Source organism: Sciurus vulgaris (genome assembly GCF_902686455.1).
Source record: "Sciurus vulgaris genome assembly, chromosome: 17".
Lineage (NCBI taxonomy): Eukaryota > Metazoa > Chordata > Mammalia > Rodentia > Sciuridae > Sciurus > Sciurus vulgaris.
Window position 1 is genome coordinate 50,095,580 of NC_136478.1, and position 137,667 is coordinate 50,233,246.

Below are 137,667 nucleotides of genomic sequence, written 5' to 3' on the forward strand. Positions count from 1 at the left end.
TGTCTCTAAATAAAATATAAAGAAGGGCTGGGGATGTGGCTCAGTGGTTAAGCACCCCTGGGTTTAATCCCCAGTACAAAAAAAGAAGTTCCAGAATAGACCTTTGGAGGTGGGGGTCTGGAACTGGTTCTCTAGTCAGGTGGATTTAAAAGTCTCATCAACCCTGTTGCCATGTTAAAGGGACATCGGTGTCTCACAACATGCAGAAACGAAACAGTTTCTTAAATTGTCACCTGTGGTCACCTGCCATGAACAGGATCCTTCCACTCTATGCTGGTCTCCTTGCTTGTCCATTTGAGGACTCTGCACATGCTAGGCAAGTGCTCTACTGCAAGTCCCACCCTCAGCCCCCCTGGTCTCCTTGTTAACCCAGGACGATGGCCACTGTCAATCAGGGCTGTCTACTTCCTGCTTTGGGTGTGTGCTGAGTCTCCCCAAAGCTCCTCTTAAGTACGAGGGGTCCCTGAAGTACACAGGAGACTCTCTTGGGCTCTCACCAGCTGGACAACACATGAGTACCAGGGAACCCACTTCCGCAGGGACCGTGCACATGCCAGGCATTAATCCCAGATCCCAGCATGGAGGGTGCTCCACACCCCTTCGGCCCCTCTTCACTAAGCACCCACGAGGGTGGGAGCCCAGCCCAGCCCAGGGTCAGTGTCCTCTCCCGTGGTGAGATTAATCTAGGAAGGGCACCCAATCCAGTTCTGGCCAGTGGGGTGCAAGAAGGTGTGGAATGGAAAGTTTGGGAAAAATTCAGAAGAAACGATCAGATTCACGGTTTAGAGTGATTTCTAGAATGACATGGAAGAAGGCATGAGGGAGAAGACGTGCTAGGGGGTGACTCGTCACCTGGTTCCTTGAGAGGTGTGAACTGAGAGCCAGGAAGAGGGAAGTAAATGACAGGATGACAGGTTTCCTTTAGGAACAAATCGGCAGGAAATGGTGAAACCTCACGTTGGGAAATCGCGTGGGCTTGACAGCTGCAGAGTGACCTGAGGGTGTCAATCACACGGTCTCAAAAGGATCACAGCCCTGGTCCAGGGTGAAGAAAACACGGAGGTCCACCCTGTGGGTTGAGATTTTGGCTTCTTCCTCATATGAGTCCATTATTGCTGCGACCCTCGTGGCATCAATGAGGGATCTTGAGTAGGGGCGACTGGAGACAGAGAAAAACACAGACAAAGAAAACACAGAGATATCGTCAAGCAAAGCTGGGGCCAGGTGGGACACTGCCCTCTGATGGCGGAGCAGTGACCCAGAACTAGCTCCATAAGTTTATTATATAGGGTCTCATAATCAGGAAGTTAAACTATAGAAGTTTTGTAAATTGTCAAGGCTTTTGAGTTATCAAGAGGCTTCTTTGTGCACTAAAAAGTTACGGAGCTAGAAACATTTTTGCAGCTATCCTACTGCTGCAGTGCTGGGAACGTCCTGCTATTATCCGGCTGCGCCTAGGAAGTCCATAGTCCTGGAATGTCTGATAACTTGGCATCAGAGAAAAGTGTCAAGGCTGATAACATCCTTGCCTTTTTGGAAAGGAATGTTTCCCAGGCTTGGCTTTTGCCAACACAGCATGATGACCTGGGGCTCATCTACTCTCCACACATTATCTTTTACTATAACCAAATAACTGAGGCTGTATACTTTGTAAAGATAACAGGTGTATTTTGTCAGGTCCAAGACTCAGGGACTGTGCCTGTTGATGGCTATGTTACTCAATTTTTTGTCATTGGGACCAAAATACCCAACAAGAATAACTTAGAAGAGGAAGAGTTCATTTTAAAACTGTATTTTGGCTTGTGGTTTTAGAGGTCTATGGTGTGGCCTGAGGTGAGGCAGAGCAATAAGGCGAAGGGTGTCAGCAGAAGAAAGCTGCTCAGCCCCTGGCAGCTGGCAGGCAGAGAAGGTGGGTGGGGTGCAGGGAGGGAGCAGGAAAAGATGAACCCTTCCAGGTGCAACCCCAGTGACCTACTTCCTCCAGTTAGGCTCCGCCTCTCAGGAGTCCCTCCAGCCAACTTCGGATTCATCCATTAAATGGATGAATCCACAAGCGGTCAGAGCACTCACGATACAATCGCTCCCTAAAAGCCTCACCTCCCGACCTTGCTGCATTTGATTTTTCTTTTATAGTAAAGTCACCTCTTATTTTTATTTATTTATTTTTTGTCTCAGTGCTGGGGATGGAACCCAGGGCTTCGTTAATGAAGTGCTACACCCTCTAAGCCCTAGGCCCTAAAATTACTTAACATATATAGTTGCTTTTAAAACAAATGAAGTCTAAACTTATTTAAAGAAAAATATTAAGTAAACGAGAGTTCAAGTCGTTCACAAATACTTGCAAAGTCCTCACGTGACACATGAGCCAGAGGTTCAGGAAGCCTGGCTTTGGAGGAACTCTCTGTCACTTACCAGCCCTGTGATGTTGGACAAGCTGCCTAATCCCTCTGGCCTCAGTTTCCTCATCTGTGAAATGGAATGACTAATAAGGAAACCTGCTCTATGTCCTGTGAGAGCCAAATGACGTAAGGAATAGACAGACCCTGGGGCGCTGGAAGCCAATTAGCTCGGGGTAGAGAGACCAGCCAGAGGAAGATGGGGAGCCATCACACAAACCTGGGGTGTGAGGCTTGTGAAGAACACCGTCTTGGACTCCTTACAAAGTTGGTCTCCTAGAAAATCAAAATGTACGTGTAGGGAGTTGAAGGCACATTACAACAGAACACCACCTGTGAATGGTTGTTTCTTTGTTTTGTTTTTTGGTATCAGAGATTGAACCCAACTCAGGGACGCTTCCCCTGCCCTTTGTATTTTTATTTTTAGACAAGGTGTTTCAGTCAGCTTCTCTCGATGCTGTGACCAAAGGACCCGACCCAACAACTGTAGAGAAGGAAAGGTTTATTTGAGGGCTCACAGTTTCAGAGTCTTAGTCCATAGAAGGCCAGCTCCGTTCCTCAGGGTTCAAGGTGAAGCTGAACATCACGGTGGGAGAGAGAGACAGAGGGAAGCAGCTCACATCATGGTGATCAGGAAGCACGGAGAGAGAGGGACTCCACTCGCCAGATACAAAGAATTACTCAAGGCCACACCCCAATTCCCACCTCTTCCAGCCACACCGGACCACTTCAGTTACCCCTCAGTTAATCCCTATCAGGGGATTACATCACTGATTGGGTTAAGACTCTTACAACCTAATCATTTCTCCTCTGAACCTTCTTGCACTGTCTCACACATGAGCTTCTGGAGGACACTTCACACCCAAACCATAGCACAGGGCCCGCTAAGTTGCTGAGGTTGGCCTCAAACTCGCTATCCTCCTGCCTCAGCCTCCGGAGCTGCTGGGATTATAAGCATGTGCGACTGGATCTTGTACCTGGCCCATTCAGGAATCCTGATTGACTGCAGATTTGGAGAAATAAAAAAGGAACAAGAGAAGAAAGACAGGAGGGAGGCAGGAAGGAGGGAAAGAAGGAAAGGTAAGAGGGGGGAAACAAACTGTAAAAGTCAATCGCGAGACTACACGAGAAATCTGCAGCGGAGGCATGGTGGACGCTCTGTGATTCCCAGGGATCAACCTACTGTGATTGAGCGAGAGTTTCGGGCTGAAGCGTCGTCATTTCTGCAGCTTATTCCCAGAAAATGATAGAGACAAAGCAAACATGGCAAATTACTGACCATTATTAAATCTGGGTGGAGGTATTAGGTGGTATAACTGACACTATTCTCTCTGCTCTTCTGTGTGGTAATGTGATGGGCTGACAGATCTGGCTCCATGAGAATGTTGTAGGCCAGACTCTAAGGGAAATGACTAAACAGACTCCATTTTGCTCTGAGACTCCATGTTATGTAGGAAATAAGCTTCTCCCATGGGAACACCCGCCTCTGTGCCCATCAGCAGTTACTTGGTGTGACATGTTGAATAATATACAATGGCAACTCCTATGTAGTAAAGAATTGCTCTCTTTTGATCCTTATTGCTCCTAAACAATGTACCATGTGAACAGTGATTGTGTGGATGTTAGTAACCATTCTTTAGTCTGTCCCTAGGTAAGGGTCAGTTTGACCCACTTCCCCCTCTGTCGATGATCTCATGATGTTAATGTGTAATTTTGGATCATAGCAACAGACACTTATGATTAACGTGATTTTTGGTATAAGAACTCCTACAACCCTGTGGTCGGGGCTGTTCTCCCAATAGCCATTTTTGGGGCATTATGTGAGACAGTCAGCCGGCCGGTTTAATAAAGACTCTCAAATTTGGACTTCTCAGTGGTGATCGGTCTGTTCTTAAGTTGCGCCCCATAACAGTGAAACAATAAAACCATCGTGTCGTAACAAGAGATTCTCCTGATCACAGGCAGGACTGGCTGAAAAGCCCTGGTGGGCAGGGAGTCAGAAGAGAAGTGATTCACTGGATGCTCGAGGTTATACACAATTTTTTAAATAACAGAAATAATGCCAGGTGCGGTGGCGCGCGCCTGTAATCCCAGCACTTGGGAGGCTGAGGCAGGAGGACTGCAAGTTCAAAGCCAGCCTCAGCAACCTAGCGAGGCCCTAAGCAACCTAGCAAGACCCTGCCTCAAAATAAAAAATAAAAAGGACTAGGGATGTGACTCAGTGGTTAAGAGCCCCTGGGTTCAATCCCCAGTACAGGTTGGGGGGGGGGTGGGGGGAAGGGAAAAGAAAAGAAAAAAGAAAAAGAAATAATTAAAAAATGCTGGATGTGGTGGCATATGTCTGTAATCCCTGGGGCTTGGGAGGCTGAGGCAGGAGGATCACAAGTTCAAGGCCAGCCTCAGCAATTCAGCAAGACCCTAAGCAACTTAGCAAGACCCTGTCTCAAAAGAAAAAAAAAGAAAAGAAAAAAAAGGGGAGCTGGGGGTGTGGCTTAGTGGTGAAGCGCCCCTGGGTTCCAGCCCCAGTGCCGAGAAGAAATAATATTAAAAAAACAAACAGAGTTAATGGAGTTGAGGTGGGCAAGCCCTTCCTGGTCTGGAGCCCTGTTGCCCTCAGGAACTGGAGGGCAGTATTCTCAAGGAATCTGCTTCACTTGGGGCAGAGATGTCCAGGTCTGTAGGAAGAACGAGGGGGTTCCGGGGGAGGTATTCTGCAGGATAAAAAGCGTGAGGTGCGCACATACCTAGGGCCGGGGCGGTGCTGAGTTGGGGAGAGGACAGTGGAGGGGACTCCGGGCAAAGCACTGTTGCACTTCTCACCCTGGTGACGTGGCATTTGTTGGTCCTGATCCCTCCATGCTGCTCTCTGTGGTTGTGTGTAGGAATGTTTTCTTTCTGCAACAGACATTGACTGAAGGTATAAGCATGCCAGAAGTGCCGGAGGTCATCTTTGAACAAAGAGGCAACAAGTTCCAAGATGAGATGCCAGCATGCTGGAGATGACAGAAGGGAACGGTGGGCAGAGATGTCCCCTGCCCCTCCTGCTGAGCCACCGAACTGACCCACCTGTGGCCCTCCCTCAGCCCTCCCGACTTTGAGCAATAATAAATGTCCATATTTGAGAAGCCTCTTTGCATTGGATTTCCTTTCAGGAGAGCCCAAAGCATCTTGGGAGTTATGTTGGGGGTCCCCGAGACCACCCTTGGGTTTGGTGAGTCACTAGAAGGACTTGCAGGACTCCGAAGCTGTAATACTTAAGGTTATAATTCTCTACACTGAAACAGTATGAAACAAAATCAGGAAAGGGAAGAGGTGCCTAGGATAAAGTCCAGAGGAAACCAAGCACACACTTCCAGAATCTTCCCATGAAATTGCATAAGATGCACTTAAATCCCTCATCCACGATATGTGACAACACATGAGAAGTGTTTTCATCCTGGGAGTCCGGGATTTTTACTGGGAGTTGGTCACATAAGAACTGGCTACAGTTACTAATGCTCCAGACTCTGGAAGGAAAGCAGGTATTCAACCATGAGTTCCCCTGTTTGTACAAACTACCTGGTCAAACTTGTTGTATGAGTCCATTTTCTGTTATTATCACAAAATATCTGGGGTTGGACCCTTTATAAAGAAAAGAGGTTACTTAGATCACAGTTCTGGAGATTCAAGAGCGTCAAGACCCATTGGCTGCATTCCACCGTGAGGGGTGGCATCACTGCAGGGGTGTGTGAAAGGGAGAGACCACATGGGGAGACAGGAAGCTAGAGAGATTCAGGGCTAGACTTTCTCTTTTTATAACAATCCAGTCTCCCGGAAACTAACAGCAGTCCCATGAGAACTCATTAATCACTTTCAAGGGTGATGTTCCCACGACTTCATTAAATTTCATAAGGCCACGCCCCTTAAAGGCTCCCCACCTCACCATCACCACATTAGGCACCAACCTTCAGCCCATGAACCACTGGGACAAACCACATCCGAACCACAGCACAGGTACCACATAGTTCAAGACCCTGAAGTGCAGAACACGCTTATAAGAGCGTTTGAAGAGTTCAATTCCCAGGCGCCAGTCAAGGAAAACAGGCCCCTCTTGGCCTGGAGCAGGGACCTGCTGAGTTAACTCTTCTCTGCACAAGATCATTACCCTCCCTTTTTTTTTTTCTTTGAGGAAATGGAGGTCTGGAGAGATAAAGAAATGTGCCCAGGGGCTGGGGGTGTGGGTCAGTGGCAGAGCGCTTGCCCTGCAGGTGTGAGGCCCTGGGATGGATCCTGAGCACCACATATAAATAAATAAATTAAATAAAGCCAGCTCAGCAATGGCGAGGTGCATAAAATACAAAATAGGGCTGGGGATGTGGCTCAGTGGTTGAGTGCCCCTGAGTTCAATCCCTGGTACAAAAAAAAATAAAAAATAAAAATATAACAAAAAATCCTGGACCCTCCCGCCCCCAATAAGATGGAGGGAGAATGGGCTACTTTGTAAAGTGGTGCTGGAGTGGTCACTGCCTCCCACCTCCACCCAGCAGCATGATGGGAAACCGGGCGTCCTGGTCTGGATCTGGCTTGTCCCCCAAGGGTTCACGGTTGTTGGAAGCTGGGTTCCCAGTGTGGCAATGTGAAGAGGTCAGGCCTGGTGGGAGCTTGTCATTGTTCCCTCTCTGGCTTCCTGTCTCACCATTAGATCCCTCTCACACATCCTTCCGCCATTATAATGCTGTTTGCGGTGAGGTGATGCAGCCAGGGGGCCCTCCCTAGAGCTGGTGCCATGCTGTCTGGACTTTCAAGCCTCCAAAAGTGAGGTAAAACCTCTTTTCTTTTCAAGTTTCCTAGACTCAGGTATTTCTTTCTTTTTTTTAAAAATTAATTTTTTTTAATTTTTACAATACATTTTGATTCATTGTACACAAATGGGGTTCAACTTTTCATTTCTATGGTCGTACACTATGTGATTCACACCATTCATGCAATCATACATATACATAGGGTAATACTGTCTGTCTCATTCTACTGTTTTTCCATCCCCACCCCCTCCCACCTCTTTTTCCTCTACACCATCCAAAGTTCCTTCATTCTTCTCTTTCCCCCGACACCCCTCCTTGTTATATATTGTCATGCACTTATCAGAGAAAACATTCTGCCTTTGGTTTTTGGGGCTTGGCCTATTTCACTCAGCATGATATTTTCTTTTCTTTTCTTTTTTTTTTTTTTTTTGCGGTACTGGGGATTGAACCCAGGGCCTTTTGCTTGTGAGGCAAATGCTCTACCAACTGAGCTATATCCCCAGCCCAGCATGATATTTTCCAACTTCATCCATTTACCAGCAAGTGCCATAATTTTATTCTTCTTTATGGCTGAGTGATATTCCATTGTGTATGTATACCAAGGTTTCTTTATCCATTCATCAATTGAAGGGCATCTAGGTTGGCTGCACAATCTAGCTATTGTGAATTGAGCTGCTCTGAACATTGATGTAGCTGCATCACTATAGTGTGCTGATTTTAAGTCCTTTGAGTATAAACTGAGGAGTGGGATAGCTGGGTCAAATGGTGGGTCCATTCCAAGCTTTCTGAGGAATCTCCATAGTGCTTTCCAGAGTGGCTGCACCAATTTGCAATTCTACCAGCAATGTATGAGTGTGCCTTTTTCCCCTCATCCACACCAACACTTATTATTGCTTGTGTTCTTTTTTTTTTTTTTTTTTTTTTGCGGTTTGTCATTCTTTATTTAAACTCCGGGGGGTTCTTATTTCCCAGAAGAAAAGAGTGGGGAGAAAAGAAAAAGGGGGGGAAGGGAGGATGAAGGGAGGGGTTGAGAGAGAGAAAGAGAGAGAGAGAGGGGTTTGTCTCACTGGAAGGGTCTCTGGGACTCCCTCCTATTCCATGGTTTCCTAGAAGATCCTTCAGGAATCCTCCACTGTGAGACGGAGGATATGTCCTACTATAGGTGTGACATTTGGCAGCGGTCCAGGAGAAAAATGTTCCACTTCTCCAACACCATCACCTATTCACACCATGCCTTTGCAGAAGGAAGGAGAGAGAGCCGAATGTCCTGGCGTTCCACCGGCTGAGAGAGGAGGATGTCAAGTTCGATGTCAGCATGAGCAATTGTCTTGAATCTGACTCCAACTTCTCCAAGGACATTTGGGATGGACACTCTAGCATTTTCAAAGTGGAGTATCCACGTGTTGACTGTTCAACGTATCTTCAGGCTTTCATGAAGTAACACCTTCAAAGTTCTGTTCTACTTCAATGCTGTAATTTTTCCTTTCACCAAGTTGTCAGTCAGCAAACTCATTCTTTTTCAAGATAGTAAATACACTTTGCAGTCCTCTGTTGCCAATACAGACCTTCTCGATCCTGTCCAGGAAGAGCCCTTTGGTGCTAGTTCAGCTGCCCTACAGCAGGCCTCTCGCCCTGAAACCCAACAAAATCGCTGTGTCCACGTGAACCCTGAAAACCTGTAGTCACTCAAGCAGCACGGAGGTCACACAAGAAGCCACCACCTCCCACCTGGCGCCACGAGGACTGGTGCTGGCAGCTTTCCTTGGTGACGCCACCTTCCTAGCTTGTAGGTCTTAGAGTTCGGGTACTGCACGATGGCGAGGCAGGCTACCAGGATAATGTCGGTGGATGACGAGCCAGCTGTGTTCTTGATAACAGCCTTCTAATTGGCATTAGATGAAATCTTAGGGTGGTTTTAGTTTGCATTTCTCTAATTACTAGGGATGATGAGCACTTTTTCATATATTTGTTGATCACCTGTTTATCTTCTTCTGTGAAGTGTCTGCCCATTTCCTTAGCCCATTTATTGATTGGGTTCTTTGTATTTTGGGTGTAAAGTTTTTTAAGTTCAGTGCTCTGTCTGAAGTGTGTGTGGAAAAGATTTTCTCCCACTCTGTAGGCTCTCTTTTCACATTATTAATTGTTTCCTGTGCTGAGAACAAACTTTTTAGTTTGAATCTCTCCCATTTATTGATTTTTGCTTTTATTTCTTGCACTATGGGGGTCTGTTAAGGAAGTCTGGTCCTAAGCCAACATGATGGAGATTCAGGCCTACTTTTTCTTCTATTTGGTGAAGGGTCTCAGGTCTAATTCCTAGATCCTTGATCCATTTTGAGTTGAGTTTTGTTCAGGATGAGAGATAGGGGTTTAGTTTCATTTTACTGCATATGGATTTCCAGTTTTCCCAGCACCACTTGTTGAAGAGGCTATCTTTTCTCCATTGTAAGTTTTTGGCACCTTTGTCTAGTATGAGATTACTGTACTTATGTGGGTATGTCTCCGTGTCTCCTATCCTGTACCATTGGTCTACCTGTCTATTTTGGTGCCAGTCCCATGCCGTTTTTGTTACTATTGCTCTATAGTAGAGTTTAAGGTCTGGTATTGTGATACCTCCTGCATCAATCACTCTTCCTGCCCAGAATTGCTTTGGCTATTCTGGGTCTTTTGTTCTTCCAGATGAATTTCATGATTGCTTTTTCTGTTTCTATGAGAAATGTCATAGGGATTTTAATTGGAATTGCATTAAATCTGTGTAGCGCCTTTGGAAGTATGGCCATTTTAATAACATTAATTCTAGACTCAGGTATTTCATTACAGTAAGAGAAAACAGACTAATACACCTGGGGAAGTTTTCTGTTGTTGCAGTGATTAGGAAGAGTTGCCAGCACTTCCTGGGCAGGGTATCAGGATGGCAAGTGCCCCAGACAGGCAGTCCCACACTGTGTCCCAGCTGACATTGGTTAGGTCAAGAACTTGTTTACAATTACCCAAGCCCAACCCTGAACTGCATTTTACTCGTAAACAAAATTTTAAACTTTCTGAAATGTAGCTATTGGGTAAAACAAGAGAAGCCTGTTCATTGGTGATGGTTTGGGGACCTGAATCACAGACAGCGTGTCTGCATTTGTGACAGTGCAGTTGGCATTCAGGAAGATTCTGTCCCCGGCACAGACTCCCAAGCCCTTTGTTATATCTTGTAGCTTAATCAGGCTTTAGCCTTTTCTTTATTTCTCTATAAATTACTTTCCTCTTATTCTTCCAATATTACAATGAGGACATAATCTTGATTTCAAAAAGATGTTTGTGTGGATAGGTTACATTATCCATGAGTTTTATTTCAGGGTGATAAAAGAAACGTAAAATATTTATTGTAACATAAATCTGTGATGATAAAAATCAGAACAGCAGTCGCCCCAGGGCCTGACTGGCAAAGGGGGGTACACCCCGGCCAGCTGCGCCCTAGGGGCAGGCGAATTTGATGGTGATTGTGAGATGAAGTATACCTCACTCAAGGGGACTGAAACCTAAACTTTAAAATATCTGTATAGAAACTTTAAAAACTGTTAGAAAAAAGAGGTATGGATCTGATCTGAGAAGGCCTTGACATCAGCTAAATCAGATTCAACTGGCATTTAAAACAAAACAAAAGCAGAATAGAATAGATATTCTGAGGAAGGGGCACAGCTCAGTGGTAGAGAACTTGCCTCTGGGCCCTGGGTTACATACACACACACACACACGAATTTCAGTCAGTAGTGCCCATGTTAAAGATGAACAGGAACATCATGACTTCTGCATAAATTATATAAAACTTTCAATTATGTAATAGATAACTCTGTGTGTGTGTGTGTGTGTGTGTGTGTGTGTGTGTGTGTGTGTGTGTCTGTTTGCCTGCCTGTCCATCTGTGTTTTGCTGGTCTGTGTTGTAAATAGATACTGTGTGTGTGTGTGTCTGTCTGTGTCTGCCTGCCTGTTTGTCCATCTGTGTTTTGCTGGTCTGTGTTGTAAATTCATTTCTTGTTTGACATCATCGTCAAATATATTTTATTTTTAAATGTATTTGATACCAGGGATTGAACCCAGAGGTGCTTAACCACTGGGCCACATCCCTAGTCCTTTCTAATTTTTATTTAGAGACAGGGTTTCACTAAATTGCTAAGGGCCTTGCTAAGTTGCTGAGGCTGGCCTTGAACTTCCGATCCTCCTGCCTCAGCCTCCCAAGTCACTGGGATTTACAGGCATGTGCCACTGGACCTAGCTCAAATATGTTTTTAAAAAACCCTAAAATAGTAGTTGCCAGACTTTCAAACATTCACCCATCTCTCAGCATAACACCCACCCAGGATGAGGACAGTGATGGAAACCTGCCTTTCACACAGTTTTCTTGATAATATCTAATATTTTTTTACAGCAATGTATCAGACAGGATGAGGTTGTCATGGTTTTACCTGGGAAGCTTGCCAGTTAGGAGCTTGTGTTAGCTGGAAGCTTGCATGTGGCAGTGTTAGTTCTAGTAACAGGGATCCCAGGGAAGGAGGAAACGAATAGTCGAGTCCTCATCATCTCTAACGAGTTCACAGGGACTGTCCACCTGTGATCCATCCAGATGAACTCTGACAAAATTGGAAAACGCATCACATATCAAGGGCTAACTGTATCCACATCTATGTCTGTATCCATATCTATCGATCTCATCGACCAGTAAGGAGAGGAACAATCTCACAAGGAAAAAATGCAGAGTCTGTGAACAGGTAAGTCATAGAAAAGGAAATTCCTGTAGTTCTTTAGTACCTGAGGGCCTAGGGGACCTGACCTGCAGTAAAATAAGGGCAGGTTAAAACAACGCTGAGACCCAGGTGTGGTGGCACACGCCTGTCATCCCGTCACCAGAGGCTGAGGCAGCGGGATCGCGAGTTCGAGGTCACCTTGGGCAATAGAGAGACTTATCGCAAAGCAACACTGAGATACCACCCTTCAGAATCCTGTGTGAAATAGCAAAAGGCAGAGAACCGTCTAAATCTCCCCTCCCGGGAGCTTGGTTGAAGAAGTCACCGTACTTCCAATACCGAGCAATGTGCAGCCATGAGAAACAAATCCATTCCCGGCCTGTCAAGGTCACCACGACCTTCACGCCACTCCACCTGGGTTTAATTCCTACTTCATCCTTGGACCACCTGTGCCATCTCACCTGCTTCGGCACTCTGTCCTTCATGACCTGCGACTCCTGAGCACCATGTCTGTGGCAGCCAGCTTGGTCTCTGAATCCCTCTCGGCTCCCTGTCTCTCTGTGTGATGCTTCCTCTTGTACACGTTCCTCCCAGGAGACCTTTGCCATGATGTGACGTAGCCAAGGGAGACCCTCACCAGAGGCTGAACCGTGGAGCCCCTTGAACTTGGACTTGCAGCATCCAAAACTGGGAGCTATACTGACCTCTGATCTTTTTTTTTTTTTTTGACCTCTGATCTTTATACGCTCCCCAACCTTAGGTGTTATTTAGAGCAATGGGAAATGGATAATACGTCAGATTAACACACCAAAAACTGGATTCCTGCCAGGCCTGGTGGCTCACAGGGCTGGGGAGGCTGAGGCAGGAGGATGGCAAGTTTGAAGCCAACCTCAGCAACTCAGCAAGGCCCTAAGTAACTGTGTCACCTGAACCACTGCAGCCGCCTCTCACTGGAGCCTCCTGCCCCTCCGTCTGTTCTTCTTGTACTCAAAGAGTATCAGAAGGCCGGGTGTGGTGGCACACACCTGTAGTTCCAGTGGTTGGGGAAGCTGAGGCAGGAGGATGGCGAGTTCAAAGCCAGCCTCAGCAAAAGCGAGGTGCCAAGCAACTCAGTGAGACCCTGTTTCTACATAAAATAGAAAATAGGGTTGGGATGTTGGTCAGTGGTCAGTGTCTCTGAGTTCAATCCCTGGTATCCCCCCACCAAAAAAAAGCAGGATTTCTGACCTCTGAAGAGCATTATTGCAAACAAAGGGGTGGTGCTTTCTGAATTCCGGGAGAAATTGGTTTCTACCCCTGAATTTTATACTCAGCCCAACTGTCAATCCAGATGGAAGGTCGGAGGTTTTCTGAGTGTGCAAACTCTCAACCATGGACCTCCCAGGAAGTCACAGGCAGGAAGGGCTCCACCAAAATGAGAGCGTCACCAGAAGGAGGAAGTCTGGGGCCCAGGACACAGGGGACCTGAGCAGGGGCATCCCCAGGATGGTGGGAAGGGGAGATCCCGGCGTGGCAGCTGGGCACCCAGGTAGATTAGCTCCAGGTAAGACCGTGTGACTCGAAGAAACATGAACTGTGTTCTTGGACGTGCTCGGCTCGCCTTGACCCTGACGCTGCTCTCCCTCCAGGACCTGATGCTACCCTGCAGTAGCCGTGCGCCATGGCCGCTCCTGGGAGCTCAGGGCAACCTGGGGGGTTCTCAAAAGTGGGAAACCCAGAGCTGACCATTTTCCTGCCGGCATGCAGGACGCGGCTCACCCTGCACCTGACAGACACCCCCACGTATGGCCAGCCAAGTGCCTTCTGGGACTCACTCATGCTCTGGCTCACTGAATGTTCCAGAAGGGGTGTGTGTAGACTCTCAGGGAAACCGACCCCAGGTTTGACTTGGGAATGGTGCTGCTCATTCTCTCCTGGGGGCTGTCACTATGGAGTGGCCAGACTGCCCTTCCCATACGCAGGTGGATGGTCCTTCTCTCTAATCAGTTTAAGATATCACCCTAGCCGGGCGTGGTGGTGTAGCCTGTCATCCCAGCGGTTCTGGAGGCTGAGGCAGGAGGATGGCAAGTTCAAAGCCAGCCTCAGCAACTTAGTGAGACCCTGTCTCGAAATAAAATAAAATATATACTTAAAAAAAGGGCTGGGGGGCTGGGGAGATAGTTCAGTTGGTAGAGTGCTTGCCTTGCAAGTACAAGGCCCTGGGTTCAATCCCCAGCACCGCAAAAAAAAACAAAAAAAAAAAGGGCTGGGGATGTGGCTCAGTGATTCAATGCCCCTGGATTCTATTCCTGTAATAATAATAATAATAATAATAAATAAAATACCCAGCCAACTATATAGTCTCATACATTAAACATTCCTTTCCCATATGATCTAATAATCAAGCTCCTTTGGTGTTTACCCAGAGGAGCTGAGCACTTATGTCCACACAAAAACCTACACATGCATGTTTACAGCAGCTTTCTTCTTTTTCGTTTTGTTTGCGGTGCTGGGGATCGAGCCAAGGGCCTTGTGCTTGACTGGCAAGCACTCTACCAACTGAGCTATCTCCCCAGCTCACGCTTTCTTCTTAATTGCCAAAACTTGGGAGCAATCAAGATGTTCTTCAGTTGGTCAACGGATGAACAGACCGTGGGGCATCAGGCGATGAAAGAGCACTCAGGGCTACGAGGAAAGGAGCGATTGAGTCACAAAAGACATGAAAGACACCCAGTGAAAGAAGCCAGTCAAAAGGCTACGTGCTCTTTGATTCCAACTATATAGGACATTCTGGAAAAGAACAAAACTATGCAGATGATAAAAGGGGCAGTGGCTTCCAATGGTTAGGGGTGAGCAGTGGTGGGGGATATTTAAGGGCAGCAAAACTGTTCTGTGGGATTTCTTATGGTGGACACGTGTCATTATACATTTGTTAAGACCCATAGAATGTACCCAAGAGTGATATGAACCAACTATGGACTTTGGGTGATAATGATGCGACTCTGGAGGACACATCGATTGTCCCAAAGGGACTGTGAGGTGGGGCCAGGGAGTATAATGGGACATCTCTGTACCTTTCTCTCAATCATGCTGTAAAACCAAAACTACGCTAAAACACAATGTCTTTAGAAAATCACAAAGTAACCATACGGCAGAAAATGGGTAAAATCCAAAAATAGGCTGTCATCTACTAACTAATATTATGCCAGTATGAATTTCTTAGTTTTGACAAATGTGTCGTGTTATGCACAATGGTGACATTAGGGGAGGCTGCATGAGGAGTGTGTCGGAATCCTCTGTACTGTCTTCACGACTCCTCTGCCAATCTAAAACAAATCCGAAAGAAAAAAGAAGGAAAGATGAGCTCAGTGGATGTGGTGCCCGGGCAAAAGCACAAGAGCTGGCCCGTGGCCCGCGTCTGTCAATCCAGCAGCTCCAGAGGCTGAGGCAGGAAGATTGCGAGTTCAAAGCCAGCCTCAGCAAAGGCGAGGCGCTAAGCAACTCAGTGAGATCCTGTCGCTAAATAAAATACAAAACAGGGCTGGGGATGTGGCTCAGTTGAGTGCCCCTGAGTTCAACTCCCGGTACCAAAAAAAAAAAAAAAAAAAAAAAAATCGGGGGTAATGTCTTAACATGATGCCTAGTTTTGGTCTGGGTGCAAGGCCACTGGCGGCCTCCCAGCCAGCGTGCACACACGTGAGGGGCTTATTCCTGTGCTCTGGGGAAAGTCCTTCCTTCCCAGACAAAACCAGCTTCCCGAAGGCTGTTCTACCAGGAAGTGCTTCATCATTGCGGTTCCTTCTTACAGAACAAACGCCTTTCTCAGGCAGCCGCGATCCCAGCACACACCGATGCCTTTTTTGTTTTGTTTTGGGTGCTGGGGAGCAAACCCAGGGCCTTGGCAGGCTCAGCAAGTGCTCCACCCTTGAGCTACATCCCCAGTCCTTTTGCAATTTAATTTTTTGAGACAGGGTCTCCTCACCCAGTGACCCAGGCTGATCTCAAACTTTTTACTCCCCCTGCCTCAGCTGCCTGGGTCGCTGGGATTACAGGTGGTGCCCCCGATCCTGGCTCCGGGATATCTATTTTGAAGATGTCATAGATCCAAAATGCAAGCCGGCCAGGTTCCATGGTGTTCCGCATTTTCTAAGACTTTAATCTCAGCTGAAGATCTATCCAAACTACTGTTCAGTGACCCATTCCAAAGCTTGAGGAAAACCCAGAAGTCTTTGTGCAGCTTACTCAGACAGGAACTTTGTGCTTGGCTTCCCACATCTGTGAAATGGGTGTAATAAAATTCCACCCATGAGGTGGGATTGTTATGAGGATGTGCCGAGCACTTGGAACAGCGTCTCACCGGCTGCCTGGAAATGCTCTTTTGAAAAACACATTTAAACAGATTTTTTTAAAGGCAATTTTTAATAATTTCTATTTTGTTCCTTATTTATTGACTTTAAAATCCTCCACCAACAGGGTGCAGTGGCGCACAGGCCTGTAATCCTAATGGCCAGACTGGGGGAGGAGGGTCACAAGTTCAAGGCCAGACTTAGCAATTTAGTGAGGTCCTAAGCAACTTAGAGAGAGCCTATCTCTAAATAAAAGACAGAAAGGGCTGGGGATGTGGCTCAGTGGTTAAGCAAATCTGGGTTCAATCCCTGGTACCAAAAATAAATAAATAAATACATACATACACAAATAAGTTTCCAGAAGAGACCTCTACGGATGGGGATCTGAAACTGGTTCTCTAGTCAGTTGGATTTAAAGGTATCATCAACCCTGTTGCCATGTTAAAGGAGCACTGGTGTCAAAATAAATAAATAAAAAGCCTCCACCACCCCTTGACTTGATTCCAATGGAAAATGTAGCCAAACAGTGACGTCATAAGTAGCTGGGCAAACTCTGCGAGAGCTTGTGTTCGTGGAGGGTTTTCTCCATCCCAAGCCTCTCAATTCCAGATCTCAAGGAAACTTCTTTCTCAGGCATGATAGGACGGTGCTGGAAGAAGCCATTGAACTTGAGGCCTGAAATCCAGAACGCAGTGGCAGGTGTCTGCAGACAGAGGGACACTGTAGGGACAGCGGAGCCCAGTGGCTAAGGGCCTGGGGCAAAAGCCTGGGGAGCGAATCCCAGCTCCTCCTGCTGACAGCGAGTTCACTGCTCTGAGCCTCGGATTCCTCTTCTGGGAGATGGGGTTCCAAGGGGAGGCGTTCACGCCTGTGAGCACCGATTGGCCTTGACGGTGACTGGAGACCAGGCTGCAGTGGCCGCCTTGGGTCTGTCACAGCGGCTTCCACGTTTGAGAGTGAGTCAGTCTTCCTTCCTGCTGTAATTCGGAGCAGGGTGGCATGTCCCAGGAGGTGAGCTGTGCCCTGGGCACGCCCCTCACCTCCGGTGGCTCACAGGTCCCCTGATGCATGACAGCACACACAGTCAGGATGAAATCATGGAGCCCAAAGTTTGGGACGGAAGGAAATGGGTCTGTACTGGTCTCTCCCTCCCTATCTCGAGCAGAGGAGGACTGGGGTGCGGTGACTAGCCACAATAACCTCTGGTGGGGATGGTGGAGGACAGCAAATGAAGAGTGGGTTCACAGCCAGGCATGGTGGCACATGCTTGTAATCCCAGCAACTCAGGAGGCTGAAGCAGGAGGATTGTAAGTTTGAGGCCAGCAGTGGCCGTTTAATGAGGCCCTGAGCAACTTAGTGAGACCCTGCCTCAAAATAAGGACTGGGGGTGTAGTACTCTATACTGAGGTACAACCCAGCCCCTTTACTTGTTTTTTTTTTTTTAATTTTAAGACAGGGTCTCACTAAATTGCTGAGTCTGGCCTCGAACTGGTGATCCTCTGGCCTCAGCCTCTTGAGCAGCTGGGGTTAAAGCGTGCACCACCTGGCCTATCATTTGATTTCGCAGTCCGCCAGTTCATGGATTTTATTTTTTCTAGTAACCAGGGAAAAATTAAAAGAAGGATAATATTTCATGGCATGTCAAAATTAGATGAAATTCCAATTTCGGTAATCATGAATACAGTTTTATTGGAACACAGTCACTCTAATTGGGCTCTGTATTGTCTGCGGCGGCTTCTGCGTTCCAGTGACAAGTCATAATGGCCTGCAAGGTCTAAAATATTTAAGACCTTACAGAAAAGATTTTCAGAGCCTTGGTTTAGGAGAAGGGAGTGACGTACAGGGGTGGGTTGTGATTTTATAAAAGCAAGTCAGGTGGCTGGTCTCACTGAGAAAGTGGCATTTGGAAAAAGCCTCAAGGAGGCAGAGGGGGTGTTTATATGAGCATCAGGGGGAAGAAGAATGTCCCAGTTAGAGGAAAAGGCAGTGCATGGCCCTGAGGTGAGTCTGTGTTTGATATGCTAAACAGAGAGGGGGGAAGCCCCTGTACTGGGAGTGGAGTGGGAAGGAGGGCGGCAGTGGGAATGAGGACAGGGCGGCGGAGCAGACTGAGGCCTTGCAGGCCACAGGGAGGACCCATGTCCCCCCGCCCAACCCCAGTGAGGTGGGGCCCAGGGGGACTCTGGGCCAGGGAGGGATGTGACCTGACTCTGGTGCTAAGAAGGCCTCTAGTTACGTGTGAGAGATTGACTCGGGGGTGCAGAATGGGGACAGAAAGGCCACAGGAGGCTGTTGGGGCAGGCCAGGAAGGAGAGGCAGGTGGAGGCTGTGGAAAGGAAAGAAGCTTCTAGATAGATTTGAAAGTGGAGCTGATGGTATTTCTCACTGGACAGTATCCCAACTGGGGCAAAGTCTCTCCCCAGAACATTCACACCCCAGACTTTCAAACCAGACACACCAGCCTCCTAGTCCTGCTTTTGCCCTGCATCAGTCTTGTGATCTTAAGCAAACTGTGTGGTCTCTCTAGCCTTGGTTTACTCATCTATAAAGTGGGTTGGTAAATGGGGTGCAATATCAAGGGGATCATTCATGCAATGCACTTAGAATGCCAGGTGTGGAGAAGCACACCTGTAATTCCAGCGATTTGGGAGGCTGAGGTAGGAGGATCACAAGATCGAGGCCAGTCTCAACAACTTAGTGAACCCTTCTCAAAAAAAAAAAAAAAAAAAAAAAAAAAAAAAAAGCCTGGCATGGTGGCACACACCTCTAATCCCAGTGACTGGGGAGGCTGAGACAGGAGGATCATGAGTTCAAAGCCAACCTCAGCAACGTAGCAAGGCCCTAGTAACTCAGTGAGACCCTGTCTCTAACAAAAACAAAAAAGGGCTGGGGATGTGGCTCAGTGGTCAAGTGCCCCTGAGTTCAATCTTTGGTACCAAAAAAATAAAATAAACAAAATAAAAAAACAAGATGGGCTAAGTGTGTAGCTCTGTGGTTCCATTCCCAGGGCAAAATCAAGACCAAAACAAACCTCCCCCCAAAATAAAAAACCACTCAGAACGATGTGCAGCACACAGGGAGTACTCCAGACATGGTAGCTGTGATAATGAGGGTCCTTCCCCAGGGGGACCCCAAGACCTGTCAGCCCAGGTCTCTGTCCTAGAAGCCTGTGCCACCTTTCCTCCTGGAAGGAAGCTAACCCTCCACCACTCACTTCCTTTGCACCCCATCAGGTCAGAGCCTGAAGGTTACATAGATTTTTAGCTTTGCCCAGCCTCAATTTCTTCATCTGTGAAATGGGCTTCTAAGGTCTGCATTACAGGGCCTGGGGGTGTAGCTCAGAGCACTTGCCTCACATGCATGAGGCCCTGAGTTCCAGTCCCAGCACTACACACAAAAATGATACCAGCAATAATAAGGTCTGTGCTGCAGATTGTTGAGGCCATTAAATGGCCTCAGATGGGGCGTAGGCCACACACCACAGGTCTGGTTGCTGCTCTGGTTTTCTCATCACGACTCTCACCAACAATATCTCTATGGATGTCCTCAAGTATTTTTCCCCAAATTTTATTATGAACATTTTCAAACACATGGGAAAAATGACTTTCATGTGGGACACACATTTATCTACCACCTGGATTCTATCATTACCATTGTATATTATTTCTTTATCACACATCTATGGATTCCTCTAACCATCCAGGGATCCATCTTATTTTGTTAGGGTGAATTTAAAAATTCCAAAGTATTTCTATTAAGATTTTTTAAGCGGGATGCAGTGGCACTCGCCTGTGATCCCAGTGGCTCGGGAGGCTGAGGCAGGAGGATCACGAGTTGAACCAGCCTCAGCAACGTACTGAAGCCCTAAGCAACTCAGCGAGACACTGTCTGTAAATAAAAAACAAAAAGGGCTGGGGAGGTGGCTCAGAGGTTAAGCACCCCAGGGTTCAATCATCCCTGGTCCCCCCAAAACATTTTTTTCAAGGCCTCATTTTATGGCAAGGGCAATGTTTTGTTCTTAGTTCATGGCCTCCATCCATCCATTTGCCTAATCTCCACTTCCCCTCTCTAACATATGTCAAGCATGCAGTGTGGCATATCATCCCCACTTCATAGATGAGGAGCTTGAGGCACAGAAAGGCCAAGGATTTATAGCTACTAAATATTTGGAGTTGGGTTTGAACCTGGTTTTAGAAAAGCCCTGGCTTTTTGCTCATTGATGCTCTCTCTTTTCTTCTCAGATTGGGTACAGTGATCTACACTAGGGGACAACACCAGCCAGTGGGAAGAAATGCCTGGGAGAATCCAGAAAGACAGCCCTGGACCAGGATGGTGTGACCAGGTTCAATTCAAACCTGAGGTCTAAGAAAAAAATGCTCTAAGGAGGGGCAAGCACTGAGAGGTCAAATACAATCTTTTTGAATAATTGCAGCTATTATTCACTGAGCTCTTCTTTGTGCCCCAGCCTGAGTTACAGGTGCTGTATCTTTCCAAGCATTTTTGAGGTGGGCACTGCTATACCCATTCTAGACACGAGGACACTGAGGCTAAGATAAGAGAAGGGCAGACACTCACCCAAGGTCACACTGCCAAGAAGTGGCAGGACAGGATTCAGACCCCAGAGGGTCAGTTCCCTGAGCTACAAAACCTTCCCCGCTCATTCTACCTTCTAATTTTTAAGTAATGAAATGATTTTTTTTCATAATTAAAAATAATTTAAAAAGTGAGTCTCAAGAAAGTTGGTTCTCTTTAAAATAAATATTAGCCACATGCATGACTCTGAGAAAAATGAAAATCCCTGCCTCACACCATACATGACAAATCAGTTCCAGATAGATTGCCACCAAATTGGAATGCAAAATGATCAAGTTCTAGGAAAATAACATGAGAGAACATCAGTCTGTTCTGAAGGTATAGACATATTTCTTAAATAAGATATAGTAGAAAAATCGGTATCCAGGGCTGGGGATGTAGGTCAGAGGCAGAGCAATTGTGTAGTATGCTTGAGACCTGGGCTCAATTCACAGTCCTGAAAACAAAAACAAAAACAAAAACAATAAAGAAATCACTATCGGGCTGGGGAGATAGCTCAGTGGGTAGAGTGCTTGCAAACACAAGGCCCTGGGTTCAATCCCCAGCACCACAAAAAAAAAAAAAAAAAAGTAAGAAAAGAAAGAAATCACTATCTATAAAGGAAAAGATTGATAAACTAGATTATGTTAAAGTAAAACCCTTTTGTTCATTTTTTTAAAAATGCTATTAAGAGCCAGGCACAGTGGTGCATAGAAGTGGCTCAGGAAGCTAAAGTAGGAGGATCATGAGTTCAAAGCCAGCCTCAGCAAGGTAGTGAGGCTCTAAACAATTTATCAAGATCCTGTCTCTAAATAAAATACAAAAAAGGGCTGGAGATGTGGCTCAGTGGTTAAACACCCCTGGTTCAATTCCCAGTACAAAAAAAAAAAAAAAAAAAAAATTCCATTAAGGGTGAAAAGGTAAGCCACAGGAAAGATATTCAAATGGTTCCCATTCGGAACTTAGAAAGAGTGAATCCATTTACAAATGGACAACTCAATAGAAAACCAGGCAAGACACTTGAACAAGCACATCACAGAAACAAAAGACAGACAAAAGGCCCTGTGCAAAAGAAAATATGTTCCATGTCATGACTCATCAGGGAAACGCACATTAAAATGACAATGAGCTACTACCTCACGCCCACCACGATGACTTCAAGAGAGACAGCTGACAATGCCAAGTGTTGTCGAGGATCTGAAGCGATGGAACTATTCCCACCGGGCTGGTGGGAGAAGAAATTATTACAATGACTTTACAAAACTCTTTGGTAGTATCTACTAAGATGGACATATATATACTGTGGGACTCAGGCATTCTCTCCTGTGTGTGTGTGTGTAGACACTCACAAAATATGCACTAGAATGTTAAGAGCCGCACCATTTGCAAAACCAAAAACATAAAAACAAAAAACAAAGAAACTAATCCCCATTGACTGGTGGGTAAATAAATACACCATAGACTATTCCCACGATGGATACTCCTTGGCAGCCGGAAGGAATGGATTGCATTTATCTATCTGCCCAACCCAGATGAATTTCACAACCAGCATGCCGCGGGAAAGAAGTCAGACACGCAAGTGCTCGCTGCCTGTTTCTATTTGTATCACATGCAGGGAAAAAAAGAGGGCAAAAAGAAGCCCTGGATAGGGAGGCATACTTAGGTGGGAAAAACAGTGAGGTCAATGTCAGTAAAGTAGGTTTCTTCACACAGATGGAGAAAGTAGTGCCTGGAAGGGTCAGGAGGGGGTTGGGCGAGCTGGTGCAGTTGAATTTCTTTGCCTGGATGATGGTCACACAGGTGTGTTTGCCTTGTTGTACTGATTAAATGCAATGCTTATGTTTTGTGTTCTTCTCTGTATGGATCTCATATCTCACAAGAAAGTTTAACTGGGCATGGTGGTGTACACCTGTAATGCCAGCAACTTCGGAGGCTGAGGCAGGAGAATGGCAAGTTTGAGGTCAGCCTCAGCAACTTAGTGAGGCACTGAGCAACTTAGTGTCTCAAAATAAAAAAATAGAAGGACAGGGGATGTGACTTAGTGGTTGAGTGACCCTGGGTTCAATCCCCAGGACCAAAAAAAATTTATAATAATAGGAAGAAAGTTTAAATGAGTTAGAAAAGTAAGGTCATTATAGCCTTTTCTTAACAAGCTGTGTAGATGAGTTATCTTAGGTTTAATAATAATCGGAAGCGGGCTGGGGTTGTGGCCCAGTGGTAGAGTGCTTGCCTGGCATAAGTGAGGCATTGGGTTTGATTATCAGCACCACATGTGATTAGATAAAATAAAGGTTCATTGCCAATTAAGAAAAGAAAGAAGAAAACCTTAAAAAATAATAATAATCGGAAGGGAAGCAGGATACTTGCTCTGTGCTGAGCACTATTCTAGGTGTTTCATATCTATTCCTTTATCCTCACAACAATCCTTTGAGGTAATTACTATTATCATCCCCATTTAACAGATGGGGAAACTGAGGCATCATGAGGCTAAAGGCAATCCATGCTGTAGCTAGATTTGAACACTTGCCATCTGGTCCAGGAGTAGATACTCTGTTCACCACCCCAAGATTATAGCAATACATGAGCGTTGAGTCCTCCTCTATCACATCAGCTCCAACAAATGTGATTCCAGTGGGGCATTTGAACATGGGTTGCTGGATGGAATTCAGTCACTACATGAACTTGGGTGAGGGAAAAAAAAAAAAAAAACTTCGCCTCTTTTACTTTTATTATTCTTCAATTTAATAGCCTTGAAATGTGACCTGGGAACTCTGTGGGGTTCCCCAAGACCTGTTTTAGGGGTTCATGAGGTCAACGCTATGTTCATAATAACATTAAAATGGATTTGTCTTTTTTGTTCCTCAAAGGCTCCCAGACCCGGGATGAGGTCATTGCTTTGTGGCTGTTGTAATGTAGGCACGCATATGCTTATTTTATTCATTTCTCCATTTTACTTTCCTGCATAGTAAATAGTAACAGACATAACCCACAATATTAAAAATTTCCTGACTTTTTGGAGTGAAACTTTCAAGAACTGTCAGTGTAATTGAACTTGATACGTCCTTCTATGGTGAGGAGCTCAACAGACCACAGGATGATTAGCAGACTCGGGGCTTTGTCATGAGAGGAGATCACAGACGGTTTCGAACCCATTACAGTCATTCAGGCATCCCAAACATCTTCCATGCCGGCAAGCTTCTAAACAACATTATTCTTTTGGACCTGCCCCCTCAGTGACATTTAATGCATGAATAAAGAAACGCATCTCACATACCTGTTTTAAAAATATTTGTCTGTATCAGCACTGGTGTCTTCTGTAATTCTCTGTGTTTATTTTATGCATGTAAAAACATGATCCTGAGAAGGGCTTCACCAGCTTGCTCTCGGCGCTTTTAGCACAATGACAGTTAAGAACCTTTCATTGTTGGAGACCATAGAAAAAGAATAAAACAAGGGGCCACGCCATTCTGGGGGCCACGGTAATGGTGGGCTAAAGGTTTTTGACTCTGACTAGGAGAGATGCTTTTCTTTATATTTTAAGGTGCAAGGGAATCTGTGGAAGGTGCATGTGGGGGGATCCAAACCTGCAGAAGATTGATCTGCACTCCTGTCTCCTGCTGCCCATCTCTGAATTCCAGTGCTGGTCAACCACAGAAACCCGTGCTTTGAACTTACAAAGCCAGATAGTGGGGTCATTGTACCTGCAGACAGGAAGGGTGAAAGACTGAAAATCCGGACCCCCAGATATTTCCTGCTGTTTGGTTTGGGGAACCCCTAAGCATACTTGTAACAAGCAACCTCAAAATTCAAGTAACTCACAAAGGCTTACCGGGAAGGTTCCTGCTTGCTCACCTAGAAAGCAGTGCGGTTTCCGGAATTCATGCATTAATACTAGCAAAAATACCAGGGTCCTGTTGCAGCTCGGGGGTAGAGAGTTTGAACTCCCTGCTATCTCTGGCACCAAAAAACCAAACCCAACCCACAGCTGATTTGGATCCAGTCCTTACTGAGCCTGGCCGGGTTTTCAGCATCAACTTATTTAATTCTCACAGCATCCAGGGGTTATGAACTATTATCACCTCCTTTTTACAGGTGAAAAAACAGAGGTTCAGAGAGGCTGAGTAACTCCCCTAGGGCGCACAGCTCAGAAGCGGCACTGTCATTCGAAGAGGACCTGAGGAGGAGTCAGTGGCCTAAGTTCGGAAAAGGAGGAAGCCGGAAGGAATTGCGAGAAATTCGGCCGGCTGGGCTGGAAAGTATGGGGATTCCCCGGGTGCCCGCACACCTGGGTACCTGGGGATGGGGCATCGCCAGGGGTGGGGGCGGGTGTATGTACCTGGGGGCTCCGCAGCTGGGCGGTGGCACGCCTGGGGGGACGAGCGCATCCTTACCTGTCCGGGCGCTAGCCTGGTGTCTGGCTGCGACGTCGTGGCGACTGCATACCATGCCTTTCTGGGTCCTCTTTCCTGTGCTCCACCCTGGGGGGCGGGCGGGCGGGTGGGCGTGGGGCTCCCGGGACCGGCCTGACCTGTGGGACCCGGGGCCCCAGCTGTCTGGGGAGCCGGTCACCCCGAGGCAACCTGCTCTTCCGGGGCTGGGACAGCTGTGGGCGGCGGGAACCTCGCTCCGCGCCTGCAAACTCATAAATAGTGCGGCGGCCCTGGTGGCCGAGACCAGCGTGCGCGTAGCCGGCGCCCGCGAGGGTGAGCCGGGGTCCCGGAGGGCGCCCCGGGTCCCAGCTCCCCGCCTTCGGGGGGACGGTTTCAGCCCCGATGAGCCCCAGCATGTCCCAGGGGTGCTGGGGACCGAACTGGAGCAGGCGGGGTAGCCCTGGGGAGGAGGCGGGTGGGTGGAGAGGGCTGGGCTGCGGGGACAGCTGGCGAGAGGATGGAGACACGGAGGACTGGGGCGCCGAGGAGGGATGGGTGCTGGGGAGACGGTGGCGAGGTTGAGGCCACTGCGGGCAGCACGGATTTCTGAGAGATCCGGTGATGGAGCGAAGGGAGTGGGTGGCTGAGACCGACTGGGGCGTCCCCGAGGACATGGTGGAATGCTAGGCACCCGGGAATAAGGCCGAGGAAACGCTGGGGCTGGGGTTGCCAAAGGCGTCCTCCTGCGCTGAGCCCCACCCATCCCAGCATCTCCCGGGAGGAGCGAACCGAGGCTGGGAGCCGCTCTGGAGCCAGGTGTTCCAGGGTTCAAATCCTACCGGCTCCATCACATCCCAGCCTTGCCCCTGAATCATCTGGTGGCTCAGTTTCCTGTCCGTGATAGGACGATGCTCGCCATGGCCACCACCTCCCAGGAATGCGGAGCGGTGTCCCCAGTTAATCTATGCAAAGCGCGAGCACACCGCCGGGCTCGGAGGCTCGCGCGCTGCTCCGTGGCCACCGCGGTCTCTCTCCCTCTCTCCCCAGCATCTGGACAACCACTTCCCGCGAAGGACCCCCTGCCGTCCTCCGCCCTCCCCCGCAGGGGCACCCGCGGCACTGCCGGGCCGGAGCCCCCTCTCTCCATCCTCAGCCCCCTCCTGCTGTCCCTGACGGATCGGGAATTTGATTTACTCCCCGCCCCTGCCTGCCCTGCCCGCCGCCGTCCCCCTACCATGAGCCCCCTGCGTGGCTGCTGCCTCTGCTGCTGGCTCCTCCTCCTCTTCTCCTCGGGCGTCCAGGGTGCCCCAGGATATCCCAGCGCTATCCCTGAGCAAGTGCATCTGTCCTACCCCGGTAAGTGTTCGGAATTCCTTGCAACGAATCTCCAGTGAGGTTCTGTGGTGCGTCGTTGGTTGGGGGGCTCAGGAAATCTGTGCCGATTGCTGCAGTGTCCTAGGCTGGTGGCTGTTTCCTCCAGAGCCTCAGTTGTCCACCTCCGTGAAATGGGTCTACCAGCAGTCTCGTGTCTGGCTGTGTGGGAAATGGCGGTGGTGTCCAGCCCATGGTGGGTGCTCTCCTGCTCTGCAAAGGGGGCTGCTGCTGCCCTTGCTCTCCAGGCCACTGTTGTATCTTCAGGACCTGGTGTGTTAGTGCGCAGTAGGCCCTGAAGTCCATCGTGGAAGAAACTTCTAATCCTCCCCACCCCACAAGTATTGGGATTGAACCCGGGGGCTCTCTACCATTGAGCCACATCCCCAGCCCTTTTTATTTTTTGAGGCAGGGTCTCTGTAAGTTATCCAGATTTGGCCTCAAACTTGCTATCCTCCTGCATCAACCTCCTGAGGGGCTGGAATTACAGGCATGTGCTTCCTCACCAACACCTGATCCTTGATTAAGAGGTGGTGGAGCAGGCTCGGTGGCAGGAGTCTGTAATCCCAGCTACTGCAGAGGCTGAAACAGGAGGATCACAAGTTCGAGGCCAACCTTGGCCATTTAGTGAGACCCTGTCTCAAAATAAAAAATAAAAGGGTTGAGGATGTGGCTCAGTGGTAGAGAGCCCCTGGGTTCAATCCCTGGTACCAATAAATAAATAAATAAAAATTTTAAAAGACTTTACAGGGGTAAAGTGTTGCAGTCTGGACCTTCTGCATCTAGATTGCCTGGTTTTGAATCCCAGCTTTGCTACTTACTGTGTAATCTTGGGTAAGTGACTTAACCTCTCTGGCCTCAGACTCCTCTTGTGGACAATGGAGTAATAGGAGAGCGACTTTGTGGTGAGTCCCCTGGTTGCTGCCTGTGGTGTGGCAGAAGTGAGCCTGGTGTGCAGCAGTGATTGGCCCATGCTTTCGTCTCAGGATGATGCTGAAAATGATCAAGAACCTTCGAGAGCTTTAGTTTATGTGATTCGTGTCTATAAGTACTCCCCATATCAGAGATGGAAGCTGAAGCCTGAGCTGGGCTCCCTGGTAGAGCACTTGCCTCACACTCGTGTACCCCTGTGTTCCGTCTCCAGGATGCCACCACCAAAAAAAAAAAAAAAAAAAAAAAACCTGAGACACTTAAAAATATTTATGACATTTAAAATGAATACAAACAAATCCCTTCTTAGTATAAATGACTTTTTTTTTTTTTTTTTTTTTTTTTTTTGGTACCAGGGATTGAACTCAGGAGCACTCAACCACTGAGCCACATCCCCAGCCCTATTTTGTATTTTATTTGGACACAGGGTCTTGCTAAGTTGCTGAGGCTGGCTTTGAACTCGCGATCCTCCTGCCTCAGCCTCCCAAGCTGCTAGGAATATAGGCCTGTGCCACCATTCCCAACTAAATAACATTTTTTTTTTAATGAAAAAAAAAAAAAAAACCCTCTATTTTGGCAAAGAAAAAACATAATGAGGACAGTGGAATTGACTTACATGTTTTTTCTGTCTCTCTTTTCTATTGTTTATTTATTTAGTGGTATTGGGAATTGAACCCAGAGGTACTCTACCACTTAGTGATACCCCAGCCCTTTATTATTATTATTTTATTTTGAGAAAGGGTCTCACTAAGTTGCCCAGGCAGTCTTCAAATTTGCAATCCTCCTGCCTCAGTCCCCCAGTAGCAGGGATTACAGGCATGCCACCCATCCTAACTGGATTTACACTTCTCAAAAATCTAATATCCGGCTGAACAGGTGACAACCAGATTCTCCCCAGATCTGCTTCTCTTTCTGTTTTTGGTGATGCATTGGTGCAGATGATGTAGATCTGACTTCACACAGGCATGTGGTTGAAACAGGGAGGAAGAGGTTAATAGGAGTTTCAGATAACTGAGACTATTTTTCTTTGCTACTGCACCAAAACACAACGTGAAGAGTTTTCTTTTCTTATTTTGAAAACAATTTTAAAGATTTTTATTTTGAATTTCCAGAAGAGTTTCAAAGGTTGTCTGGAGTTCATCTTCTGCTTCTGGAACCCTCTTCCCTCACCCCAGTAGCACCATCAAAGCTAAGACGTTCACATCGATAAGATGTCGTTAGTGAACTTTTGGATTCCGCCACCATCTGTGTTCTCATGCAGAACCCCAACCCCACCTTGCATTTATTTCTCTCCGTGCTGGTTCCTCAGTCTTTTCTTGTTTTTCAAGTCCTTGGCTCCCTGCAACCCTGCCTTTTCCTTATTGAGACAGGCTCTCACTATGTTGCCCAGGCTGGCCTTGAACTCCTGGTCTCAATCGATCCTCCTGCCTCAGTGTCCCCAGTAACTGGGACTAAATCTGCCCAGTCCTGCACCCAGCTCCATGACACTTTTAAAGAAGGTAGATGTTGGTTTTTGTTTTTTTGAAATGGGATCTGGCTTTGTTGCCCAGGTTGGCTTTGACCTTGGAATCTTCCTCCCTTGGCCTTGGAGTAGCTGGAGTCATAGGCATGCGCCGCTGCCAACGGCTAAGGTCATTTTTTTTTTTTTTTTTTTTTGCGGTGCTGGGGATGGAACCCAGGGCCTTGTGCTTACAAAGCAAGCACTCTACCAGCTGAGCTACCTCCCCAGCCCGGAAGGTCATTTGTTAAATGTCTAGTTGCAATGTGGAATCAGAAGTTGCGTGAATGAGCCGGCGTGGCATTTGCTGACCAAGTGACCTTGGACAAAGCACTTTGGAAACCGGCAACACAGTAACCCTGCCTCTAGGTGCTGCCCTGAGAATCCAGGGACCCCTTCTTCCTGGGGTGCGCAGACGCAGGACACTCTTCCTGCGAGCTTTAAGTGGAGAATTCACGTGACCTCATGTTGACCTTCAGGTACAGGTCCTGTTGTCAAGCTGTGGGTCTGTCGTGAAACTGTAGTTCCTAACCTGACTCTTATTTGACAAAGAAGTAAACTGAGGCTCACGAAACTAAAGAGTCTGACTCCAGATCACATAATCTGGGATTTGAATGCAGGCAGAGCCCACAAACTTTGTTTTAAAACTTTCCATTTCCTACTAGCTTTATTTTTCAGAGTAATCTCCAGCTTCAATCTTTAATTTATTTTGACTGTAATATATAAATGTTGTATCTAGAAAGTTTGAATCTGAACCTCAGATTGGTCTGTAGATTTTTTTTTTAATTGAAACATAAGATTTGTATATCTTTAAGGGATACATTATGAGAATTCGATGCAGGTATATCATGTATAATCATCGAATCAGGGTAATAAACACCTTCGTTTCTTTAAATGCTAATCATCTTTATGGGTTGGGGCTATGTACTAATTTTAGATTTAACAGTAGAGTTCCAAAAATATTACAGAGATTTCCCATTCCTCCTTCAATCAGTCCCTGACTACGAACATCTTATGTAACCATGGTATAATGACAAAAACCAGAAAAATGGAGCTGGGCACAGCCGTGTGCATATTTAGTCCCAGTTACTTGGGAAGCTGAGACAGCATGCAGGAGTTCAAGGCCAGCCTGGGCAACATCCATAAGCTCCCATCTCAAACAGGGGGCAGAAACCAAAGCAAAACCAAACAACACAACGGGAAACCAACATTGGTACAGTACCATTGACAAAACTATAGACCTCATTCAGATTTCACTAAGCCCGCTGAAGTCTGCGTCCGTTGCAGAATCCCATCTGGGATCTCATTTTGTGGCTGACCCTCCACAAAATGAGAGGGCTCCTCCAAAGTGTCAGTTTCTCATTCATTGGTCTTTTGTGATCTTTGTGTTTTTGAGTACCGATCAGGTGTTTTGCAAGATGCTCCTCATTTTGAGTTTGTCTGGTGGCTCATGATTGTCTCATGAATTAAGTTCTGCATTTCGGGTGTCCCTCTCGGCGAGTGATAGCAGAGGGTCCTTGAGGTGGTTGTGAATTTTGCTGCTGCGGGTGAGGTTGTCCTCGATTGCTTGGTTCAGGAGATGCCTGCTGGCTTTCTCCACGGTAAAGTCATTATTCTCCTGTTTGCAGTTAATAAATAGCTCGAGGGAGATAGCTCACGACTCGAGAAATCCTGTTTCTCCACCAATGTTCACCCGCTAATTTTAGCATCAATCAGTGGAACTTGTCTGCAATAATTATTAGTGTGGTGTTTGCCTGACTGTGATTTTCTAATTTTCTCATTCCCTCTTTCCACCTAATTGAAATGTTAGTGTAAGGAGGAGCGGTCCCTCCCTCCTCCGTTTCTTCAATTATTTATTCCTGTCAGGGACTCATGGATATGCCTTCTCTCTCTCTCTTTCTTTCTTTCTTTCTTTCTTTCTTTCTTTCTTTCTTTCTTTCTTTCTTTCTTTCTTTCTTTCTTTCTTTTCTTTTGGTACTGGGATTGAACTCAAGAGCACTTAACCACTAAGCCACATCCCCAGTCCTTTTTTATATTTTATTATAGATGGGGTCTTGCTGAGTTACTCAGGGCCCTACTGTGTTGCCGAGGCTGACTTTGAACTTGAGATCCTCCTGCCTCAGCCTCCCGAGCCGCAAGAGGATTACAGGCATGCATCGGTTCTTGGCTGTTTCTTTTATTCCACAAGAGAATTCCGATGTTATTGTCATTTCCTCTGCTGCTCATGGTGTCCCGGATTTGGTCTTTGCGATCTCTCCACATTGGTCTCTGTTCTTTCTTTCCAGAAGCGTCCCCTGGCTTTCTGAGCCCCCCCTCCCTTTCTGACACCATCAGTGATTGCCTGCCCCTTCCTGGGAATCGACTATTCTCCAGCCAGTCCTCACTGCTTTTACTGGAGCATGGGTATTTAGAAACCAGTTTCAGCACCGGGGGTGCTCACTGGGCCTGGGGTGTCTCTGCTTCCGTCCCTCTCAATAAACAGAGAAGGGAACCCATCCATGGATACAAACCTGCACACTCGCGTGTCTAGATGTCTGTGTTCCTCTCTCTCTGTCCATTTGGAACGCCATGAGCTCACGCTAAGACCTCCGGTTTCCGTCTAACACCAGGGGTTTCATTTAACCAACCCCTTTCCTTCCTGGGAACCTTTCTCCAACACTGAGAAACCCGACTCACCACCTCCTTCTCTGTCCCATCTTAGTGGCTACATCAAGCAGTCAGCATCCTTTGCCGGCATCCCTGGGAGATGCCGTAGGGACCAGTCCCTTTTTTCTTTTTTCTAAGACACCAGCCAGGACACTGTTTTGCCGGGTTACTTTCCTCCCCTACGCCCTTCACTGTGCTCATGCTACTCATTTTTTAATAGAATGAAGTCCGTGTATTAGTGCTGATCTTCCATATTGAGTTCCTTCCACATCCTGGGTGGCTTTATTTTTTTAATTTTGGGGTGCGCAGAGGAGATATCAAATGTGACTACAGCTCTAGGAGGCAGGCCACACAGAAGGATCAGCTCAGGGAGGTGTCTCTCCTGTCACTGCTGCCATGTTCCCGTTTCACCTTTTCCCAGTTCTTTTGCCACCTGTCCCCTGGTAAGGCATCCATCACTTTAGCCCCTGGAACATCCTTTTTGTATTTCTTCCACACAAATGAGCAGTGAAAGAAAATGTGTATTTTCTTAAATCCCTTTACATTAAGGGTAACTGAGGATTATACTCTTGTGTATTTTGCTTTTTTTTTTTTTTTTCTTTTCTTTTTTTAATAATATGTCCTGGAAATCATGACATGGTGGTGCATAGATCTTCTTCTTCCTTTTTTGTGTGTGGTACTAAAGACTGAACCCAGGGCCCAGCACCTGCTAAGCAAGCGCTCTACCACTGAGCCACATCCCCAGCCCTTTTCATCTTTTATTTTGAGACACAGTCTCAGTAAGTTGCCCAGGCTGGCCTCCAACTTACAGTCCTCCTGTCTCAGCCTCTTGGGATTACAGGCATGCGCTGCATTGACGTTTGCCTCGCTGCCTGTGTGGTGTTCAGGCTCTCCCCAGCCATAGGCATTTAGGGTGTTTCTGGAAGTTGTCAATTACAACGAGTGCTGCCACGAGTGACCTTGTGCACACGCATTTTTGTATTGCTGGAGGAAGAGCCCATGTCTTTAACATTCTGCTATACCATATGGTATTTTTGAAGCCTTGACTTGGCTGCTAACATTTAAGAATTTGAAGCTACCACTTAAAAGCCTGGATTTGCATATCTATCTATATTGTACACTCCCTGGGGATAAAATAAATCTCTCTGTAAAGATTTACTCTAGAAGTCAATAGGTTTGGTGGCACCTGGCCAGTTTCCTGCCTGGCAGCTCTCCAGAGCTGAGCCAGGGCTGTCCCTCTTAGAGAGGGCGGGTTCTACAGTGTGCACATGCTCCGTAACTTCCTGCTGCCTTACAGCTGGCCCTTGTCACCGTTTACATTAACCCTCTGACCTCCAGACATCTGCGTTGTCATCTCTCAAATGACATCATGTGAGTGCAATGTTTAGTTAGCACAAAGCTTGTGCACAGTTAAGAATATTAATACCGATACTCATTTGACCCTGACTCCATCAGGCATTGTTTCAAGTGCTTGGCTTCCAGTCTCCCTCGGTAGCCACCAGCGATTGGTTCTAGAACCTTCCACGAACACCGAAGCCTGCTCATGCTCACGCTCAAGTCTCTTACATCAAATGGCATAGTCTTTGCGTATCACCTGTAGGCATCTCTGTATACTTTGATTCATCTCTAGATTATGTAATGTAAGTGATTGTTATACTGAGTTGTTTGGGGAACAGGGACAAGAAATAAAGTCTATATGTGTTTAGTACAGACTCATTTTTCTTCCTGAATATTTTTGATGCACAGGTAGTTGAGGGTCAAAAGGATGTGGAAATCACAGACACAGAGGGCCAATTTTTTAAAAATATTTTTTTAGTTGTCAATGGACCATTATTTTACTTATTTATATGTGAGACTGAGAATGGAACTCAGTGCGTCACCCGTGCTAGGCAAGCGTCCACCACTGAGCCACGACCCCAGCCCTAGAAGGCCAATTATATCTTTCTATGTCTACCTATAGATATCAATAGATATAAATAGATATTTAATCTAAGCTTCATAACAACCTCGCAGGGTAGATGGTATTATTATTCCTTTTTAGGCACGGGGAACTGAGGTTCTGGGAGGAGAAGTGACCTGGTGTCCTTAACTGCTAGGGGTCAAGCGCTCCCACCGTGGTGGCCCTTCTGCCCGGGCCTCACCGCCCTGTTCTTGTCTCCCTAGGTGAGCCGGGCTCCATGACGGTGACCTGGACCACGTGGGTCCCCGCCCCCTCGGAAGTGCAGTTCGGGCTGCAGCTGGCGGGGCCCCTGGGGCTCCGGGCGCGGGGCTCGGCGCGACCCTTCGTGGACGGCGGCATTCTGCGGAGGAAGCTCTACATCCACCGGGTCACGCTGCGCCGGCTGCTGCCCGGGGTGCAGTACGGTGAGCGGGGTCCCGGCGGCGGGCCGGTGGGTGACAGCAGAGCGCGCGGTGCCCACCCGGGGCGCCCGGGACGCGCCCACTCCTCCTCGCACCCGAGGGCCACTGCGTTCCTTCTCCCCTCAGTTTACCGCTGTGGCAGCGCCCAGGGCTGGAGCCGGCGGTTCCGCTTCAGGGCCCTGAAGACCGGGGTCCACTGGAGCCCCCGCCTGGCGGTGTTCGGGGACCTGGGGGCCGACAACCCGAAGGCCTTCCCCCGGCTGCGCAGAGACACCCAGCAGGGCCTGTACGACGCTGTGCTCCATGTGGGTGAGGCATCGGCGGCGCGGGGGGACGGGAGGTGGCGCCTGCGGTCCCGGCCGGGGGCGCACGCCTGTGTCGGGTGGCTCCGGAGGCTGAGGCAGGAGGATCGCGAGTTCAAGGCCAGCCTCAGCAACTCGACCAGACCCTGTCTCTAACTAAAATACAAAATAGGGCTGGGGACATGGCTCGGTGGTCGAGTGCCCCTGGGTTCAATCCTCGGTACCAAAAAAATAATAACAATGATAACAGTAATAAGTTTTATTTTAATAAGTACACACAATTAATTATATATTTAATATATGATATGTATTATATATAATTAATTTAGTATCATCATTATCATCATTTTTAGAGGTAAGGCTAGTTCAGAATTCACAGGCTTGTGGTGGTGAGTGAATAAGTTAAGGTGACTGACATGTTATAAGTGTCACCTCTGTGTTGGTTATTATCGCTGTCACTGTCATGTGAGGGGTCAGTGGTGGAAGAGGGGCCTGGACCTGAGGTTCAAGGCACCAGCTCTGGACTCAGGTTCCCTGATTTGACTCCTGGATCTTCGCTTCCTGGCTCTGTGATCTGGTGTCTGGGTCCCCCATCTTATATGGGGACAATATAACATCCCCTCTGAGGACCTTTCGAAGACTGAAGTGATGGGTTGTGGAGGGCATGCTGATTCCTGATTGCTACAAAATCAGCACTAAACTCTAGGTTTATTGATGTTGTCGATCTGGGAGGAGACAAGCTGCAGACAGAGGTGGGGTAGGGACTCAGGGACCTGAGCACAGGCAGCCGGGTGTGAGGTAGGGAGCCAGAGCCGGCATGAGAGGAGGCCAGGGGAGTCTTGGCCCGCCAAGCCACACTCGCACCACCAGGTAGGTCTCTCAATTCTGGCAAAAGCAGAGTCGTGTCTGGTCCTCACTCTCTCTCTGCCCCCTGCCCTCAGGAGACTTTGCCTACAACATGGATCAGGACAACGCCCGTGTCGGGGACAGGTTCATGCGGCTCATTGAACCCGTGGCCGCCAGCTTGCCATACATGACATGCCCTGGGAATCATGAAGAACGCTAGTGAGGATCAAGGGCTGTAGGGGTGGGCAAAGGCTGAATAGGTGAAAATGGCCATGTCCTCCTTAGTGTCTCACCTTAGTCCCTCATGCTGCAGTGTCTCATTTGTAGTAACCAAAAAAGAGGAGATGAGGGGTGGGCTGAGAGCTGGACTCTGGGTCTGAGAGTGCGCGGGGGTCGGGCTGCAGGCTCCAGGTCTCACCTCGACCTCTGACTTGCTTTTTGCCAGCAACTTCTCTAACTACAAGGCCCGGTTTAGTATGCCAGGGGACAATGAAGGCTTGTGGTACAGGTAATCCGGGGCGTGCTGGCGGGTCGGCCTCGGTCCCCTGAAGGACAGAGATGCAGAGGAGACCCCCGCTCTGAGCCCTGCCCTCCGCCCCTCCAGCTGGGACCTGGGTCCGGCCCACATCATCTCCTTCTCCACCGAGGTGTATTTCTTTCTCCATTACGGCCGCCACCTGGTCCAGAGGCAGTTTCACTGGCTGGAGAGCGACCTCCAGGTAGGCTGGTCCCTTTGGTCCCTTTGGTCCCTGGGCCAGCCTCGCCTCTTGGCCTCACGCGGGGCTTCTCTCTAGAAAGCCAACCAGAACCGGGCGGCGAGGCCGTGGATCATCACCATGGGCCACCGGCCCATGTACTGCTCCAACGCCGACCTGGACGACTGCAGGTGGCACGAGAGCAAGGTGAGGCCCGGCCCCGCGGGGCGGATCTGGGCGCCAGCGGGCATCGGCCTGGGCGCCCCTCATCTCCCGGCTCGTCCCGCCAGGTCCGCAAAGGCCTCCGCGGGAAGCTGTACGGGCTGGAGGACCTTTTCCACAAGTACGGTGCGTGACCCTGGGGACCCCGCCCAAGCCCCGCCCCGCCCCGCCCCAGCCCCGCCCCAGGCGCTGCGCTCGGCCCTGACCCGCCTTCTGTCTCAGGAGTGGACCTGCAGCTGTGGGCCCACGAGCACTCGTACGAGCGACTGTGGCCGATTTATAACTACCAGGTGAGGCTCCTGGGGCCGGGACCCACGGCTGATGTCAGGGTGGGTGGTCGGAGCCCCTGCTGCGACAGGCCCGCCCTCTTGTCCCTTCTCCAGGTGCTCAATGGCAGCCTGGAGTTGCCCTACACCAACCCACGAGGCCCTGTCCACATTATCACGGGATCTGCGGTGAGCCTGGGGAGGGGCCTGGCGGTCTTCCCTTTGGATATATGTGCGTATATACATTCCTTTTTTCCTGGTACTGGAGATTGGACCCAGGAACACTCTCCCTCTGAGCGACATCCCCAGCCTTTTTTTATTTTTTAAATTTTAAAAACAGGGTCTCACTAAGTTGCTGAGGTTGGCCTTGAACTCACAATCTTCGTGCATCAGCCTCCCAAGACACTGGGATTACAGGCGTGCCCCCGGGGCCCAGCAAGAGGACTTATTATTATTATTATTATTTTGGTACTGGGAATTGAACCCAGGGGCACTTGACCACTGAGCCACATCCCCAGTCCTTTTTCTTTATTTTTTATTTTGAGACAGGGTCTCACTAAGTTGCTTAAGGCCTCACTAAATTGCTGAGGCTGGTTTTGAACTTGTGATCCTCCTGCCTCAGCCTCCCAAGTAGCTGGGGTTACAGGTGTGTGCCACCACGCCCGGCAAGAGGGCTTATTTTTAAAGCCGATTCTTATAAATGATTAAGATCAAAGTAAGACTCACTCGGGATCAAAATTCAAACCGTACAGAGGGTAGGAGGTGAGCCATATCTGCCTGCGCCCCTTATCTCCTGTTCTTAGTCCTCAGGTCTCTTGGGTGGCATTTGAAGCTGTTCTCTGCTATATAGAAATGAGTAGTTGTCTAGATGGAGATGTGTTAATGGATCTCCCACTCTGCAAAAAATGACTCCCATCACACGTTGTACCTGGTGGTTCTCCAACGTGGTGCTCGTCAGAATTACCTAGAGAGCTTTTAAAACATCAAAGCCTGGGCTCTGACATCAGACAGGCCTGGCAGCCACCACCTGAAACAGGAAATAGACGTTACCAGCGTCTGATGGCTCCTCATCCTCCTCCCTGTTTCTGCCCATAGCTGATCACTGTTCAGACCTTTCTTGGCAGCGATGGTTTTTTTGTTTCATTTCACTGATTTAGTGAAGTGCTGTACCACTGAGCTCCATCCCCAGCCCCTTTTATTTTGTTTTGACAGAGTTTCACCAAGTTGCCAGGGCTGACTTTGAATTTGCCATCCTCTGGCCTCAGCCTCCCCAGTCACTGGGGTTACAGGCTTGCGCCACTGAACTAGGCTCCTTCCATTTCCAATTTTGAAATGATCTCAGACTTAAAGAAAAGTTGCAAAAAGGACAGAAGGATGTTCCATCTGCCCTTTGCCAAGATCCCCCGAATCTGAACCTTGAACCTCATTTGTGTTAATCTTCCCCTCTCCCCTCTTAGTTTTTATTTTTAGATCCAATCAAGAGTAAATTGCGGGGCTGGGGTTGTGGCTCAGTGGTCAAGTGCTTGCCTGGCACGTGTGAGGCCCTGGGTTTGATCCTCAGCACCTCATAAATAATCAAATAAAGGAATGGTGTCCATCTACAACTAAAAAAAAAAAAAAAGTTGCAGATGTGAAGTCCCTTTACCCATCTGTATTTTAAAAAGGACATTCTCTCACGTTACTGCAGTGCAACGATCAAAGTCCAGTAGCGAGCATCCATAACCACTGCTGCCTAATCCACAGGCCTTATTCAAAGGAGCCAACGCCCCACCCAATTTCTTTCCCAGCCCAGGATCTAGGCTGAGGTCACGTGCTGCGTTTAGGCGGCTTTTCTTTTCAGCTTCCTTTAATCAGAAACCTCTCTCCACTCTTTCTTCTTTTTCCACGACGTTGACAATTTTGAAGAATTTGTGAAGTTGCTGGGTAGAATATCCTGCCATCTGGGTTTGTCCAAGGTTTGCCCAGGACTAGATTAGAGTTCTGCAGTTTTGGGTCACAAGAGCAACCCTGTGTTCTCGGGGCGACCTTCAGGGAAGCGCGGGATGCCCTGGACTCCATTGTGCCTCGTGCTTCCCAGCCGGGAATGTGGCCTGGTCTGAGTCACTCCAGTGACCTGCGCCATTTGATCCCTGGGTGAAGGGGCCTCTGGCAGGCCTCGCCATGGTGAAGTGACTCTTATTTCCTTTATAATTAACAGGTGGCCCCTGGAGATAGGCAGATACTGTGCAAATGTCCTGTTATTCCTCAAACTTTCCCCGGTCGTCTTGCCACCCACTGGTGGCTCTTGCTTTAATCACTTGTCACCAAACTGGGTACCAAATGGTGGTTTTTTAGTTTCCGGCTCCTCCGCCTAAGTAGGCTGGCTTTCTTCTGGAAGGAATCGCTCTCCCTTGCCTCTGGCACTGGCGTTTTACAAAGCTTTCCAGAAAGCTCTACTAGGGCGAGACTTGCTGATTTCTTCTATTCTTCAAAAGGCTTTTTTCCTTTAAAAATGTGCCTCGGCCGTCGTTCCGTCTCCCCAGCTTTGTGACTCCGGTCCGACGTCATTTATTTAACTGAAATGCCCCGTGGGCATCCGGGACGCTTTGGGTTCAGAGCTTCTCACAATTTTCTAGAAATAAGGCGCAGCGCCCGGAGGCCGGCCGAGGCGCACACCTGGGACGCGATCATGAACTGACCTGGCTTCTCTTGGGGGCAGCAAGGTCATTTCTGCTTCCTTGGGTCCTTAACCTGCCCCCGCCCCGCGTCTGACCGGTCCTCCCCGCAGGGCTGTGAGGAGCGGCTGACCCCCTTTGCCATCTCCCCGGGGCCCTGGAGTGCGGTGCGCGTGAAGGAGTACGGGTACACGCGGCTCCACGTCCTCAACGGGACCCACGTCCACATCCAGCAGGTGTCCGATGACCAGGTTAGTGAGGGGCAGCCCGGGTCACCTGATCGAGCAGCCTGGCGGGGTGCATTCTGGGGACGGGTAGTTAGGACCTTGAACTTAAGAATAAAGAAGTCCAGCCGCTTGGGAGGCTGAGGCAGGAGGATCGTGAGCTCAAAGGCAGCCTCAGCAAAAGCGAGGCGCTAAGCAACTCAGGGAGGCCCTGTCTCTAAATAAAATACCAAACAGGGCGGGGATGGGGCTCGGGGTGGAGTGCCCCTGAGTTCAACCCCCAGTACCAAAAATAAATAAGAAAATAAGTTAAAACTCTAGAGCTGAAAATCCTGGGTTGGAATCCTGCTTCCTACCAACTGTGTGACCTTGAACAACTTATCAAACCCCTTGGAACCTCATTTTTTCCCATTTATGAAATGGGGGTGGCGACATTCTTACCTCTCAAAGATTATATGGAGATGGAATGGCTTATCCAGGGAGTGCTGAGAACAGTGTGTGGAACTAGGGAATTTGTCAGCAGAAGGAAAGAGGTGGGTGGAGTTCGAGAGACACACGTGCTAGAGGTGGCTTCAGGTTAGGTGGACCCAAAGAACAATGACTCAGTTTATTTTTCCATTGTGGTTTTAAAATATGGACACATTGCCAATTTATTGAGCACCTGTGGCATGCCAGGCTGTGGGTTAGGTGCTCTCCATTTAGAAGCACATTAGTCACCGTAACCATCCCGCAGGAACAGATATATCTTTCCATTTTACAGATGAGGGAACTGAAGCTCAGAGAGGGGAAGTAATTTTCCCAGGGTCACACAGCTGGAGGGTGGGCGAGCTGTAATCTGATCCCAAAGACCATGTTATCAGTATAAATCACTACCATTCATCAGACAGCGCACCCAGGACACGCGGGCTTCCGCTGGCATTGTCCCATTCCATCCTCACAAGGGTTTTGTGGGCTGTCCTGTTCTGTTGCTCCCCTCCATGTGTACAACACGGAACCCGGGCTAGGTCACACAGACAGCGGATTGGCTGGAACATACACCAAGGTTTGTCTGACTCTGGATTTGTGCTCTTTAAACATATTTTTTCTTTGGTACTAGAGATGGAGCCCAAGATGCTTCACCACTGACCTACATACCCGACCCTTTATATTTTTATTTTGAGACAGGGTCTTGTTGTTAAGGACCTTGCTAAATTGCTGAGCCTGGCCTCCAACTTGTGATCCTCCTGCCTCAGCCTTCCCAGTTGTTGGGATTACAGGCGGGCATGTGCCACGGTGCCTGGCTCTGGGTCTGTTCTTTTGATAATGGCAGCCAACACCTCCACAGTACCCATCACGGGCTGGGCTTCCCTTTTGTCCCTGTATGAATATTACCTCATTTAATTCCCATGAGCTCTGTGATGAAGGTACTATCACTATTTTTCCCCCCATACTGGGGCAGAACCCAGGGCCTCACACGTGCTAGGCAAGCACTCTACCGCTGAGCTACATCCCCAGCCCTCAATTCTGCTTTTCAAATGAGGAAAACAGGCTCAGAGAGGTGCAGCAGTTTTTCCAAGGTCACACAGCCCATCAGAGGCAGAGATGGGAGTTGAGCCCTCGCCACCTTCCTTGTTTTTGTCGTTGGCAGGATGGGAAGATCGTGGATGACGTCTGGGTGGTGAGACCCCTTCTTGGCCGGATGACGTACCTCTAGGGATGGGGGCTGCCGCCATCGGGAACTCCAGGCCTGTCGCCTTGGATGGTGCGACTGGACAGCGCCATGTCCCGGGTGGGGAGTCAGGGCGGGCCCCTGCTCCCGACCCTCTGGAGGCCCTGTGTGTCTTGAAGGAACGGGGCAGGTGGGAGGCCGCGGGTCTCGGCCAGCACGGTCCCGCCCTCCTCCGCATCAGGTGGGCGCTGGCCTCGAGAATAAAAGGCTTCCAGCTGTGGCTCCGTGGACTCCCTGCTCCTCTGCTTCCTTCTCAGCAGGCCAGGGGCATCACCTGCCCGGTGGGCACCGCTCTGGGGACCGCTCTTACCAGCAGGTGGCGTGCGTGGCTCTTCCTGCAGATCCTGGCCCCGCGCTTTCCCGCTGGGCTCCTGCCCCAGCCTCCCAGGCAGAGCTCGGCCCCTTTGCGCTGTCTGCCGCGCGCCCCCCAGCCCTGGCAGCTGACAACCCTTCGCTGCTGGCACCTGCGCTGGGGCCTTCTCTTCCTCCCATCCATCAGCCGTGGTCTCCCGGGAACAAGGCAGCCGGGCCCTGTGCTGCCGACACCATAAGCAGAACATTGCAGTGGACACAATGAAGTAGGAAGGGGGTCACGGGTGGTGCACCGAGGAGGAAGGGTCAGGGAGGCTAGGGAGACGTCACGGAGGGGGTGACATTCGATCTGAAGAAGATGAGAGAGGAGACAGAGGGGCTGATGCCTGGGGAGGAACATCCCAGGCAGAGGAGCAGTCAGTGCAAAGGCCCTGAGGCAGAAATGGGCCTGCCCTGGGAATCAGCCAGGAGGCCCATGTGGTTGGAGCAGAGAGGCCGAGGGGGAGCCTGGGAGCATCTGGGGCTCCGCCAAGGCTCACTGAGCTCTTGATCGTCGGAGGGCTCTGTCCTGTCTCATTCAGCATCTTCTCCACCTCGGGTCTCAGCCCCAGTGTCCCCTCCTGGGAGCCTTCGCTGACCACCCAGATAGAAGAGATCGCTTTTCTTCCATCGACAGTTCTCTCATTGACCTTTGGCTCTTGGCCTCCCTCCTGGGGCAGGGGTCTGTGAGGGTGACCAGGGACAGGTCACCTCTACCAAACTCTGCCGGACCCCTTCTCAGGCTGGGTTGAGGGTCCTGGCTGTCCTTCCTCCCAGCCCTGCCCCTTCTGGGCCACCACTCCATGGGGACAGCTCTCTGGGGCTCTCCCGCTGGGCTGCCAGCCTCGGGAGGGCGGGGCCGGGGCTGCACCCCAGAATCACCCAGCACCAGATGGAAGCTTCATAAGTATTCATCACATGAGTGAAGGTTACCACATGGCAGCCTCTGGCCAGGTGACATCGGGACAGCAATGAATCAGCCCAGTTATGACCACTGGGAGCCCACAGGCAGCCGGGGAAGTGGTCGGTCGTCCAACCCAGGTGACTAACAAGGAAGGAGGGAGTGTCGGGAGGGACGGACCAGGACTGTGGAGTCTCACTGCAGGCTGCCGCTAAAGGCTGAGCTGGGCCTCCTGTGGGTCTGTCCCAGGCTGGGAGAGGCTGCAGACATGCCTGGGTGGCCAAGTCCGCAGAGGGCAGAGGCCTGGCACTGGAGCCAGACAGAAATTGGAGTCAAGTCTCTGCTGTTGCACTTCCTGTGGGCAAGTGATCCACCCTCTCTGAACCTCCATTTTCTCATTTGTAACATAAGGACGGCAACACTCTGTGGGGTGATCTTGGGATTAAATGGGTTCCACAGCCTTGGTGTCCTCCACTCTTCTTTTTCTCACACCCTGGGACCAATTCGCAGTGAATTCTGTGCACTCTCCACTCCCGCCATCTCCTGAGCCATGACCCTTGTCCTGTCCCCACTGGCCATTCACCACAGTCAAAGGGACGTGGAACACCTGTGTCAGGTCTCATCCCTTACAGGAAGTCGTCCTGTGGCTCCATTGTACTTACTAAAAGCCGGAGTCCTCTGGTGGCCCATGAGCCCCCACCCCTCCCTGTCCTCACCCCTTTCGCGCCCTCCTCCTCTCGCCTTAGCGTTGGCTGTTCCCCCTGCCAGGACACCGTTCCCCACTTATCCACATGGCTCCCTCCCTACAGGTCTGCTCAGTGTTACCTTCCCTGATCGCCTCAGGTCAAACAGCCCCCCAGCTGCAGGCGTGTGGCTGAGTGTTGGAGCGCTTGCCCAGCATGCCCTGGGTTCCATCCCCAGCACCACGAAGCATTCAAACACCATAAAGCAGCCCCCCGAGTTCTTCCGTCCACTTCTTCCCTCTACCTTCTTGAGCACACTTAGCTCTGTGACCTGGTGTGCAGGCACGTTTCACTTATGTTTGGTCTCCTTCATCAGAAGGGGCAGTTTCTGATCTGACATATAGTAGGTGCTCAATAAATGCCCTGACCCACTGACGGAAGAAACAGGAACTCAGGGTACAAGGCTAAGCAAAGCGCCTGGCGCAGGAAGCACATTAGGAAAAGCAGGAATGACAGTGATCTGGGGCACTCCCGGCCCTGGTCCCGGGAGCTCCCACAGCTGGGTGCGGGGGAAGCAAGCGGGAGGGGCTCATTGTGTCGCGGCATCTATATGACATGCGCAGGAGGTTCCAGGTTGCAGGCAGGAGAGGCGGGGGCTTCTGCCGGGCAAAGCCAAGGGAGGCTTTGGAAGGTGGCGCTGATGGAACGCAGTGCCATTGCAGGACACAGGAGGGCTCGTGACCTGCTTTTCCTGCCTGCTGAAACTAACATGGGCATAACACCATCTCACTATTGCATTTTTTTTTTTTTTCTTTTTCTTTTGCAGTTCTGGGGATAGAATCCAGGACCTTGTGCATGTCAGGCAAATTATCACTGAGCTACGCCCTCCTCGGCCCTCCCTTTTATTTTGGAACCAGGGATTGAACCCAGGGGGCCTAACCACTGAGCCACATCCCAGCCCTTTTTATATTTTCTTTTGAAACAGAGTCTTGCTAAGTTGCTTAGGGACTCACTAAGTTGCTGAGGCTGGCCTCAAACTTCCCATCCTCCTGCTTCAGCCTCCTGAGCCGCTGAGATTACAGGCATCAGGCATAGTGTCTGGCGCAAAGAATTCTTAATAGACAGGAATTGCAAACGTACAAGGCTGGGAGAAAGCAGCCTGTCTCAAAAGGCCACTCACAGGGCCTGGGGGTGTCGCTCGGTGGTGGAGCACTTGCCTGGCATGTGTGAGGCACTGGGTTTGATTCTCAGCACCGCATAAAAATAAATGAATAACATAAAGGTATTGTGTCCATCTACAACAATAGCAAAAGATTTTTAAAAAGGCCACTCACGGTATGATCCATTCGACACTCTGGGAAAGGGCAGTTCATCTATGGCAACAACAGTGGATTAATGGTTGCTTAAAGCTGGGGCAGAGGGAGGATTAGGAGGAAGCTCTCTCTAGTGCCAGGGTGGGACCTGGAGTCCCACAGTGGGAAGCGAGCGCTCTGCCACTGCCCAGTCTTTTTACGGCTGCCTGGATTTTTCTTTTTTAATTCTGCCCATCACCTCAAGTTATATGATTTTATCTATTCATGTATTTATTGTCTATCTCTCGAGCATTTGTTCTCTGAAAAAGAAGAGAAGCGATCAGAAGCCCAGACCCACAGAGCCAGGCTGCCTGTGTGACTTTGGAGAATTTACTTACCCTCTCTGGGCCTCTATTTGCACTTGTGTGGAGTAAAGCTAAGATACTGCTTAGAGATGTGGTGGGCATAAAGGAGGCTGTAGGTCTGTGCTCAGCACAGGGCCTGTGACACCGCGTGCTCAGCAGTGTTTCCAGTTGTCACCATTCAACCTCCCCGGTGGCGTTTAAGGGATGCATTCGCGAGAGTGAAGTGCCTTTGAGAGCATCCGTTTTAAAGCCGGACTTCCCGGTTAAAATGGCCGCGGAGCTGTTCTCAAGCGTGGGCTGTGTTCCACTTCTCACCAGGCCTCTTTTTCCTCATCTGCTAAGTGGTTCTAAAGATCCCATCCCATAGACAAACGAGGATTAAATACAATAAGGTAGGCAGAATGTCTAGAGAGGGCCTGGCATAGGGAACTAGGGGAAAATGGGAAGAAATCTAAGTGTTAGATGAGAGGGGATTTAAATGCACTATGATAATCAAAACCAATGATAATAAAAATTCTTACTAAAATAGTGCTTACCAGTGATGAATATCTGTGCATACCCACACACCTCCCCACCCGCCTCTTGGTACTGGGGACTGAACCAAGAGTCACTTTATCAACACACATCCTCCAGACAGATCTCACTAAGTTGCTGAGGCTGGCCTTGAACTTATGATTCTCCTGCCTCAGCCTCCCAAGATGCTGGGATTATAGGCACGCACCCCTGCACTCTGCTGTCTTTCTTTCCCTTTCAGATCAATTCCTAGACTTGATGAATATTACCAAAAGGCTGCCTGAAACACAGTTCACAAGTGAAGTGTAAGACTGGCTTTTTAAAATATTTTTTTTTATTTTAAGAGTGGTTCTTATTTTGTATTCTTACCAGCACCAATTAGGACATTTTAAAGATTTTTTTCTGAGCTGGGTGCAATAGCGCATGCCTATAATCTTAGCAACTTGGGAGGCTGAGGCAAAAGGATCAAAAATTATTAGAGGCCAGCCTCAGCAACTTGTCTGGAAATAGAAAATAAAAAGGGCTGGGTTATAGCTCAGTGGTAAAGCACCCCTGGGTTCAATCCCTAGTATCAAAAAACATATTTTATATTTCCCCCCCAAGATACCTAAAAAAGATCAGTTTTGGTATGTATTTCATTCATTGCTTATTCACCAATTCCATTTTTCCTATTTATTGTTTGGGTTGCTTTCTGTATTTTTGTTCATATCTTTGGCCTATTTTTCTGTTGTATAGAAATCTTTCCTTTCATATTGACTTGCAAATGCTTTCTACATATGAAGGACAGAAAGCTTTGCTTGCTACCCATGTAGTGTGATTTCTTTTCCTTGATATAGTGAAATTTATAATTTTTATTTTTGAGTTTAAATCCTCCTCTCCCTCTTTACCTGTTTCCATCCTTTAAGAGTCACCCCCACGCAACCCCTCAGGGAGCCCTTTGGAGGATGCTCTTTTGAGTCTGATTTTTCTTCTTCCAGGGTCCCGAAATAGCAGGGTCTGCCCCACCCTGAGTAAGCTCTTGGGGCAGGTCTGTCACCTAAATTGTTCCAAGAGTCTGCTCTCTAACTGGGATCCCCAGTTAAGTTATAAGAGGGCTTCCCCTAACACAGTTCTACGGCCTATTGCCCTGAAATTTGTGCAGGGGCTTCAAGGGGGTAAAGACTGTGCCTGTTTCTCTTCCAATCTTGGGGGCCTGGGTAGGATACCATATCTCAGCTACTAGTCTTGCTTTTTCTAAAGCAGAGATTCTGTAAGCCGTAAGGATTTTAAAGGAGCCCCAAAACAAGAACGTTTAATGCTGGTGAGGAGACTCTGCTGAGTGGAAACCACACCATTTTGTAACGTGTGCTCCGGCCATGGGGAGGCAGCAGAGGGCAGTCAGTGAGAAGAGTGCTGAATTTCAAGGGTTTGCCCCATGAGCAAGACTGAGCAAGCGAAGTTGTTTCTGCCTCAGTTGCCTCCTGGATGAACCAGATGTGGATAACCATAGCCCTATTGTTAAAATCAAATGGCTTAGCCGGGTGCTGTGGCACACACCTGTAATCCCAGCAGCTCAGGAGGCTGAGGCAGGAAGATCACGAGTTCAAAGCCAGCCTCCGCAACTTAGCAAGGTCCTAAGCATTTTAGCGAGACCCTATCTCAAAATACAAAATAAAAGGGACTGAGGGATGTGGCTCAGTGGTTAAGTGCCCCTGGGCTGAATCCCTTGTACCAAAAAAAAAAATCAAATGGCTTAGCATTATGACTTCTGATGCATAGAAATGCTTGAAACTCAGGAAATGTATTAAATCTTCAAAATGAACATGCTAGGATTTGGGAATGTAGCTCAGTGTTAGCACCCTTGCCTAGCACGCCCAAGTCCCTGGGTTCAATTCCCAGCACTGCAAATAAATAAATAAATGTACATTCCCTCTGACTCAACAGCTCCATTCATGGTAATCTATTCAAAGGAAATAATCAGAGCTGTGCACAAATATTTAGCTCTTTAGATTTTTTTAGGAAACAGATTTATAGTAGCAAAATATGTATCAACAGTATAGATGCTCAACAGAATAGAGTGTTTAAACAAATTAGAGTTCACTGATAGGATGCTTCTTAAAAAAAAATCTTCCAAAAAATGTTTAATGGCATAGAAAGATATTAGTGATACTATAATCTTGTTTTTTTAAAAAAAAAAAAAAGATAACATTTTTTAGTATGTCTCTGATCCTATTTTTTTTTTAAAGGTAGGAACAAGTAAAGAGAACATACCTCCGCATCCATCATGGTTTTCACAGACATTAATGAAATGCCTACTATGTGCTAGACAGTCTGCTGGGCAGAGGAGCTGCATTAAACATTCAAGTGCATCTCTGAAGACTCACCAGTCATTCAACCATTTAGCTACATCACCCAATCCTTTTCATTTTATTATTTTGAGGCAGGGTTTTGCTACGGGTGGCCTCGAACTTCCCAACCTACTTGTGAACCTTCTGCCACAGTCTCCGGAGGAGCGAGGACCACAGGCTGCTCCACCGTGCCCAGGCCATTTAACAAATGTTTATCGAGCATTTCCAAGTCAATGATGCCAGGGCCCTGGGAACGCAGCAGGGAGCAAGGACCAAACTCCATGCTCTCTTGGGGCTGACATTCCAGCAGAGACATCTGACAATAACTGCAACTAGCACGGACTAGTGAAGGCTGTGGTAACATCTGAGAGCCGAGTGTGCCGATTTAGGTTGGGTGGGCAGGAAGGAGCTTACTGAGAAGGTTTGCGTAAAACCCTGAAGGAGGAGCGGAGGGAGCTGAGGGAACACAGGGGCCTCCAAAGCAACGACCTCGAGCGGAGAGGGCGCCTGCTGTGTTTTCAGGAACAGTGAGAAGATGGGGGCCTGGTTGTAAGACCATGGATGTCCGAGTTTATTAGTTTATGAAAAGCTTTTTAAATTTTCCATTTTTTGACTAATTACTTTAAAAACTTATTTAAAAAATGAAGACCAAGTAGTGCCACACAGACCGTCATTGGAAAAGTGTTACCTAGGTCCTGTGGTCCTAGGCTAGCCCGCTCCCCGCTGAGCCTGATTCTTATCTGTAAAATGAGTAATAAAAATAAAACAGGGCTGTATTAAGTGTCCGGCTAATCCAAGGAAAGCATTTACCGCGTGCCTGACACATGCGCTTAAGAACTGTTCCTGGCGATTATTAACCCATGGCGGTCTTCCCTCCCCTAATTCCTTTTGGGAGAAGGTGGGAGCGCGCGCGACAGGAGGACAGTCATTTCCCCTTTAAAGAAACTGGAGTGGGCGGGGAGGCAGCTTCTCCGCACCTTTTCCAAATTTTCCAATCCCCGCCAGGCATTTTCCGTCCGAATGTCTCCGATTGGGCAATCTACACCAATCAGAAGCTGGAGCGGGCGCAACCCGGAGCTCAGCTCCGCCCCTGCGCCGGCCCTGCCCTCCGCCCGGTCAGCGCCGTTGCTATGGGGACTGGTGGGCGGTGAGGGGGAAAGCCCCGGATGTTCGTTGGGGATTCAACATGGCGGCGGTAGTAGCCGCGGTGGCGGCGGCGCAAGAGAGCTGAAGGTGGCGTTAGGGCGCGGAGTTCCGGGCCGAGCAGCCAGGCCGCGAGCGACTGTGGCGCCGAGCTGGTAGGCCAGGCGGTCAGGGCAGGGATTTGTGGTAGGCCGGGAGCTGGCGGTGGGAGAGCATTTAAGTGGGAGGGGGCGGGGCCCTGGGGGTCAAAGTTCACCAGTGGAGGGTAGGGTCGTGTTGAAAGGGTCGGGGGTCAACGCCGACGGGAGGGAGGTGGAGAGGAGACCGGTGGGCAGACTCTGGGGGGCGTGGCGAAGGGGAGCGCAAAGTTTGAAATTTGAAGTGGGGGCGCGTTCGAGGGGATCGAAACGAGTCTCAAAAAAGGGGGGCTCAAAGTTAGTCGTTTGAGGGGAGGGTGCGCCTCGTGGGTCAGAGGTCACGACTACAGGGACGCCGGGTTGCAGATGTAAAAGCCACAACTACAGGACAGGTGAATGAATTTTAGGTTTGGGGGTCTTTTAGGAGATAAAAGGTGGGGGCGTGGCTAGAGGGTACAAAGGTCAAAATCTGACAGCGGGGCTGATGTTCGGGAGGGCCTAAAGCTAGAACCCAGTGGGACATACTGCTGGAGGGAAGGGGCAGGGGCATCCAGAAAAGGGGTCAAAAGTGCTTCCTGGTGGTGGAAGAAGGGGAGCCCCTCCCACAATTGATAATGATAACAGCAAACTCACCTACCGCACTGATCTCCAGCCAGACTCTTCCCAGCACTTTACCTGTGTACTCGCCTAGCCCTCGCTACAACCTTATGGGGTCTTAACCTGTTGTTAAGAACTTAAGTGATTTGCCCAAGGTCAGCTAATGAGTAAGTTGTGCCGCAGAGATTCCACCTCTGGAATCCTGGCTCAGAGTCCTAGGGCTTATTGCTTCTCAAAGAGTCGTAATGCGGGTTAATGTTTAATGAGGACTCACACTGTGCTGAGTGCCCTGGGCCTGATTTTGTTTCATCCCTATCACAATCCGTGAAGTGAGCACTAGAGGTAAACCCACTTTACAGACAGAAAAAGAGAGGCTCAGACAGCTGTTGAGGACAGGGGCCAATTCAAAGTGGGGTCCGAATGATTCCAGAGCTCCTGCCTCTGGCTTCCACCTTGTCCATTTTTCCAGCAGGTCTGTTTTTGGAAGCAGCAGGCTGGGCAAGGCTGGGCCACTCCCTGGGCAAGAACAGAGTGTCTGTTTGGTCTCCTTGGAAGGGTGTGATCTGGGAGGGGAGGTTCCCATGGGCCTGTTGGAATGGGATGTTGGTGGGTGGCCCAGAGTTCCGCGAGACTGATGGACTCAAGGCCGGGGAGGGTGTCCTTAGGGGGTACCCTGTGCAAAGTGGGATGTCTATGTTCTTGAACCCCCAGGCTCTCCCTGTGGTCCCCAGTGGCTCCCACTACATTTCCTGCTGCTGTTCCCATAGCTCCCAAACTCTAGAGCTCTAGGTGTAGGCCTCCTTGTAGGCTTTGACCTTCCTGTTCCCTTTGCTTGGAATTTTTCCTCCACCCTGCCCCTCTCAGCCAGCCCTGGACCACCCTATCTTTCATCGCCCTCAGGAGAGGCTCCCTCATGTGGGCTCCCCAGCCTGGTACTGGTCTGCCTTGTTTACTAGGGTGCGCATTTGTAGTTTGCCTCTGCTGGAATGTGAGTGTTCCTGAACCCTGCCTGGCTGCAGAGAATGCCCTGGTGGTGCAGGCGATCTCTGGGTGCTGGGATTGCAGCAGAGGACAAGACCCACAGAGCCATTAACCAGACCCCCCAGTGACACATGGTGATATCTCTGCAGACAATGATGAGGCCTGGAGAGTGTCCAACTCGACCTGGCCTGAGGCCTTTGTCCCTGGGAAAGTCCCTTGAGGAAGCTCTGAAGGTTAGGTAGGTGGGAAGGAGCACCCAGGCAGAAGGAGCAGCCTGTGCAGAGCACTGGGTGTAGTGGAGGCCTGGCCTGGTGACCCGCGCAGAGCAGGAGCCTGGAGGTGGTGCAGGGTCAGGGTGAGAGGCGGGGAGGCCCAGCTGGGGGCTCAGTGGGCGCAGGAGAGGGAGGGACGAGGCGTTTCCTCCTCTGTGGAACCAGCGCAGTGCTGGGGGCGCCTCCTGGAAGCCTGCGGGATGCAGAGCACTGGTCCCAGACCTGGCGTGCAGGGCATCGTAAGCATCAGGCTGCTGCCACCACCACCTGGCGGGCCTCGGAGTTGATGAGCAGCCTCCCTCCACCTGCCTCCTGGCTTCCTCTGCAGCCGCCCCTCCCCCACCCGGCCCTGGCCTGGTTGGGAGCAGGCACGCTGCCAGGCAGCCCTTTGAGGCTGCCCAGCCCAAAGCTTTGTGGTGCCAGCTTGGCACAAGTGAGGGAAGGACTTTGCCGTTGGAGAACCACATGTTCAGGTTCCTGCCTAGTCACTTACTAGCCTGGGACCTTGGGAAAGCGATTTCTTATTAGCGAATTTGTACCCTATGGTACATTCTAGACTGAAAATGTGGGAAAGCAGAGCTTTCAGTAGCAGAACACCCAGACACCTGGCGCCAGGCCCAGGACAGCACGTTCCAAGGGTCCATGAAAGGCTGAGGGGCTGCCGCCTTCTCCCCTCACCCCTGCCCCCTCCATCCCCTCCAGTGGTGGTGCTGGCTTTGGTGGTGGGCCTTCCTCCACAGCTGTCACTCTCCTTGAGTGTCTCACAGACAGCAAGCACTTTGGAGTCACCGGCTCGGTGAGATCAGGGCGCGGCTCCCTTGCTCTGGGCAGGCACAGCCTGAGTTCTTTGGAAACCCCAGGTGGCTCTCTTGGCCAGTGGAGCTCACCACCCTTGAGCCTGGACATGGTGTCGCTGTCAACGTGTCCTTTTGCACTGTGCTTTTCATGTTCCATATTAGACTTTGGATCTTGCTCCCTGTGGCTGTGCGTGGGCCTTGGGCTGACCGCGCCTTTTCCCTGCCTTTGAGTATTTCTCTTTTGTGATAGTGTCTCAGGAGTTATCTATCCATTCACACCTTTGGGGGCCATTTTGGTGGTTTCCTGTTGGAGCTGTACCAGTGTTGCAGAGAACATTCTGGAATGGGTTTCCTTGTATACTATGTCCGGAGTCTGCCTTGCAGGAGAAATGCTGCCTGTACCTTTTGCAGTGGTGGCCCTGCGCCTCCTGAGGGGTTTTCCGTGTGCTTCCCAGCAGAGCTTGAAGTTGTCCTCACGCCACAGGCTTTGGGCACAAAGCACCGTGAGTTGGCAGGTGTTAGGGAGCCCACCCCAGTAGGCTAACTGGGAACAGTTGGAAAGTGGTTGGTGGCACTGCCTTAGCTGGGTCCACCTCAGAGGAGGAGGCAGGCTAGGGAGGGCTTGGACCTCTACCTCCGGGGCAGGACAGTGACCGCAGCTTTGATTCAGTTCTCCTTGGAGAGCGGCTGCGGGGGCTGACATTTGGGTGACAGACTGGACTGACCTGAACTTCCTTGGGGAGTTGGCAGGGAGGGAGGAAGTAAAGGTGGGGGAGGGGTGGCACAGCCTCACTACACTCTGTACATGTGACCAGCAGAGCCAGCCCCTGACAGACATGCTGACCCCAGACAGTGACAGCCCAGAGAGAGGTCAGGACTGTGGAGGAAGAGCCACAGGCAGAGGGGTCAGGGCCAGGACAGCAAAGTACCCAACCCAGCCTGGGAATTCAACAAGACTTTCTAGAGAAAAGGACATCTAGTCAATGAGAAAGAGTGATCCCAGCCTAGAAAGGAGGTAGACAGAAATAGAACAGTAGTGGGTACAGAAGGTGCAAAGGCCCTGAGGTCTGAGTGCAAAAGCCCATCATAGCAGCTGGGCGGGGAAAGAGGAGGGGTGGACAAACAGGGCTGGTGGGGTTTGGGCTGTGTGAGGGCAAGTCATTGGAGGACTTGGACAACCTCTGGTTTCCCTTTATAAAGATTGTTCAGGCCTCTCTGGGAGGGGCAGATCATGGGAGATGGTGACAGAAGATGGAGCTGCTGCTCACATAGTCGATGCAGAAGAGGGTGGGTCGGAAGGTGGCTGTGATGCAGGCGGGTCCTGCGCTGCCCCAGTCTGAGTTCTTTACCCATATTCTGTTAACTCACATGATCTTCACAGTGGCCTGTGAAGTCGTATGTTACTGTCCCCACTTGAGAGATGAGAACACAGATCCAGCAAGGTATGTGACTTGCCTCGGGTTGGAGAGCAGGCAAGTGACAGAGGCAGGATTTTCACCCCAGGCTTTGGGCCCCAGAGTCACTGCTCATTACGGGAGGTAGGTTTCCCATAATGAGCAGAGGTGATCTGGAAGTAGCTTTGATAGGACAGGGCCCATTCCCGTCCCCTTGCTTCTTAGCCAGGCTGCTTTTTAGACAGAAGCCCCCGGGGACCCACTGGATTTGGGTTCTCTGGACGCGGAGTCCCTCTTTCCTCAGGGCTGCCTCGCCCCTCCTTCAGCCTGCTGGCTCGTGGCGAGCTAGACTTCCTGGCCAGACGCCGTCAGGGGTGTCCCCAGCAGCTGTTTCTTCCATCTCCAGAGCAGGCAGTTACAGATGCTGCCGGCAGGAAGCCATCACCTTCCAAGTCATGGCCAGGGAAATGGGACCCTTCCCGTCCCAGCCACTCATCCGGGGCCAGGACTTATTGTCTGCCAGACACACTGACCCACAGGAAGGTTGTAGGGGGCGGCCAAGGAAGGTCAGAAGGGAACTCTCCCAGGTCCCAGGGGAGCCAGCTATGCTAGATGGCACAGGAGCCACCACTGACAGCAGCCTGTCTCCTGGGGCACTCTGGTCGCAACCTGCCCTTCCCTGGGGACCTGTGGGGTAGTGGGCGTTTCCCTGCCCAGCATACAGTCCGCACGTCCCTCAACCTGCCTGGGAGCCCGTGGGGAGTAGTGGGCTCCCCTGGTAAATGGAGGCGTTCCGACCCCCTCTCGGGGCTGAGGGAGGATCTGAGGGGATCTTGCCTGTGAAGTGCTCAGCCCAGAACCTCAGTGCTTGGCGCAGAACCTCAGCGAGCTCTTGAACTTGATGGCTTTAACAGTCACCGTTTCCTGCACGCTGTCCTGTGGGCTCCGGGCCTGTAGCAGCTGCAGGCACCGGGCTCCCCTGCTGTTGGCTCTGCACGGCACGGCTTCATGATCTCCCCGCCAGGGCTCTGCGCCGGACCCTGAGGACCAGGTGTTCCTGACCTCATTTCTTCCTTCCTCGTTTTCATCTTCAGAGGGCACTTTGGCTGCGTGTGCACGGATCACCTCGTCCCCTGAATACTCGCCGAAAACCTGCCCACAGCCAGAAGGATGAGCTTCAGCAACTTCCCTCTGGCTGCGGTCCCTTCCCAGACAGCACCTGGTTCCCAGGGGCCTTCCCTCCTCTCTTGCCATGTCTGTTCCCGAGTCGCCCCCTGGCCCCTGCTGAGGGCGCAGGCTTCCAGCCGTGTCTGCCCTGCCCTTGGCATTTTCTCTCCAGAGTTCTGGGTCAGGACAGGGCGGGTCCTCCAGCGTCCTGTGGCAAGCGTGTGTTCCGCTGACCCCCTTTTGTGCAGGCCATGCCAGTATTTTTATGCTTAACCATGTGTGCTTGTGGCATGAACGTCCTCTAGAAGTGGACTTGTGGGTCTGAGGTGTCCCCTCAGCTCTGCCAGTGTGTTCCACCCTGCAGACAGGGGGCGCCAGGTCACCCTCCCACCCCATGTGCGGCTCCACATCTGAGCCTCCTTGGATGGGTGTTATCTGCCACTGTGGGCCCTCATCATCTTTCTGATTTTAATATGAGTGAAGTGAAATGTTTTGGTGTTATTGAAAGCCATGTGAATGTCCTTTTCTGAGAAGTGTCTGCTCATGTTCCTTTCCCAAGAAGGGGCAACCAGCATAGGCCACAACCCCACAGCAAGGGACAGATCTGGGGCTCATGCCCAGGCCTTCCTGGCTCCACTCTGGAGCTGTTCACCTGTCTGATGTAGTAGAGGTGGAGGAGGGTGAGCTCCAGAGCCAGCTTAGTAGCTATGGGGACCTCAGACAAGTCACCACACCTGTCTCTGCCTTGGTATTCTAGTCTGTAAGATGGGGATAATATTGGTGCTTCCAAATAGCTTTGTATTGAGGACATAAATGCATATTCAGCAGGTGAAATACTTAGTGTCTAAGACCATTAGCTGCTGAGTTTAGTAATTATAAGAGTACCCTGTGTTACAGTGTTAACAGCACTGTTCTAAGTGCCTCTGTAAATGACAGAGATGTCATTATTGTCTCCCTTTAATAGGGGAGGGATGCTGAGCGTAGTGGTGCATGCCTGTAATCCCAGCGACTCGGGAGGCTGAGGCAGGAGGATCACATGTTCGAGGCCAGCTTCAGCAACTCAGTGAGACCCTAAGCAACTTAGTAAGTTCCTGTCTCAAATAAAATATAAAAAGGACTGGGGATGTGGCCCAGTGGTTAAGTGCCCCTGGGTTCAATCCCCAGTATAAAAAAAAAAAAGTGGGGGGTGGGGTTGTAGCTCAGGGGTAGAGTGCTTGCCTGTCAGTCCCCAATACTGGAAAAAAAAAAAAATGGGGGAGGAATTGAGGACCTGGGCAACTTGCCCAGGGTCAGCCCAGGGTCACTGAGAGGCAGGACTAGGATTTGGATCCACGAGGTCTGGCTCCTCCCACTGTGACCCTCTCCTGCTGGGCCCTCTCCCTCCTTCCCACCATCCTCTTCTAGGATGTCCCCATCCCAGGCAGGCTGCAGTGGAGCTTTGAGGGGACACCATGGCAGGTGGGGACCGTCTCTGCTCCTACCCCAGTTGCCCGGCCCGGAAACTCCTGATAGAGCAGCATTGTGTGAAGTTTGGAGCTTGTTTCCCCGGTCTGGTTTCATCTCTCCCATGTGACCGAAAGTGGCCTGTCATTCTGGGCTGAAACTCCCCACTAGCCCCCCACCCTGCAGCCAGTGGTCATGGTTGGACCTAGGGAGAAAGAGGGACACCGCTGCCCGCCACCTCCGTGGAATACTCTTCCCACACAGGGAGCCCATGCAGGTCCTCAAGCGAGGGGCCAGTCCCTTCCTGGTGCCCACCGGGAACTCCACAGCCCTGTCCTGCCTTCCCCCACGTCTCCCATAGCAGCCTGGCCCCAGGTTATTTGACTCTGAAATACATCTAAAATGCCATCACTTTTTAAGAATGGTTACTGATTTCCAGCGCCATGTGCCTGCAGCAAAGTGTGTGAAAGGCACACCTCAGGTTAGCATGTGCTACAAGGTGGACAGATACTTCGTCCCCTCCTGACACGACCTGCACGGGGCCCCGTTTGACCGTGGCGGCCCAGGGCCTTGCTGGTCCCCATAGTGTGTGCGCCAGGTGTGCCTCCTGACTTCCCCAGTGCCATCTCGCCTGCTTCCCACCTTCACCCAATGGACTCCTGGGGAGGCCTGCCCTGTCTGTCCGTCCTGGGGTCTGTGAGTCTGTGCCCGCGCTGCCGGCGTCATACTCCACGCCTCCTGTTGCAGCCAGGGTCTGTTTCTCCCTCTCGGTGGCTGCCCTGTCCCTGCTGCACACACTTCAGGGAGCATGCCCAGGAGCGCACCATGGGTGCAGAGAGCCAGGTGTTGTCACCGACGGTGGACCTGCAGCCTCCCCAGTGCTAGGGTGCTGTGTTCACTGAGGGTGGGCTGAGAGCCTGGTACTGCGCATCCCAGCCTTGGGACCGCCCCTTTTTCCTTGCCATTGGAACAATTTTATTCTTCTCTTCTGCCACAGTAACACTCTGCTGACGTTGGGATGGGTCCCCTTGTTCCTGCCCGCCCTGTGTTGCCTGGCGTTCCGGCCCTCCCGCCCTCTGCGTAGGAGTCAGTGCGGATCCCTGGATAAGCCCGTGCTGGGGCCCGGGACCCAGAGCTGAACCCAGCCTACACAGAGCCCGCCCAGCAGGGGTACAGGCCTTGACCCAAGAGTGACACCCGGCAGGGAGAGGCTCAGGGCCGCTGACACCAGGCCCCGTCTCGCCCCCGTGCCTGGCTCAGTCCAGGCACCCTTCGTCCTCTTGCTGGAGCCCAAGCCTGGCCTTGTTCTGACCCTCCCTAATTCTCATCCCAGAGTTAGCACCTGTCCCTCCCTCAGGCGCCCTCACTGCCCCCTGGCTCTTCCTGGCTCTTCCCCGCCACCCTCAGTCTGTCCTCACCACCACCTGACCACATCACACCCTGGCCCGGCTGGGGACCCTCCTGTGACTCTTTCTCTGCTAGGCCCACAAGGCCCAGGCCTAGCCTTCCCGCCCACCCTCGCCCACCGTCCACCCTCCACCCTCCACAACACCTCCTCCACTCCTCTGCTTTGCCATTCCTGGAACATTCCAGGTTGGGTCCTTCCCCAGGGTCTATGGTTTTTTCCCTTTCCTGTGCTGACAGTGTTGTCCCTCTGTCCGTTCAGTCCCCCCTCAGAGAGCCCTGCCCACAGGGGCTACAGTGGCACATCCCCCACCTGCGTCTTTCTCTGGCCACCTTGGGCTGGGCTTCCTAGTGCTCCTCAGTCACTTACCTTGCATGGCGTTCATGGGCCCGTTGGTTTATGGTGCACCGCCCCCACAGTAACTTAGCTCACCTTGTTGGGGTTGGGGTGGGAGGACGGGCCCAGGCTGTGTTCCCTATTTCATTCCCATGGTGTGGTGTGCAGTAGTCGCTCAATAAGTGCTGATGGGCCAGGCACAGTGGCATATGCCTGTAATCTCAGTTACTCAAAGACTGAGGCCAGAGGATCACAAGTACCAGGCCAGCCTCAGCAATTTAATGAGACCCTGTCTCAAAATAAAAAACAAAAAGGGCTGGGGATGTAGCTGTGTGATAGGGCGCCCCTGGGTTCAATCTCCAGTACCAAAAAATAAATAAACAAACGCTGGCGGAGTGACTGACTGAGCTGTAATAATTCAGGTGGCTGGAGCGTCTAGTAGTGACCTGCTGTGGGTGGGGAGTGCAGTAGGCTTTCCTGAGGAGGAAATGTCACTCCAAGAACGAACTGGACTTTAGCTAAGGGAGAAGGGGTGAGGGAAGTCCCCCGCAAAGAACGCAGGGGCCCTTGAGGAACGGAGGGGGACCGAGGCAGGCCTTCTTGCCTGGCACAAGTTCTGGGCGTTTCTCAGACTTCTGCTTCTCACAATCTCATCCTGGCGCCTGGCACATAAATCTAGATGTGATTGTTTAGTTTTTTCCAAGAAATAAGCGCTGGCCTGTTGTGCCTTCCAGGAAGGACCCAGTGGCAGATAAATGGACTCAGTTGCCTTCTGTTTGGAGATTGTCTCTGCCTCTCAGCCCCTGGGGCACCCCTGCTTGGAGGCAGAAGGCCTGCCGTGACCTTGCCTCTGGGGTGTGGAGCCCTGTTTCTGCATACAGGATCCTGGTTAGGCTGATTAGAGGGCAGGACTGGTTGAGGGTGGTTTGCGCAGCAGCTGGGTCCTTCCTGGAACCGCGGGTGGCTAGGCCCACCTGACCCATTTCACAGACTGGGAGGGCACCCGGCTCCAGCAGTGGGTGAGTCCCTGGCGCATTTGGAGGCTGGCCCGGTGCTGGGCAGATCGTGGGGACTGCCAGGTGCAGTCCGCGTTCTTGCGACTCCTCCGAAGCCGGTCCAGGTCCCTGCCGGCCTTCCACTGGGCTGCCTGCTTTATTTTTGAGTTCTTATTTCTTTGAGTTACCCCTAGGTTCTGATAAGAGCCTTGGCTTTGGGGGTGGCGTGCTGCTTTTCCCCAGTTGGTGGCTTGTCTTCTCACTTTTAAAAATTGTGTCTTATGGTGGATAAAAATGCTTAATTTTAAGGGAGTCAAGTTTGTCATTCATTTCCTTTATGGTTTGATAGTGCTGCTCTTGGTTGGTTGTGTGTAAGTGTGGGTGTGAGCGTGTGCGCACGTGTGTGTGTGGCGTGTGAGTGAGTGAGTGAGGGCAGCTGGGACCCAGCCACTGGAGCGCCGGGTATTGCAAACAGGCTGCTCGGGCTCCTCCCTGGTTGCCTCTGAGCCTCTACGAGCAGCTGTCTGGGGCTCTCCTTTCTCTGGAGCAGGTTGTCATGTGCCACCCTGTCCTGGTTTCTTTAGTCCTGGCTGCAGTGAGAGCACTCACTCTTCTTCAGGAGTGTCCCAGCCACTCTTGGTTTTTATGTTTTCATTTACATATGAGACCCACAGCTTGTCAGTGTGTGCACCCCCCAACTGCCCCATGAACTTGGTACACCTCTGTCGCCTTCCCCAGCGTCTCAGGAAGGTGTCGCACTTTCCCACACAGGCCTTGCCCACCTCCTGTTGGATTCGTCCTGGGTCTGTCAAGACGGCAGGGCCCCCCCAAACCGGAAGGCTGGCTCCTCGGTTTGGCCTTGCAGGGCGCGGCTCTCCGGCATGGGCAGGGCCAGCCCCCCATGCCCCGCGTCTTCCCTGACGCGCCCTCTGAGCCCTGGCAGAGGGCAGCAGGGCGCCCAGTGAGGAGGCTGTAATTTTCCTGAATGATTTCAAGGGCTAATGAAAGGTTTTCCTTGACTAATCAGCTTACAGCTTAATTATCAGGGAGCAGGCTCAGCGGTATGGGAAGCAGGAAGGAGCACGGCCCAGCCTTACCCCCTGGGGCAGCAGAAGCTGGCCTGGCCCAGCACCCGCCAGCAGCTCTGCAGGGGTGGCCGTCCTGAGTCCCTGCGCTGCTCTGCTGCTTGGAGTGAGCCCTCGCCTCTTCACTGTGCGCACCTCACTTACCCTGCCCAGCTGGGTCAGCTTTGGCAGTTGCTCTCCCCTTGCCCATTCTGCCCACTCTGATGAGTGATGAAGGGGTGCCCAGGCCGGGCTGCGGTCGAAAGCCCCAGGGGAGTGGAGTCCTGAGGAGCCGTCGGGGGTGAGGGTGCAGACAGGAGAGTGGCGCTGGGCCTTCCCTGGGAAGGTGGCCGTCTGGACCTGGATGGGCTCCTGGCTTGTGAAGGGGGTGGGACCTGGGGATGGCCGTGCCAGGCCTGGCTTCATTCCTTGCATTCCTCAGCAGGCCCCAGACTCCCGGTGGCCCTAGGTGGGGGAGGGGGCCAGCAGGATAAGGGCCTGTGGACTCGGAGGCTTCCTGCCCCTCCCCCAGCTGCCTCAGGCCTCGCTTTACACCTCTCCCCCCTGGGGAGCAGCGAGTACGGGCATCCCAGGCTCTGAGTTATAGGAATGGCAGCAGACCCGGCTCACGCTGGTGTGATCCAGGCACGTTCTAGGCACTAATGACACGAAGGGAAGGTAAGACAGGTGTCTCCATGTTCCCTCAGGGGCGGTCTGCCGAGACCCCGGGGGGCTTCTGGGCCTGCCCTGGCTGCCCACCCCTGGGCCGCCCAGCCCATCCGTCTGGGCAGCTGCCCCCAGCTCCCTCCTTCTCCGCCTCTGGTCTCTGTCCCCAGTCCTGCATTTCTGCTTCCCTCCTCCCCTGGCGGAAGCGGCAAGGCTTCTGGGTTTGGGGTGGGATCGTGCCGAGCAGCGGGGAGATGGCTTCAGCAGGCCCAGGACGCTCCCCTGATGGGAAGGGCGCTGGGCACAGCCTCCTTGCCCCCGGAAGGGGAGTCTGGGCCACATCTGACTGACAGTTGTGGGCGGTGCTGGGGCCAGTTCTGTTGCCTGGAGGGAAGGACGCCAGGCCAGGCCCCTCTGAGCGAGTCTGGTCACCCGTCACCCGCTGCCAGTTGTCATTCGCAGCTCCGGCAGGTAGACTGCGGGCTGGCCCTAGTTGAATTCCAGCAAAGGCTTGTGCTGAAGATGTGCTATCGCATCGCGAAGAAACTGAGTTATTTTATGGAGGGGGAGTGGTGGCCAGTGCTCCCCTGTGTCCCTGCTTGTTGAGGGCTCTGCTGCCACCTCTCCCCCGGGGGGCACTCTGACACCACCTCCTCCCCCACCTCGGTGAGCCTGTGAGCCTCCGAAGTCCTGCATCTGGAGCAGGAGAGGAACGACTCTCCGGCTTCCCAGAGTTGCCGAAGGATGGAGTGAGTCCGTGTGCGCAGGCTCAGCACAGGGCTGCTGCCCTCTGCTATCGTGGTCCCTGCTACTGTTATCACCACTACGGGGATTAGAGAGGCAGGAGTCACAGGGGGAGTGATCCAGGGTTCTCTACTCTGAATTAGGTCACCTTTGCTTTGGTAAACCATCTGACACCTCTGTGTCATGGAAATGCTTACGGAGTCAGAAGAATGGCCTCCTGCTCTCCCCAGGTCCCTGTTACCAGCTTTATCAGGTGCCAGTCACAGCCAGGTTTTATCACCGTACCCCCAACCCCTACCTCCCTGACATTTCAAAATAATTTCCAAACATCATACACTTTATCCAAGAATGTTTCAGATTTGTTTATAAACAAGAATTCCTTAATGTCCTCACATTTCCCAATTGTTTTAAAGTCCTTTTTCCTTCTGTTTGATAGGGGTCCAAAGTCTGCACTAGGGCCTTGGTTGAAAGGCCTCCGAAGCCATCCTCCACCTCCGGATGTGTCCGTGGTTTTCCCACAGTCTGCCTCCAGCACGGTGTGGTCCCTAGGGCGTCTGTCTTCCGGGCTACCTGTGCCTGGGGAATAGGTCCAGAGGCCGCGCCTGCAGCAGGCTGCTTTCTGCAGCGAACCCCTTTCAGGGGCTGAGCCGAGTGTGAACCTGAGGGTGTACTCAATGTCTGTGTGACTTGCAGGTTAACTTTGAAAATTAAAATTGCTAAGTGAAGAAAATGACTGGATTAAAAAAGACCTTTTAAAGTCTCTCCTAATAGGCTTGTACCCCGGATACAGCAGAGGCAGGGCAGGAGGGACCCAAGGGACTGAGGCTGGGAACTCCCCTGGGCCTGTGTATGCCAGCCCCAGTTTCTGCTGATCCTGGGATCTTTGTGATTGACTGTGGCTTTGGGGTCCCACTCTGCTGAAGTTGCAGCCCCTGCTCTGGCTGACAGCTGCCCCTGGCCTGGTGGTAAGTTTTCAGGGTAGAATTAGCTCCTGTTCTGCTCCCTACCTGCTGTCCCACCCCAGGCAGCTTTCCCAGCCCCTCCACCTCGTCTTCCTCTACATCAGGATGGTACCACATGTCCTTTGGAGAACTGTGGTGACAGCTGTTGTGCTCCAGAGCTGTCATTACTCTTCTGCAGATCCTTTGACCTCAGCTGCCCCTCCCCTCCCACTCGGGCCCTCTCCACTCCTGGGCCTTGGGGACTCCGGCTGCCTCCCCCTGAGTGTTCTTGCCCTGAGCTCCCTTACTCTTTCTGATCTCGGCTGATATGCCACCACTTCTACTTCAGGAACCTGGGATAGGCACTATGTCCCTCTCTGTCCCTTCTCCCACTTGTTTACTAGAATGTCAGCTCCAGGAGAGCAGGGACTCTACCTTACTCACTGCTGTGTCCCCGGTGCCTGGAATAGTGCTTGGCAACCACTAAGAGCATAATCAAGAGTTGTGGGTGGCAGAATGAATGCAAGTACGATCAGATTAAGGGAGCAGACTTTGGCCAGGGTCAGACCTGCCCTACTGTATCCTGTGTGACCTTGGATTGGCACCTTCCCTCTCTGAACCCCACTGTCCTCTGCAAAATGGAGCGTTGACAGCACCCTCCTGGCTGCCTTGCTTCGCACTAGCCTGGAACTCTCTTGGATGCTTTGTGGGGCCTCATGGCTGTCCTATGTCTCCAGCACAGGGCACAGGTGAGCCAGGTGGGCAGGGGATGCCTCACCTGATCTTAACTCCTTCCACCTGCTGTGACCAGCTATGGTGCCCCAGGGCAGACCAGGACCAGGATGCCTTGGACTGTTGGGGGGCTCGAAAGGTGTCCTGGACAGAGTGCCCAGTGTGTGGGAAGGACTGGGTGTCTTGGCCTGAATCATAAGGTTCAGGGCTGTCTGCTTCCAGACCTCTCTTCCTTGCTGGAAGCAGGCCAGGAGCTGCACGAGGCCAAGGGCCCTGCTGTGACTGGTAGCAGTTGCAACCAGGGGGAGGGTGGGGAGAGGAGACCAGCTGAGACCTGCAGGCTGTGCAGACGCAGAGCACTCCCCGGGTCCCCAGTGCTGCCGGTCCTCTTGCCGGGGGAGAGTCTGGCCAAGTGCCTGAGGTCTCCATGTGCAGTTTCGAGACTAATTACCAGGCAGACGCCCCCGTGGCTGGGAAGTGAGGGGATGAGCACCGTGGCCACTGGCCACGTTTACCTCCCTTATTTTCTGTTTGTTGTTGTCTGTGTAGCTGGTGCAGGATTTTGGGTGCTGGCAAGAGAACAGAGAATCACCTCACTGACGTCCCTCGGGCCTGCCGCCCGGCTTGAAGACCAGCCCTGCTGGCCCGGTTGCAGCCTGCAGAGGCTGTCGCCATGTGCCCGGCCTCCCTGGTTCCTGATGCTTTCCTAAGCAGCCCAGCTTCATTCTGCAGGGTCAGGCCATGGGAGGTGGCACAGGGCGGGTGGCGCGGTGGCAGCTTGCATGCGAGCACTTTGCTCTCGCCGTCCCTCTGGGTGGATGAAGGCAGAGCAGTGCTGTGGGAACCACTCTTCGGCAGGTCAGAGGTGCCCTGCTCTGAGGCAGCCGTGATTCTGTCACCCAGGCTGCTCCTGTAGCACCAGCCTCAAGTGGCAGTGGAAGCGGCCCTTCCTGTCCACAGTGAGCACACTGGCGCCAGGTCACCAAGTGGGACTCAGGTGCAGGCCCTGAGCACCTGTGTAGTATAAAGGGTGCTGGTGCTGCCCTGCCCAGGTCAGTGTGTCATGTAGAGGGACCTTCCCTGCAGGAGGGAAGGGATTGGGGTCTGGGGCCAGAGGGTATTTCCCCTCCCCTCCCCATTTCCCGTTAGCCAGGCACTTGCGGCCCTTCATGGGAACCCTCTGGGGTAGAGATTGCCCTTCAGCCTCCCCTGCTGGGCTGGGTTTGCTACCCGGCTCCGTTCCCTACAGCTGAGTGACTCTGGGCATGTGGCACCCCTGCCCTGCCTCTGTTGGCCTGTTCCCCATTTGGGAAACTGGTTGTGATAAGGTACATTCATCCATGGAAAGCACTCAGCACTCAGCTGGCGCTGAGAGACTCCTTAGTGTCACCGTCAGGAGCATTGTCATCGCCACTCATTGGTTCATTTAGCAGACTGGCTGTGTCCCCCTGCAAGTCCAGCCTGTCAGCCACCTCCCTGACAGACTGGTGGTGACCTGTCAGGCTGAGGCCCTGCCCTCATGGGACTCATAGATACGTACCAGGTTCAGTGACAGCAGGGGTGGGCGGGGGGCCCCGCAGCTGTGAGAGGCCCAGACTTCAGGGGAGGAAATCTGGCAAGGCTTCCTGGAGGAGGAGGCGTCTGGGCTGAGGCCAAAAGGAGCAGGAGTTAGTGTGTGGAAGGCTGTTTCGAGGAGAACGATGGCAAGTTCAAAGCAAAAAGATGGAAAAGGACCTGACATTTTAAATGTTATTAATATTTTAAGTAAACTTTTTACTGTGAGATAATTGTGGATTTGCACGCAGTTCTGAGCACCCTGTAAGAGAGGCCTGGTGCATTCTGTACCTGTTCCCCTCCATGGTGACATCTTGAGAACTGTGCAGACAAGACCACAACCAGAGTGTCGACTTTTGTAGTGACCAGGATGCAGAGCATGCCATCACAAGTAGCCCTCCTGATGTCCACTCAGCCACCTGTTCCCCAGGTTGCAATTCTGTCCTTTCAAGAATGTCATGCAGGGCTGGGGTTGTGGCTCGGGTAGAGCGCTTGCCTAGCATGTGTGAGTCTCTGGGTTGGATTCTCAACGCTGCATGTAAATAAATAATAATAAAGGTCCATCAACAACTAAAAAAATACTAAAAAAAAAAAAAAGAAAAAATGTGAGTGGAAGCATGCCATTGGTCGCCTTTGGAATTGGCCTTATTCACGCAGCATGCTCCTTGAGCGTCATGCAGTTGACGTGTGCAGAGCCCCTTGTGCTGGGTCGCTGTGTTGTACTGTGCGGTGGGTTTTTAACCATCCATCAGTGAAGCGTGTCTGCTTATTTCCCATGTTTTGCTATTAAAATAAAGCTGCTGTAAATACTCATGTGCAGGTTTTTGCGTGGCACCTAAATTTTCCTTTCTCTGGGACAGATACCCAAGGCAGGATGGTGGTGGCATGTTTTGAGGCAGTCAGCGGGCCCTTCCCAGAGGGCCCGCACCATTTTGTGTTCCCACCAGCAATGTGTGAGTGATCCGCTTCTCTGCAGCCTCACCAGCATTTGGTATTCTCACTGCTTTTATTTTGACTCTTCTAGTAATCGGGTAGTAAGATGTCATTGTGGCTTTCTGTACGTCTCTGACGGCTAAGGATGTCGAACATCCCGTCCTGTGCTTATCTGCCATCTGAGCATCCTCCTTGGTGGAATGTCTCATGTCGTCTGTTCCTTTTTCTTATTGGATTGTTTGTTCGTTTGTTGCTGTTGAGGTCTGAGAAGGCTTTATCTATCCTAGATACTAGTCCTGGGTCAGATGTGTGATTGGCAAACCTTCTTCCCTGTCTCAGCTTGCTTTTTTTGTCCTTTTCACATGGACTTTTGTAGAGCGAAAGGTTTTAATTTTGATGGGGTCACTTTATTAATTTTTCCTTTTATGGATTGTGCTTTTGGTGCTCGTCTGGAGCCCTGTGCCTTGTGCTAGATCCTGAGGATAGTGCCCTAGTTTTTTTTCCTTGAAGTTTCATAGGTGTACATTGTGCGTTTAAGTCCATGATGCATTATGAGTTAATTTCGTGCAAAGCATGAGGTTTAGATCAAGGGTTGCTTGTTTGTTTTTTCAAATGGATGTCCAGCTCTTCCAGCATCATGTGTTGGAAACGCTCTCTTCCACCAGCCTCCTCTGCTTCTTGGTCAAGAATCAGTTAACTGCAGTGAGCCACCACTTCCCACCTGCTGGGATGACTGCTATCATCAAAACAAAATAACCAGTGCTGAGAGGATGTGGAGAGATCAGAGCCCCATGCTTTGCTGGCGGACATGTCAAATGGTGCAGCCGCTGTGGGGACCAATTTGCAGTTTCTCAGGCTAAACATGGGAGTACCGTGTCATCCGGCAGTTCCACTCCCACGTGAGAACAGGCACGTGGACAGATATCTGTACACCCAGGGTCATAGCAGCGTTGTTCACAGTAGCCAAAAGATGTGAGTGACCTCACGTCGTCGGTACATGAATGAAGACAATGTGGTGCACACCGTGGAATATCATTCAGCCATGAAAAGGCTGATGCTGTTATGTGCCAAACCTTGAAAACACGCTGGGTGAATAAGCCAGTTACGGAGGAGATGGCGATTGATTCCACTTGTGTGAGGGCCCAGAGTGGACAGCTTCAAGGGAAAGAAGCAGCAGAGAGCTTCCCGCGCTGAATGGGCGCAGAAGGGAGCAGCTACTTTGGTTGGGACAGTTTTGGTTAGGAGCGATCCAAAGGCACGGGTGTAGATGTGGTGGTGGCATGGTGTTGTGACTGTATTCAGGGCTACACAAGTGAGTTTAAATAGTTAGTGATAGACACTGTATGTTTCGCCACAAGAAAAAAAAATTTTTAAGAACCCACGTAGGTCTCTTGGTGCAGGTGTGTTTCTGGGCTCCCGTGCTGTTCCCTGATCTGCACGTGTCACGCGCTGCACCTCTGTGGTGTCCTCAGTGCTGGGTGCAGTGGTAACTGCCACTCTGTTCCCTTCCCCAGCGCGCCCAGCTGGAGCCCTCCCAGGCCTGGGCCAGGGCGGAACTGAGGCTCATCCGGCCTCAGGCACCCTCGCTTCTCCTCGCCTCAGGCCCAGTGTCCTACCCATCACAAGTGTTGCTTTTTCTTGGTGGATGGAACTCACGGGTGTCCCTCTGCAGCTCCTGCTGTCCTGGCTGCTGTCCTCGTTTGCTGGGCCAGCGCTGCCCCTCACCTCCCGTCCCACATCAGGCCACTCGATCCCACCCTCCACTGGGGAGCCAGAGTCAGACCCTGGAAGCTCACACCTGTCCTCAGGGCCACTGCAGGCCCCTTGCCCCTTGTGCCTGCCTCCAGCACCCTGTCCTCCCTCAGGCCCTGTCTCGCCTGTCCCTCCAGCTGCTGGCATCAGTGAGAATTTCACATTTTGTGTAAACTTGTCCGTGAGTTCCACAGGACAGGGACTGCCGTGTTTCCACCAGCCTGGGGGGCGTGAGCTGGTTGGATCTCTGCTGAGGACGCAGGAACATGGGTAGTGACGAGCGGCCAGAGCAGGTGACTGGCGGGAGAGAGGAAATGAGACCCGAGGTAGGCACAACCCAGGGACCCAGCGAGGAGATAGCTTTAGCTGCGTGGCCCGAGTACATTTTCAGCAGAGAAGGACAGTCAGATTAGGTTTACAAAGGTCTCTCTGACCCAGAAGGACAGCAGAGGCTTCGAATGGCATTTGGTGAAAGAGGACATTCACATGGCTGCTTATCCTGAGCAGGAAGCGCACGAGAAAACCGGGTGCAAGGTGCCGTCCCACCTGGCTGGAGAGATCAGAGGGCGGTGCACCCTGTGCCTGGGGCTTGGGCCGTGAGGGGCAGCCTTCTCGGTCATTCTGCATGTGGGCCTGGACCTGCAGACAGGCGACTGCCTGCACAACCTCGCGCAAAAGACAGAGCCACGACCTGCTCTGGGGGCTGGCTCAGGCAGCAAGCCCTTCCGCTGGGCTGGAAGCAGCAAGGCGCATGGCCCAGACCAAGGCAGGCACGCAGAATCACCACCACAGGCACGGACGTGTCGTGTGTGCACTTGTGTTCTTTAAGGTCATGATTGTGGAATATACACAGCATCCGCGGCTGCTGCAGCTAGACTGCTGGGCCAGTTTCTCCCGCGTGCCCTGCATAGAGTGCCTCTCGGGCCAGGCCATCGGTCCCTTGCCCTCCTCTTTGGTTTTGGCCATGTCTGTGTGCATCCGTCCTAAGCAACCTCCTTTCCTCCTTGTCTGGTTTTGAACTTTATCCAAACAAAATCCTGGGGGATGTTGTTTGTGCTGCTTGTGTTTAGCGTCCTTTTTCATATTTACCCACGTGTGTGTGAGCCATTCATCACCCACTGTGTCGCCTCCCAGGGAACCAGAGGTTGCCCCTGACTGGCCTTCCCCGTGGACAGCACGTCTTGTGTTCAGACCTAGCTGATTGAGACTGTGCTTCGGCATGAACCTCCCCGGCCTGTGCGCCAGGCAAGCCCTTGCCAGGTGCCAGGTGTGTCTTCACACACTTGGGAAGCTGCCAGACTCCTCCCCAGTCCAGCAGTGAAGGAGTGCCAAGGACTGTTTTTGAGGAAAGCAAGGTGCAGAGCTTGGGTTTTTAAAGGCATGGAGGCGAGTGTGCAGGTGCGCAGGATCTCAGAAATGGCCAGCCGACTCTGGCAGGGCTCGCCTCCAGGACTGAGTGGGCGCAGGGCAGGAGGACGGCTGACTGCTCTTCACCCCTGGTGCCTTTTGGCTTTGGAACGGTGCACCTAAGAGATGGAAAGGAAAGGGGTAGGTACCCTGAAGGCTGCGAATCCCCCCACAGCGCCCTCAGGACCTTGCTTCCTGCAGCTCGCCAGGCTGCCCAGTCCCAACCGCCTCCCCCACCAGAGCGCAAACCAGCTGGTCTGGTTTGGGGAGATGGCCCCATCTGACTCCTCTCTGGGTGGCTGCTGGTAGGTGCCCCACCCCCATAGGAGGTGGAGCCTGAGATTTGGGTCGCCTGGGGTCCCCTAGGCCTGGTCCAGCCCTTGGCAGGGTGGGCAGGTGATGGACAGAGGGGTGGGTGGTGGCCGTGGGCTCTTGGTGCAGTGCCATCCTCCCAGCACCTGTCCTGTGCATGGGGGGGGGTGCTGTCCTCAGGGAGCTGGCTGCAGTTGGTGGGGGGCAAAACGGGTGGGCAGGACACAGGCGTCTGCCCACATGCCCACCTTGCCACCTGCTCACTGCTCTCACTGTGCTCATCAGGATCTGGGACCCTGTTCTGGGCCCGGCATCCAGTAGACAGCGGATGGGTCCCTGCCACTCCCTGAGCCAGAGCCCCTAGCAGAGGCCCCCTCCGCTGTCAGACCCTGGGGCAGGGAGTTTGTTCAGGTAGCTCACTGCTGACCTCTCGGGCCTCCTGCCCCCGTGTGAGTGATGGGAGAGGGACAGGCGGGTGGGCTGGTGTGGGAGGCACAGGGCAGCGTGGTCAGGCCCCAGCCTGGAGTGTCAGGGAGGGCTTCCGAGAGCAGGCGCCTGAGTCCCTGGCCCCTCCGTCACGAAGTGCTCAGCCCTGGAAGGGACAGTCAGGTTTTCACACAGCGGCCTGTGCCCTGGGCCAGCCAAGGCTCTGCAGGGAAGGTGAGATCTGAGGGAGAGGGAGGTATGGTGGGTAGCTGGGGCTCCCTCCTAAGGGTTCTGGGTGGTGGATCTGAGCAAACTCGCCTTGGTTACAGGCACAAAGGTAGGCGGCCTGCCTGGAATCTGCCCCTGGCCTCCCCGGGTAAGTCACTTGGCCCCCAGGCCTCAGCTTCTCCATTTTAAAATGGACCTGCTGAGGCCTCTGTCCCATCCTATGTGGTGGCGGGGTGACCACACTAAGATCAGAGCTGTCCCAGAGTGGTTCTCCGTCGAGGCGGGCTGCTAGCAGGGCTGGCCTCTCCCAGGGAGACAGGGCCAGCAGAAGGCATCCAGGAGTCCCAGCCTCCCCGCGTCCTCTCTCCCGGTCCTCCGTCGCATCTGCCTTCCCAGCCACCCTCCACCCCCCCTCTCTGGTGCTCTTGCAACACTGGCGGGAATCCCATGGTGGGGGCTAGCTCCAGCTCTCCAGCCACCCCTCCACATCAGAGGCCACCTGCCCCTTGCCCAGAGGCACTTCACCTCACACCTCACTGCCCTCCTGTGTGCCCCCAGAGCATGTTGTTTCTAACCCACTGGCCTCCAGGCACCCCTAGGCACTCTGCCCTGCTCTGCTGTGGCTTCCTGGCCCTGGTGGCCAGCCTGGCATCAGGGGTTGAGGTGGGCGTGTGTGTTGGAGACTGAGCCTGCTGAAGTAAAGGCTGTGGTTGGGGTCCCCAGCCAGCCATCCCACTGTCCTGCAGCTGTGGGCCACGTGGCCCACCCCCCCCCCCCCCCCAGCTGGCTCTGGTCTCCCAGCTTGCCCCGCCTCCCGCCTCCTGTGGGTGGGAGCCACAGCCAGGCTGAGCTGCTGCCAGGGCAGGGCCGCGTCACCAGCACCGCCAGGGAGGCCGGGTGTGGAGGCAGCCACTTTCCTCAGTGGGTTCTCTACATCCACACGCCCTGCCCTCCCAGGTGGCACCTCTGTCAGCCGCCCCTTTGAGGGTGGCCCTGGAGCAGGGAAGAGGAAGGAGGAGGTGAGCTGGCCGGGCCTCAGCAGGAGGAGGGAGAGGGCCGGGCTGGGGGAGGGGGCGGTCTTGCTGCCTGGCCACTGGAGCCAATGTGGGCGTGCCTCTCTGTGGACCACGCCTCTCAGGCTGGAGAGGGGGCGGGGTCATGGTTGTTCCTGTGTGTGAGGTGGCTGGTGTCTGTCAGCTAGGAAGGTTGATGGGGCTTAACCTGGTGTCTTAGCAGGTCCCCGAGCCTCTGTGCCAGCATGTTCCCAGGGTCTGGTGTGCCCAGGCCGGGAGGGTTCCTGCTGTAACTGAGTCACTCTGGGAATGCGCCTGTGTCTCTCGGAGGGGGCGCATTACCTGCTGCTGTGTGTCTTGTGGTCCAGCTTTGTATCCTGGGGCCTTCCTAGTTTGGGAATGTCTTGGGTACACCTCTCCTGTCAAGTCTGGCCGTCACGGAGCGGCCATGGAATTGCGTGCCTGCGGCGCATCCCTGTGTTCTAGGGGAAGGCTGTGGTCTATAGTGTGTCCTTGTGACACGTCTCTCTTGGGAGTTGCTGCCTCTCTGGGGTGTGTGGGTCTTTGCATATTTGTGGAGGGGGTCCCGGGCCCCACTCTGGGCTGCCTCCGCCCCAGCCCTGTTGTCGAGAATTCACTCAGAGTCCGCAGGCTCCAGAGCTACTTCCCCCACACCCCCCTCCATGCCTCTGAAGCTCTGTTGGCGCCCGTGTTCCCAGAGCAGGACCTCGGGCTCAGGGCACGTGTCCCTCCCAGAGCTTTACAGTGAGCAATTCACTGAGCCTACCACCAGCTTCCCGCACCCATGCTCCTGTGACCCTGCAACCAGGTGCTTAGGATGTTGCAGGGTAGAGGGTGGATTGCTAGGTTCTCCCTGTGTGGCCAGTGTCTGTCATCGTGTGTGTCTGGCTGTCCATTCTGCATGTCTGCGAGGTGGTCTCGGAGCTCCGTTGTGTGTAGTGTCCCCCTGCGCCATGGAGTGTGCATGCATGTGTGTCTGTAGCAGGATGGCTACATGCTCGTTTTGGTTACTGTCATTGGGCTCCACCATAAGAGCACAGGTGTGTGCAGTGGACCTCAGTTGCTGCATAGTGTGTCACGTAGCCCTAGGGGGTAGGGCGAGGGCTCGAGTTCCCAGCCAGGGAGGGGCCGGCGCCTCTTATCTGTCCTGTTCTCCCTCCTTCCTGCCCGGCCTCAGGGGAGGAGTGAGTGCGTCCTGATCTGATTCCAGTCCTGAGGCTCACCCACGCTCAGGTTTGCTGTGGCATCCATTCCCACCCTGGGCGCCTCCAGGGACCAGGGGCAACAATGTCCTTTCTGTCCGTGCCCCATTGTGCCTGGCCTGTTTGGAGGCGGGGGCTGGTGGGGTAAAGGAAGCACCGGCTCTGTTCACCCTCTGTGCTGTTCCCCCTAGTGCTGGGCAGGGACGGGGGTGCAGGGGACTAGGATGGCTGCAGCCTGCCTTTGGAAGAGGCTGCCCTGCCCGTCGACTGGTGGCCTGTCACAGTGCCTCCTTCCCGACCCTGGGGAAGTGAGACGGGGCAGGCACGTTCTGCCGGGGCAGCCCGTGCCCAGCGTGCTCTTTGACGTGTTCGCTCGGTCATTCCTTCGTTGGTGTAGGAGCTGCAGGAGAGTGGTGACAGCAGTGGGCAACTTGAAGTGGGGACCCTCGGGGCCCCTACATGCTGTCCTCCTGTCATCTCATTTTCTTGTCCAAACTTTCCCATGAGGTGGGGGCTCTCATTACCCCCAATCTGCAGATGAGAACACGGAGGCCCAGAGAGGCTGAGTGATTTGTCCCAGGGGCACACAGCTCAGAATGGTACAGTTGGTACCGAGTCTGGGTAGTTTGCTCTTGACTGCCCACAGCCTGCAGGGCCAGCCCTGTGCTGGGCGGTGGTCAGAAGCAGGTCCTGTCCTCGTGGGGCTACTGTCCACTGGGGGAAGCAGTGTTTACCAAAAGGCCACCTGAGCAGATATGCAGCACTGGCTGCGAGGGCGCCTCAAAGAGCAGGTGAGGAGTGGGCTTGGGGGCGTGGGGGGACCCCACCAAGTGCTCAGTCTGTGAAGGCGTGGCGGGGGAGGCAGTGCTGCCTCTGGGCTCTCCGGAGGGCCCGCTGCCCACGGTGAGGGCACCCCGGGTCTGGGTGGTGTATGGCATGTCCCCCACTGTGGTCACTAGTGGACTTCTAGAGGCTTCTCCATGGGCCACGCCTCTTTACGGTGGCTGAAACGTGCAACCACAGCTTCACGTTCCCTGGCCACGCGGCTTGGGAGTGGTTGGTAAGGCTCCTTGTGGTGGGGGCAGCCTGGGTGGTCACTGTGGGGCGTGTTGGAGCATGCCAGCTCTCTGCTGAGTCCTGAGGCATCAAGGTCAGGCTGTGAGGCAGAGTGGAACCGAGGCCTGGGACTCCTGCCTGCCCCTCCCTCCCCTCCCTGCTCCTCCTCCGGTTCAGGGCTCCTCATGGGCTCAAGATGCCAGGGAGCCACACTGTCCTGGGGCTTGGAGGAAGGGCCTACGTGTGACACCCAGTGGCGAGTGCCCTGGGGAAACAGAAAGCAGGGCCCAGAGTTTGTTGTGGGGTTTGTTGGTCTGACCTCTCTGAGGACCTAAATATCAAGCAGCTCTGGGCAAAAGGGGCAGTAGGTAGGGAGCTCCTGGGGACGCAGCGGGCTTTGATGTGGCCAAGATGCGGGAGGGGGCACCCTCTTGGCTAGAGCAGAGCAAGCGGGGAGGCCAGGTGGGAGGGGCGGGTGAGGCAGCGGCAGGTCCCTCTGCCCGAGCTCCAGGAGGAGGGGCCGGAGGAGTTTGTTCCTTTGCTGACACCAGCTCCCTGTCACCAGCAGCTTTCCCATCTTGGTCCTGGTCACTGTGCTCATGTCCCGTAACCCTCTGGGGTCCCTCCTCAGGACTGGAACCCCCATTCCCCCTGACGCGGCTCTCTGCCCTGCAGCCCTGCCTCCTGGCCCGCCTCGGGCCCCTGCGCAGGCCCCTGAGCACCTCCTGAACTGGCCTGTTTTCCTCCTGGGACTTCCCGCCGGCTGACCAGATCTGATTTGTCTCTGCTACTGTCCGCTCCTTCTGGGAGGCGAGCCTGCAGGCCCAGGGCTGTTTCTGGCCAGCCCGCCCGCTGCTGCAGGCACCCCTGGGCCTGGCAGAGTCCACCTCTGTGGTTTGCGGGCCAGCAGGTTGATGGGGGGTGGGTGTCGCAGCGTCGCTTGTGCAGAGAGGTGTTTCCTAGAAGGGCTGGAGGACATGCAGCCCTGCACGATGCTGGGAGATGTGGGTCGGGAGGGAGTGGCGTGGTGGCCAGCACTGGCGGCGGTGTGGAGCAGGGATGGCATGGCACTGTGGCGCGGCGCAGTGAGGAGCCAGACCGCCCTCGCCACCAGAGCACAGCCTGCGAGGTGGGGTCACGGAGCAGGAGTGGTGGCTGAGGGAGGCGGCCAGGTGGGGGCCTTCGTGCAGGCCAGGGCCAGCGGGCACTTCTTCCTGACCCTTCCTCATAGGGATTCACGTGGGTGACAAGGAAAGATGCCTGTGACCCTGGCCACGTCCCCTGTGCTTCCCCTGGGCCCCAGTTCCACCTGGGTCAGCCTGGAGTCGGGGTAGAGGCGGGCCGAAGGAGTTCTGGCCACACGTGTGCATGCGTGGCACACCCCCACCAGGCAGCATTGTCACGCGGGGGGCTTGCTCTTGCCCCTGGCCGAGTCACGGGCAGTGGTATTGTTTTCTTCTCATGACAGGTGGCAGGGTGGGACGAGCAGGTGAGGAAGTGACTGGAAGCACACTCGTGTGCTGGCTGGGGCAGAGACTGCCGGTGTTACAGGAGTCAGGAGATGTTTTTCCATTGAAATAAACATTTTCCGTGTTAAAGGATACAAAATGTGCCTGCAGTTTAGGATCGAACACTGGACTTCAGAGGCAGCCGTGCCGGTGGCCGGGGCTGGACGCTGCTCCTTCTGGTCTCTCCCCTGGGGGTCCCTGGGTCTCTGTCTGCCTCTGGGTTCCACGTGTTTCTCCCGACTTTTCAATGCCACTGGCCTCATCTGCGGAGGCTGGGGTGGTACAGCAAGCACAGGTGACCCGCCTCTTCACCAGCTGTTCCTCGAGGACCTGCTCAGGGCGGGGCAGCACTGTGGGTGTCGGGGTATTGCAGGGAGCAAGATGGTGACGGTCCCTGCTCTCGAGGAGCTGACCTTCTAAGGGAAGAGATAGACACGGAAGGGTCAGAGTCTCTCTCTCTCTCTTTCTCACACACACACACACACACATATCCCTTATTTACCCCATATGTATATGGCAAGTGCAGCGAGGACAGATAGGACAGAGGGTGAAAGGTCAGGAAGAGACATATGAGTGCAGACACACGTGGGGGAGCGTGGGAGAGGAGAGGAGCCCCTTGTAGACGAGCTGAGGAGAGTCGGGGTGCAGCCCTGCACAGGCATTCATCTGGGCATGCGTCTGGGGTCTGAAGGTGGGCGAGGCGACCGTGTGGCTGGGAGGGAAAGAGGGCAGTGAGGTGATGGGCAGATCCTGCAGGGACCTGTGGGCCCGAGGGAGCGAAGGGCTTGCAGGTTTCTTCTCTGGAGTGGTTTGGACCATCTGCAGAGCTGGTTCTGCCTGGTGGCTTTGGAGAACCATTTCGCCTTTGCGAGCTCGTTTCCACATCTGCAAACTGGGGCCCGGAATGGCCACTGCACCAAGGTTGGAGGGCATCTATGAGTTCCACTTCGGCACCTGCTCTGAGGTGTGGGTCCCCTCATGGTAGAGATGATGGTGTTGGTCCCGGAGCTGAGCCCAGTGAGCTGCATCTGGCAGCGGGGCTGGTTTCCTGCCTCCTTTCTGCCGCACGCAGCCATGCCAGAGGCAAGAAACGACAGAGCAGCCCCAGGGTCGGGGTCTGTTAGCCCTGCACTGTGTGTCCTGCTGCCCACGGAGGCCAGGACAGTCCAGATAGGAGGGGACTCCAGAGGGACCAGGGCACAAGAGGAAAGGCAAGGTCTGGGCATAGGAAAGACAGGAGGGTGCAGGGCTATGGCCAGGGCCAGCCTTGGAGATGACAACAGACAACCCAACAGCCAGGCCGCAGCCCTGGGCAGGACAGGTGGGCAGAGCCCAGCCTCTGCTGCCCGCTGCCCAGGTCCACATCCTGGCTGCCTCTCACTGCGCACCCTGGACGTGGGGTTCCCCCTCTGGGTCTCAGTTTCTGCATTTTGGGATCGGGATGATGACAGTGTTTGTGTCTGAGGCTGGCCACAAGGACCGGACACGATCGGGCACGGAAGCAGGGTGAGCACGCGCTGGCCTCTGCAGCTCACATGGCCGCAGATGCAGGGTCAGACAGGCCAAGCTGACTTCTCTCCTGCTCCCTCGCTGTTGCCTGGGCAAATGGGCTGTCCTCTCTGCCTTTTCCTTGTCCATGGCACTTGTAGTGTCCCCTTCCTCCTGGGCCAGATGCTGGTTCAGTGAGGCGTGTGGGTGAGGCGAGGGCTGGGCAGGCACTGCAGTCGGGCTGGCCGCTGTGGGTCAAGCTGGCCTGCATGGAGCGCTCACTGGGTGCAGCTTGACTTGACCAGACCCTGCGGACTGGGGGGCCACCAGTGCCTCGTTCTCCTGAGTGAAGAACAGGCTGGACATGAAGACAGGTCCCAGGAGGTGGAGCACAAGCTGGGGTGCCATGCTCGTGCAACTCCAGGGAGCAACTGCCATCATCTCCCTCCGCTAACGGGAGGAGACGGAGGCGCAGGGCAGAGTCGTGGCCTGGACTGTGATCGAGCTCCCTGGAGGGCTGTGTCGGGTCCCCCGCTTCACAGATGTGGGGAGGTCGCACAGCTGCTAAGAGCGAACCTGGCTGCCTGGCTCTCAGGTTCCCAGCCGACCAGCACTCCCCGTCCCTGCCCTCGAGGCCAGAGCTTCTGACGGGGGAGCTGCAGGGCTTGGAACCGAATGGGTGGGGCTCCTGCCTGGTCATTATAAACACGGCCAGTTCCTCTGTTTGTCCTGTCCTCTGTGCTGTGCCCAGAGGAAAGGGGTGGCCCAGGCAAATATCCGGAGGTGTGCCCCTCTGCCCCCTTCCTCTGCAGGGTCACATGAAGCTATAGCATGCAAGGTGGCTTAAGGGGGAATAAATGGGGCTTGGGGCCCATGGGAGGGCAGGCCACCCTGGACAGCCCCACCCGTCTTGGCTCTGAGTTCCTCCCACCTGTCCCTCCCTCCCCTGGGTTTAGCGAGGGGTCACATGGCTGACTGTGCCTGCAGAGGCCGTGGGAGCTGCCTTAGTGTCCCCAGACAGTGGGAGAAGGAGCAGACAAACAGAGTGGAAAGTTCAAGATAAAGAACAGGCTGGACATGGGGTCACAGGACACAGAGCCGGAGCTAGAGTTCCTTGCAAGGGGTGGAGGTGGGGGACCGTCGAGGTTGTAGGGACAATCCTGGGAGCTGGGACTGGAGACTCTAGCTGAGCTGGGAAGCAGAGCGTGGCCAGGGCCACCAGGACCGACCAGGCGTGAACGGCTGGGAAGGCAGATAGTGTTTAGGAACTGGCCCTGAAGAGACTGCACAGGGGCTTGCTCACCTGCCTGGGGTCAGAGAAGGGGCTGGGGTGGAAGCGGAGGGGGCCCTGTCCCTCAGGTCTGCCTCACCACACACCCGGGCTCCCAGAGCCCAGAGCCTGCAGAGAAACAGGACCAGCCCGGGAATCCTGGCCAGACCTGGCCCTGACCACCCGCTGGCCTCTGGGGACCAGCTGAGACAGGTTGGCTGGTGAGTCCCCACCCGCCTCCCACTGGGTTCCTGCTGCCAGACCGGTTCCCCTGGTCGGCTCTCCAGGCCGCCTCTCTGGCCAGGGCTGGCTGCCTCCCGCTCAGAGGTGCGCTCCAGGGTGGGGACACAGGGCTGCAGACCCTCTGCAGGTACCCTCTCACTGGGGCCATGAGACTGGGTGCCCCCTGTACCCAGCACTGGGAACCAGCTGGGAGCAGGACAGACATCCTCACCAGAGCATCGCTCCTTGTCCTGTTGCCTCAGCTCCCACGTCCCCTCTTCCTTCCGAAGCCACCTTAGCCCACGCTGCCATCCCTCCCTGGCTTGGCCTGGTACACCCTGTGATCCCAGGCCTGACCACTCTGAGCTGTCACTATCTCTCCTTTCTGTCCCATAGAGATACCCCATGAGGTCAGAGACTGTTTAGATCACCACTGTGCCTGGCACCAGCCAGCCAAGAGCTGGGCACAGGGGAGGCCACGGCGAGTTCCTGAAGGATGAGTGACGAGTGGACGGACGCTTTCTCCCTGTTTTACAGATGAGTAACCCGAAGCCCCGAGAGGAGACGTCACCTGCCCTTGGGCACTTCTAGCCCAGCCACCCTCAAACCAGGTCTGTGTGACTCCAGGGCCCAAGTGTTGGGACATCTGGGTGGGGGCTGCCCCGCAACAGGGCGCCAGGGCCTGGGGCCCCTCCTCCTCAGCTCCAGCGAGTCCTTTCTGCTGATGGTGGCAGCACTGGGTGTCGCCCATGCCCAGCCCTGAGCTGGGCACTTTGCCTGCTCATTCGTTCCCCACGACAGCCCTATGGGCTGGGCCAGCACATGGAGGGCTTCAGCCACTTACCAGGGTCACAGGCAGCAAATGGCAGAGAGGGATTTGTTCTCTGGACACCTGCTTCTCTGCCATCCTTTCTTGGGCTCCTGTAGGCTGCCACCATCAGCCTCCCCTTTTGGCCTGTGACAAATCCCAGACCCTAAAATCAGGGTCGTGTCACAGTGAGGGTCCCTGGTGCCCTATCTGTCCATGACCGTTGGTGAGATCGCAGCTGAAGGAGGGCAGCATCTGGAGCCCAGGGTCAGGCCACGGGGCAGGGGTGTTGGCCCACTGCTCATGTGTGCCAGGCCTGGGGGTGGGACCTGGAGGCAACTGGGTGGACAGGCCTGGCCCAGGCAGGTGTTCTATTGGAGGTGTGATGTAAATATTAGGCTAGGGGACACGAGAAGCCGCCCCAGACTTTTCGCAAGTTAAACCATCTCTGAAGGTGACATGATGGAGGCTCGTGGGACGTGGGGGCTGTTTTACTTGGGGTGGGGGAGGATTCGCTGACCGCTCAGGGCACCCACGAGGAGAGGACGGGAGCATGGCAGGGGAGGGCGTCCCAAGCAGAGGAACGGCCACCGGAAGGCACTGAGTCTCGAGGGCTGACATGTGGAGGTGAGACGGTGGGGTGTCACGGGCTGCCAGGAGGACACCAGCCCTGAGGGAGAAGAGCCGCAGGGCTGTGCCCTGACCTGATTGCCCAGATGAGGCCAGGAGGGCCGGGATCCGGTCCCAGGAAACTCCTGCCTCCCACCCTCCAGGTGGGAGGGGGTCTGGAAGTGGCCAGGGCAGAGGAGAGGCAGGGGAACAGGTAGGTGTGGGCGAGTGCCCACTGCCACCGACCTACCACCACTGGTGCACCCTCCTGCAGGGGCTCCGCTCCAGGAGCCTGGGGCCGGCGCCATGTTTGGAAAGAGGAAGAAGCGGGTGGAGATCTCCGCGCCATCCAACTTTGAGCATCGCGTGCACACGGGCTTCGACCAACATGAGCAAAAGTTCACGGGGCTGCCCCGCCAGTGGCAGAGCCTGATCGAGGAGTCAGCCCGCCGGCCCAAGCCCCTCATCGACCCGGCCTGCATCACCTCCATCCAGCCTGGGGCCCCCAAGGTACACCGCCACCCCACCGCCTTCCTGGACTCGCACCGCTCCAGAGCAGCCCAGCCCTGACCCCATACTCGACCCCTGACCCTCCCCGCATCCGTGGCCCTGGCACTGAGCTTTCCCACTCCCCCACCCACTTCCATGCTTACCCCAGCCCGAACCTTGCTGGTCCCCACACCTGCCTCCAGGCCTCCAGGCCTGAGCTGTCATCCTGCCCCCAGACAGTGAGGCCACCACGTAGTCCAGACTGGGAGAGGGCACACAGAGGAGGCCCCGGACCCAGGCCAGGGCCGAGAGGGAGCGTCTCAGACCAGCAGAGCTGCAGGCTGGAGAGGAGTGAGGCAGGCGTGGGAGGAGAGGGCCCCTAGGAAGCACTGGGTGCCTCGAGTGCTTCGGGGTTTCTACACATTGACCAGGGTGGGACTGGAGCTGTGGCGTGGTCTCAGGGCCCGTCCTCCTCTCCCTGGTCTGCCTCTGTGTGAATTAAGCAGTGGTCCTGATGCTGGGGAGCTCTGCAGCCAGGCTGGCCCAGGGGTGCGGGGTGCCGTGGTGGGCTGGTAAAGCCAACCTCAGAGAGAGGGCTTTATTCCAAGCCGGAGGTGGGGGAGTGTGGCTAGGTTTGTCCCCAGTGGGTAGAGATGGGTGTGCCTGTCACTCAGCAGACTGGCGCACTGGCAGGCCAGTGGTGACTCATCTTCTCCCAGTGCCCTGGCAGGGAGGAGGCCCGAGGTCAGCAGGTTGACCTTGGACCCAGCGCTGAGTCTAGGCCTGGGGCCGCTGAGTGCGTATGGGGCCCTGCTCCATGCTTCCCCTGCTTTGCCTTCTGTGCCTCTGCCTAGAAAGCCAGAGACGGCTCGTCCCGTGCTGGGCTTTGGCTTCATGATGCGCGCCAGCCACAGCCCAGCGGTAGCCACCTCCATGGGTGAGCGCTGGCTCTTCTGTGCCTGCAGCTGCCCGCAGCCCTCCACACCCACCGTGGCCACTTGCGTGCAGGTGTGCCCATTCTAGGTGGCTCTTCTTGCCATCCAGGAGTCCTGCCCTGCACCTGTCTTAATTCACACCTGACTCAATCCAGCACTGTCCCCAGGACCCATGGACTCTGTATTTGCTGCCCAGGCCAGGTGTCTCCCCACTTCTCCCAGGGACCTCCCTTCCCCCCTCTGACACCACAGCCCAGCCAGGCGGCCTCCTTGCTCTCCTGCCATCTTGGGACAAGGCCGGGCCCCAGGCTGGCAGCTGACACCAGAAGGCAGGGCAACAGCGGCCACCGGTGCTGTTTTTTGCACATTAGAGATAGTCCTGGGCCCATGTCGCTGCTGCCAAGATCAGCAGCATGAGGCCGAGCCCCTGTCAGCAGGTGCACTTCCTGGCTCATCGTGGCCTTTTCCCCACTTGCCTCCTCCCTTCTCCCTGGATTATCATGTCTGCTGAGCACCTTCTGTGTGCCAGATGCTGCTTTAGGGACTGAGATGTCGCAGGACTGGAAACGAACAGGAGAAAACTGTTGCTGCCCCCAGGACCATGGCACCTGCAGAGCCCAGCAATGGACAGATGTGCTTACACTACCCCGGATTTAATCCCTAGAGAAAAAAGAAGGCCGGGAGTGCTGGGGGCTGGGGGTGGAGCCTTGGCAGGGGCTGGGGGCCACCAAATCTGAGAAACCCGGTTTTGAGCAGAGACCTGAAGGCTGGGCAGGAAGAAACATTGGGGCTGCTTGGGGAAGCTGTAGGTTCCAGGCAGAGAGAATGGCCAGTGTGGAGGCCCCGAGCCGGACTCGCGTCTGGGGGGTTTATGTTTTGTTTTTTCTGTACCAGGGATTGAACCCAGGAGCGCTTAACCACTAAGCCACATCCCCAGCCCTTTTTATTTTTATTTTGAGACAGGGTCTCACTGAGCTGCTTAGAGCCTCACTTAAGTTACTGAGGCTGGCCTTGAACTTGGGAGCCTCAGCTTCCTGAGCTGCTGGGATGACAGGCGCATGCCATCATGCCCGATGTGTCTGGTGTTTTTGAAGAGCAATCAGGAGGCCGTAGTGTGTGGAGCTTAGAGGGTGTAGGAGAGCCAGGACTCCACCCAGGGGCAGGCAGCGGGTGGCCAGGGAGATGGAGGGCTGGGTGGACACAGGATGCGTTTGCACTTGCCATGCAGCCCCAGGTCCCTCTTACCCTCCAGTTTGGGCCCAAGCATGTCCACTCTCCCTGCACCCCACCTTCAGCCTCCAGGGGAGCCGAGCTGGTTTCGGGGTTAGCAACCCTGGTAGCCTGCAGGGAGGAAGTGCCCAGCTGGGCCCTGGACAGCCTCCTGTAATTGCAGCTCTCTGGCGCTGATCACAGGGTGGGGTGCCTCCCTCCTCCACCCCCGAGCAGAACTCCTCCCGGCCCAGGGAGCCGGAGGAAGATAGGGGCCTGCTGCCCAGGTGCCATCATCCGGGTCCTGGGGTGGCGGCTGGCGTGGGAGTGCACCTCAGCTCCCTTCCTGCTGCGGAGGCGTTGGGAGGGCTGCGGGCCCCGCCCCACCCCCACCCCTCATCACCCATGGCATCTCTTCATTCCGTCTCTGTCTTGTCTCTGTGTCGTGTCGTCCTGTCTGTCGGATGCACTTCCTGTGTCCCTTCCTCCTTGCCCGGCCCCCACCCTGCCATTGCCTGGGACCCCAGACCATCGTGCGGGGCAGCAAAAGTGCCAAGGATGGGGCCCTCACGCTGCTGCTGGACGAATTTGAGAACATGTCGGTGACACGCTCCAACTCCTTGCGGAGAGACAGCCCACCACCCTCCACCCGCGCCCGCCAGGAAAATGGGATGCCTGAGGAGCAGGCCACCACAGCCAGAGGGGGCCCAGAGAAGTCTGGCGGCCGAGGCCGGGTCACCAGTCGCAGCGAGGCGGGTGGCAGCAGTGGTGACAGGCGACGGGTGGGGCCCGAGAAGAGGCCCAAATCCTCCAGGGAGGGCCCAGGAGGGCCCCAGGAGTCCTCCCGGGATAAACGCCCCCTCTCTGGGCCTGACGTCGGCACCCCCCAGCCTGCCAATCTGGCCAGTGGGGCAAAACTGGCGGCCGGCAGGCCCTTTAACACGTACCCGCGGGCCGATACGGACCACCCGTCCCGGGGTGCCCAGGTAACCCGTCCCCCGCTGTTCCCTTCCCACTGTTTCCCCTGCCTACCTGCCAGCCCCAGTCCACCCCTGCACATCACTCATCCTGACCACCGTGCGTCTGTCAGAAGTGGCCCTGGCCCCCCACTCAGCCACCTCTCTCTTCTGTTTCAGGGAGAGCCTCACAGCAAGGCCCCGAACGGGCCATCAGCAGGGGCCCTGGCTGCCCCCCAGTCCTCCTCCCGGCCTCCCACACGAGCCCACGGCACCCCCAGCCCTGGAGTGCTGGGTCCCCACGCTTCCGAGCCCCAGCTGGCCCCTCCGGCCCGTGCCCTTGCCACCCCTGCTGGGCCCCCTGCCCTTGGGCCCCCTGGGCCCCGCTCACCCCAGCGGGAGCCACAGCGAGTGTCCCATGAGCAGTTCCGGGCTGCCCTTCAGCTGGTAGTGGACCCTGGGGACCCCCGCTCCTACCTGGACAACTTCATCAAGATCGGTGAGGGCTCCACGGGCATTGTGTGCATCGCCACCGTGCGCAGCTCAGGCAAGCTGGTGGCCGTCAAGAAGATGGACTTACGCAAGCAGCAGAGGCGTGAGCTGCTGTTCAATGAGGTGGGTGGGAGTCGCCTCGGAGGCCGAGTGCCAGAGCTGGGCTGCTGGCCCCTGGCTTCCCCCGCCCCGCCTGCGCGTTTCCACAGCTGCGGCATCCGCTCTGCCCCACGGTGCCCACTGTGTCTCCATCCACTGCCAGCGCCCCATGCCTCGCACAGGGTCCTCGGGCCCACAGAAGCCCTCCCTCAGCATCCTCTGGGCCTTGCCCCCTGCCAAGGACCCGCTGGCCTACAGTGTCCCCTTCAGGGATAGTCCCCCTCTGCTTCCCTGTCCCCAGGAGGCCCCACCACCCCTGTCTCCAAGACAGTGCCCTGGGCTCTCCTTGCCTCCCACCCATGTCTCCATGCAGCCCCTCCCCTCCCCCTCCTACTCAGTATCCTCTTCCCTGCCTCCCACTTGATGTCCCTGAACACTCCCCATACAAGAGCCAAGGGCTGCCAGGTGTGGTGGTGCACGCCTTTAATCCCAGCAGCTCAGGAGGCTGAGGCAGGAGGATCGCAAGTTCAAAGCCAGCCTCAGCAACTTAGACCCTGTCTCAAAATTTTAAAAATTATTAAAAAAAAAACAAACAGCCTGGGGGATGTGGCACAGTGGTCCTCACCCCAGCAAAAACAGAGCCAAGGGGTGACTGGCATGTAGGCCAGCCATGTCCACCCGCTGTACAGACTCAGCACCCGGTGCTCTCAGGGTGGGGCCCTGGCCCCTTCGCTGCCCTTCTAGGTCCTTCGTGATCCAGCCCCAACTCGGCACTTGGTCTGGTTTCCTGCTCTGGCTCTGTGGCCTCTTTCATAGGCAGCTCCTTGCTCTGTCCCCAAGGGGAGTCTGGGTGGGAGAAGTGTCTCTCCTCCTGACATAGGAGTCCCCAGAGGAGCTCGGGTCAGGTCAGAGGTTGGAGGTCATGGGGCATGAACTGTCTTTCTGTCTCTGCCCTTGCTCCCCCTAACCTGTTCCCCACCCCACTTGCAGCTGCACCCTGGGCCCCGCCCACCCCATCCCCTGTGAGCAGTGTCCCCACCACCCCTAGGCCTTCCCCTGGCCCATCCTGGCCTGGAATTCCTCGTCCCCACAGGGGCCTATATTTGAACCTGAGACTCCTCTCAGCCTGCACTTGGACTCTCCTGCCTCCCCCTCCCAAGGCCAGCCTGATGGCCAGGGCCAGTCAGACTAGCCCAGGGTTGGGCAGAGGTTAAGGTCAGAAAGCATGGGTGGTGCATGGGGTGAAGGGTATACCCCAAATGGAGGAGTTAGGCCTCCAGCTGGCTTTGGGGTCTGCTCCAGTCGGGCAGTGAGGAAGGCGACCCAGGTGACCCAGTGAGTAGAAGGGAGCGGGGAGCCAGTCCTGTGTCAAGAGGGAGGGGAGGCTGGCTGGCGGGCCTCCTCGCTGAGCCCCGATTGCCCCGGTTGCCCCGCCAGGTGGTGATCATGAGGGACTACCAGCACGAGAACGTGGTGGAGATGTACAACAGCTACCTGGTGGGCGACGAGCTCTGGGTAGTCATGGAGTTCCTGGAGGGCGGCGCCCTCACTGACATCGTCACCCACACCAGGTATGTGGCTGGCTGCACCCGCCTGACCACCAGCCTGCTGGCTCCCAAGCTCCCAGCATGGACCTCTCCTGTGACAGAGCCAAGTCCCCTCTAGATCCTGTGGGCAAGGCCCCACCGCAGAGCCAGCAGTGCTGTGCGGCCCCAGCAAGGCGTCATGTCTTCTTGGATTCTTTCCCATCCCCGTCAAGGCTGGTCTCTGCGTCCCGCCTGGACTCCTCAGGGTGGGGTGTGTCTTCTCAGATCTCCCCGCACCCCAAGGCAGAGCCAGGTCCCTCTCAGACCCCTGAAGCAGGGCTCTGTCCGCCCCCTTGCCCCCGGCCCCGCAGGATGAATGAGGAGCAGATCGCCGCCGTGTGCCTGGCCGTGCTGCAGGCCCTGTCTGTGCTCCACGCCCAGGGCGTCATCCACAGGGACATCAAGAGCGACTCAATCCTGCTGACTCATGACGGCAGGGTAAGGGGCTCCACCACGATTCCCTAGGTCCCCTCTGTAGTTGGGGGTACATGCTGACCCCCAGTTTAGCAGTGCAAGGAATAGTAAGCTGATCTGTTTCTCACAGAATAGTCCAGAGTCTGAGCCCAGGTCGCAGGGGGCCCAGGCTGGCCAGGCTCTGTGTCCGCACAGACCTGGGCCCAGAGGGATGTGCTTAGGTCGACAGCTTGTGGCCGCCTGCTTCTCCCTCTGCGGAAACCAGCTCCCGACGAGCCCCAGCCTGTCCCCCTGTTTGGGCGGAGACTCTGAATCCTGGGCTGTGTGCGAGCCAGCCGGTACCCAGAACTCGCGTTTATAAGCCAAGGGGGGCGTGATTTTCTTTGGGGAAGGAATCCTGGGGCCATCACATTCTTGCAGAAGTTGCGTCCCACTGCACCCCAGGAAAGCGCAGCCTCCTCCCATGAGGGCAGAGGAGAGCACACTGTTTTCACAGTCTTGAGGTGGAAAATCCAAGACCCTTGACAGATGTGTTTGGGGAGCACTGTGAGCCTCCTGAAGCTGTGAGTGCCCCGTGAGAGCCTGTGATTTGGAAAGATCTGTAGCCACCTCAGGAGTCTGAAGGAGCCCGTTGTTCCAGATCCTCAGTTCTGTTGCTGCTCCGTCTGCCTGTCTCCCCCGCCACCCCTTACACACACACTCACAGAGCCCTGTTACTTGTCTCAGTCCCACCCCGCTTTGGTATGTGCAGGACTCAGGTCACTTCCCCCAGGAGCCCCAGGGCGCCTGGTGTCCTCTATAGTTTGTTAGGACCACAGCCACAGGAGCCTGAGGGCTCCCCAGCCGGAGGCTGAGCTCCCCAGGGCTCAGCTCCAGAGCCCTGCTCTCGCCTCTGGCTGTACCGTGGAGCCAGGGTATTCAAGGCCAAGGAATGAGGCAGGCGGGCCCTGCTGCCCCGTAGGCCAGCACCTCTGACCCTGTGCTCTCTGCTGCCCTAGGTGAAGCTGTCAGACTTCGGGTTCTGCGCCCAGGTGAGCAAGGAGGTGCCCCGGAGGAAGTCACTGGTTGGCACACCCTACTGGATGGCCCCGGAACTCATCTCCCGCCTTCCCTACGGGCCAGAGGTGAGCCCAGCAGTGGCCCAGCTGTCCTGGTGACATCCCAGAACAGCCCTAGTGGTGGGACTGAGGTGGGGCAGTCCGGGGAGGGGTTGCCAGGGAGGGTGACGGAAGCGGGCAGCGTGCTGTTGTCACTGACGGAGGAGTCTGGTTCTGAGCCAGGCCCAGGCCATGGCGGTGGGAACAATGCTGAACAGAAGTGGCTGTGGTCCTGCCTGACAGTGGGCCAGAGGCCATGGACAGCGGGGCTTCTGGCTGGTGTGGCCCGAAGGGTTCTTGCAGATGCTGTAACCGGGGGTTCACGTGAGAGGTGGGATTTCCATTCTCCATTGGGAAAGCCAGAGCTGGCTTCCTGGAGGCCAGCTTCCCTCAGTGGCTGCTCTCCTCTAGAGACTTGGCCACAGTCCCACCCATTCCGTCCCGGCTGCTTGCCCTGGCCTGTGTCCCTCCTCTTGTACCCGCTTGGCCCCGGGGACTCCTCCCTATTCAATCCACAAGACTTGACCCAGTGCCTGGCCATGAGAAAGGCATTCTGGGAAGCACATTGTGGGGGACTTCAGGCTGGAGTGGGGTCACATAGGAAGGGGAAGCTGCTGTGAATCTGAGGGGACATCTCAGAATGGCCTGTGAGTGACAGAAATCCTCACAATCAGATTTAGCAAAATGTGAAGACCGGGGATCCCAGCACTGTCCCCCCAGTGTTTCATTCCCAACCCCAGTCCCTCAGAGTGGCCTTTGCTCTGGCGGGGACACATCTCTCCCTCGTGAGTCTCAGTGTTGTCAGGATGTTTTAGCTGAAGTCCCAGGACCAGCTCTGGCTCAGCTTGGGTCACGTGCCCCATGCCGAACCAATCCCTGTGTCCCCACCACTGATCTGGCAGCCCAGGTCATGGACCCACCTGGGACCTAGTGTGTTGAGGCAGCGTCTCAGCAGAGGAGGCCCGAGTGCAGTTAGCGGAGAGCAGGCGGGCAGCACCTCGGGGCTCCTGGATGGGAGCACGTGGCATCGGGCCACCGGACTCCCGGGGGTGCTCAGGGTCCAGGGAGTCCAGGAGCACAGAGGCGAGGGCGGAACCAGATCATCACTCCCAGGGCTTCCCTGGGGACTGGCGTCCCTCCCTGCCAGCCCTGCTGTCCCTTCCTCCCAGGTGGACATCTGGTCGTTGGGGGTGATGGTGATTGAGATGGTGGATGGGGAGCCCCCCTACTTCAATGAGCCACCCCTCAAAGCCATGAAGATGATCCGGGACAACCTGCCGCCCCGACTGAAGAACCTGCACAAGGTGGGCCCTCCTGGTGGAGGCTGTGAGGGGCACCCAGCCCCAGCCTCCTGTGCCAGCAGGTGTGGGGGGACCGAGCCTGGGTGGGGACGGCAGCGTCCACAGGGCCCCCGCACTCTCGCCATCACAGAGGTTGCTGAATGCGTGCCGCACAGCCCCGCACCACCCCAGATGGGTCTGTGCACTTAGAGGCAGGGGACAGGGGACAGGCCTTCCCGGTTGAGGACCCACTCCTTGAAAATGGACTGCCTCAGGCCTTGCTGCGGCCACGTCCTCCCAGACCACAGATGTGGGGAGGAAGCGAGCCCTGGAGGCCTTTGGGTGGGCCGCCCAGCTCGAGCTCCGAACACCTCCACCCCCTGACAGCACGTGCCAGGCGCATCTGCGGAGGAAAGGGTGCCTGAAGGAAGTGGACCCAGTGCCGGCCATCCCTTGACCCTGCCTGCCTTCCCACAGGTGTCGCCATCCCTCAAGGGCTTCCTGGACCGCCTGCTGGTGCGTGACCCAGCCCAGCGGGCCACCGCGGCCGAGCTGCTGAAGCACCCGTTCCTGGCCAAGGCAGGGCCACCCGCCAGCATCGTGCCCCTCATGCGCCAGAACCGCACCAGATGAGGCCTGGCACCCTGGCCCTGAACCAAAGAGCCCCTTGGGTCATCCTGCCCTGCCGGAGGCCAGTAGGGCACCGTCCCCCCGTCCTCCCAGCCCACGAGACACTCATGTGGCGCCACCCTCCTCGCTGGGGGCTTGGTGGGACCCTACTACTGAACTCTGGTTTTGGGCTTTGTGACCCTTAGAAACACAGGGCCTTGGAGCAAGTGAAGCTCCTAAGACCCCCACCCTTGGGACAGGCCCTCCCTGTGTTCCGTCTGCAGGAAGGAAGGCGGCCCGCCCATCACTGGAAATTGCAGCAGGGTCGCTGCGGGCAGATAACACCAGGAACGAGGGGTGTGCACACGCGTGCGCGTCTGCTCTCTGAAGTCCAGCTCCTCTGTCCTCAGCCGCGGGTGGGCGTCTCTGAGACCTTGCCTGGCATCCAGCCTCCCCTGAGCCGTTGTGGAGGCCAGCCTGAATGTTTGAAGAGTGGCCTTTCTCCAGAGTCCTGCACAGGCTGTGGCCGGAGGGGAGACGGTCAGGCCCCCCCGCAGCCCCGGCCTCGGCAGCACATGACTACTGCACCAGGACAGCCTCCGTTTTCTAGAAATCTATTTATATTGTCATTTTATAACACTAGCCCCTGCCCCCACGTGGGGCAGTCGATCCTTGTCCTATGGGGTGGCACAGGGACAGAACCACTGCCTGAAGATCAGGTTCCTGCCCCCGCCCTCCCCCGCCAAGTCGGTTTTACAATTAAAACGTTTTCTTGTTTTGTGTGCTGTGTGGACGGTGCCGCGGGCCCTGCCTGGCTGCTTGGGGTGGGAATTCGTGGGCAGGGGCCGGGCCAGCCCAGGATGCTGTGGCTGATGATGCCCCACCCAGGCCCAGGTGGCACTGGGACCGCCCGTCCAGGGGGCAGCCAGCCGGAGAGGGTCCAGGAGCTGCAGTCGCCCAGTTGCAGCTTCCGGGACTTAAGGCCGTCCTGCGCGTGCCATGGGCCATGAGAGGCCTCCGCAGTCTGGCCAGTAGGCTGGCGGCCCAGGGCCAGCTGGACGAAGCCCAGTGACCTGCAGGCGCAGCCTGAGCTGCTTCCTCTGCTGCCGAGGGCCTAGCCCAACCGGGAGGGGGAGCACCTGCTCTGAGTGCCCGTCCAGCGTCCTCCCCGGCACCCAAGCGGTGGGCAGAGGCAGAACGGCCAAGTCTCCAGCCCACGGGTTCCAGACGGGGACAGGGTCAGCCCAACAGTGCAGGAAGCTGCCGCTGCCACGTGAGGACGTCCTTGAGGCCCAGGGGAGGGGGTGTGTTCAGGAAAGATGGGCCCAAACTGGCAGAAGGTGAAGTAGGAAACAGGAAAAAGCAGAAGGGCCAGACGCAGCGCTGGCTCCTCCAACCACCGCAGCAAAGTCCAAAAGTGACCGTCTGTAGCCCCAGAGCGAGTGAAGCTCTGGGCTCGGGCACCTCGCAGCGCTGGGGAGTGGGCGTACCATGCTGGGCGAGATGTTCCCCAGAACAGGGCGGGAGGGCCGAGACCAGGACTCCAAAGCCTGAGGGGCAGAACGCCCCGCGCCGTGGCTGCCCGCCCCGGGAACCACACTAGGCAGTGCCCGTGCTCCAGGCGGGGAAATGGACTTGGAGACGAAGTCACTAGTGGTCACACTGGCTCCACGGTGGGAAGAACAGTCCTGGGTGGGGAGGGAGCTGCCAAGGCTCGTCCTCCGCACTGCCTCCCACTGCTGTCCCGCAGGAGGGCTCCCAGGCAGCAGCCCCTGGCTGTGCGGGCGCATCAGGTGGAGGTGAGCGGCGGGGAATCTGCACGTGAGGCGGTGTTGTCAGTTGCACAAACCCTGGAAGGCCCCTCGCCTCTGCTGTGGCCAGAGCCCAGTGGCTCCTGCTTGCATCCTGCGCTTCGAGTGCCTCCTGCTGGCCGAGCTGGCGAGGGTGCGTGCAGAGGGCACCTGAGTCTGAGCCGAGCCGGAGCCTTCTGAGGGCAGTGTGTGCCATCCGGCAGCCGCCCAGGGCCGCAGGGCGCGCACTCGTTCAAGTGTGATCGGCCAGGCCCCCCACTCCACGAGCAGTGACCGTCTGCTCAGCTGGCCAGGTCCAGACGGGGGTCGGAGGTGGGTTAGTCAGGCCGCAGGCCAGGGGCGGTTACAGAGGCCCCAGTGAGCCATTTGAACAGGTCCAACCAGTCCTGCTCGAAGTGCAGCTCAGGACCAGCAGCAGCCCTGGGAATGGAGAAATGCAAATTTCTGGGGCCCACCCCAGGCTAAATCAGAAACTGGGTGGAACCAAGCAATCCCTACCCCCTGACCATGCTGGGAACTGAAGACAGGGGTGCTCTACCACCAAGCTGCATCTCCAGTCCTTACTTATTTTGAAGCACTGAATGGCTGGCCTCCAATTTGCAATCCTCCTGCCTCAGCCTCCTGAGTCTCTGGGACTACAGGTATGTGCCACCATGCCAGCAGCAGTCTACAGTCCTGGCCTGTTCAAGTGTGGAACCCCCTGAGGCCCACACTTTTCTGTGGGGCCGCCAGCCGTGCAGGATTCCGCCCTTCTGAGGCATCAGAGTCCCAGTGACCTTCCACCTTGATCCTTCATCCTGGAAGTGGTGCTGCACATGGGATAAGGTACAAATGGCCTCCACCACCACAAAGGGGCAGGAGAGACGAGGCTCTGCCCCTTCAAGGGCTTGACCCTGAAGTGCATCATTTCTCCATTGGCCAACGCTCAGTCACACAGCTGTGCCCAGACGAAAGGCAGGCTGGGAAAGGTATCCCGCTAAGAATTCCACTGCTCGGGAATTGTGATTCTTCACCCCTGTGGTTTGTTGAACTTTCTTGGCCTCACTGAAATTTTCACTTAATGACACAACAGGGAACCAAGAGGCAGAGCCAGATTCATGCAGAAGCTTCCTAGGAGAGGAGGACGACCCCACCAGTCAGTGGGGGAAGCCGTTAAGGCAGACAGAGCCTGTAATCCCAGCAGCTCGGGAGGCTGAGGCAGGAGGATCGCGAGTTCAAAACCAGCCTCAGCCAAAGTGAGGCGCTAAGCAACTCAGTGAGACCCTGTCGCTAAATAAAATACAAATGAGGGCTGGGGATGCGGCTCAGTGGTTGAGTGCCCCTGAGTTCCATCCCCCGTAACCAAAAAATAAATAAATAAAAATGTATAAGGACTGGGACGCGGCTCAGTGGTGAATCACTCTTGGATATACAAAAAAGAAATCCAGGTGATTCCACGTGCAGCCAGGACAGAGCACGGGAGGGGCGAACACGGGGCGCCTGGCAGTTCCCTGCCTGGTGACTGGCTCCTCGTTGATGCCACGTGTCACGCCTGCCTCCTGGCAACACCCCACTACTTATCAAGAAGATCCATTTCACAGATGTGGAGACTGAGCTCTGTGGAGGGAAAGGGCCTGGCCCAGGAGTCCCGGCCGGGAGGGCCAGACGGTGGGCTGGGGGTGGAGCTGCCTCCCCCGTCCCAGGAGCCTCACAGCCAACATCCCCGTGGCAGGCAGGTGACAGGAGTAGCAAGCGGGTGAGGACAGCCCCAAGTGTGGGCCAGACGTGCAGGGCTGTGAGGGCACCTCCCAGGTGCCAGATGCTCCGATTTTATTACTTTTGGGGAGCCCCCACTTCACGCTAGAGCTCTCAGCGTTGAAAGGACCCAATCACGTGGACAGGAAGAGTCAGGCGCCATCGCCCTCCTGTGCCCGGGGCCTTTGTTGACCCCTGGTTCGGTGAGTGGGCTGAACGGCGCCCCCCAAAGACACGTCCTGGAACCCGCGAGTGTGGCCTTTGTAGAGAGGCCCTGCAGATGTCCGGGGAGCAGCCTGCCAACTCCTCGGCTTCCCAGAACGAGGAGCCTGAACCCGGAATGGGGACCGCAGCTGTCGCCCAGCAAGCACGTGGCAGGGCAGGGCCTGGGTCCTGGGTTGGGGGGGGCGTCCCTGCACATTCGATGCCACAGGGGTCACTATACCACCAGAGGGGCCACAGGTGTGGGCAGAGGAGAGCCAACCTCCCTTCCCAGCTGGTCAGTCCCGCCCGGGGCCCAGGAGCCGGCTCGGGAAGGGGCTGTTGGTCCCAGGAGAAGCCTTGGGACTGGGGGACGGAGGGGCGGTTTTGGGGGTGAGACAGCTTGGGTCTTCCTCCAGAAGACCAAGGTCGTCTCTGGAGTCCAGGACCTGCTGTTTCCTACCCTTTCTCCCTGACTTTCCTTCTTCCTGCTGCTGAACCTTGTTCATTATTTGAACAGGTGACCCAAGCCCGTGGAAGAGGGGATACATGGGAAAGCCGACCTCCCTCCCTGTCTCCCCGCCCGCCGCCTCTCAGTTCCCCTCCCCAGGACAGCCACTGGTACAAGTGTCTGTGTCTCCTTCCAGAAAAGCATGTGTGCATGGGAAGTATCGCCTGCACGCGCATACAGACAGGCTGTGCTTGGCATAAGTGTTGGCATAATGCCCGTGGACTTCTGCCTCTTGCTTTGTCCTGCCTAACAGTGCATCTTGGTGGTTGTTCCTTGGTGGTACATAAAAAGCAGCCGGGCTCCTGATCATGGCTGTGTAGTATTCCACTGCACAGATGAACCTGGACAGAGGCAAATCGTGCCGTTGGTGGACACAGGAGGAGCTTGTGGTTGCTGGCCTTTCTTAGCGATAGCTCGTCTGGCACACATTTATCCAGCACCCCTACGCTTCCTCTGGATGTCACCTGCCCTGTGCCCCAGGGCATCTCAGATCCACTGAACCCCTCTCTGGTTCTGATCATCCCCATGCGGGTCTCTGTGTCTCTCTTTAAGTCTCTCTGCCTCAGCCTGGCTGACCCTTTCTCTTTCTCTGTTTATCTCTTGCTCACTCAGACTTTTTTTTTTAACCAAGGATTGAGCCCAGTGATGCTCTACCACTGAGCCACATCCCCAGGCCTTTTTATTTTTATTTTATTTTTCAAAAAATATTGTTGGTTGTAGGTGGACACAATAACTTTATTTTATTTATTCATTTTTTATGCAGCACTGAGAATTGAACCCAGTGCCTCACACATGCTAGGCAAGCGCTCTACCACTGAGCTAAGCCCCACTGTTCTTTTTATTTTGTTTTGAGACAGGGTCGTGCTAAGTTGCCGAGGCTGGCCTCAACCTCGCAATCCTCCTGCCTCGCCTCCCATGCCGCTAGGATTCCAGGCGTGCACCACCATGCCCAGCACTCGGACTCTATCTCGGACTCTGGCTCTGGCTCTTCTGAATCCATCCTCCTCCTTTCTTGCCTCCTTCTGTCCCACCTCACCTCTGCCTCTCTGTCACCCCTGAAAGGCGACACTGGCTCACTGCCCTGCCATCCCACCACCAAGCACTCAACCCAGCCTGCCTTGCTTCCACTGGGACAGGGATGCAGCTTCCCGCCCCTGCCGCGCTGGTGGGGAGCCCAGGATCTGCTTCCCGAGGACCCGTCTTGGGATGTGCTGGGGTCTGGGTGACACAGTGGGGCTAGCCCTGGTTCCTCGACGGGAAGGGCCACTCCTCCTGGCCTTCTTGTCCTCCCTGCCCAGCAAACACAGCCGCAGCCCAGGCCAGCCCTGAACTGGGGACAGAGCCAACATACCTGCCCAAGGCCCTGGCCTGGCGTCGCTGATGTTCTGGCAGGAGGAGCCGATCGTGGCCCAGCCATCATCACCATGCACGCGGGCGTACTTCTGGGGCACAATACGTGCAAGAAAGGACGGGGTGTGGCGACAGAGAAAAGCAGAGGTAGGAGTTTGACTGGGCTGGGAGGACCCCGTGTGCTGGCAGGGAACAACCACCAGGCATGTTGTGAAGTGACAGTTGGGTGGAGATGAAGGCGACTGTGGCAGCAGCGACGGGGAGGCCATTTGGGCTGAGGGGTGCCGTGTGCAAAGGTCCTGAGGCAGGCAGGAAGCTGGAGGGGTCCAGGACCAGCAAGGAAACATGGGTCACTGTGAGCACAGGACAGAGTGTGGCACAGGCCACTCAGGCAGGAGTCAGGGAACAAAGGCTAAGTCCTGGGGAGCCATGCCTTCCAGAAGGCATGTGTGTCCTTGCCACGGACACACATGATCACCGTGGCCCTGTCATGTCCCGGCAGCCTCTGCTTCTGCAGAGTGGTTCCTGTTCTGGGGTGTGTGTGCGTGTGTGTTGGGGGAATCAAACCTGGTGCCTCTGCCAGCACAGTGGAACCTCGTGTGGGTGCCAGCCCAGCACATCAGCATTACCTTGGGACTCATTAGAAATGCAAGTTCTCGCTGGGCCCAGTGACACTCCTATCATCCCAGTAGGTCAGGAGGCCAGGGCAGGGGGATTCCAAATTTTAGGCCAACCTCAGCAACTTAATGAGACCCTGTCTTGAAATAAAAAATAAAAAGGGCTGGGGCTGGGGCTGAGGGGTGAAGCACCCGAGGCTCAGTCCCCAGTTTACAAAAAGAGGCCAAGTCTCAGGCGCACCCAGGAGCACCGGGTCGGAAACCCAGGGAAGCGGGGTGGAGGCCAGCAGTCGGACAAGCTCTCCGACTTCAGACCTGAGCTCAGCCTTCCTGCCTGCCGAGCCTCAGCACCCTCCCCTGAGCCTTCCCTGAGCAGTGGGTGAACGGCAGCCCGCGGCCCCATCCCTGGGACCTGGGAGTGCTACTTTATTTGGGGAAAAAGTTCTTTCTAGACACAATTAGGTGAGGCACCTTGAGGTGAGCTCAGCCCGGTCGCCCTGGATTATCTGGTCGACCCGCCACACAGTGACAAGCGTCCTTAAAGAGTGAGGCAGGGCGCGTTTGAGAAGGGAGGCAGCAAGGCCCCAGAGGCAGAGGCGCCAGACACCGGGAGAGGCAGGAGGGCCTCCCCTGTGCCTCTGGAGAGAGCCACTCCCTGCCACACCTCGCAGGGGCCTAAGGACAGGGAGCCGCCAGGGAGAAGGATGGTCCTGGGTGTCAAAGGCCACACGGGAACGTGGCCCTAACCTGAGCCTCCCTCCCTGGGTCACTGGTCCAGCTAAGAGCAGACTCTGGGGCCACACGCCACGTTCGGGTCCCAGCTCCACCGTTTCCTGGGCAAGTCACTTCACCCTCTGGGCTCCGTTTCCACATCAGGTTTTTTGGTACCAATGGGCGCTTGTCCCCAGAGCACATCCCCAGTCCTTTTTTTATATTTTCTTAGAGACAGGGTCTCACTGAGTTGCTAAGAATGGCTCTGAACTTGTGATCCTCCTGCCTCAGCCTCCTGAGCCTCTGGGATTACAGGCGTGCGCCACGGCGCCCAGCAGAGGGGACCTAAGCTGGTCATGGTGGCGCCACCTGTAATCCCAGCTGCTTGGGAGGCTGAGGCAGGAGGATCACAAGTTTGAAACCATCCTTAGCAAAAGCGAGGCCCCGGGTAACTTAGCGAGGACCTGTCTCTGAATAAAATATACTAAAGGCTGGGGACGTGGCTCGGTGATTAAGGGCCCCTGGGTTTAATCCCTGGTACCAAAAGAGAGAGAGAGAGAGAGAGAGAGAGAGAGAGAGAGAGAGAAAGAAATAACTTTTTCACCACCCCAGAATGTTCCCCCTCATGCATCTTTACCATTAATCCCCCAGCCCCTGGCAACCACCAACCTGCTTTCTTGAATTCTAGATTAGCCTTGCATTTTCCAGAATTTTATATCAATGGAATCACACTTTGGGTGTCTTGTTTTACCTGGCTTTTGTCACTCAATAATAATAGTTGCTCTTTGTTTGCCTAGTTAGTTCCTTTTTCTTGCTGAATACTATTCCACTGGATGGACATACCACAGTGTCTTAGACAACTGGTACTGCAAAACCCAAACAAAACAAACACTTGAGATCATCAACTTAACAAGAGGCAAGGTTTATTTGGGCCAGTGGTCTCAGAGGTTTACATCTTGATTGGTTGGCCCCTTGGCTTTTGGGCCTGTGGTGAGGTGGCCCATCACAGTGGGAGCATGTGGCAGAGCCAAGCTGCTCAATCTCCTTCAAGGGCCCCGCCCCCCAGACCAAAAGACCTCGCGCTAGGCCCCACCTCTTAAAGGCCCCAGCACCTGCAGCAGCATCAACCCGTAGGCTCAGCCTTACCATGGCCTTTGGGGGAGTCCCCACTGTGAACGTGGCACGCACATGGCACATGCCACTCCTGCTCACGAGCACGCTGGGGGCTGATGCCAGCAGCTCTGTGGGGCCACGTGCGTCCACTGTGGCTAAGCGCGAACGAGTGGGATCACTGGGTTGTGGGGCGAAAATACATTTGGTTTCCTAAGAAACTGAAAAATGCTCTTCCAAGTGGCCACAACGTTCACTGTCTCACAACACGCAAGACGTGGCTCTGCGTTGGCACCTGTCAGGGCCGCGTCCCCACTGGGCCTTCGCTGATCTTCTGGGGAGGGACAGGAAGTTTGGGATCCCACGTTGGAATCCACCGACTTCCCAGGGTTCGAGCTGTTGATCCCTCAGATGCGAGTTTCTCAGAGCTTCCGGCCCGTCCCAGACACCCAGCCTGGGACTTGGGAATTGGCCTTTTGTTGTTTTGTTTTTGTTTTGTTTAAATGGACACACTGCCTTTACTTTATTCATCTGTATGTGGTGCTGAGGATCGAACCCAGGGCCTCATGCGTGCCAGGCAAGCGCTCTTCCACTGAGCCACACCCCCAGCCCAGGAATTGGCCTTTTAAATAAGCTCCCTGGGTGATGTGACTTGTCATAAGGTCTGGGAACCACTCAGTGTGGGGGCATTGGTGAGAGGGAGGGGCACTCCAGGTGGAAAGAATGTCACATGCAACAACCCTAGGATAAAGCCTGGCATGGTGGCTGAGGCCAGAGGATCACATGTTTGAGGCCAGCCTCAGCAAAGGGGTGAGACCCTGTCTCAAAAATAAAAACCAACAAGGTAAAAAGGGCTGGGGATGTGGTTGAGGGGTTACGCCCCTGGGTTGGATTCCCAGGACCAAAGAAACACACAGCCTGGGATGGGAGAGACGGGGTCACGGAGGAGGAACCAGAAATTCAGGGCCTTGAATGTCAACCAAAGAGCAGGAATTTCCTCCTCAGGGCACTGGGGAGCCAAGGAGGGTTTGCATGAGAGAGCGACTGGTTGGGCGTGGTTGGTAGGACCGCCTGACTGTCCTGTGTGTGGTGGGGTGGGACAGGTGTAGTGACAGCCCAGAAGGAGCCGTCAAAGCCTGATTGGGGGGGGGGGCGAGGCGGGCAGTGTCCCCTGGGCTCTGTGTGCCCCTCCCTCACGGCCACTCCCTGCCCTGGATTCTGACTCCGCTTGGCAGCCCCTCCTGCCCCATGACAGGTCTGAGGCAGGCAGGTGGGCACCGGGACAGGTGTGGGCTGTGTGCCTTTGGTGGCCGGGAGTGCTTCTGGTCATAGGTGTGTCATGGGCTCTGATGGTGTTTTTCTGGGGATCTGCTGGGGACTTCCGGGTGCCTCTCCCAGGGCCTGGTGACCTCCCAGCCCTTCCAGGCAGGTCCCTGCATCTGTCTAGCCTCGAGTCTCTGATCTGTAAATGGAGCCACTGTTACTAGTTGCTGGCCCCTCGAGCCTGAGGTGAGGTGGGACGAGTTCAAGACAGCAACGTCCTGTCGGCCCCCCTGCTTCTGGGTGAGCCAGTGTTTCTCCCAGAGGCGGACTTGACTCAGTGTCCCTGTGCACCACACCTGAGTCTCCAAGAGTGTGTCCAACTCACCACGCCCCAGCTGTGCAACCTCAGGGCGTAACTAGACCTCTCTGTGCCTCAGTTTCCTTGTCTGCGACGTGGGCATGCCGAGCGTGTGCGGAGACTGAGTTTCTCCACCCACAGGACCCGGAACAACGCCGGCAGCAGGCAGCCCTCAATTACATGAGCAGCGTCACTGGGGTGTCAGTGTCTGTGACAGTCCCAGTTCGCGGGTCTGTGTCTGGCGGAATGCGGAGCAGGAGGTGTCCCAGAAAGCAGGCGGGAACCAGGCCCAGGAGGGTGGCCCCTATTTTCTCATCTGTAGAGTGGGGACGACAACAACAGCACCTGTCCCAGGATTGCTGCGGGGTGCTGGGTGCTGCGCTCTGGGTGTGGGTGCCGGGTGCTGGGTGCTGGGTGTGGGTGCTGGGTGCGGGTGCTGGGTGCTGGGGATCCGCCCAGCGCGATATAAGCTGCGGCGCAGCGCGCCCGCTCCTCACCTTTGATGGGAGATGAAATGAGCTGGAATCCTCTAGAACAGCCCCTGGCGAGCAGAAGGCATGTGGGGACAACCGGTGCCCGTCCCCAGTGTGGGCAACCCTGCGCCTGACTCCCCTGGACCAGTGCGGGGATGGGCAGAGGCAGGAAGTGGCCCTGGGCGCCTGGCCCTACAGGTTCCTCCGCGCCAGCCCCGCCCCGGCCCCGCCCCGGCCCCAACTCTCTGTGACCCCCAGGGAGGGGGCGGGACAGGCGCCAGCAGCCCAGCCCACCTGCTCCCTCTGTGGCCTCACCTTGCTGTCCAAGATGGAAAACGGCAGGGTCCCCAGGGTGAGGGCAAAGGAGGAAGGGACAGAGGCTGGGGCCCTCCGCACCCCCAGGGCCTCCGCAGAGAGAGGCAGGAGGGAGGGTCTTGGTAATTAGCCTCTTAACCCGCCAGGCCCCACTTAATGAGGCGGCCTCATCAGAGCGCCTGGCATTGGCTCAGGTGACACACCCCTCTCCAGGGCTAGTGCGGGTCCTCAGCTGGCCGGGGGAAACTGGGGCAGGGACACAGAAGGGCTGAGGCTGGACCCGGGTTCGAGGGAAGAGGAGCTGAAGCTGGACCCCGGGTCCCAGGGAGGAGGAGCTGAGGCTGGATCCGGGTTCGAGGGAGGAGGAGCTAAGGCTGGACCCCGGGTCTCAGGGAGGAGGAGCTGAGGCTGGACCCGGGTCCGAGGGAGGAGGAGCTGAGGCTGGACCCCGGGTTCCGGGGAGGAGGAGCTGAGGCTGGACCCCGGGTCCCAGGGAGGAGGAGCTGAAGCTGGACCCCGGGTCCCAGGGAGGAGGAGCTGAGGCTGGACCCGGGTCCGAGGGAGGAGGAGCTGAGGCTGGACCCCGGGTTCCGGGGAGGAGGAGCTGAGGCTGGACCCCGGGTCCCGGGGAGGAGGAGCTGAGGCTGGACCCGGGTCCGAGGGAGGAGGAGCTGAGGCTGGACCCCGGGTTCCGGGGAGGAGGAGCTGAGGCTGGACCCCGGGTCCCAGGGAGGAGGAGCTGAGGCTGGACCCGGGTTCGAGGGAGGAGGAGCTGAAGCTGGACCCCGGGTCCCAGGGAGGAGGAGCTGAGGCTGGACCCGGGTCCGAGGGAGGAGGAGCTGAGGCTGGACCCCGGGTTCCGGGGAGGAGGAGCTGAGGCTGGACCCCGGGTCCCAGGGAGGAGGAGCTGAGGCTGGACCCGGGTCCGAGGGAGGAGGAGCTGAGGCTGGACCCGGGTTCGAGGGAGGAGGAGCTGAAGCTGGACCCCGGGTCCCAGGGAGGAGGAGCTGAGGCTGGACCCGGGTTCGAGGGAGGAGGAGCTAAGGCTGGACCCCGGGTCTCAGGGAGGAGGAGCTGAGGCTGGACCCGGGTTCGAGGGAGGAGGAGCTGAGGCTGGACCCGGGTTCGAGGGAGGAGGAGCTGAGGCTGGACCCGGGTCCCGGGGAGGAGGGCGGGATGGAGGACGGGCTCCCTGCCCCCACGCCCCCTCTTAAATGCCGCAGGCGCCCCGCCCTCCCGCCCCAGTTAACCCCGGGCCCCGCGGACCCCGGACAGTCGCAGCCCGAGCGATGGCGGAGGCGCGGGACCCAGACGCGCTCGGCGGCGGGATGGAGGCGGACGCGCCCGAGAGCTCCCCGGAGCTGCCGCCGTCCCCGCCATCGCCGCCGCCGCCGCCGTCGCCGCCGTCGCCAGCCGCCCCGGAGGCCCCCGAGCTCCCGCAGCCCGAGCCGCCGTCGGAGGCGCACGCCCGGCAGCTGCTGCTGGATGAGTGGGGGCCGCTGGGCGGGGGCCTGGAGCTGCCCGCGCGCCTCACCTGGAAGCTGCTGCTGCTGCGGCGGCCGCTCTACCGCAACCTGCTGCGCTCGCCCAACCCCGAAGGTGCGGCGCTGAGCGGGACGCGGCACGAGGCCGGGCGCCACTCAGACCGTCTGTATCTCCATCTCGGTTTTCTCGTCGATCGTTTTCGCCTCTCTGGTTCTGCACCTTTCCGCATCCCTCTCGTTTCCTCTCCTGTCTTTGTGCCTTTTTCTCCCTGCGTCTCTCGGCATCTTCGTTTTACCTCTCTACGTCCGATCGTCCCCATCTCTACCCGCGTCTCTCCGTTTGTCGCACCCTCTGCCAGTTTCCTTCTCGGGGTTCCTCTCTTTCCCCCTCGGTTTCACCACGCCCGCCTCCAGATACCGTCCCTCTCTGCCCCGGCGGTTCTCACCGCTCCCAGGGCTCTGACTCACTCATCCCTGCCGGGCTGGTCTGGCCCGGCAGTTTCCTGCCCTTCCAGTGCAGCCCTGGGGCAGGGAGGGCTGAAGGTGCGGAGGGGCTGGCCCGAGGGTCCACTTCCTTGTGCATTTCAGGCATCAACATTTACCAGCCAGCGCCCCCTACCGGTCCCACCTGGCAGCCCCTGGAGGCTCTAGGTAGGTGCCGGGAGCTGCGGCCAGGGAGGGTGGGCCTCCCGAGGGAACCTTCTAACCCTTGCCTCTTTCTCCCGCCAGGCAATTTCCGCGGATGGCACATTAGAACAGAAAAGCTCCAGCAGGACCTCAGGTGAGCCGCAGGCTCTTGGGGCCTGTTGTAGATTCCCTTCTTCTTTGCTGTGCAGCCTGCTGAAACCGACTTGGCATCTCTGGGCCTCCGTTTCCTGCTCTGTCAACTGGGTTAGTCATAAGAGAGAACGCTTGCACAGCGGCCAGCTAGGTCTGGCCAGCACGCAGTAGGTGTTCAGCACATTCCAGCTGTTCCCAACCTCTTTCTCTGGGATGGGAATAGTCACCGGAGGCCACACGTGTCCTCCATCATACCCATCCCTGCTCTGTCCAGTGGACAAGAGGGTGTGATTTAGTGGCTTGGAGTCACACATGCCTGGATTGGATCCTGGCTCTGCCACTTCTTTGCTGCTTGACCTTGATCTTAGGCCTCAATTTCCCTGACTGCAAGGAAGGGTTCTGTCAGCATGGACTTCAGGGGGCTGGGGGCAGACTGGCAGGTGCCCCTGCGATCAGGTCTCCTTCTCCCTTGGCCTGGGAGGCCCAGGGTCACAGCAGGTGCTGTCCCCCCTTTGCAGCTGGACGGTGAAGCAGCAGTGTGTGAACCTCCTGGCGGAGGGCCTGTGGGAGGAGCTGCTGGATGACGAGCAGCCAGATGTCACCGTCATGGACTGGTGCGTGCCGTCGCCTGCGCGTGGTCATCCAGGGGCTCCCCCGAGCTCAGGCCTCCCCTTGCTCCCTCTGACACAGTTCCTCACCACACCTGGCCATGCCGCAGGCCGGGCGAGCCCCCCTCTCTGGCCCCTGTCCTCTGAGTCATTCAGGTCTTAAAATGGGCCATGCCCTTCGATCTTCAGCTCTGCTGACGCTGTTCCTTCTTGCATGAATGCTTGTCCCCCTGTTATTGTTTCTTTCTTTTTTGGTACTGGGAGTTGAACCCAGGGGTCCTCTACCACTGAGCTACATCTCCAGCCCTTTATTTTTTATTTTGAGGCAGGATCTCACTAAATTACTGAGGCTGGCCTCTAACTTGCAATCCTCCTGCCTCAGCCTCCCTAGTTGCTAGGATTACATGCATGCACCACTATGCCTGGCTTCTGTTATTCTTGAGATGGATTCCTCTTGACTGTAGGAATCAGTTACACAGGCTCCAGAGGAAGCCTTCCCTGACCCCTGCCCTGATGGCTCAGATGGGTTTGCTCCAGGGCTCCGGGTCACCCCAGACCATCCTGACCCCTCTGCCGGCGCCTCCCCTTCCCACCCTCTTCTACCTGTCAATCACTGTGGGGCCCGCGTCGGCTTCCCACTGGACTCTGAAGCCCATGAGGACTGGGCGAGGGGGCATCTTGGTCCCTGCGGTGCTGCCAGCGCCATCCAGGCCGGGCCTGTGCAGACTGGGTGCCGGGAGCGAGTGTGGAACGGGGAATGTGGCGCGGGTGGGTGGACGGTGGCGGCAGCCCCAGGCCTGACCCCGCCTCCAGGTATGAGGACAGCCGATTGGACCAGTGCGTCTACGAGCTGCACGTCTGGCTGCTGGCTGGGGACTGCCGCACGGTCATCGCGCAGCACCACGTGGCCCCGCGGAGCTCGGGGCGTGGCCCCCCTGGTCGCTGGATACAGGTGCGACAGCTGGTCCCGCCCGTCATGCTCTTTCCCCACGACCTCCCAGAGGGTCGTGGGTCTCTAATCAGGATTTCTTCCCACCCCTGGGTCCCAGGTGTCCCACGTGTTCCGCCAGTACGGCCCTGGCGTGCGCTTCGTCCACTTCCTGCACAAGACCAAGAACCGCACGGAGCCCGGTGGGCTGCGCCGGACGAGGGTGACCGACTCCTCCGTGTCCGTGCAGCTCAGGGAGTGACAGACTGACCCTGCGCCTGTCCTGCCTGACCCCAGAGCACCTCCGGACCTTCTGCCTGGCCCTTGACTTTGCCTGTGAAAGCTTCGCACACCCCTGAACGTCTGCCTCCCTGGCTCTCTGAGCTCCCCCAGGCGAGGCGGGAGCCACTCCTTGCCCATTCAGAGCTTGTCAGATAGTAGGTGCTCAATAAAGCTTCGCTGAGTGAATGAACACAGGTGCCCCAGATGCTGGGCGCTTCCCTGGCCTCTGCTCCCTAGAACTTCCCGGGGTTCATTTCTTATTTGCAAAACCTCCACCCTTGAGCCTCCAGCATCTCCATGACTCCTGCACTTTTTGCACGACCTTGACCTCTGTGGAGTCCTCCCCAGTGTACAGCCACTGACATCCCTCCTGCTGCCTCTCCTGTGGCTCTTGACTCCCAGACACTCCCCAAGTCCCCCTCCTGCCCCCGCCATCCCAGTCACCATGCCCCAAGGCTGTCCACATGCCCCTCCTCCCTCTCTCCTTGTGGCTCTGCTCTAGTTCCCCCAAGGTCCCCAAACCCAGATACCCATCACGGGCACTTGTCCCTGGGATGGGGACACAGGTTGCAGCCTGAACAGAAATATCCAAATTTGAACCAAAGTGTCTTCCAGGTGTGGGGAGGTGGGGGGAGTAAAGTACTTAACGTCCCCTCCCCAGGCCGAGCCCTAGCAGATCACTCCCCTGCCCCTGGATCTGGGCCCTGCTGTTCCAGGCACGTCCTGAGGGTCCAGAACTACTTGAGAGGCCAGAATGGCTCAGGGAAGGATTCTGTACCCCAGCGTGGGGAACATTTCAGTATGTGACAATGGCCAGCCATCCCTGGCATTTGCCTGACCCCCATGGTCCCCACTGTCCCACCCAGTCCTGCGCGGACATGGGTCCCAAGCATGAGCAGATGGCAGACAGACCAGTTGACAAGGCTGTATTGCAGAGAGGGCAGGCAGGCGGCGGCAGGAAGCCCGCTCCTCCTCCGGCTTGGCCGTGCTGTGGGGGGGCTGCGGATAAGGGGCCCTCCAGGATCAGTAGCATCTGCAACATAATCAGAAATTGTCACTGGGGGCTCAGGGCCCTGGGTTCCAGCATGTGGCAGGGAACTGGGATGGGAGTCCAGGGCTCTAGTTTGGGCGCTGTCCTAGCCTGGGGGTCCTTGGGGCTCTTGGGGCGTGGGCAGCTGGGCTGAGCTAGGGGTGTCCCAGCTGTCCCAGCTTCCGGGAGCTTGGGTATAGGAGTCAGGGGGACTTGGGTCCCCGGGCTTGGGGTAGGGACTCTGGGACTGACTTGAGGGTTGAGGCTGATCTGGGTCCAGGTGAGCACCCCGGGACTAGAAGGGGTGTCCTGAAACTGGACCTGGGGCCTTGAGGCCTGGGAGTCCCAGAGTGGCCGAGGGAGCTTTCAGAGGTGCCGATCTGCAGCAGGAGGCTGGCCTTGGGTCTGGGGGCTCTTCCCCTCAGGCAGTCCTTCCTGGGGAGCATAGCTGGGGGCAAGCGGGCGATTCTGGAAGTGGGCAGGGCTGCTTCCCAGGACCAGTGGGGTGCAGAGCCTGCGCGTGCGCCCAGGGCCGGGGCTGCCTGGGGGGCTGGGATGAGGAGGGGGCCGCGGGGGCCGGTCCTGCCTGACGGGTGTCTGGATCCTGCACAGCCTGGGGGCTCGGGCGGCGGGCGGGCACCTGCAGTAGAGCGCGGAGATGGCGTTGGCCCAGTGCCCGAAGATGCCGCGGCGGAACTCCTCCAGGCGCGGGTAGGAGCCCGACGTGAACTTGCGCGTCTTGCCGGCCTTGCCCGCGCGGGACCACACGGTGAGCTCGCAGCGCGGAGCCACCACCAGCGAGGACGCCGTGTTGGCCCAGTTGGAGGGCAGGAAGGGCAGGTCGGCGCCCGGCTCCACCGAGAGCTCGGCGCCCTTGCAGCAGTTGTCGTAGTAGGGATCGTTCTTGTCATAGAGCTTGGCGCACGTGCGAGTCCCGTCGTCGTGCTTGAGGTCGGCGGGCACCGGGCAGGCGCCCTGGGCACCCGGGAGGGCCACCAGGGCCAGGACCAGCAGCAGCGAGGGCAGCAGGGACATGGTGACACCGCAGAGCTGGGCCCCCGGGCGCTTTTATGCAGTTGACCGTGGGAAGGGAGAAGGTGCAAGATAAGGACTTGGGAGGGAAGGAGGGGGCAGCGGGAGTGCCTCCCTGGCCCAGGTCATGGTGCAAGGTGGACCCAGCGTCTTTACATAAAACCTCACACCTAGCATATGACGTGGCCAACGGCCACCCTAAAGCCAGTGGGCAGGATTTGAAATCATTTGCAACAGGTAGGGTGGCTTAGGGCCCCTGCATGGAAGTAGCAGAGTTCTTAAAAATCGACAAGCACCGGGCACAGTGGCACCCTGACGCTTGGGAGGCTGAGGCAGGAGGATCGTGAGTTCAAAGCCAGCCTCAGCTAAAGTGAGGCGCTAAGCAGCTCAGTGAGACCCTGTCTCTAATAAAATACAAAATAGGGCTGGGGATGTGGCTCAGTGGTCGAGTGCCCCTGAGTTCAATCCTGGTACCCCTCCCCCACCACCAAAAAACATCCACAAGGCACAGAACAACCCTTACTAAATAAGGAGAGGCAGGCAGGGGGAAAGGAAGGATCCAACCCTTGGAAAAGGAGAACCTGGAGCTAAGGAAAGGGACTCTGGAGGAGAAGGAGGGGCAGAGGAAGAAGTCTCCCACCGAGACAGGAAGATCATTCTAACTAAGACTGGAAACCAGAAACTGTGAAATAGATTATTTGCATAATACTTCAAACCTTTGAAGACTACATAAAAAAGTGTGGGGAAATTTTTGCACATTCAGATAACAGAGTTGATAGCTATAATATGTAAAGAGTGCTAACAAATTGACAAGAAGAAATCAGCACACACCCAACACATGCATGTACTAAAGAACAGACCCAGGATAGGAAGAAGGGGAAAGAGCCTATCCCACCCTGTTTCCCAGGAGCCAGGAGACGCCGTGTGTGTGTGTGTGTGTGTGTGTGTGTGTGTGAGAGAGAGAGAGAGAGAGAGAGAGAGAGAGAGAGAGAGAGAGATATGCTGGGACAAATCCCAAGGTCTCACATATGTTAGGCAAGTGCTCTCCCACTGAGCTACCCAGCCCTACCAGAAGGCTCTCTTAATCAAGTCTGGAAATCTTGAATCTATAGAATAAATGGTGGCCCTGTCAAGCTGTATAAAACTGAAAAATTTAGCTGGGTGCGATGGCATAGACTTGTAATCCCAGTTACTCAGAAGGCTGAGGCAGAAGGATTAAAATTTCAGGACCAGCCTGGGCAACTATAGTGAGAACCTGTCTCAAAAAAAAAAAAAGGGGGGGTGGGCTGGGGACATAGCTCAGTGGGTAGAGTGCTTGCCTCACATGCACAAGGCCCTGGGTTCAATCCCCAGCACCGCAAAAAATAAAAGGGCTAGGGGTGGAGCTCAGTGGTAGAGCGCTCCTGGATTCAGTCCCCGGCACCAAAACAAAACAAACAACTAAAACCACTGATTAGACTTTTATAAAGCAAAACAAAACAAACACCCCAGATCCATCTGGGGAAAATGATCTCAGTTCATACTTTATACCACGAGCTCTTATCAGCCAAAGGAAAACTCAGGGCAGTGTAGAAGGGGAGAGAGGCGCAGAGCCCAGGGCTGGGCAGGGACGTGACCTGGAGCCGAGCACAGCCTGCAGAAGCTCCAGAGCCCAGGGCTGGGCAGGGACGTGACCTGGAGCCGAGCACAACCTGCAGAAGCTCCAGAGCTCCCGGGCTCCTGCCCGGTGAGAGCGGGGTCTGTGGTGCAGATGGGGCAGGCGGGGGCTGTGGCTCTGTGAGGGATCCCGAGTCGGAGCCTCAGTCTTCTCATCTGTGAGGTGGGTACTGTTTCTTCCTAACCTCCTGATTTGTTGGAAAATGACCAGGGGTGTGAGTTCAGAGAAAAGCCCGGGGACTTACATCCCAGCTCCTCCATGAGCCTGCGCATAGGACCACACCAGGACCCCCTGGGGACCCCATACTGTCTCCTCCAGAGTGCTGGTGTGGGAGTAAATGAGTTAATCCAGGTGACACGGTGTGGAGAAGAGCCCGGCTCTGGCTGAGCACCCCAGAGCATCGGCCATCGCCATTACTATTAAAACCCTTAGCATGGAGCCCGGCACCGGGGAAGCACTCAGCAGACATAGACTGTCACTGCGGCACAACACCAACAACACTGTGCTGCTTTCCCTGGTCACTCAGTGAACCCTGCTCCCTACTGGTCCCCCTCAGGTGCTGTGTCTCCCACCTTGGGTCGGGTAGTGCAGTGGTTAGGAACTGAGACTCTGCCACCTGCTTACTGAATGGCCTTGGGCAAGTGAACTGACCTCTCTGAGCTTCAGTTTCCTCCCACCTTCAGTGGATGATAGAGAGTATTTTCCACATAAAGCCAGATATGCTAATGAGAAACATCACAAACGATCTGTGATTATTACTTATGGTATAAATACTTAATGTATAAAATTGAATAAATACAAGAGAATAAATGTGAATATATGAAGCATGAAGGTGGGTGCCCAGCAGTGCCCGATCACCAGGAGCTTCGCGACTGTTCTTGTGGTGATTCTGAAAGCCTGGCCCGCCCAGCACCTGCTCTGGATCCTTCTCTCTCCTTTCCTCCTGTGGCCCCAGGAAATCTAATCTGCAGCTGCTCACTTCCCAGAGGGCCTCCTTGACCCCAAGATCGCAGAACCCCGCCTCCTGGCACTGCAACCAGACACATAAGGGTGGCACGGCCACCCGCAATTCCACCCACGGGGGTCCCAGGAGCCTCAGACACAAAGGGTGGGGACACCCTGGGTGGGAGGCAGATCCAGGGACAGGAACATGGCCCACAGCACAAGCCAGTCTCACACAGAACCCGTGGAGACCAGGGTGTGATCACCAATCTGGCATCTGCGCACACGGGTAGGGGACAGACACCAGTGTCACCAGCACTGATGGTCACGGATTGGCACTGGTGAACCCTCCTCCTTTCTTCTCCCTCCCCACTCCGCCATGCTGGGGGTGCTCCCGGGGTCCACGCACGCTAGGCTCTGCCGGGAGCTTCGCCCCAGACCCTTCCTGGCGACTTCGGAAGGTCTGCACGCTTGAGTGCAGACACGTGCTTGACGGGCAGGCCTGGGGACACGGCTACAGTCGCCCTCACTGGAATGTACGCACCACAGCAGAGTCGCACCAGCAAGCCCCCGACCTGGCCATCCGGCCCTCCACCCCGCAAAACCTCCCGTGCACACCTCAGGCTGGCTCACCCAGGTGCACCGCGGCCACGGCCAGAAATAATTTCCTCGGCTTCTTAACACAAATTGGGCAAATACTAGAAAAAAAATCAACATCTCTTCATTACACAATTTTTTTTTCTTACACAGAAGAATGTCGTGCCCTTGGGGAACCCGTAAGCCCTTGAGAGAGTCAGACGGCAAATCAATAATCCCAACGCCAGGTGAAAACAGTTTGAACAGGGGTGCTGCAGAGGATTCTGGGAGTGCCGGGGGAAGAAGGGTTTATTTTTTTTAATCTTCACGGCTATATTTTGATTCGTGTAAGAAATCCTCTTTTCAGATCTCACAACCTTGATTCGATATTTTCCAGCAGACAATAAAAAGGAGACGGCCATAGACATGAAATTGCCACTGGAAGAAAGAAGCATGGGCCCGGGCTGTGGCTCAGGGGTAGAGCGCTTGCCTGGCGTGTGTGAGGCCCTGGGTTCAGCACCGCATATAAAAAAATAAGTAAACAAATGTCCATTGACAACCGGGAGAAGAAAGGAAGTGTTCATCTCCAGACACAAAGAACATCAGGGCGGCATGCAATTCAACTGGAAATGCTAAGGGTGTCGCCCGGATACGGGAAGATACTCAGGTCAGCACGCAGGTTCGCATTGGGACATCAGAACTCATCACGATTGTGTAATGATATGTCACTGAACAGGATTATTTTTATGTACGGTCACTCGTCACTAAACAATGGGGACACATTCCAAGAACTGTGTCGTGATTTTGTGGTGCAAACACAGCGTAGTTACACAAGGTAAAGTGACCACGATGTCACCAGGCGATATCTTCTTAGGGGACCCACATCCTATATGCAGTCCTCCGTTGATGGAAATGTCACTATATGCGGAGCCTGGCTGTAATTCTTAAGGGATGATATGACCTCAAAGCAGCCATAAATATGTGGTTTGGAGGCAGTGGTTCTCAAAGTGTGCTCCCTGGATCCACAGCACCAGCATCTGCGAGGAACGTGCCAGAACATAAAATCCCAAGCCTCACTCTAGCCCTACTAAAGCAGGAACTGTAGGGTGGGACCCAGCAGTCACCTCCAGGTGACTCTGATGCCAGCTTAAGTTTGAGAACTCATGGGTTAGGGCTTTGGCCCAAGGCTTCATACATCCCTGGTTGTATATCACATTTAGAATTTTCTGTATTGATAATGCCCATTTGCTCAGCTCCTTTAAAGGTATCTTTTATATAATTTTCCTGATCACTAAACCTTAGCAATTAGGAAAAAGAACATTTCTTGGGGGTGGGGGGCGGGTCTCAGACATCTTCATAAGACAGTGCCTGAAATCCAAATGCCTAGAATGAACTTGAACTTCTCAGATACAGACAAAAGGATCAGTCATCATCTAAGGTCAGGATGCGGTTCACATCCATTTTCTCAGACATACCTGCCCCAGGTAAGGTGTCTCTTCTGGAAGGTTCCCTGGGCCTCACGGCCACCTTTGGGTCTAGGCCAGAGCTATGCATAAGGTGACCCAAAATGCCCGGGTCAGGGAGGGTCCTGCCAAGTGCTGATTCTGATCCATCTGGTCTGGGATGGAACTCGGTTCTGCTTCCTACACATTCCCAGTTGACCCCAGGCTGCCCAGGGCTACTGTTTAAGTCCGTCTCCAGGCAGTTCTCGCTGAGACAGAGAAATAAAGCAAGAACACAGCCCACCCTGCAACCTGGGGCGGGAAGACAGAGCTGAGCGAGGCCAGGGGACCAAGGGAAGTGACTGAAATGTTGCTGTATGTGGAGCACGGCTGGAATTTTTAAGGGAACTCAGACGAAATCCAGAAGAAGCCTGCAGAGGAAGCGGACCCGCCTCAGGGCGGCTTGGCTTGGGACCAGGAGCCCCTGCGGCCGGGGAGGCGGAGCCCCTAAGCCAAGCGCGGAGAGGGGGCGGGGTTTCGCAGGTAGCAGGACCGGGAAACCAGGATCCCCGAGCGTGCGCGAGGTGGCGCCAACGCGCAGAAGCTGAGCAAGCTGGTTCTGGAATACTGAACCCGGGTTCAAATCCCGACTCTGCCTCTTGCGTGCTGCGTGACCTTGGGCGGGTAACTTGAGCTCCACGCTTCAGTTTTCCCCATGTGCGGAGTGGGCGTGATACACTCAACAACTAGTTGCACCCTCTTGGAATTTGGAGATCCGTAGGGAAGTTGACAGTTGCTTTATTTTGGTCGTAGGTGCATTCTCTCTCTCTTTTTTTTTTTCTTTATCAATGTTGAGTTACAAAAGCAAAACCTTTAATAGTCTTTTCAAATGACCAACAATGACCCATCAGTGACCTAGTGGATCCTCTGTGTTACCTATTTGGGGTCTCCCTCTTTAATCTGTTCTTATTTCAATAACAACAATGACAACATTTGTTTCCTTTGTGCATTTGGCTTTTATTTCTTTTATTCTGTTTTCTTTGAGTTTATTGTGCTGTTATTTTCCTGACTTTTGAGATTGATGTTCGACGTGCTTGTTTCAGCCTTTTTTTCTTTCCTAGCATTTGTATTTAAGGCTTTACATGTTCTGTGTAGGATGCCTGTTGACTTCCAAGTGACAAAAAGCATAGTGTGCTGAGACTGTTCCAGGCACCCGGGAAGGGATCAGCAGTTTGCTAATGAAGTTGTTGGTTTGGATTATTGTTGTTGTTGTTGTTGTTACTGGGACTGAGGATTGAACCCAAGGACTCTTTACCACTGAGCCACATCCTCAGCCCTTTTTGATTTTTATTTAGAGACAGGGTCTCACTGAGTTGCTTAGAGTCTCACTAAGTTGCTGAGGCTGGCTTTGAACTTGAGATCCTTCTGCCTCAGCCTCCTGAGCCGCTGGGGTTACAGACGTGTGCCACCGTGCCCAGCAGGATTATTATTATTAATTAGGGACCTTGAAGACAGAGAAAGGTCAGGGGAAGAGGCCTGGATCAGCTAAGGATCGGTTTCCTACTGCTAGCATAACAAATGATTGCAAACTTAGTGGCTTAAAATGATCACTTATTCTTGCAGTTCTGGGCATCAGAAATTCAAAACAGTCTCACTAGGCTAAAGTGACGGTGCCAGTGGGACTGGTCCTTCCTGGAGCCTCTGGGTGAGGGGGAGGCCTTTTCCCTGGGTTTCCAGCTTCTGGAGGGCACCTGCTTTCCTTGGCTTGTGGCACCTTCCTCCGCATCAAAGCCCGTAGTGTTCTCAAATCCCTTTCTAAACCCTCCTCTTCTGCCTCTCTCCCGGTCCTTAAAGGATCCACGTGATTGCTCTGGACTCACCTGTATAGCGTAGGGTAATTTCCATAGCGTAGTGTCCCTTGTCCTGGTTTGAATAAGTGTCCCCTGGAAGTCTGTGTGTTAAAGGCTTGGTCACCAGCCGTTGGTGCTGTTGAAAGGTGGTGGAACCTTTAAGACCTGGAGCCTGGTGGGGTCTTGGGTCACACGGGGCATGGTGTGCTACTGGGCTACTGGGGCCCTGGTCCCACCTCTCTCTCTCTCTCTAGCTCCTGGAGGCCATTAGGTGATCAGCTTCACCTCCTCACGGGCTCCCTCCATGCTGTGCTGTGCTGTCACAGGCCCCAAACAACCACCCACTGAGCATGGGCCGAATCCGCCAAGACTGTGAGCCCAAATCACCTTTTCTCTGAGTGGATCATCTAAGGCACAACCATAGTGGAAAGTGGATCAACACACCCCTTATCTGAGGGCGCTATTGATACCGCCGTTTCCCGGTGACGAGTTCTGCTCCCTTTAATGTTGAAGTCTGAACACTAGAGAAGCACGCCAAGGCGAGCATATTAAGCAGGTTTTATTTAAAAGTAGTAATACAGACTTCTCCCGGGAGGAGAAGGGGGCCATGGCTGATGTTCTAGAGCCCCAAGAAGTGAGCGCACCCTACATCTTTTATAGGTTAAGGTCTCTTTTGTTCTCCAGCTCTCTCCCCCCTTATCTCTCCTTCCTGCCTACGTGACTGGGCCTGGTTTTGCAGGTGAGATGCTCAGGGGGCGAGTCAAAGTGATTCAGCCAGGTAAGGGCCCAGGGGGCATTAATTAGCAGCTCCTTGCCTGTAGTCCTAACAAGCAGGTAAATCTGGTAATCAATGGGCTCCGAGATCCTTGACATTCCATTCTCCCAGGGGCAGTCTCCAACTTCCAGAGGCAGATGGCTTTCTCCATTTCCTCGGTTTGACCCGATCCCCTATTTCTACACTGCCTGTCCCCAGTTCTGGTTTCAGTATGTTTCAAGACGCCTACTGGGTGTCTGAAACCATGAATGGTACCAAATTCTCTGTATGCTAGTTATTTCCCTACACATACCAACCTAGGATAAAATTCAATGACATTTCCATCCTAACTAAGCACTTATCATGCACTGGTGGCTGTAATTTTCGCAGTTTCAGGTGCCACGGAAGAACCAGCATGAATTTCTTTTCCTTCTTTACAACTTCACAGATAGAAGATTGGGTTTTAGCAGCTCTTAGCAACCTCAGCATAGAATTTTTTTCCTTTGCTTACGTCAAGAACATTCACCTTTTCACTTAAAGGAAACAATTTATGGCTTCTCTTTGACATATGTGAATTGCTGCCATCATTACTTTTGTGATTTGGGGACATTATTAAGAAAAATAGATGTCTCTTGAGCACAAACACTGCAATACTATGACAGTTAATCTGATATCCAAGAGAGCAACTAAGTGATTAATGGGCAGGTAGCATATACTTTGTGGATACTCTGGACAAAGGGATGATTCGTGTTCCAGGCAGGAGGGAGAAGGACTGCACAAGGTTACATCCTGCTACTCAGAACAGTGTGTGCTTAGAAACGTATGAATGGTTTATTTCTGGAATTTTCCATTTAATATTCTCAGACCCCAGTTGACTGTTAGTAACTGAGACCGGGGGAAGTGAAACCATGGTTGGAGGACTGTTGCCTTTTAAGTCAGCTGATTAGTAACTCAGTTCCATCGTGGCCTCTACTTCCTCCTTGCTGTCTAACACAACATCATCACAGTTCTGGAGACAGCTCTAGGGGCCATGATTCTGCCCACAGGGAAGTATTTGGTTTTATTGCAAATGAGGAATATTCTTCTTTTTCATATCAAGAGCGATAACTGCCTAGGCCGTTTGGGGCTTCCCAGTGTCAGAGCCCAGGCTTCCTCAGTCTTGTTCCTCCATCATCCATAAGTGGCTTCCTCTTCATGGTCCTAGGTGACTGCTTGGGCTCCACCCTTCACAGCTGCATCCCAACCAACTTGTGGAAGAAGAGAAGGAGGGAGAGAGATGAGGGGGTGCTCATCCCGGAAGTGAAATACATGACATGCTTGTCTACATCTTGCTGTCAGAGCTGAGTCTGCACTTGGCTTACCCTTGGCCTGGTCCACGATCAAGTTCCCTGTTACTGAAGACAGACAGACATTGAGGACCTGTCACAAAGTTCAGGTAAGAGACAGGTTGCGGGGATGACAGAGAGTTAGACAGGCACAGGTCCCCAGGAAAAAAAGGGAAAGCTATACTTTCCACAACCTGGGTGCAGGAGAGGAGGGAAACAGTAGTAGCTGATGGTCTCCAAAGATAGCCAGGACCTAATCCTGGAACCTGCACACGCGCCCTTATTTGGCAGAAAGGACTTTGCAGATGTGCCTGAGTTAAGGGTCCTGCAAGGAGGGGGATCATCTGCGTGAACCGCAAAATCACAAGTACTCCTCTAAGAAGGAGGGGCAGGGCTGGCGCTCGTGATCCTAGCGACTCTGGAGACTGAGGCAGGAGGATGGCAAGTTCAAAGCCAGCCTCAGCAGCTGAGCAAGACCCTAAGCAACTCCGTGAGACCCTGTCTCTAAATAAAATATCTAAAAGGACTGGGGATGTGGCTCAGTGGTTAAGCGCCCCTGGGTTCAATATCCCTCATGCCAAAAAAAAAAAAAAAAAAAGAAGAGGGAGGTGCAGGGAAGACCGCCTGCTGAGTGGAAGGCGCAGGGCCCACAAGCCGGGGAACGCAGGCGGCCACTATGAACTAGAGAAGGCCAGGCCTCGGAGCCTCCTCTGAGGCCTCTGTAGGAAATGCTCCGCTGACACCTTCTTTCAGTCCCGAGGGATCCACTGCAGACTTCCGGTGGCCGGCACTGTAAAGAATTCATCTGTGTCACTGTGAGCCACTGTGTTCGTGCTACTTTGTCACAGCACTGTAGGAAATAAGCACAGTGACTTTGTCCTGAAATGTCCCACATTCCTCAGGAGATATAACTAGGGAGGTGACTCTCTGAGAAACCGGGTCGGCTGAAGTCTTGCAGGGAAGTAAAACAGTTGGCGGCGGGCAGGGAGGTGGAAGCCAGGGGTGGATTCGAGGAACAGTGTTAGTTCATTCAAAAGAGTAGCGAGGAAGGCGGGTGTGGCTCCGTGGTAGCCGCTTGCCTGGCACACGCGGGCCTAGGCTCCATATCCAGCGCTGCTGCTCCCACACGGAATGGTGGTAGCAGCTCCCGGTGTGTGACCCGTGCTCTGTGCTGGGCTCTGCTAAGAGCGAACACCCAAGAGCTTTACCTTCACAGGCACTCGACGGAGCGTGAGAATGGGTCTATTGGTCAGGGCAGGTTGTGATCTGCTGCTGAAACAAATAACTGCAACACTCAGCAGCTCGTGCCTGCTGCCATGGCTTGGATAAGTGTCCCCTAAAGGCCCACGTGTTAAAGGCTTTGTTCCCAGCCTGTAGAGTTATTGGAAGGGGGTAGAACCTTTAAGAGAGGGAGCTTAGTTGGAGAAAGTTAGGTCACTGGGGGTGTGTCCTTGAAGGGGATTGTGGGACATCAATCTTTTCCTTTCCCTTTATTTCCTGGCCACCATGAGGTGAGTGTCTTCCTTCATATGCTCCCTGCAGTGATGTGCTGCCTTGCAATAGGCCCCAAAGCAAAGAGACCAATGGCTATGACCTGGAACCTCTAAAACTGTGAACCAAAATGAACCTTTCCTCTTTCTAAGTCAACTCCCCCAGGTATTTTGTTACAGTAACAGCAAACATACCCACAAAGGTTTATCTTTTCTCACGCTGTATGTCCATCACAGGTCAACTTGGGGGTCTGTTGCCTTCGCCCTCACCCAGGTTGACAGAGCAGCCCATACCTGAATCATTGCCAGTCTCAAGCCATAGGGAAGAGCAGGTGAGGTGTACATTGTCCTTAAAGCTTCAGCCCAGACATGACACATGTCACTCCATTCACTTTTTGGACAAGTGATTTACGAAGTAGATAAGAAACACTGCCCTTCTGGAGATTACATTCCAGTATAGTGAGGTAAGCAATGAACAACCTAAAATGCATGACGGCCTCCTCTCCCCTCAGGCAGGCTCCCAGGAAGGCGCTTCTCAGACTCACCACACACCTGAGGGCGGTGAGTGCGGATCCCAGCCCGGGTCTGGATTGGGGCTGAGGTTCTGCATTTCTTCCACCTCCCTTGTTCGATCCTGTTACCCCCAGGGGAGACCCAGGTGGAGCAGGGAGCTCTTAGACCCCAGCGAGCTTTTACAGGGCTCCTGGAGGTGGGTCTCTGGGGAGAAGGCCACCTGCCTTCCAGGACAGGTAGCCTGAGAGCCCTGTGAGGCTTGGGTCTGTGGGGCTTGTCACTCTATGCCAGGTGGTGGGCTCAGAGGTGCTCAGGCAGCCGAAGTTGCTAGGAAGGAAACAGCAGGCAAGGGAACAGCTGGACCCGCCCGCAAAGGCTCGCCAGGCTGCCCTGCAGCTGTCTGATCTTTCTAGAAAAGCCAGGTAATTTGACTTTTTATAGGATACTTCCAACTTTGTGTCCTTGGCCTCCAGTTAGTTTTTATCCGTGTGCCGGAAGCACTACAAATCCTTGAGCCAGGCTCAGCTCACGGTCACCTCTGACTGGTGCCCGCTGGGTACCAGTCGCAGGAACACCGCGCAGGCAGCCCTGGGTGCCACGGGCTGTTCTAGACTCCACAGGCTTCCGCCCCCAGAATCCTGCCTGGCAGGAGTGGCAGGAGAGCCCTGTGCCCACACTTGCTTTCCATGCGAGGGATGTGGATTCGGCGCCGAGCGGTGACTTGCCCAAGGTCCTTGCGCAGCGCGGTGCTGAGAGCTGTGTCCCGGCTGCGCACAGCGCCCGCGCCCGCGGCAGACGCGAGCCGGAAGCCCAGCAGCAGAGCGGCCAGGGCTCCCGCTGGCCGACACAGCCGTCCCTGGCCGTGTCCCCGAGCGGGAAAGCGGTCACCCCAGCTCTGCTCACGTCTGCCCCCGAGTCCAAGGTCTGGGGTGGCGGCTGAGCTCGTTGACGATGGCAGCCTGGCGGCCCGTCCTGACCTCAGCTCCTGTCCTGGGTATTTCATTTCCTAACAGTCTTGTTAGAATTTTATTAAAAAGAGTTGAAATGGAACTTCATAGTTTTTAATATGATAAACCATTCGTGGCCCAAACTTTAGAATATAATAGATGGTTTTGTTGATCTTCGCACCCCCTTGCCCTTCTCAGGGGTCCCCTCCCAGTGCCCAGCAGAGACCTGGGACGCTAGGTGGCAAACAGTCGGCCATTATTTGTTAAGTAGCAAGTTATTAAAAAGTGTTAAAAACAAATGGTTGTTGGCTTTACAGGGACAGCAGTCCACTCAGATGAAGACGGTGTCCAGGGGTCGCCCTTCTGTCACGTTGTCGAGCCTTTGAGGTGAGCATTTTGAGTCTGGGATTTTGAATTTTTTAGAAACAGGATCACATGCACATTATGAAAAAAAACTTAAACTTTTTCATGTGTATTCTTTTTTTAAAATATTTTTTAGCTATCGATAAACCTTTATTTTATTCTTTTATTTCTATGTGGTGCTGAGAATCGAACCCAGTGCCTCACACGTGCTAGGCAAGTACTCTACCACTGAGCCACAACTCCAAACCCCATGTGTATTCTTTAAGATACAATTAAAAAAAAAAATCTTTATTTTGAAATAGTGCATATGGAAAAAATTAGCTTATGGGAGTAAAGATCATGTCCCCCGTTGCTTTTTAACTGTTATGCAGAAAGACAGCCAGAGACTACCCAGCTTCCTTGGTGTACAGAAAGGGGCTCCTTTGGATATTTTTGTATGTGAGCAAGCATATGAACTTTTATAAATATTGTTTCTAGCACAAAAGAAAGTAAAAAAAAAAAAAAAATGCATGACATGAGTGGATGCCACCAAGCCATATATATGCTATGGGGACAAGTAAAGCAGGGAGGAGGACAAAGTGGGGCAGGTGCCTTTTGAATAGAGTGGCCGGAGAAGCCTCCTGAAGAAACACTTGAACAAAGACTCAAGGAGAGGAAGAAGGGAGCCATGGTGGTATTGGAGGGAAAGCATTCCCAGCAGTGGGAACAGAGGGAACAGCCAATGCAAAGGAATATTTGAGGAAAGGCAAGGAGTTTGTGTAGTCAGTGGAGGGGTGGGTGGAGAGTCAGAGGAGATGAGGTCAGAGAGGCTGAAGAGGCAGATCGTGGGGGGACTCTTATAAGGTTTTTGTCACTATGCACAAACTGGATGACATGGGTCATTGATGGGACTCACCCCAAGTGAGATGGAGCCATGGACAGCACACTTCCCTGAAGCCCCACTCTGAGAAACGGGCCATCTTTAGACCAATTGGGTCATACTGGGTCCCTTGCCGGTGGCTGTTTAGGTCAGGGCATGTGACACAGTTTGGCCAATGTCACAATCATTCACTCCTCCAACAAATGCTCAGTGGGCACTTCATCACCAGGCGGCATTCTGGGTGCTGGAGACACAGAGGACAGAACCAGCAAGAACCCCTGCCCCAGGGAGAGGGAGACGGGCAGTAAAGCACGGACTCAGCAGTTACGGCATGCTAGGAGGTGGCGCCTGCCGAGAGAAGAGCGATCTGGCAGGGACTGTCAGGAGCCATGCTGACTGTGTCCATGCCTTGCAAAAATTTTTTTTTTTTTTTTTTTTTTTTAGGAACCAGGGATTGAACCCAGTGACACTTAACCACTGAGCCACATCCTCAGCCCTTTTTATTTTTTATTTTGTGACCAAGTCTTGCTAAGTTGCTTAGGGCCTCCCTGAGTGGCTGAGGCTGGCTTTGAACTTGCCATCCTCCTGCCTCAGCCTCTGGAGCCTCTGCAATTACAGGTGAACGCCACTGGACTTGGGAGTTTTGATGAGATGTTAGTGTAGGCTCAAAGGGAAGTCTGCTAAGACACTGTTGGGGAAGGTTCCCCCTAATGACAAGACACACAGTAAATTGCTATCACTTTTCTTCTTTTGGACCTTGCCACGAGAATGGAATGCCTGTAACTTGTGACCGCGAGGAACTCTAACCTGAGGTTGTGGAGATGTCAAGGCTGAAGATGGGAAGAATCTCTATTACGGAGAACATCAGTGTGATTTCTGAATTAACCAACCCTGGTTTATCTTAACCTCAGACTTCCTGTTATGTGAGATTACAAATTCCTGCCTGTTGAAGCGAATTGGGGTTCTCTGTTATTTAAGAAAAAATCCTGATGAATATATTTATATTTCATAAGGCAAGAGAATGGCTCTACTTGTTCATATGTAATGTGACATATCATTTTAAAAAAAGAAGAAAACAACCTACCAGGACTGAAGAGGTTAACAGGCATCCATCAAAGACCCCAGGATCAGAGAAGCCACTCGCAGGTGGTGGTCTTCAGAGCCATGGAGAACAGCCCAGGGCTCAGCCCTCCTTTCTAGGGCTTTCCATTGGCCAATCCTTTCCAAGGATCGTTGTTCAGAACAGGGCGAGGGAACTGGCTGATGAGGCTGTCCACTCTGAGTAGGAACTCCAGACAGCTCCAATTGTGAGAACAAAGCATCTCCTTGAAACCAGAATTGGAGGGATGAGGGGCTGGGGAGGTGGCTCAGAGGTAGAGCGCTTGCCTGGCATGCGTGGGGCCTGGGTTCCGTCCACTGGAGCACCAGAATGAAAACGAAAAACCCACACACAAAAAAAAAACCTACAATACCATTTTCAGTCAAGAAAAAATGAAACATTTAAGTGAATCATTAAAAAAAATGACTAGGCTTATATTCTAAAGATGACAAAATTCTGATGAAAGACATCAAAGGAGACTTAAAGAGAGAGAGAGAAAGAGAAAGAGAGAGGGAGAGAGAGAGAGACTGTGCTCGTGGCTAGGAAGACTCAACAGAGAATAGATGCCGATTCTGCCCATATTGATAGATAGGTTTAACGTGATTCCTATCCAAACACAGGCAGGGTTCTTGTAGATTTTTCTAAAATTTACTGGAGAGCTAAAGGAACTAGCACAGCTGCCATTCTGAAGAAGAATAAAGTGAGAGGAACAAGTCTACGTGACTTCAAGTCTTAGTGTTCAGGACCGTAATAACGACAGCGAGGTGCGGGTGCAGAGCCAGGCGGAGGGAGCAGCGGTTCACCAGGGAGCCGAGGGACAGAGGCACAGCAACATGCCTGGCTGCTTCTTGACAGACGTGCCAGGAGATTCACTAGCAGACGGACGGTAGCATTTCCAACACGTGGTATCAGAACAGTCGGACATCCGTAGGCAGAAACGTGAACCACAATGTAAACCTCACATCTGACACAGAAATGAACTTCAGATGGGTCACAAGCCTCCACGGAAACTGCACAACTTTCCAGCCGGGAGCAGGGCGCAGACCTGTAATCCCAGCTACTCAGGAGCAAGAGGCAAGAGGCAAGAGGATAGCAAGTTCAAGGCCAGCCCGTGCAACTTAGCAAGACCCTGTCCAAAACAAACCCACAACTGTAAACCTGTTAGAAAAGGAGACAATGACTTCCAGATTTACAACGGGGCAACGTGAAATCTTTTAACTCTACAAAGGTATGAGAGCCGCATGTGTTGAGTGGAAATCGTACTTTGAAATTTGAGCTTTTCCCAAGCCAGCCATAGGGAACCCAGGCCTCATGCATGCTAGGCAAGTGCTCCACCACTGAGCCGCATCCCAACCCCTCGGAGCCTTGTCTCTGGAGCCGCTGGGCAGTGGCAGTGGCTGCAGCTCCCTGTCAGCCACGTGATCACCAGGGCTGATGCCAGGGCCGACCACCCACAGGCCTTGGTGTACGCGTTGCTAGGCTGTGGTGCTCAGTAGGTAGATGGACGAATTGGGTTTTTGACTTGGGATGCTTTTCATCTATTCATAGGTTTGTTGGGATATAGCCCCATTAAATAGCAAAGAAAAATCTTGGTTTAGAAGAAAAGTCTTTGGGATCAAGGGCTATGCAAAGAGCTCTTAGACTTGACACCAAAATCACAGGTCATAAAAGGAAAAATAAAACCTGGTAAATTGGATGTCATCAAAATTCATAGTTTTGCTCTATGAAAGACCCCAGTAAGAGAACAGGAAGACAAGATTGGGAGAGAATGTGTGCAAACCACATGTCAAAGGAGTAGTATCTAGGATGTATATATATTTAACAGCTCAAAACTGAAACACTAAAAGGAAGATGGCCATGGCACCCACCTGTAATCCCAGCAGCTCGGGAGGCAGAGGCAGGAGGATCACAAGTTCAAAGCCAGCCTCGGCAACTTAGGGAGGCCCTGAGCAACTCAGCAAGACCCTGTCTCAAAATAAAGAATTAAAAGGGCTGGGGATGGGCTGGGGCTGTAGCCCAGTGGCAGAGCACTTGTCTAGCACGTGTGAAGCACTGGGTTCAATCTTTAGCACCACGTAAAAATAAAATAAAGGCATGCTGTCCATCTACAACTACAAAAAAAAAATTTTTTTTTAAATGGCTAGGGATGTAGCTCAGTGCCCCTGGATTTAATTATCACTACTATTACTACTACAAATAATAGTAATAACATAAAATAAATAAAAGAAAGACAACACTCTAGTCAGAAAATAGACAAAGGGCTGGTTGTAGCTCAGTGGTAGAGCGCTTGCCTAGCATGTGTGAGGCACTGGGTTCAATTCTCGGCACCACATAAAAATAAATGAATAAAATCAAGGTACTGTGTCCATCTACAACTAAAAAAATATTTTAAAAAAGAAAATACACAAAGACCAGAAGAGACATTTCATCAAGAGGATACAAATGAGCCCGTGTAAATATGTTAGAAATCATTAGCCATTAGAGAAATGTGCATTAAAATGACAATGAGATCTCACCACACTCCTATCAGAAAGGACAGGGCTGGGGAGATAGCTCAGCTGGTAGAGTGCTTGCCTTGCAAGCACAAGGCCCTGAGTTCGATCCCCAGTACCGAAGGAAAAAGAAAAACCCCAAAGACACCCAGTGCTGGTGAGGGGTGAGGACGCAGAGCCAGATGGCGCATGTGCTGCTGGGGGGCGGGGTAGTGAGCGAAGGTCAGCAGCTGCCCATGTTTCACTCTCCTGAAGAAAGAGCTGGACGCAAGATGCACAGTTCTAACTGATGTTCAAGACTCTCATTCCAGACCTTTCCTCAGTCTTTCAGTATTTTCATTTCCTTTCTTCCCCACCCCTCCCAGTAGTGGGTCTTGAACCCAGGGTCTTGTACATGCTACTCAAACACTCTACCACTGAGTTACACCCCCAGGACCTTTTACTTTTGGGACCAAGGATTGAACCCAGGGGTGCTCAACCACTGAGCCACACCCCCAGCCCTTTTTTGTATTTTTCTTAGAGACAGGGTCTTGCTGAGTTGCTCAGGGCCTTGCTAAGTTGCTGAGGCTGGCTTTGAACTTGCGATTCTCCTGCCTCAGCCTCCTGAGCCACTGGGATTTCAGGAGTGTGCCACCGCACCTGGCAGCACTTCATGTTTTAATATAAAATATTTGAGATCTACAAAAGAATATTCAAAGTGCACATATGAGTCATGCACATTAATGGTAAATGAATGTTTATAAACCCCCTTGTTCAATTTAAACTTAGAACATCATAATGCCATTCGAGCTACCTTTGTGCTCTTCTGGATTCCATCCACCTGGAGCCCCAGGTGACCACCTGGCATAGTGCTTGATTTATTATTTCTGTGCTTTTCGGTTTGGTTTAATCATACCTGAGAGGGTATGGTTGTTGAACCTTTCGGAAAGGCCATCGTATGCTCTGCGGTCTTCTGCAACTCCCTGTTGAACTCAATGTCATGCTCCCGTGTCTGGGAGGATCGGAAGCTGCTAGGGATTTAGGTGGGCCAAAGGTGTATTGGTAGTGATACCTGGGAGAACGACACAGGAGGTGGAATCTGGCAGGGAAAACCTGTGGCCAGGATGCAGATGTGAAACATCCCGAAAGGACAGGGGCTTAGTGTGACCGGCAGGGAGAGATCCAGAAATCGTCTGTGGCTTCTCTGGTCTTGGTTTAGGAATGGAGGCAGATCCTGCAGACACTATGGCCAGGAGCAAACCGTACCTCCTGAAGCTGAATGGCGTGTGCTCTTTCATTTTCTTATTTATATGCCGTGCTGAGGATCAGACCCAGTGCCTCATATGTGCTTGGCAAGTGCTCTGCCACTGAGCCCCAGGCCCAGCCCCCTGCATGTTCTTTAAAGGGATCCAGTGGTGCTCCTCCAATGATGCCAGAGTTCCAAGATTAATCCACATTCAGAAGTGTAGCCAGACGCAGGGGCGCATGCCTGCAACCTGAGATACCTGCGGGGCCGAGGCAGGAGGACCACAAGTTCAAGGCCAGCCACTTGGCAAGACTCTGTCTCAAAACAAAAATGGAGCCGGGCACAGTGGTGCACCCCTATAATCCCAGGGGCTCTGGAGGCTGAGGCAACAGGATCACAAACTCAAAGCCAGCCTCAGCAATGTAGCAAGACCCTGTTTCAAAACGAAAAATAAAATGGACTGGGGATGAGGCTCAGCGGTTGAGCACCCCTGGGTTCAGTCCCCAGTACCAGAAGGGAAAAAAAAAAAAAAAAAAAAAAAAAAAAAAAGCGTAGCTGTTCATTCATTTTCTTACTGCTTAGTATTTGGGTGGTTTCTAATTTTTCGTCTAATGCTTCAAAGTACATTCCTATAGCTGACTCCAGGACACAGGGGCTAGAGTTTCTCTGATGTATCTTAGGGGTAGAATTTCTGGCTCACAGAATCTGCATGTATTTGACTTTTGGGATAACGCCAACATGTTTCTATTAGATTCTCTTTATCCTTACGCGCCGTTCCTCTTTCCCTTAAGCTAGCGGGAGTAGATTTCTCTTGCTTGCAATCAAAATGAATTCTAACCTACCTAACCCATCAAAAAACGTCTTTGGGTTGACAACTCTCTCTGTGACATTCCTCCCAAGAGATCGCACCCTGACAGCAGGGGTTTAAACATGTCCTCTCCAGAACGCAAGTTGAAATTTCATTGTCATTGCAACAGCATCCAGAGGTGAATAGGTCACCAGGTCAACACCTTCATGAATGGATTAAGGCTGCTGTCGTGGGAGCATATATACTACAGGTGTGAGTTCCAGTGAGTTCACTAGCGTTGTCTGCTCTTTCACGCGATAGGTGACAGGTGACACCCTCAGCCGCGACATGACGCAGCATGGCACTCCCTAGATACCTGTCCCTTACTCTTGGACTTCTCAACCTCTCGAACTGGAAGAAATAAATCTCCAATCTGTATAAAGCACCCGGTCTCAGGTATTCTGTTATAGTAGCAGAAAATGGAATAAGAGACCAGCCCAGGTTTGGAACCAAAGGAGGTGATGGCTAATGAACCACAGTCACAAGGTGTGTCCTCAGAAACACACTCAGGTGCAGATCCGGGGCCCGTGAGGATGCCATCCTCCTGCTGCCCTGACCCAGGCACAGCCTGCCTCTGGACATCTTGCTTCTTGTCACTGTTTGCCGCATTTTGAATCAGTCACAGGGAGATGGCCCAGGACGTGCAGCCAGAAGCCTCCCTCGTGACCCCTGTTTGTCCTTCAGGTCCCCCTTTCTTGCTTGCTCCTTCTGTGTCCCTGTCAGTCAGTCACATGCACAGCGGTAAAGTCACTTAACAATGAGGTCAATGTCACAGGCAATTGTTTTTCTGATTGTTTATTTTTCACAAAGCGTATGAAAATCACAAGAGTAAACACCTCTGGGGACGTCACCACACACATCTGGAGGTCACCGCGGAGCAGAGGGAGTGGGTTCATCGTATCTAAGGGGCCAGGGCGAGCAGGAGGGGCGGGTCAGACGCACAGGTGTCCACTGGCGACACACCTCAGGTCCAGGGTCAGGAGGCGGAAGAGGTTGAACATGACAGAGATCTGGAGGCAGCTGGGCGTCTCCTGTGGGAGGGGACGGCTCAGTGGCTGCCTGGCTCAGGGCTCCCAGGTCCCCAGACCTCAGTCCTCCTCCCACCCACTCACCTTCTGTGGGGCCTGCTGGAGCCTCTGCAGCCAGTGGGACAGGCGGTGGCGGCCATGGGGCCTGGGGCCTGCTGTGGGCTGAGCCAGGGCCTGTGGGGAGGGAGGGGCGTGTGAAGCGGGGCCTGGCCCAAGGAAGTGTGGGTGTCACAGCCAGGACACAGCAGCCCAGGACCCCAGGACTCACACAGGCCTGCAGCTGGCAGTGGATGTGGCCCAGTGTGCGCAGGGGCTGGTCCAGGACGTCCCCCAGGGTCGAGTTGGCCATGGTGGCCAGGACCTGCAGTGTCAGGGCCAGCTCAGCCTGCAAGGCCACAGGGCGCTCCCACACCTGAGCAGGGACAGAGACAGTGAGGTCCCCCTGACAGAGCTGGAGGGGAGGGAGGGTGGGGAGAGGAGAAGGGGCAGGAAGAGGGCAGAGCCAGCGAGTGGGGCAGGGCTGGGCGAGGGGGCAGCAGCACGGAGGGCAGAGGCACCAGGAGGAGGGGCAGAGGGGTCACAGGAGGCAGGGCAGGGGCCGGGGAGGCCAGGCTGGCCTGACTCTCCCAACCCACCTGCAGCTGCCTCAGGTCCCAGGGCCTGGGGAAGAGCGGGTGGCTGCACGTGTAGTCCTTCAGCAGGAGCGACTCTTCCTAGGGAGCAAGGGCCCAGGTTAGCCCACGCTGCAGGGGTGAAGGTTAGCCTACACAAGAGGGGCACAGGGAGCCTCAGGAAGGCATCCTTCACCCTCTCAAGGCCTCACCTTCCCCTCCCCCAGCTCCAGTCCTGGCTCCCGTGCCTCTTCCCCAGGAGGAGGCTGTAGCACTCGCCTTGGCTCAGGGCCCAGGGTTTCACACTCGCTCTCCTTGGGCGTCTCTGACCTCAGTCTCCTCTTCTAGATCTCAGCTCCAAAATGTCAGCATTTCCCGTTCCACCCAGGATATCACCCCTGCCTGAGCTCCAAAGCGCAGCGTGAGCCGGGCTGAAGGGCACGCCCTGCTGCTGCAGGAAAACACCGCCCGCCGACCGAGGTTGGCGGGGGCAGCCAGGCGGCCCGGGCGCCCGGGCTGGGGAAGCCCGGAGCGGGGCGGGGCCAGGTGAGCCCTGGGAAAGGGAAACTGACCCAGGATCCGTGTTCGCCCACCGGAAGGTGACTTCCTGAGCGGGACGATTCCTGGCAGCTTCGGGTGGGTCCACAGGGACCCGCCGCAGGTACGGGGATGGGGCCCGGGTGCGGTAGCAGGTGTGGGAGGGGCTTGTCTCCCGGACACGCCCACACGCGGGGGCGGGGCGGAGCAGGGACTCTCCAGGGCAAGGGGTTGTTGGAGGCTCCAAAGGGAGGCCGCTTAGGGGAGGGGAGACCACCCAGGGAGAGGAATACTATGGGTTGGGAGAACCGAGAGTTAAAAAGACCAAAGATGGAATTAAAGAAAATTAAGAGCGCAGGATGTGCCGCGCATGCTGACAAAGGAGGGTTACAAGTTCTAGACCAGCCTCATCAACTCAGCAACTGTCTTAAAATAAACAAGAGAAGGGCTGGGGATGTAGCTCAGTGGTAAAGTTCCCCTGGGTTCAGTCCCCCGTACCAAAATAAGAATTATAAAGAATATAGAGAGATGGGGCTGGGGTTGTGGCTCGGTGGTGGAGCGCTTGCCTAGCACGTGTGAGGCACTGAGTTCCATTCTCAGCACATTAAATACGTAAATAAAAGACAGGCATTGTGTCCATCTACAACTAAATATTTAAAAAAATAGAGAGAGAGAGAAGTAAAGGATTTGACCAGCCCCTGCCACATTCATGTTTTGAAACAGCACAGTGAACTGCATTGATTTGTGCACTTGATACAAATTGTTCAAAAAGAAAGGAAAGTGTTAAGATGGGAAATTGACTAGATCTGAATGTATACCAGGCAAGGGACTCGAGACTTTTACTAAATATATTAACCACAAAGTTTGTAATCAGATGGTCACTCATGAACATACGTGCCCTGGTGTGATTTGCCAAGGATGAAGTCAAGAAAACATTTCCACCTGTTCAATTGCATTTATATATATTTTTTTCCTTCTTTCCCTAAAAATTCTCCTTATGTCAATGTGCTCCTTAGCCGCTGAAGTGAGAGAACAGCTTCTTGTGGTTCAGCATGGACATCCATTTTCTCTTAAAGTCCTTCAGGGTTCAACCCTCTTTTTTTCTTTGTTCAAAATTATTGTAGTGTTATTTTACCCAGGCGCGGTGGTGCATGCCTGTCATCCCAGCGACTGGCGAAGCCCAGACAGGAGGATCGAAAGTTTGAGGCTAGTGAGGTCCTGTCTCAAAATAAAATTTAAGAAGGTAGTGGAGGGGGAGCTGGAGATGTAACTCAATGGTAAAGCAGCCCTGGGTTCAATCCCCTGTACCACTCCCTGTACAGTGTGATAATTTGATACAAGGATGCAGTGTCAATATTCTAGCTTTAAAAATTATTCTTGTCAATCATGAGCATGCATTAGAATAATAAATAGTTAAAGGCTTTGAAATACACACACAAATTAAAGGACAACCCCCCACATTTGATACCAATGAGGCGGACAGTAATAAAGGTGTCACAGAGGAGGTACAGCCTTTGAAGGACCCCAGTTGATTGTGACCAACCCTTTCCTTTATTTAGTCCATCATTGACCCAGGAGGTATTTATGGGGTGGTTACTATGGGTACAAACTTCCAGGCACTGAAGATCCAGCAAGAACCAAAGACACGCAAGCTCCTTTGCGCTCCTGAGCCGTTCCAGTAGGAAGGTCAGACATTAGCAAAACAGTAACAACAACCATGCCAGTCGCAAGGGGTCCTTTTGAGAAAAATTAAGTAGGAGATGGAGTGGGGTATGCAGAGGAGTCGGGTGCTGAAAGACAGTTGCAGAGGGGACATCTGACAGAAGACCTGATGGAGGGAGGGAGGCGTGGTGAGACATGGGGGGAACCACCAGTGCCAAGGGAGCACGTCAGGGGCACGCTCACTTGGCCCTGCCTGTTCACACGTAAGACGGAGAATCCATGGGCTACCTCGCCTGCCGGCCCAGTGGCTCTGGAGGCTGAGGCAGGAGGATCTCAAGTTCAAAACCAGCCTCAGCACCTTAGCAAGACCCTGAGCAACTCAGTGAGACCCCGTCTCTGAATAAATACAAAAAAGGGCTGGGACGGGGCTCAGCGGGGAAGCGGCCCTGGGTTCAATCCCCAGTACACCCCCACAAAAAAGATGGCGAATCTTCTCAGCACCTCGGAGGTGGGTACTGTGCTTCTTGCTGCCTCCACACTGAGGACCTGGTTAAGACTTGGTCAAGCCTCTGCGGCAGGGAAGCCCTAGGGAGGCTGAGTTTTGTCTCACACCTGTTCTCACCCTGCACCTCCTGCCGTCAGAGGCTTTGGGTTTCTTGAGGACACTTGACTGGGGTTCTCTGTCACTCCACTCATCTAAGGAGAGCCCTGAGGGGACATGGGGGCTGACTTTCTTTGTCCACCCAAACCCTCTACCTTCCCTGCTCAGTTCTTGATGTGGAGAATGATATTGGCCACTGTTCTAGTGTGGGATTCAGAAGGTCCCCAATGGCCCATGTGAGGATGGCTTGGTCCCCAGGGCAGCAGGGTCCAGAGGGTGGTCTGGGGAAGGGATTGGATCATGAGCACTCTGATGTCATCAATGGGTGAATCCACTGGTGGGTTCATAACCGAGTAGTCTTTGGGGAGGTAGAGGAAATGCGGGGCTTAACTGGAGGAAGCAGGTCACCGGGAGTGTGTCCTGGAAGGATGTGTCTTGTTCCCAGCACACGCACTCATTCCGTCCTTTCTGACCACCGTGCTCCCCATCATCCACAGGCCCAGAAACAATGCAGCCAAGTGACCTTGGACTGAAGCCCCTGGGATGCGAGCCGGAACAAAGCTTTGCTCCCCTAAGTTGGTTCACTTTGCCAAAGCAGCAGAAAGCCAGTGACCACAGCCACCAAAGAGAAAATGCCTTTTCCCTGCATCCTCTGGGCCACTGTGGCCGCATGATGCCCCCCTCTCCAGGACCTAGGCCTTAAAACATGTAGAGGTGGCCCCGCTTTGTCGGAATCTGGATACACCTGAGAACCAGACTTTCCTGTGCAGATGAGGACAGACCACGGAGCCGGGCATCTAATCCGCCATAACAATACGGGGTGGGATGTGACTTGGAAGAGCAGGAAAAAAAGATTTATATTTTCATTCATTTTGAGCTAGAAATTGACATTTCCTGTCTATATTAGTTCCTCATGGCTGCTGTAACAAAACACCACATCCAGTGGTATGGAACCACTCAGGTTTTGCATCGACTAGTGGATATGTCAAATGTGGTACTCAGTCTGAGGGAGTGAAAGAAGCCAGTCCCCACAGGACAAATACAGTGTGACGACACTTACCAGAAGTCCATAGAGAGGTCAGATGCAAAGACACAAAGCAGAATGGTTGTTGCCGGGGGCAGCAGGAGTGGAGGAGGGAGGGCTTGAGACTCTGTGTGGCAGGAAGAATGGGGCTGAGCGGCTGTAGCTCAACACGGTGAGTCTGCTTAAAACAACGGACCTGCACGCCTTTCAATGGTTAAGATGAAAAACATTGTGTGCATCCTACACAAGATAATTTTTAAACATTACCCAGGGCTTGGGGAGTAGCTCAGCAGTAGGGTACTTGCTGAGCATGAGACAGGCCCTGGATTTGATACCCAGAAACAAAATAAATGAATATATACATAAATAAAAATTATTTCACCAAAAAGAACAACAGCTACAATAAAACCAACCAACCAACCCAGGACAGGAAGGTAAAAGGATTCTGAAGGTGAGCTCTGAAATCAAGGTGTCGCGGGGCCCGGTCCTTCGGGAGACCCAGGAGAGAGGTCTGTCTTTTCAGCCTCTGAGACTCCTGCATTCCGGGCTCCCCATAGCTCCTCAAATGACTGTACCCTCCTGCTTCCTTTGTCACACCCCCGGGGTGGCACTGGCCCTCCTGCCTCCCTCCAGTGAGGCCCTTGGTGACAGCACTGGACAGCCCAGGACACCCTGTCCCTGTCCCCGTCTCCCCGCTTCCTCTCATCTGCAAGTCCCTTCTGCCAGGTGAGGCTCCACACCCACAGGGCCCAGGTGCCACCACACTCCTGTCAGGATGCGGGCATCGAGCCACAGCACTGTCAGCAGACCCTGTGCCTGTCGCCCGAGGCTCACCCACATTTTCATTTCGCGCTAGCTCCTGAGCATCTCGAGATCTCCCTTTTACTCATCTCGACCTCTAAGTTACACTGCTTATTAAAGCTGCCACGCTGACTCCAGACTCAGCCCTCAATGAAGAAGCACATGAATTACCACATCACGGCGCTAAAAATATTTTGATAACTGCGTTTCAATAGGAGCGGGATCGCTCTGTCCTCTGCACCTTCCTCCCAGCTGAGAAGGATCCAGAGGCTTTGCAAGGCTGCCGTGAGGTCCAGGAGTGAGGACGGTTAGGGACCCTGCCCTCGGGGACGGTGCAGCAAGACCCGGGAGGAGCCGGGCCCTGGGTGACTGAGAGGTCTCTGCTGACAGACCCCGCGTCTTGGGCGCAGGACGTGCAGGGACCACACTCCTGCCTTTCCCCCACCATCTGGGGCGTCTGCTCCGCAGCTCAGCTGTGCCCAGTCTCTACCTAGCGGGGCGTCTCTGATCCCTGGGGCCTGGCTGGCGGGCAGACCTGGCGTGAGTGGGCTTCCGGTTTCCTGTATAATTCACGAGATCCTTGTAAGACACAGGAAAGAAAAATACTTTACTTTGCTCTTTTGACAAAACGAAGCCATCATGGGAATTGTGGATAGGGCCTCGCCCCAGGCCTGGAGGGCCAGTGCGCAGGGCAGGCCAGGGGCAGAGGCTGAGCCTTGAGCACAGGGACACAGGCTGGTCCCCCAGGGCCCCTCTGCAAGACCCCACCACACCCCATGTCGGGTGCCCGCCTCTCCTGGCTCCTGGGTGCTCTCTTTCTTGGAAATGGAAGCACAGGGAGCCACAGGCAGATGCCTTGCTTCAAATTTAGTCCCTTCCCAGGGGACAGCCCATGGCCAGGGCTCAGTTGCCACCAAGGTCCCAGAGCCCCTGAAACAGGCTGCAGCTGGAACCAATCTGAGGGCCCATCCCAGCTGCAGAGCTCACTGCACGTGGAGGTTCCCTGGACCCACCCCTGTGGCTTCCTCACGTCCCTGCAAGCCGTCCCCAAAACCTCCTGTGATTCTTCCTCAGTGCTCCCTGGAACCCAGGTGGCCTTAGCCGTGAGCCTCTGGAAGGGGACCACTGGGCTGCTGCGCTGGCCGTGGGGACGTGTCCATGGGACAAGTGGGGCATGCAGGTCCCTGCCGTGCTCAGGGGCACAATGGTGAGAGCTTTTCCCGGGTGGCAGGGGTGGGAGGCCCCCAGGGCAAAAGAGGGGCTGGAAGGGCAGAACCCCTGGTGCCAGAGAAACTCGTGGGAAATGAGCAAGGACCCTGGACCTGAAGGCTCTGGCTGAGACGCTGAGGAGGCTCAGGAGAGGAGGCGCCATCCCAGGGCCGTGTGATGTGGCCACAGGAGACTGTCTGCTCAGCTGTGCGGCTTCGGGAAGACCGGTCCCCAGCCTGCCAGCGCCCTCTGCCCCTGAGGGACCCGGAGAACTGCACGGGGACCTGTGGTCAGTGCAGAGGGAGCCTCACCCCCAGAGCCCCCGGGCCTGCAGGAGCAGCCGCTTGCCCCTCGTCAGAAGCTGCGGGTGTCCCCCGCTGGACCGTCCGGCCAGGACGTCAGATGCGGCAGTGCTAAGCAGACCATCCTGTTCACCTCTGGCTCCACCAGAGTAGCGCACACAGCGCCACTGGCGCTGCCTCTCGCGGTGCCGGGCCTCATGTCCAAGTGCCTGGACAGCAGGGCCCCACTTCGGGGTCTGCGGGGCACACCTCTCTCTTGGCCCTCTGCCCTGGGGGTCTTTCCATGCTCCTTGGTGGTGGTCTCTCGCTCCTTCCCCAGGGCTCTCCTTTCCGTCTTCCCATCACACTGTCCCCCCTGTGTCACCTCACCTTCCTAGAGACTGCCTGTGACTACATCTAGGGCCAACCTGGCAATCCAGGATGATCTTCCCTCTTCCATCCCGTAACTTGGCAGCTCCCAAGGCCTTTCCCCAAATAAAGTGATGAGTATGGGCTCTGCGACGGAGGACGTGAGGGCTTGGGAGGGCATCGTCGCTCTTCCTTGACCATGTTCGCCCCCAAGGACCTTCGAAATCAGGACTAAAGTGCCACAGACCTCACTGGGGCTCTGCAGCCTCTGCCTAGGGAAGCAAGACAGCAGACCCGAGGGATCACAAGCCAGGAATGCTCACCCTGGGCCCAGGGACATCACCCTGCATGGGACTGCACTGGGTCCTCTATGAGAGGTGCAGAGGAGCAGCTGGTGCCTTAGTCCCCAGGGCTGGAGGAGGAAAGGTCCCCAACCTGGTGCCCTGAAACCACAGGTGTTTGTCTCACAGTCCTGGGGTCAAAGTCCTCAGGGCCAGCTCCCTCTGAGACTTGTACCAGGATCTCCGTGGCCGCTCCCGTCCTGCACGGGGCCGGCTGGGGTCTCAGTGTCCGGCACGAGCTGTGCTCGGCTCATCTCCACGTGGCTTCTCCCTGCACATGTCCGGGTGCCCACGTCCCTTTGGGAGGTCACCAGTCAGGCTGCCTTGGGCTCACCCTGATGACTTTGCTTGCTTTGTTGCCACTATAGAGACCATCTCCACATAAGGTCACACTCTGGGTGGTGGGGACGAGGACTTCAGCATATCTTTGCTTTAGGTCAGTGAGGAGGGGGCAGAGTCCAGCCTGGGCTGGGGTAAGGGAGAGGTCACCAGCATGGAATGTTCTTCCATGATCAAACCATGAGGTCCAGCAGGGGGCGACGGAGGTGGGGTGAAGGGGCTTGGGAACTGGAAAGCTCCGTTGGCTGGTGGCAGGAAGAGGCCCAGGGACAGGTGAGACTGGAAATGTTCCTGGGATGGACAACCTCCTGCCGTGCCCTCCAGAGGGGGCTGCAGGAGCGACACCCCGATGTCCAGAGGGACAAGGGAACCCAGATCATCAAGACACCCCAAGGCGGCTCCCTCGAGGGCTGGGACGGACGCTCTATAAACAGGCTCCCTGCCAGCCACGGGCACGCGAGGACCCTGAGATGACACTGGCCAGGCAGCGACACGGATGTCGTAAGCAGGCGGACGTGGTTGTTGTGATGGAGAGCAGGATGGGGTTGGCAGCCTGACCCCCGACACTGTGGGCAGAGCAGAAATCTCCCAGAGGGAGGACACGGGGCGGCGAGAAGGGCACCTTCGAATCTGCACAAGCAGAGAAACCAGGACGCGGGAGCCCGGGGGGTCAGATGCCCCGACAGGAAGTCCTTTGCCCTCGTCCAGATCCCTGACCTGAGTCTGTTCCTGTGCTGGTCTGAAGGAGGGACGGGCCCCTAGGAGGAGGGCCCTGCAGTGTCCCAGCAGTGTGTCCAGTGGCGGTTCCTCAGCCCTTCTCCAAAGGGACCTGGGACCAGGGCGCTGCAGCTGCTGCTGGCTCCTGAGCCCACAGTTCACTTCTCTTCTTGTTTCTTACTATTATTACCATGGTGACGGTGACGATGGTGATGGTGACGATGGTGATGGTGACGATGGTGATGATGGTGATGGTGACGATGGTGATGATGGTGATGGTGATGATAGTGATGATGACGATGGTGATGGTGATGATGGTGATGGTGACGATGGTGATGGTGACGATGGTGATGATGGTGATGGTGATGATAGTGATGATGACGATGGTGATGGTGATGATGGTGATGGTGACGATGGTGATGGTGACGATGGTGATGATGGTGATGGTGATGATGGTGACGGTGACGATGGTGATGGTGACGATGGTGATGGTGACGATGGTGATGATGGTGACGACGATGATGATTTTACTGGGGTTGAAGCCGGGCTCTTGCCCCTGAGCTCGCCGGGAGCCCTCTTTAAGCTCTGACCCAGGTCCCCCTACGCGGCTGGAGAACCTGCCACTGGCCGTCCTCCTGCCTCTGCCTCTGGGCAGCTGGCTGCAGGTGAGACCTCTGTCCTCCCACCCTCAGACGGGAAGGAGCTTCTTTGTATTTAAAATCTGAAGTACACGTGGGAGAACATTTGTGTTTTAAAAGATAAAGTCCCTTTTGACTTATTCTGTGTGTCACTCTTACCTCTGCTCTGGAGGGTCAGGAGTTTCCTGGGGTGGATCTTGTCCCCATAAGAGCTGGGGAAGCCCTAAGCGCAGTACCTGAGAATGTGACCTCCTTTGGGATTAGGGTCACTGCACGTGGCACGTGGTAAGATGGAGTCACTGGAGTGGGCCCTCCTCCATTAGGACTGGGGCTTTGATAGGAGAAAGAGGAAGAGAGACGAGGGGAGACCCCAGGGAGGGGAGGCCGAGGGACTTCGGAGGCGACATTGCGTGTGCCTCTGAGGAAGGCCCAGGATGGCCAGCAGACTCCAAGAGCTGGACACGGCCAGGGAGGCTTCTCCCCACAGGTGCCAGGAACAGCCCTGCCCATCCCTGCAGGTGTCACTTCAGCCTCCAGAGCCTTGAGACGGGGGTTCTGTTCTGAGCCCCTGGTCCGTGCTGCACGTCACCAAGGCCCACTGCGGTCAGCTTCTTCGCTGCTGCCACTAAAAGGACCCAACCAGAACAATCATAGAGGGGGACGCGTTTACTCGGGGCTCAGCGTTTGAGAGTCTCAAGCCGTAGACGGACGCTTCATGCCTCAGGGCTCCAGGTGAGGCAGATCGACGTGGCGGAAGAGGGTGGCAGAGGGAAGCAGCTCACGCGGTGACCAGGGAGCAGAGACCACTCTGCAGATACAACATATGTCCCCACGTCCCCGCCCCCAGCGCCCCACCTCCTCCAGCCACAGCCCACCTGCCTCCTGGTACCACTCAGTTGAGCGGGTCAGGATTAACTCACTGATTAGGTCAAGGATTCCACCCGGTCATTTCTCCTCCAAGCCTCCTGCATCGTCTCACCCGGGATCACGTCTGAACCATGACAGAGCCTAGGACACTAACTCATCTACGTGGCACAGACATGGTGGCTACTCTGCGTCTCTTCCAAGTTCCCGGCTCATGGGCAGCTTGAACTGGCCCGTGGTGGTGTGTTGACACCATGGACGTGGCTGGGCCAGGACATCGAGTCCTTGTGCACCAAAAGCCTGTTGGCAGACATGAACTACCAGCACCGCCAAGGAGTAGCAGGCCACAGACCTGCAGAGGATCATGGGACACGGGGTCTGGGTTAGCATGGATGCTGGGGACCCAGCGTGCCACCCTGACCCTTCTGGGGACACCTGGGGAAGGTATTTCCCAGAGTCCTGATCAGGTGGGACCCAGAGAACTGTCACAATGAGAGAAGATGAGGTAGAAACCTCTGTCCTGGTCGCTGCCCTCCCAGCCGTGACAGTGAAAACAGTCTTAGTGTTCCAGAAATAATGGCAGAAGTCAGTGCCTTCTTCCAAGTTTGAATGCGGCAGGACTCCTGGGCCATGTCACACCCCCATTCAATTCACTCCTTTGGCCCCTTCGAAACCCATATGGAGTTGGTAGATGACAGGGGACTCTGCAATGTCCAACCATTAGTGACCCAAATGCAGCTGCTGTGCTGGACCAGGAATCTTTGGGTCAGACGGCTGTGTGCCATTTGGCCAGTGAGCTGGTGAATGCTGTCACCGGTCCTTTTCTGAAGGGAGGTGGAGACGTGCACGTTGACACAGGATGTCCAGTGCCCAGGTGACTCTGGTCCGGGGTCTGTAAGCCACCGGACCCTCGGTAACATCGGCTGAATGGAGGATGATGCTGCCCTTCCCCAGAGCACCCCAGGGGGCCACTCTTCCATGTCAACTGGAAGGCTCCTTAGAGAAAAAGGGAGGAAGTGACAAGGACATTGGAAGAATGATGCTCCTGAGAGTAAATAACCCTCAGAAGTTCAGGTGCTGGTCCCGTAAGTGAACTGTTTAGGAATCCAGAGGTCTGGCCTATGCCGACCCCCTCCAGATAGAGTCATTGTGATTCATACCTCCTGTCATGGGAGAAGCCACAGGGTGGTTAGTTGCCTCATGAAGGTGGCATGTTGCTCAAGTGTGATTCCCCAGTCATTAAACGTGGAGAGCTGTCAATGCTGAGTAGGTCCAGGACAGGAAGCCCCGGGCACAGGCCAGGCTGATGGCCCAACAGACCCTTCAACTAGGGGTGTGTGTGGCCAGATATGACCCTGTGGAGTTCACATAAAACCAGTGGGTGAGAATACCCCCCCCCCCCCCATGTCCGGGTTCTGCAGCAAGGTCAAGGCATCTACAGAAAAGCACAGAGTGTTCCCAAAGCAGGGTCCAGCCCGAGACTGGGTCACAAAGGAGAGAGAGTGCAGGACCATAATACAGGAAGTGACCCACCACAAGTGTCAGGCCACCAAATCAGGAAATCAGATACACTAGACAGCAGTGGTTGTAAAATAGAAGTGAAGTGTGCAGGATCTGGCACAGGCAGGGCCAGGGGACAGGGAAGCTTCCGGAACAGGGGGTCCTGCTTCCATGACATGCACCAATGTGAAATCTGTACCTGTTCTGCTCACACCTGTGGTCCCAAGACAAGGATCCTTCAGGACCAACTGATGAAGCGCAAAAGCAACAAAGCACGTTCTCAGATGGGTTAGCTCCTTACATCAGTTAAGAAGAAATTGGGCTCGTCTTTATAGTTGGATTCCAGGGGAGTCCTGAAACACAATGGTGGGAGGAAAGATTCCCGAGGGGCAGAGCTCCAGGTAGCAAAGGAAATAGTCCACGTGAGAAAAGAGAAGTAGCCAGAGATGACTGGATTTGAACTTTAGAGCTGTGGTAAATGCGTTGGCACTCAGTCAGCAAGTGCCGTGAAAGATGAGGTGATCGTGGGTGAGGGCATATGGGATGAAGGTATATGGATTGGCTTAGGAGAGTGTTGTAGCTCTCTGTTGCTGTAACAAAATGCCTTAGGTAAGTGCTTTATAAACAAAAGAGGTTCATTTCACTTACAGTTTTAGAGACCGAAAGTTCACGATGGAGCTGCCCCTTCCTTTTGGCCTCTGGTGAGGACTCTGCCATATATCACAACATAGGGAAGACATGGAAAGGGATCCAGCAGTACTCAGGAGGGGGTGCACAGGTAGAGGTACCTCACATTATCACCACCAAATCTCTCAAAAGTAAACTCTCTCTGCAAAACCAAAATTAATCCTTTTGGAGGGCAGTGGACCCAATATGCTAACCACCTGCCACCAGGCCACATCTCTTAAGGGCTCCACCATCTCTCCCCCTGCCACAGCGTGGACCAAGCATCCAGCACCATTGTCTTTGGGGGATCCACTCAGTTCACAACAGGGAGGGAGCACACAGTGTGATCGTCCTTCCTCTTCATGTGCTGGTTCCCAGAGAATCCACCCCACACAGCACTCATCTTCCAGGGAGAAGTAATGGCTGGGCCAGCTGCTGACACCTCCGCCTGTCATCAGCTACTGCTCAGTACAGCAGGCACGAGACCCAGGCAGCTGTGGGGCTGGATGCAGGCCAGTGTGGACCCAGGGCCTGAGCTCCCTGTCACCAGGTGCTCCTCCTGCTGAGGGGGCGCCTGCCGGGCAGAGGCTCTGCTGCTAAGAAGACCACCCAGCACCAGGGTGCAAGCTGGCCCCTCAGGAGCCCTTCTGCCATAGAAGGGGCAGGGGTGCATCTGGCCTGGCGTGACCCGGCCATGGCTTTGCCTGTCCTGACCTCAGGCGCTGGCCAGGCATGGCCATCAAGGCATCAGAGAAAGCTGACAAGCAGGAAGTGTGCAGAACATGAGCAGGGGTTGAGAGTCACGCCTTAGCACAGGAACCAGAGCCCAGCACGTGGGCCGGGGCCTCAGCTCCATCACGAGGCCCTGCACAGAAGCCTGTGCCCCTCGGGCACTGAAGAGACGTCTTAGAGACACAGCTTGGGTGACAACTTTGCACTGAGCCTCTGCAAGAACGGAACACCTTGTAGTCTGGATTTAGGTAGAGCACCCCAAGTCTACCAGGGGTTCAGAGGTTGGAAACAGTCCAACTCTGGTGTCTGGAGGTGGGGTCACCGGGAAGGGACTCTGAAGAGATAAGGACAGGAGGTGACTGTATCTTCCTCTTTGGAAGAGGAAGAGAGACCAGACAGACTCACAGGTACAAGCAAGATCCCACCTTGTGCTGACTCAGGGCTCGGCCAACAAGAAAGCCGCCACCAGAATGGAACTTGTGCATTTTGAGAGCAGTAAGTAAATGTATTTTGCTGATAAACGTCGCCTGGTCTCAGGTATTTCATTATGATAGTGAAGGACTCAGCAAGACACTGACGAGGCCTCAGCTCTTAGACCAAGCCTCGGTCTTGGTGCTCAGTCCCCAGAATGGACAAAAATGAGCCTGGGATCCAAGGGAAAATACCAAGTGGCTTGCTATTCGCGAGGTCACTGGCCACCTTGGAAACTCCGGCAAATGAGACTCTGCTGATGGAGAAGCCAACTTCCCAGAGAAGTAGATTTCTATCCAGAATGTGACTAGTGTCCACGGAACCCGCAGCACCAAAGCGAAGAAAGATGTGTCCAGTGCCAGGTCCTCTGTTGGGGACACTTTGGGCACAAGCTGACCACATTTAGTGAAAAGGTAAGCAAGAGGAGAGCTGCCACAACCCGGGAAGATCATGGTGACAAGGACCTCAGACCACCCAGGGGCAAGGGTCTGGGTCACCCACTGCTGGAGCCGCCTGGCCCTGCAGAAGGAGTGGAGGGCGAGGGGAAGCAGAATGCGTGGTGAGAAGGGGGCTGTGCCACCAGCCTCACACCTCCAGGAGCACAGGGCACACACACAACCACACACCGTCTGACGCATGGTCACGCACAAGTCGGGTAGGCTGCACGAGGCTCCCAGGAGCCCTCCCAGCCCAGCCCCCGAGCCTTGCTGATGTGCTTAAGGCCCATGGACCTTAGGGAGGGACACCTTAGGGACGGGTGGCCCCACACGACCACAGACATCACCACACACCGGAGAAGAGAGCCTTTGCCTGGTTGTTTATTTGCACAATGTATACAAAAGTAGAAAAATAAACACCTCACGGGGCCTGGGTGTGGGAGTCATAAATAAACACTCGCAGAGTGCGGGGACAATAAGTTAAGGCAGGTCCTTGGTGCACAGGTGACTCTCAGAAGCCACCAGAGCCCAGGAGGGGCGGGTCAGACGCACAGGTGTCCACTGGCGACACACCTCAGGTCCAGGGTCAGGAGGCGGAAGAGGTTGAACATGACAGAGATCTGGAGGCAGCCGGGCGTCTCCTGTGGGAGGAGACGGCTCAGTGGCTGCCTGGCTCAGGGCTCCCAGGTCCCCAGACCTCAGTCCTCCTCCCACCCACTCACCTTCTGTGGGGCCTGCTGGAGCC

The 137,667-nt window shown here is 54.3% G+C and overlaps 6 protein-coding genes and 1 long non-coding RNA gene across 13 annotated transcripts in view; 3 read left to right on the top strand and 4 right to left on the bottom strand.

Annotated features, from left to right (window-relative positions):
- Positions 1 to 788: 788 nt before the first annotated feature.
- Positions 789 to 25,268, bottom strand: LOC306648924. Its single transcript, XR_013760527.1, has 3 exons — positions 25,193 to 25,268; positions 24,386 to 24,502; positions 789 to 1,159 (listed from the first exon to the last, which is right to left on the bottom strand). It is a non-coding gene; the product is annotated as an uncharacterized lncRNA (long non-coding RNA).
- ACP7 (acid phosphatase 7, tartrate resistant (putative)) lies at positions 25,206 to 41,031 on the top strand. 2 transcript variants are annotated; one of them, XM_079119350.1, is made up of 13 exons: positions 25,211 to 25,504; positions 26,219 to 26,527; positions 33,780 to 33,980; positions 34,104 to 34,286; positions 35,221 to 35,344; positions 35,571 to 35,633; positions 35,730 to 35,844; positions 35,920 to 36,027; positions 36,111 to 36,168; positions 36,265 to 36,332; positions 36,426 to 36,497; positions 39,076 to 39,213; positions 40,814 to 41,031. In XM_079119350.1, exons 1-13 carry the CDS (start codon positions 25,246 to 25,248, stop codon positions 40,877 to 40,879), a joined length of 1,764 nt encoding a protein of 587 aa, XP_078975476.1. In that variant the 5' UTR covers positions 25,211 to 25,245; the 3' UTR covers positions 40,880 to 41,031. The 2 variants fall into 2 exon arrangements, with proteins under 2 accessions (XP_078975477.1, XP_078975476.1); XM_079119351.1 differs by lacking the exon at positions 36,426 to 36,497 and having other exon boundaries at positions 25,206 to 25,504.
- Positions 41,032 to 48,468: 7,437 nt separating this feature from the next.
- Positions 48,469 to 87,897, top strand: PAK4 (p21 (RAC1) activated kinase 4). Of its 6 annotated transcripts, none has more exons than XM_079119344.1 (10): positions 48,469 to 48,624; positions 77,070 to 77,143; positions 78,224 to 78,459; positions 81,110 to 81,568; positions 81,719 to 82,153; positions 83,567 to 83,700; positions 84,027 to 84,153; positions 85,128 to 85,253; positions 86,396 to 86,530; positions 86,984 to 87,897. In XM_079119344.1, the coding sequence occupies exons 3-10, from the start codon at positions 78,256 to 78,258 to the stop codon at positions 87,137 to 87,139; spliced, it is 1,776 nt and encodes a 591-aa protein (XP_078975470.1). In that variant the 5' UTR covers positions 48,469 to 48,624; positions 77,070 to 77,143; positions 78,224 to 78,255; the 3' UTR covers positions 87,140 to 87,897. The 6 variants fall into 6 exon arrangements, with proteins under 6 accessions (XP_078975470.1, XP_078975475.1, XP_078975474.1 ...); XM_079119348.1 differs by lacking the exon at positions 48,469 to 48,624 and adding an exon at positions 48,635 to 48,655; XM_079119347.1 differs by lacking the exon at positions 48,469 to 48,624 and adding an exon at positions 67,503 to 67,927.
- Positions 87,898 to 98,794: 10,897 nt separating this feature from the next.
- Positions 98,795 to 101,841, top strand: NCCRP1 (NCCRP1, F-box associated domain containing). The gene is made up of 6 exons (XM_079116828.1): positions 98,795 to 99,168; positions 99,642 to 99,704; positions 99,783 to 99,834; positions 100,352 to 100,447; positions 101,255 to 101,393; positions 101,491 to 101,841. The coding sequence occupies exons 1-6, from the start codon at positions 98,859 to 98,861 to the stop codon at positions 101,629 to 101,631; spliced, it is 801 nt and encodes a 266-aa protein (XP_078972954.1). The 5' UTR covers positions 98,795 to 98,858; the 3' UTR covers positions 101,632 to 101,841.
- A 1,206-nt stretch (positions 101,842 to 103,047) lies between these two features.
- SYCN (syncollin) lies at positions 103,048 to 103,716 on the bottom strand (the record flags this gene model as incomplete). Its single annotated transcript, XM_079118682.1, has 1 exon — positions 103,048 to 103,716. The coding sequence occupies one exon, from the start codon at positions 103,714 to 103,716 to the stop codon at positions 103,048 to 103,050; it is 669 nt and encodes a 222-aa protein (XP_078974808.1).
- A 19,238-nt stretch (positions 103,717 to 122,954) lies between these two features.
- LOC306648483 (interferon lambda-3-like) lies at positions 122,955 to 128,403 on the bottom strand (the record flags this gene model as incomplete). Its single annotated transcript, XM_079118683.1, has 6 exons — positions 122,955 to 123,125; positions 123,207 to 123,296; positions 123,391 to 123,534; positions 123,758 to 123,835; positions 123,946 to 124,077; positions 128,302 to 128,403. The coding sequence occupies 6 exons, from the start codon at positions 128,401 to 128,403 to the stop codon at positions 123,027 to 123,029; spliced, it is 645 nt and encodes a 214-aa protein (XP_078974809.1). The 3' UTR covers positions 122,955 to 123,026.
- A 9,050-nt stretch (positions 128,404 to 137,453) lies between these two features.
- The window catches only part of LOC306648484 (interferon lambda-3-like), a gene marked incomplete at its 5' end in the record, with an annotated part of 1,378 nt that continues 1,164 nt past the window's right edge, over positions 137,454 to 137,667 (bottom strand). The window contains 2 exons of the mRNA XM_079118684.1: positions 137,454 to 137,563; positions 137,645 to 137,667. The exon at positions 137,645 to 137,667 is cut by the window's right edge and continues 73 nt beyond it. Coding sequence (XP_078974810.1) covers positions 137,465 to 137,563; positions 137,645 to 137,667 — 122 coding nt within the window. The 3' untranslated portion in view covers positions 137,454 to 137,464. The remainder of the gene's footprint in view (positions 137,564 to 137,644) is intronic.

Excerpts from the sequence above, each read along its gene's own strand:
- PAK4 (XM_079119344.1), top strand. The coding sequence starts at position 78,256 with ATGTTTGGAAAGAGGAAGAAGCGGGTGGAGATCTCCGCGCCATCCAAC. Across the intron at positions 85,254-86,395 it reads GCCTTCCCTACGGGCCAGAG|GTGGACATCTGGTCGTTGGG; the intron begins GTGAGCCCAGCA and ends CCTTCCTCCCAG. Across the intron at positions 86,531-86,983 it reads GACTGAAGAACCTGCACAAG|GTGTCGCCATCCCTCAAGGG; the intron begins GTGGGCCCTCCT and ends GCCTTCCCACAG.
- ACP7 (XM_079119350.1), top strand. The coding sequence starts at position 25,246 with ATGCCTTTCTGGGTCCTCTTTCCTGTGCTCCACCCTGGGGGGCGGGCG. Across the intron at positions 26,528-33,779 it reads AGTGCATCTGTCCTACCCCG|GTGAGCCGGGCTCCATGACG; the intron begins GTAAGTGTTCGG and ends TTGTCTCCCTAG. Across the intron at positions 33,981-34,103 it reads GCTGCCCGGGGTGCAGTACG|TTTACCGCTGTGGCAGCGCC; the intron begins GTGAGCGGGGTC and ends TTCTCCCCTCAG.
- NCCRP1 (XM_079116828.1), top strand. The coding sequence starts at position 98,859 with ATGGCGGAGGCGCGGGACCCAGACGCGCTCGGCGGCGGGATGGAGGCG. Across the intron at positions 99,705-99,782 it reads GCAGCCCCTGGAGGCTCTAG|GCAATTTCCGCGGATGGCAC; the intron begins GTAGGTGCCGGG and ends TTCTCCCGCCAG. Across the intron at positions 101,394-101,490 it reads CCCCTGGTCGCTGGATACAG|GTGTCCCACGTGTTCCGCCA; the intron begins GTGCGACAGCTG and ends CCTGGGTCCCAG.